The sequence below is a fragment of the Megalops cyprinoides genome, chromosome 23 (assembly GCF_013368585.1).
Source record: "Megalops cyprinoides isolate fMegCyp1 chromosome 23, fMegCyp1.pri, whole genome shotgun sequence".
Lineage (NCBI taxonomy): Eukaryota > Metazoa > Chordata > Actinopteri > Elopiformes > Megalopidae > Megalops > Megalops cyprinoides.
Genome location: NC_050605.1, coordinates 14,610,385 through 14,753,451, shown reverse-complemented (window position 1 = coordinate 14,753,451; position 143,067 = coordinate 14,610,385). Strand labels below are relative to the sequence as shown.

The window sequence follows — 143,067 nt, the reverse complement described above, 5'->3', positions numbered from 1 at the left end:
GAGCGGCTGTGTGAAAGCATCTCGTACGGTCGCCCTTAACCACTTTCAGTAGCCTGTCCACTCATGTACAGCTAAGGCTGAGTTCTGAGGTTAGGTCTGAAGTTAAGTTTGACCTGATGGGGAAGACCAAAGATAACCGCTGTGCACACAACATACTGATGCAGATAGCTTGTGTAGTATGATTCCCCACATGTAACACATGGATAAATGTTCATTTATGGCTGCCACACCACCATGCACCCAAAACAGCATTTATTCATTGATTCATCATACAATCAATCAATCAAAAACATTTAGATACTTTATCAGATTTCTGAATGACTTTCATTTAATTTGTTGCTGTGTTTTTGTGTTTTCCCAGGATGCTGAAAGACAGCATCGATCCAAATATAATTATAATTGACAAGTCTCCACTTCTGAACACTGAAATTGATAACATCAGATATGACTTCAATAAACTGCTGGCTAAATTGATTGACTATACAAAACAAAAGCCCCAATACAATGAAGACACTAAGACAGGTAAGATCCAAAGTGATCATCACATTCTTTTTGTGACCAGTCAAATAAAACTTCATCTTATTTTTATGTTGTTAACAAAGACTGTCATAGAGTGTCCTACAGATAAACAATGCAACTTATAACAACAGGCACGACATAAAAACAACAGGAAAAGCTTATCTGGAAAGGTTAAATGGATATAGTGGGGTATATAATGCAGATACAATTACAAACAGAGAACAATTTACCTAGACCCATAGTAATAAGTAATGAGGTGGATTTCAGCTATGCAAGCATGCAAACGAAAAGGAATCCTCATGCAGTGCCTGACATTGTTACACAGTAATATGTTGTCCAAGACATGCCTTTTCCTAAGAGAGCAATAAGCCATAGTAAAAACCTCTTTGGAGAAAAAACCAGCAGAAACAGCATGTTCACTGGGTCATGGCCAAGAAACACCAGAGTAGATGGAGAAGAGTTAGATTGTATAGAAGTGGTCTGCATTGATGGGTGATCACAAACACTAGTATAGATGGAGGCAAGAGAGAATTTAGACCAGATCAGTGGGTATGGACAATCAGAAACAGTGGTATAGATGAATGCTGGTGAGATATCACAGCTCTGGTCTGTATTGATGAGAAACAGCATTAAAAGCCATGGAGGAGATCAGGAAGCACCACGCAAAGGACAAGGAGTCAGAGCAGCGTGTCAAAGACGCAAAAGCGATGCTGGACTCCTCAAAGGCCAAGCGGCAGGAGGCCAAGGAGAGGCTGGACAGCTGTCCCAAGAAAGACTGGAACAACCTGGAGAAGAAGATCAAGTCGCTGAGCGTGGCCGGCCTCAACGAGGATGTGAGTGTCAACCTAATGCTCTGATGTCATCTTGCATGGCATGGAAAATGCCAAAAGCCATGAATGTTGGTTTATGCTCAATCAGGTATTATGTGTAGGGTGCACTCTGTAGAATCAGGCATTAAAATGTGTGCATTTTGACGTGCCCAAGAACATTGGTTAACATCAAGCCTACGGATGCCTTCAGGGCAGCAGGGTAGCAGAGTGGGTATGGAGCAGGACTCATAACTGAAAGGTTGCTGGTTCGATTCCCTAGTGGGGCATTACTGTTGTACCCTTGGGCAAGGTACTTAACTCACAATTGCCCCAGTAAGTATCTAGCTGTATGAGTGGATAACATCACAAAAACCTGTATTCTATGTAAACCAGATAAGAGTGTCTGCTGAATGACAAAAATGTAATATAATGTCTCTAAGCCTACGGCTTTATTATTATTATTATATCATGACTGGGGTCCTTCTGATGCTGCTCTTTTCCTCCCAGATCTGTGGTGCTCCCGGCGATGCCAATTGCTCGCAGGCAGAGTGTGGGGGCGCACTGTGTCGAGATGCCCTGGGGGCCCGTGAGTGTGGGGGTCCCACCTGCAAGGGCAGCCTCCCCGTGAGTCAGAACGCCTCGGAAATCGCGGAACAGGCGGACAGGGACATCCAGGCCCTGCTCAACAGCCTGCGGGACTCTGCCCAAAAGGTTCAGGCACCTGGCACCTGTGCACTGCTTCCATTCAAAAAGGACAAAAAAAAGAGGCGCAGCACGTGACTCATTGAGCACATGTTTTCCTGATCGCTTGCAGATCAGTGAGGTGAAACAGATGACCCAGGACACCAAAGATGAGGCTGAAGAGCTGATGAAGAAGATCAGCGACAGCAAGGAGAAATATGAAAAGGAGAAGAACACCACCAAGGATCTTATACAGCGTGTCAAGGATTACTTAAGAGGTAAATGCTATGTTGATTCCTCACAGAAACAAGAAGTTGAAACCTATGGAGATAGGCTGATTCCCTTACTTGGACACTCTGAATATGTAAGCAAAACCAGACAAGGGATAGGTTGTATATTTGAATAACCACATGAAAACGTGAATGTGAGTTTGATGTGAGTTTGAAATTTGAGTGATGCGAGTTCGAGGAAGTGTACAAGGAACCACTGAGAAGGCATTACAGTTTGTGCTTCCAGAGGTGATTTTCCTGTTAGGGTGTGGCCGTGTTTTAATTATACATTCTTGTATGTATACATTCTTCATTCTTGATTAATTACCCCTTTCTTGAGTATTACTGTGCAAGAGTTTTCTGATGAAAATCTTTGATTTTTCGGCCGTACGCAATGCATGTGTATGTACCTTAAGCTGATCTGTGAGCATTTGAAGACAGTTGTTGATGAGCTTGTTACTGGCGACAGATGAGCTGGTGAAGCCAGAGGACATTGACAAGGTGGCCGCAGCTGTGCTGGCCATCCAGCTGCCTGGATCGCCAGCAGAAATTCAGGACATGATCCGGAAGATCCAGAACATCCTTGTAAACTGCACTGACCTGCATGAGGACTTGAATAAGTTGCAAGACCAGGTCAAAACTGCTCAGGATTTGCTGAAGAGAGCCAAGGAGGTCCAGTAAGCACTGCACTTTCACCGTACCTTCAGCAACACAAAACCAATCAACACTTTCTCACATACAAACATGATCTCATCAGTACTTTCTCTCACACAGTACTGATAATCTTTTCGCACACAAAACCAATCACACAGCACAGATTTATCTATTCAGCCAGGAGGAGGAATTCTATCTCTCTCAATCAACCCCCTGAAACACGCACACACACATGCACACACACACATACGCACTCATTCACACAATTCAGACCATCTCTGTCTTTCTCATACTCAGTCAATCACAGATAACAGTGGGTGGGAATATCTTTGTTTGATTATCTAATGTCACTGATCTAAAGACTGATTTAAACAAAACATTTGGTTATAACGAATATTACATTTAATTAAGAATTTTTCCATTTAAAAGCTTTAGTTTTTTTAAGGAGAGATTTCGAATAAATGTCTCTTTATTAAAATGAGAAAATACCTAGAAATTCAGAAGACATTTCAAATATACTAAATGAAGGAAATGTACCTCCAGACAAAGTAAATGCAGGAAGAAATGCCATATGCACATAAACAGACAATACTGCCTGACCAGCAGAAGCATTCATATGTTTTAAGAATGCATGAAGTCAAAAAAAGTTAATACATTATACTGTTGCTATTTCAAGGAACAAAACTAAGGCAATCGACGTCAGCGAAATTAAGAAAGCAATGGCGGATGCGGAGGAGGCACAGTCCAAGGTCAGCAAAGACCTGGAGCAAGCGAAAAAGAACACGGATGCCGTCGATCAACAACTGAAAGCGGTGACGTTTCCGACCCTCAAAAAAAAAAGTCTACATGATGCTTATAGATGGAGTGATGGTGGGAATGGCTCTCAGACAAGGCACGTTTTCCCTTTTTCTGACAGATTGAGGACAAACTGAGCAACACTGAGATCAATTTGGATCCCCAGAGGATCAAAGACCTCCTGGAAGGAACGGAGGCTCTGAAGAACAAAACGGAGGTGAACCGACGGCAAGCGGAGGAGGCAAAGGCTGCGGCCGACAAAGCTCAGGACGCAGCCAAAGGCCTCGACAAGGTAAAGGGTCCTCCTCTGCTAGGCCTCCACTTCAGTGATACAGCCTCGTCATTTAAAATGAAGAGGGCAAATCTAGAAGTGGTCGGGGTGTCAGGCACCCCACCTTTAAAGTCGCGCCGATCCTGGACCTGTTTTTGATTGCTTCGCGCAAGTAATAAGCATGTCGACATACATAAGGTCCCCATCATCAGATGATTCATTTTTGCACTTCCAATAGCGTTACCTTTTTGTACTTCACATGAAATAATTTAACTTTTGACAATTTAACAAGTTAATTGTTTAATTGTCGAGTGATAATTGTCTGTCTATGTGAACCAGCCCATTACTTAATGCCACACCTGCCTAATTAAATTAAATACAGGTGTGTGGCTGGAGAGTAGCGAGCTGATTTTTCCACGTGCTTGGGATGGTTTTGTTTGTTGGTTTTTATTTATTTATTTATTTTTATGTTTGCTCTTCCTGTTCTGTGCTTTTGTGAGAAGTGTTAGCCAGCTTCTCCACAAACAGTTGTGTACGGTGTAAGGCCTTCAAATATCATGCTGAGTCCATATTCCCTATTTTAATACCACTGTCAAATGTTTAACCTGGTTTTCTACTAAATGGTATGCACATCACTTGCTTGAACTTCTTTTTTTGGTTTAAATGAATCCCTCCCATGGCTGTCTGCCAGCCGTCCTGCTGCATTATCTCTAGCTAGCATTTACACAGCTGATGATGCAGAAGAAGGCATCCATGTATGCTATTTTAGCGCCAGGTTTTGCTTTGTAATCAATGACATGCTCTTTGACAGGATCTGAAAAAGGCAATTGAGCTGTTTGACACTTTAAAGACGAATCAAATGAACCAGAACTCTTCAGAAGAGGCTAAAGAGAGACTGAAAAACATAACGATGGAGGCAGAAAAGTTGGCAAAGGATGTTCAAGACAAAATGAAACAACTCGAAGGTAAACATTTCAGGTTTTTGGACTGTGTTTTTAATAGTGCATGGGTCACCCAAAAACCTTACCAAAAAATTTGATATTATTTAAACAAATATTGTGACAAAATGGAAGGGTGTCCTGACAATCTTTCATACTAATTCACAAAAATTCACTAATTCACAAAAATTCACAATAATTCTTCCAGATTTTCTTCTGATTCTCAAGTTTCACAAAAAAAAAAAATTGTTGTCCTTTTTTAGGCTTGGAAAAAAAAATCGAAGCGTTCCTCAAAAGAAAGGATGAACAGGAAGATGAACTCGCCAAACTTTTGGAAATAGCTGACACCCACAGGAAGGATTTTGCAAAAAGAGCGGCAGAATATGTCACCTGCACCTAAGGGATGGAAGAATGAACTGCCTTCTAAGAACTCGGCACTGGAGTTGAATTAATTAAGCTTAAGAATTTCACTAATATGGTCTTGTCGACAGTATGGATAATGTGATCTTCTTTTGGTTGCTCGATTAATGTCATTGTGTCTCAATTTATTCATGCATTGTGATTGATGGATTCAATTAAGTGCCGCAAGAAGAAAGCGTGCATGTGTGCATCTGTGCTCTTGTGTGTGTGTGTGAGAGAGAGAGGCAGACAGAGAGACATGTAATATTACTGATGAGTGTACATCTACATGTCACGTCAATCACAGGTGCTTTACTGACCCTCAGATACACATTTCTGGTAATCTGTGCAGGAACCTCTGAAATGTTTCTAAAATGCATGCTGAAATCAGTTCTCCATATGGCCACAAGAGGGAGTTAAAGACCCATAAGATCGTACTGCTGTACAGAGAAAAAAAAATAAACTGGCGTGGTGATATTACTTAATTTAACATGACAACAATTAGCATGTTTCTAAATGTATATATTGAGGGATGGGGTGAGATGCAGGTTGTTAACATTTTTTGTCTGTACAGTCTATGAATACAGTTTTCCTCTTTTTAATGAAACTGCCCAGCCAGGTTGTAAATGTAACGAGATTATAACAATAAGGGAAATGAACACCTTCTGATCATTAATGTGCCCATTCACTAACTTGGGACTGGAGTGTGCATTCTCTAATGATTTGTATGGTATGGAATTAAAACTTAAAGCTGACTATTGTTCTCTCTGTCAACAATAGCTAGTACACAGCAGTTTCTGTCCTCATTCCTTTTGCTCATCAACACATCTGACCCCACCTCTTTTCATCACTCCAGCTCCTTCGTACCCTAACTCCCTCACCCGCCTCCTGTAGTCCGTTTTCAGTGCTGACTGAATGTACTGTATAAATGTTTCAAACACACTGACCTTATGCTGACACAGGCTCTGAACAGGGCACCACTTTTCACAGCCAAGTGTTTATAGCTTTCTGATTGGTTTTTGATCCTTTGTTGCCTGCTCTGCAAGTGTGAGAAGCCGGGTTTAAACCGACGCGCCAGTTCTGACTGGTCCTGTTTGAAGATGCCACCCACAAACCCTCTCACAAATGTTTTGTCACTGGCTGCTCTGAAGACATCTGACAAGAGCAAAATATGAAGAGTTTCTTCTGCTCTGGACCTCATGACTGCAATATTGCTGCAAATTCTCTATGTTGCTGCACAGGCCTGCATTTTTCTGAGATACTTTGTTAAATGTTGAATGGATATATTGATGTCCTTAGGGCTATATCTCCGACCCACTGATGACCCTAATGATCTACTGCCCTACAGGAGTGATCATCTGTTGTCTTTGACCCACCCAGGTAATGAGGGCTCGCGTCAAACCACCCATCATCAAATAGTGGGAATGCAGCTATCGCCCAGGAATTCAGCTTCCAAAGGTCTCTTCTTCAAAGGGCCTTCTTTGGGAAGACTACTTGTATTTGACTTTTGATTTTTAAATACCAGCATCTTGACAAACTCTTCAGCTCTGCACATACATATTAGTTCTCTTTAATATAGGATATCTGTCAAATAATGGTGGTTACATTTATGTACTTAATTATGTGATGGACTGATCCAGCCCATTGCTTTGGTCTTGGTGCAAGAATACACATCTGTCAGTTCCAGAATGTGTGTCTCTAAATATTACACTGTGGCACTGAATCTGGATCCTCAGTTCTTGCTGTTCTTGTGCAGATTTCCATGCAAGAGCTGCTGCTGTCCTTGAGCAAGGCACTAAAGTTGAAATTCTCTGGTAAGATAATCAGTGGTGTAAATTGACAGCATGCCAGCTGGCTTGGGTAGGTGTATCTGCAGTTTTAATAAACATGACAAAGCAGACCTGTCTCTCAGATCCAGACTGTCTGTTCAGTTTAGCACGAACATGCTGATACAGATGATGTTGTAAGTCTTATTGCAAAACACGCCTTAACAACAATCGACAGTTTAATTTCAACATCCATTAATTCACACCGTTGAGTATTCATGGTATTCATATATACCGTAGTTTTATAGGAATGAAAATTAGACATGGTTATGCTGAGAGTCACTCCCTCTTAATGTAATCAGTCTTGTTACCTGAAGAGCTGCTGGTTTGATTCCCAGGTGGCCTGCGATTGAGATACCTAAACTGTACCCAAGCCATGTATCCTGCATTGCTCCAGGAAATATCTAGCTGTATTTATAGATTTTATGTGAAATGTGAACAATTCAAGTCAACCACAATGAGACTAAGCAAATGAAATAAAGCACAGTGCATACCAGTCTATGCCAAATGTAATTAGGAGACACTGGAAACATTTTAAGGCATCAGACTGTCTTAAATAACTTAATTTTCTTGTGCCTTGGGCGTCAGTCACTTTTGTTTGTGTCTGGAGGATTTTCTTTGTTCTAGATGAGTGGTGTGAGGTGGGGGCTGGGCCTTCAAAAAAGTTCAGTGATTGGAGTTCCAGGTATCTCTTGTAACATGAGCAGTGCTGTAATTTATTCTCACTGGGGCAGTAAGATGAACACAAAAACACAATTCAATACTTGTGTAATGCTTACACCATTGTAAATTCATTTCTCATTGAATATACTGGCCTAACAACATTATTCCACCACAAATCAAAGTGTAACAGCAGCGAGCATAACTTGGCAAAACACAGGACAAACTATAATAACGGTACTTGCTCAAAATGTCGTAAACAAATGTGTAATCAAAAGAGCTATCAAACCAGTAAGTAACCATCAGCAGCTCAATTAATGCTGGATGCGCTTGACGGGGCAGACGAATTCTCAAGGTAACGTTGCGGGGGAGGGTGAGTCGCGTTGTGCGCATGCCGTGGGGTGGGGAGAACATTAGTGAAAAAAACTTTGGTCTGCACAGCCCTCCTGGCTGCAGTTGTACAAGGGTGGAAGCTCGTGGGATGCGGACTTGGCTGGGGGGCTCACCACGACCTCATACGCACGGAATTACTGTCGCTCCCACCCAATCGAAGACGCACAGCAACGGAGCCAGAAGAAGCACGTCGATGTTTTAAACTTTGACAATGCTGTTGTTACAAATCGCGGCGTTTTTGTGTAAGTTTTATTGCATACATTTATCAGCTTAGAGAAAATTTCTTACGTTAGGATGTTTAGGAGAGTTTCATTTGAAGGAGACGTTAATAGCCGTGCCATGTTATTAGTAATGTGTGGGTTATTTCTAACATTCGTGGTAGCAGTTTTGCTCACGTAACTTATATATGGAATTCACAAAACAATTGTTGAATGTCTGCATTGTACATTTAAGAGTAATTTGACTTCTTTGGTGTTGTTAGAAACTTCTCAATGTAAGATTTTTCTTCTAGCTTTTCAAACTAGCTTTCAGTGTGTGAAGACGTATCACTGGTTCATTCAAATTTCCACTGCTCTTTCTCGGGCATCTGGCTCATGTTAGTATGTCCTCGTACGAGCCCGATTAGGCAGCGGCTACATGTGATTCTCATTAAAATCAAAGTAAATACGCTGTGGGAAGTACAATTTTTTGGTTAGTGTTTTCAGAGAGGGAAAGAGAAAGTATGATCATTGAGCTCAAATATTGATAGAATTTTGGTGAATTTCAGCAATGAAATAACGGAACCAGATTACGAATGAGGACGTTTGACGTCAAAAAGTAGAAAGCGGGTCATAGTCATGACACTTAACTGTTCTTTGTTGGCTTGCCAGTGACTTGCACACTTTGCATATGTTTGGTTTACTGATAGTGTATAAAAATCAATTCCCAAATGATATCTGATATCATATGATATATGATCTGCCCACAATAGTTATGAAAAAACTCATCTAATCTAAACTTCATTGTCCATTGTGTAGCGGTAGGGGCGTGCGCCCTCGCCCAGGTACCCGAGTTCAGCGACGTGTGCACGGAGGGGAGCTGCTACCCTGCCACGGGTGACCTGCTGATCGGCAGAGCTCACCAGCTCTCCGCCACCTCCACCTGCGGACTGCTGCAGCCGGAGCCGTTCTGCATAGTCAGCCACCTCCAGGTAATGAGCCATTCCAAATGCGTACGTGACCGGTGCGTGTTCTGCGGAGCGACCGTTAACATATCAAATCTGGAGCCCTGTCCCTCTTAACTTTTTCCTTTATTGTGCATTGATATATGACTCGTGTACTCGTTGGTAACTGAAAAGACGTAATTCAGCCTTATTTGCACAGTGCGGGCAGTTACAGACGAAATGGGAACAATAGCCACTTAACAAAGGTATTTGAGGAATTGCCACCCACCGACCAGCTGTAAGAAGTAGGGGAATGGAAAAGACCTCGGGGCGGGCCAGAGAGCCTGTGCTCAGTGAGTGTTGGAAGACACGATTCATTAAGTGAGCTATGCAGGGACTTCCGGGTCTCCAAGAGAGGGGACAGAGTGCACAAAGTAAACATCTTCTCCAAAACCTGAAGAAGAAATTCTTTTTTACTTTGTTTGCAGCCCTTCTTCTGCTGTTCTCTTTTTATTTCTGACCAGGATTTTTTTTCTTGCTTGCACTTAATGAATGCTCTGTATCAGAATTCACATCCTGTGGGCGAATTGGCATTCTGGTTGATAATAACTACTGTAGGGTTTACAATCCACTTTTTGTCTTTTGGGGGAGGAACTTGCTGTTGGGACGTCGTCCAAAAGGCCCTTGGGGTTCCGTTTCTAAACAAGGAGTTCTTTTGAGGCATGTTTGTTTAATATCTGTTATTTAGTGTGGTGTGGTGGAGGGAGGTGGATGCCTTCTGCACCATCTGAGAGTGTGGGACAGATGAAGACTGGATTGGATACACTCCTCCCTCTGGACTGTCTAGACCACTTCCTGGCTAGTTCACAGAACCTTCCAGATTTCACTGAGGTCCAGAGGAGAGTTATACATTGTACTTTTGTAAAAAAAAAAAACCATCTGAAAGTTCTCTAAAGTTTGCACATTTCACAAACTCAGATTATGATTAGGACACACACCCTCACAAGGTCAAGTGTCTGTAGACTTCATGCAAGGATACATTTTGTAAAGTGTTAAGAATTTGTTTTATGTATAGCCAGAATACCCACAATGCAGCTCACCATTACAGTTCAGTGAGTCTGTTTCTTTAGTTGTTTGATTTGAAATCTGAATGGACAGTAAAACATTGCACAGTCAAAATTGTCCTATCTTTTTTTTAATATAATGAAAATCCTCCTCTTGTTTGCTGGACTGCACGGTATCAAACAAGCATTTATTTCTCCCAATTCTCCATTTTGTGCACTAAAACAAAGGGTTGGGCAGAGAGAGGCCCCCCTACCCCTTCCCCCTGATGTCAGTTTTTAGGGGAGCCTGTTTTATCAGTGTTTAGAATAGCCGAGAGTTCCGTTCAAGGCTTATCCAATGCCAGCAAGAGACTAAGCTGATCCTGGCCTGGCTGAGGAGCCTCCGCCCCAGGGTCCCAGTGGGGGTTGTGTTGGACATGCAGCAGGGGCAATCGCATAGCAAGAAGAGGCCTGTAAAATAAACACACCTGACCAGAGGGAACCGGGGAGGGGCTGCTTTGTTGTAAAAAAAAAAAAAAGACTGAGCTGTGTACGCAGCAGCAGCGGTTGGAATGATAAAAAGTCCTCTTCACAAGAGCTTAATCACTTCAAGGGCCACAGTGGAAGTGTCTCTCACAGCGACCCTGGTTGCGGTAGAGATCTGTGAAGTGGGCGGCACATCTGGGGCACAGACGTCCCTTTGTTCCGCTTTGACTTAAATCGGCGATCACCGCGGAGAGGGGGCGAGGTCACTCATCCCCCTGGTGTAAAGCATCTCGTTTACTAAATCATTAATTACAGTGTGGCGAGCTTTTGTGCGCAGTGTGATGAAAGACTCGGGTTTGGGATTAGATAATTGGGCTCAGTTTCTTCTAGCAGTCTGTCCTGTAATGACATTCAAGATAATTGAATGTAATCCTAGGAATTCCACTGACATTCAAATTACTCCCCCCCCCAAACACACATCTGCGCTCCCCCCTTTTCAGGAAGAGAAGAAGTGCTTTGTTTGCGACTCCAAGCAAGTCTACAATGAGCGAATGAACCACACCACCAGTCACAGCATCGAGAATGTTGTGACAACGTTCGCCCCCAACCGCCTGAAAACGTGGTGGCAGTCGGAAAACGGTGAGTTCTCATGAGAAAAACAGTACCTGTTAATGTGCGCTTTCCACCCCCCTTGGTTGATTTAAAGGTGACTCTCTCTGAATGCTTTAGTTAACCCTTTAATCAGTCCATTAGTGCCGAGTAGGGTGCACTTCAAAGCAGAGCGGTAATGGTCGACCAATCAAGCCCAGGATCTACCCTTCCACTTTGAAATTAGAAGGTAATGATTATCCAACAGGTCTCAAAAGGCCAGCTGTGTTCTGCTCGACAGCCACCGTGTTATTAAAATAAAATACAGCAAATTAGGAAAAGGAAAAAAAAGGGATGAAACCGTAGCTACAGCTGTGGTGGCCATTTTGGGCAGAGCCCATTTGAAATAAGAGAAGCAGTGAAGGGAATTGGGGATGTTGACAGAGGGGTGCAAAGCTGAACGAGCAAAGCAGTGGTGGGAATGTTTCTCAGGGGGTGAAGCAGAGTGGCGGTGACTCATCTGAGGGTGGGCGTCTTTGGCCGAAGACAAGGCCTGGGAATCCGGTTGGATGAACCCCTGATTTACAAGATCCGTGACCCAGGAAGCTGGCTGCTCTAGGTGTCCCAACAGCTCTCTGCTGGCAGAGCTTTTCTGCCTTCACAGGCATGTTAGATTGATTCACTACAAAAGTGTGGCAGAGTCTGAGTGCGTCATATTCAACCTCTTTGTTACGCTCCAGTAAAAAAACTCTTGGCTTTATAGAGGAATCCTTATAGCAAGTGGTCTGGTCTGTCAACATCCCAGCTGCCCAAATGGTTACTACGAAACTTGATAAAGCTCTTTTTTGTGGGGATAAAATAACCAAATGCCTGCTTTCTGATTGCCATGACACAAGCGGCACTACTCTTGCTGTGAGTTCTGGAGGTTTCCGTGAACATCTGTTTGGCAGCACCGAGTATTGCAGCGGCTTCCTGTTAGAGAAAAGCCCTTGTTTGGATAGAAAGAATGCATGTGACCCTGTTGGATACGAGCTCATTGAAACAAAATGCTAGAATTGAAAGAAACGTAACTGCAGCTGGTCTTGTAGCGTTAAGCCCGGTTTTGTGTCCCTGCGGGGGCAACATTCGGGCGATAAGAGTTGCAGCTTGTGTTTTAGTTGGCTGCGGAGCCGTGCTCTCACACAGATGGTTCTGTTCCCCCCCTCCCCCCCCACGCTTTCCCCTGAACCTCCCTGCAGGTTTGGAGAATGTGACCATCCAGCTCAACCTGGAGGCGGAGTTCCACTTCACCCACCTCATCATGACCTTCAAGGTAACCATGGCGCGGGAGGCGGGGATTGGGGTTGAGGGGGGTGGGGGGATTAGCACAGACCCCTGTGTAATCCACATGCCCCCAGCTGTGTTTTAGACAAAGGAATGTGGAGTGTTGTTCCACAGTCTGGGTCTCGGGGTCCCATAATAAAGGGCTGGTTATTGGAAGCTTTCTGTAGAAACAGAGACTACCTTAAATATAAACTCTGTAAGTCTTCTTGGATAAGGGTGTTTCCTAAGCAAATAAATATTGTAAGGCAATAGTGTATTCTGCAGGAATATGAACCACAAGTGTATGTCTAATCAGTGGGGGCTGTTGACCACTGTCTGCTGTGCTCGTATATGTGATGACGCTAAAGCATGGCTCTTCTGCACCAGACATTCCGGCCCGCTTCTATGGTGATCGAGAGGTCAGCTGACTTTGGGAAGACCTGGCAGGTGTACCGTTACTTTGCATATGACTGCGAGGCCTCCTTCCCCGCCATCTCCACCGGGCCAATGAAGAAAGTGGATGATGTCATCTGCGACTCGCGCTACTCGGACATCGAACCCTCAACAGAAGGAGAGGTGCGTGCTCCTGTCGACCTCTTTTAGCCTTGATCATGGTGCTTAACTTTAACCTGAATCACCTCTGTAAATATCTACCTTTGAAACGGGATGATCTGTAAATTATCCATGGAAGGAACCCTGCGTGAGGGCAGCTACCATGCAGTGTCACAGTGCCGAACAGGAAAGCATGTGCTTTGATTTGTAGAAAATGCAACGTGGGTTCATTGCCAGAATTCCAGCTCCTCTGAATCCTGTACTCTAAATCCCGCCACCACCTTTTGACCCTGCAGGTCATATTCCGTGTTTTGGATCCGGCCTTCAAGATCGACGACCCCTACAGCCCTAGAATCCAAAGTAAGCTGTCGCTATGATGCGGTATCACTGGGTTGAGTGGCGGTTGATTGCCCACCATGTGCACGCATGAGTAATGTGGTGGTTTCTGGTGCCTCATATGAAATTTCATGTATGGGAGTGTCTTTTACTGCATGTAAGGTCTGTAGATCAGTTTTTCAGTGCATGGCTGTTTATAGTCACTTTCAGGTCAAATGAGGGAGTACTTGAGAAGTATGCTGTGAATGTGTGTGTGAGGCATGGGAGCAGAGTGGGAATTTCTCTGCAGACATAGCTGGGGTACAGTGATAGGCATATCAGGGTGTCAGTCCAAGAACAACCATTCTGGCTCCTTCTCAGAACACTCTGTTAGTGTGTTCTCAGGAGGAATATCTTTAGATTCTATCACTCTGAAGCTTCTTGGGTGTCCCCCTCAACATCTGTGCTCATATGTAATTTGTGGGGATGTAATCTGGTGGGCAGGGTCTCTATCAATCTGAGTGATGGCCCTGAGCTGTCTGTACTGGGTTCAGACCTCTGCCAGGGCTGACTCACAGTCCAAACATGCCCGATGTATCAAGATTAATTCTGACCCCCCAAATTCCTTGAAGGGGAGGGCATCACTTCATTTTGCAGCCCACGGCATTTCAGTTTGAGTGTTTGGTGAGCCGCTGAATGTACGCATTGCTCCCCTCCTCCTGCCCCCCCCCCCACCCTCTTTGCAGACTTGCTGAAGATCACCAACCTGCGGGTGAAGTTCACCAAGCTGCACACGCTGGGGGACAACCTGCTGGACTCACGCATGGAGATCAAGGAGAAGTACTACTACGCCGTGTACGACATGGTGGTGCGCGGGAACTGCTTCTGCTATGGCCACGCCTCCGAGTGCGCCCCCGTGGACGGCGCCGGGGAGGGTGTGGAAGGCATGGTGAGTGCCCCCCCTCCCACCTGCCCCCCCAAAAGTGCCTTCACCACACCTGCACAGCTACCGTGTCACAGCTGCGGTCACAGACCAAGGGTCTCTCTGGCTAACAGGACCCTGACCCGTTTTGGTCTGAATGACTTGCAGAAGTCCATGCAGTAATGATTTGTCAGTGAGAAAACCCTTTTAGGCCCGAGGCTTAATGAGGCTTAATACTGTTAGTCTGTGCTTTAGTTTGCTTTTAAATACAGGTTGGATGAAACTTTGACCCACTTAGATAAATTAGGTTCGGGATACAACTAATGACCAGATGGGAACTTGTGTGTGTCCTCCAGCAAGGTTTGGAGTGGATGGATGAAGTTTTAATTCATTCTACCCAATATTCTCAGATCGTGTTCCATTTTCAGATGTTTTCATATATTAAATCCATTTTTTCATCAGACCAGTAACTCATGAGGCATCTGTGTGCTTGTGTGTGTGAGAGAGACAGAGAGAGAGTGAGCGTGTGGGACGAGGGAGTTCCTGTTTAGTCTCCACTCTGTCGCTTGGTTTTGTGAATTTCAGCCTAGCCTCTTTCACGAAACAAGGACGAATAAATATTTAGACATGAGCTCACCCTGTCTTTCCTCTAAGAGTCTGGTGAGGTTCAGTTTGACCGTCTGCATCTAGAACGTACTGCTTACTCTATAGCAATCTCGGCTGAATCTGTGGCTTTTAGTTAACTGGCATTGGTCCACAAGCTTAATGAAGACCAGACTAAAAGTTTGCATGCAGTGTAAACACTTATAGCATTGTCGGCCTTTTCCTGAAAGGGTTTATTTTTCAATCTGCCCGAAAAGGGAGGGGGCCTTGAGGGAGTGTTTCTTTTGTGTATAGATATTCGTTCCACATTTCATTTTGGTTGACTGTTGGATATCAGCAAGCAAATGAAAATGTCCTATTCAGCTCGTATCAGCTTGATAGAATCAAAGTTTATCACTGTAGCTCTGGGAGTGTTTGCGTTTGACCTGGAGAAGCTGCTGTAATTAATCTTTCAATATGATGAAGTCCTGTTCCAGTACAAACTGTGTGGTTTAGGCTCTCTGCATAAGCATTTCCCCAAATATACAGTCCATTCGGCACTGAAAATATCCATTGTGTTTGCATTTCCTCCTGTTTCCATTTACACAACTGTTTCCATTTATGTACATTAGATCTGCATGAGGTTTACGTTAGATGTGCTTATACACCGCACGCACAGTTATGGCCCAGAAGACTCATAGTGGGGTTTTACATACAGATCATTATTTCTACTAGTAGTATTACCAGACAAATCAGCTAGCTAGTCTTCTTCAGATCCATGCTGCCTGCTAAACTGCATGCATTTGGAGGCTCCTTTTAACCCTGATCGTGTAATTGGCAGAGCACACAGGGCTCAGGACTTTATATGCATGTGACTGATTAATGAGAGATTCCTCTATATATGCAGTAATCTTTCCTACATGTGGCTGGGATGTCTTGTACACAAAGTGGCCTTTTGAAGTGGTCTTGGAACTGGTTCTTAAAATCTGGTTTTACAACTATTTCCATATGTTTGCACCCCAAAACATCTCATTTTGTATTATAGTTATCAAACCATTTTTAAAAATTGACACAGCTTGACAGCTTGGCGCTTGTGTAAAGAGAGCTATTTGCAGACCCACGCATTCATATTTGACCTCTGATGTGTGTTTTTAGGTTCATGGGCACTGTATGTGCAATCACAACACAATGGGTCTGAACTGTGAGAAGTGCCAGCATTTCTACCATGATTTACCCTGGAGACCAGCTGAGGGACGTAACACCAACGCATGTAAAAGTATGTTTATCTTTTTTTTTTTTTTTTTTTAAACCTGTCTGCTTATTTAGCAAATACTCTACAGATGTTGAGCAGGATACAAACAAACTGTGACTGATATGACAATACTTTTTCTGTGAAACCATTCAGATGTATCCTGTTTAGTGTGCATCTGTCCCAGTGTAGTGTCCCAGTGTAGTGTAACTAATCCCCTCTGTGCTGTGTGGTTAGCCTCTAGCAGTGTGTATGACCGTAACGCTAGACTCGTGTTGATGTGTCCCCCTCTCTGCAGAGTGTAACTGTAACCAGCACTCGGGCGCGTGCCATTTTGACATGGCCGTGTACATGTCCACGGGGAACGTGAGCGGCGGCGTGTGTGAGGACTGCCAGCACAACACCATGGGACACAACTGCGAGCAGTGCAAGCCCTTCTACTTCCAGCACCCCGAGAGAGACATCCGCGACCCCCACATCTGCGAGCGTACGTACCCGCCCGTCCCCCCGTCCCTCGCCGGCCCTTTGATCATCCCCGAGTCTCAGGCTGAGCGAGCACCTGGGCTTTCAAGTGTTATCTGTGAGAACGGAGCTGTCGTCCGCCCCCGCGACGCACGCCCCGTTCTTAGGTTTCCTCCTCTTTTATGTGTGGAACCTGGGTCGCGGTTTGCCCGCCGTGACGTTTGTTCTGTCTGACACTCGGCTGGCTGCGGGCTTCCCTTTGTGTTTGTCCTTCTTCATCAGTCTGGAAAACTGGTTTATAGTCAAAATCATCCTCCAAACTTTCATTATAATCTGCTGTTGATCAGAACAGTCTGATACAAGCACTGATTGGAAGCACAGTTGTCTAGTGTTTAGTGTACAAGGGAACTTTGATGCTTCAATATTAGACACAATCAAGTAAAAAGCAAAAAAAAAGCCTGATGAATAAGGTCATCCTTTCCTGCGTTCTGGAACCAGGCCAATTATCATTTTAAAGGTAGGTTCTCTGCCTCCCGTGTCCCTTCTTCATTGGTCAGTGGTGGCAAATGCACGCTACCCCCATTGTTCTTCTGGGATTTCCTCTCTCTGTGGCATACTGTGTGACAGTGGATCTCCTTTTCGCTCTCCAGCCTGTAACTGTGATCCTGTGGGCTCTCTGAACGGCGGCATCTGCGACCGGATGACTGACGTCTCCGCGGGGCTGATCGCGGGCCAGTGCCGCTGCAAGCCCAACGTGGAGGGAGAGCGCTGCGACCAGTGCAAACAGGGCTACTACGGAATGAGCGAGGACCCGCTGGGCTGCCAGCGTAAGTCAGCCTTCGCCCCCCACCCTCACCTGGAGTTACCTCACCCTCCTCTCCTTCACAGAGAGATGAGACTCTTCTCCTGAGTCCTATTCCCTGTTTCCAGTCCTGGTGCCAATAGTAAATTACTGTCTTGTACTGTGTACAGTAGGGATAATGGACTTACCAGAGGTTGTAGATGTGATTTCCTGTTATTTTTTAATCCCCCAGAATGCACCTGTAACCCTCTGGGTACAGTGCCGGGAGGAAGTCCCTGTGATACAGACACAGGAAACTGTTACTGCAAGCGCTTGGTGACCGGCAGGAACTGTGACCAGTGTCTGGTACGTGACCCTCTCATTGTAGTGCACATGCCATCTGGAAAAGCCTTGGCCTCATATGGTTGGATTCGTGGCACAAAGCTCTTTCTCAAAGAGATGTTTTCGAAGTGTTTGTATTCACGGCGCATACCTTGTTTTCAAAGGGATCTTTTCAAAATTTTTTTGTTGTTTGCAGTGTCTGCAGAAACGCATAGTTAATTCCCTTAGCCAACAGTGTCCACTTTGTCTCTTTGTCTTTTGTAGTCAGTGTTTCACGCTAATAAAGTTAACACCACCGTGCACCACTCCCCATCAAAGAGTTAGAATGTTTAGTCACTCCCCACCCCAGCCCCTTGTTTCTTGTGAGGTTGTTAATGACCTGCTGTTAACGAGGTGTTGTTCCACAGCCCCAGCACTGGGGACTCAGCAACGACATGGACGGCTGCCGGCCGTGTGACTGCGACCAGGGCGGAGCCGTCAATAACGAGTAAGGTCAAAGTTCGAGCATGCTCACTTTCTCTGCACTCTGCTTGTGAGGAGGCTGACTGCATAGTTTATGTCTGTACCACAAACAGTGAGACACAGTCACAACAAAAGGCCTTGTACAGTCCCACACTAAGTGTGAAATGCAGGCTGCAGAGTGTCTGTGACAGCAGGAAATAAAGCACAGTCTTCATTAATATGACCCAGACTCAGGGGGAATGAGTTGCAGCCCCACGTCACAGCCCATGTCTCATTACATTCTATCTTGTTGCAGTATTTATTTGTTTGGCTGATGCTTTTTAGCAGGGTGACTTGTACGCCTGTGTCCCACATCTGTTTCACATGCCACCCATTTACATCCTGCTGAATATTTACAGAAACAATTGTTACAGCAACCCACAGATTACAAGGCCAGTTCCCTTAACGCTACACCACACTGTCATCTGTGAGTCTGTCACAACCATCAGTAATAACTCTGTTCAGGGGTAGAAATGCACTGATGTTATACTGCTTTGCCTTTCAATGTTAGAATACTGCTTTGCCTTTCAATGTTAGAACTCTTACATTTACATTTATTTATTTAGCAGACGCTTTCATCCAAAGCGACTTACAAAAGTGCATACAGTAAGTATAGCGACAGTATGGGGACAGGATGTGTACAGTTCCACAATGAGACAGTTCTCAGCTGAGAGCAAGGTCTGTTTGAGGACACAATGCTATCAGATTTGGACAACTACGGCATATAGGGCAATTAATACGATACACCTTCAAACAGCAAACTTCAACAACTTCAAACGTTGCAATGAGCGTCAGGGTAAAGGCAGCATCAAGAAACAAGTTCAGGTACCCTCAACATCTGGCATACAGAGGAGACACGGGATTGGAGTTGTGTTTCAGAACAGGACTGATGGGAGAGAAGGAACAGATGTTGGTGTCTCAGACAGTCTCTCTATCCCCTCCACAGCTGCTCAGCAGAAACCGGACAGTGTCAGTGTAGGGAGCACATGTTTGGCCGTCAGTGCAACCAGGTGGAATCTGGCTTCTACTTCATCGCCCTGGACCACTACACCTACGAGGCAGAGGACGCCAAGTTTGGGCCTGTGAGTGTCATTTCCTCCTCTGCACTATAAATTTATTGGATGTTTTTTGGCAGGGTCATATGGTTTTTTTTTTAATGTGTTAATGGTCTGTGTCACCAGGGCGTGACTGTGGTGCAGAGGCCATATCCCCAGGACCGTACCCCAACCTGGACCGGCGTAGGGTTCGTGAACGTCCCCGAGGGGGCGTACCTGGAGTTCAGCATCGACAACATCCCCCTGTCCATGGAGTATGACATCCTGATCCGCTATGAACCTCAGGTGAGGAGCACAGTGTCACCCTCCTTCAGGAACTCAGCGTCATACACCCCTAGATTTCGTAGTGTTTTTTAATGTGTGTATACGCACATCTGTTGCCATAGTTACCTGACCAGTGGGAGGAGGTCATCGTTACAGTGGTGCGACCCAGCGTGATCACGACTGACAGCCGCTGCGCCAACACCATGCCGGACGATGACAACCAGATGGTGTCCCTCCATCCGGGCTCCAGGTAATCCCACCTTTCTGTTTCACCTGCCTATACCTCATCCTGCTGATGTGGCCGCCTGAAACTTTACCATCATCCCTGTTCTCGTTTTTTCCAGAAACGTCGTCCTTCCGAGACCTGTGTGTTTTGAAAAGGGTCTGAACTACACCATCCGCCTGAGCCTGCCTCTCTATTCTGCCTTGAGTGATGTCCAGTCTCCCTACACTCTCATTGACTCTGTGAGTCTACCCAATAAGCAGGCCTTTTGCCTTGATCTGTTTGTGGCTCTTAAATGACTGATGCTATAAGTTTGCTTTCATCAAACCAACGTACTGTATCTTGGTGTAACTTGAGTTTTGTTGGAGAAATTTAAATATCCCACTGGTCATTGGGCACCAGTGTGATACAAAAGTTAAAAAACTGGGCTTGTAGCTAGAAGGTTGAATCCCAAATGGGGCTCAGCGACTGTAGTACAAGTGAGGTACTGACCCTAAATGAATAGATGTTTTTGATGCTGTCTACCCTATAGCTCATATGTGATTCATAATAAAAACTAATAGTAATGATGTTATGCTCCCTGAGTCCTGTTTGAAGTGACTATAGAGAACTCTCTCGGGTCTCCTAGATCGTGCTCATGCCGCACTGCAAGAACCTCGAGATCTTCACGGGGTCCGAGGGTGGCGACGTGGTGACCAACAGCGCCTGGGACACCTTCCAGCGGTACCGCTGCCTGGAGAACAGCCAGAGCGTGGTGAAGACGCCCATGACCGACATCTGCAGGAACTTCATCTTCAGCGTGTCCGCACTGCTGCACCAGGGAGCCATGGGTAGGAGCCTGTCTCGTGCGGTGCTGTGCCCAGCCACCCCTGACACTGCAGTCACATGACAGTCATTATGACAGTATTACTCCATTCAGACCTGTCAGTCATGTTGGTCATTTTGTTTTCATCTAAACTGCGGCATTGTTTAATCTAACTGCATTGCACTTTGTCCTTAACTTAGTTGTGGAGGTCCTAATGCTAATGCTGGAGCCCTAAATGTAATTTATTTAATTTAATCATTTATTAAATTAATTTAAGAAATAAATTAATGAAGAGTATAAAAAAATATTGTTTCACCATCAAGAAAAATGTTAAATTGGTTGTGATAAAAGTGTAAGGGCAAATCTCCAAAGCGGTTGCGTTGAATGGCGGTAAAAATGTCAGTAATTCGGTCAAACTGTCAGACACGTGGCCTAAAATAACATTGCATAAAACAACACGTGTGACAGTCGTGTAGAAGTTGGATCCAGGCTTCCTGTCCGTCATATTTGTCGTTACTGTCGCCGTTGCTGTCAGTCACAGACCCTTTTTTTCCCTTCGTCTCCTCCTCATCACTCACCTCCAGTCACCTTTCTGTGAGCTCTGCACGTCTCTGCCTGTGGCTCGCTACCAGGCCTGATTATAGACCTCGCGCTCCTGGTGTGTGTGTGTGTGTGTGTGTGTGTGTGCGCATCCGAAAGGAACTTTCCCATCTGCGCAGTAAATCTGCGGTACATTCAGAGCGGATCAGAGCCTGTCAGTGCTTTCCTTTTAGTCACTCCGCAGCCTGTACTTATTCTGTCGTCTGAAATAGAATTGTCAAGCCGAAAGCGCTGTTTTCTTTCAGTAGCGTCCATTAGGAGGCGCTGGAATTGGGCGAAATGGCTGCTGGCTGATGAACGTTTCGGAATTCTTCAGAACCGCAGACGCTCTCGGGAAAACTGATAGTCCTTTTGTTGGATTCCTGCGCTCTGTGGCACTGCCGTTATCTTGTCTGCCTCCGTTAGAAATGTGTTTTTGGGGAGTTTGGGGTACTCTTGAAGATGTGGGTGTTTTGTCACGCAGCGTCATAACTCCCGATGCTTCACAAAGCTACTGCGGTTTAGGAGGAACCTCAGACGTTGTAGACATTGTTATTTATGATAACGATAAAGGGAAGGCCAGAGGCATTTATTCTTCCACCAAACCACCTAAGCGTGCCCAAACGTGCAGTTCAGGAAGCACCTGGAAGCACCTGGGGGAGACCTCACAGATCTGAGGCCAGCTGACGCCGGTATGTTTCAGATCTCACAAGGCCACTCTATCAAGACCTACCTGAGAGCACCCACAGAACTGAGGCTAGTTAACACAGGAATGTGTCCAGGGCCTTACTCCTGGAGCGGGCACATGGGATGCTAAGATTGCTCAGAGCCCCATAATGAAAGCGACCTAGCTAGCTTTCAAACATTCACTAGCTAGCTAGTGAATGTTTCAGTGATGAAGAAGTTCAGAAGGGGTAATACTGACGTGATTATGTGTGTGTGTTATAGTAACAAAGCCTTTTGTCATACCAGTGTAATTTAGCCAAGAGATGTGTCCCTCACTTTCCCGTCCGTTCCCCCCCCACAGCCTGTCAGTGTGACCCCCAGGGTTCGCTGAGCACCGTGTGTGACCCCAACGGCGGCCAGTGCCAGTGTCGCCCCAACGTGGTCGGCAGGAACTGCGACAAGTGCGCGCCCGCCACCTTCCTGTTCGGACCCAGCGGCTGCCGATGTAAGTGTGGGCGCCTTGACCCTCCCGCTCCCCGGCAGAAGCCAAAACGTTCCGCACGTTCAGAGCAGAGGCATAGCTTTCGTTTACGTGTTTCTATTTCACACCGTACTGCATTTATTCAACCCAATTACTGAGTTGAGTATTCCAGTGAAAACTCCTTTCTCGCAGTCATGCCCCAAAATCTTCATGAAATTTGTACTCGGTTTATTTTTATGTACAATACCAGTCAAAAGTTTGCACATACTTTTTCTTTCTTTATTTTTACTATTCTTCACATTTTAGAATAATAGTAAGGACATCCAAACTATGAAACAACACAGATGGAATTATACAGCGACCAAGAAAGTGCTATAAACAAATCAAAAGTATCATATTTCACATTCTTCTAAATATTCCAAACAAATATATTTTTTAATTAAAAATGTTTTTGGAAATAAATTAATACATAGGCATCAGTTTCCGTATTTATATTTGTCTTAGAAACACATTTCAAGCATTTAAGCATAAGTCTTAAGATCAAAATGTCTTTGAACGCACGTTTCCCAGTATCCCATTTGCGTGCGTGTTGGGGGAAGTTGCTGCAACTGATTATAGTGATCCGAAGCTCTATTGGTCTTTAACATTTCAACACCAGTGTATTCATTAACTTTTCTAGGTGTTGTTGTTTTTCACTGTTCCTCTATGGGCTTTGCAATTTATTGTGCAGCAGCCAGTTTCACCCAGTTGCGTATTCACTGAACCAGGTCACGTTAAGTGCTTTGCTCTCGGGTGCAATAGCACTTGTGCTCTCTGCAGCGGCAGTGCTAAAATGGATATGGCGTAACTGATATGTTTTCTCATGGTGTTTGAGTGTGATCCATGCTCTTACAGAGAGAGAGACTGTGTGTGTGTGTGTGTGTGTGTGTGTGTGTGTGTGTGTGTGTGTGTGTGTGTGTGTGTGTGTGCAGCTCAGGCAGTGTAACTTGTGTTTGTTGTTAGAGTGCCTGAAAGCAGACTGAGCATAACCCCTGTTTCATTTTCCACACCTCCCCTCCTGGAACCCAGCATGCGAATGCAACCCCCAGGGCTCGGCCAGTGCTTTCTGCCACCAGGCCACCGGTCAGTGCGAGTGTCTCCCGGGCACCTACGGACGCCAGTGTGACCGCTGCCTCCCTGGCCACTGGGGCTTCCCCAACTGTCGCCCCTGCACCTGCAACGGCCACACCGACCACTGCCACCCCCAGACCGGAGAGTGCCTGGGCTGCAGGGACCACACCACCGGGCACAACTGCGAGAGGTCTGTCGGCCAGCGTGTCAGGGAGAACATAAACCCGGGGAAAGTGTTTGGATGGACACGCCAGGCGTTCACTAAAGTCTGCTGTGTAAGGGACTCTAGGCTTTGCATGCATAGCGCGTCCCTCACAAATGCTTCCCCTGCAGGGTTCATGTTTCAATCCTCCTCCCCCAAAGAGATCCTAAAATTAATTTCAACTTCAGGTCCATTTGATGTTAAATTTCATGTTAATTTAATACAAAATTTGCAATTTATAAATTCAAGGCAAATGATTACTTGTGTTTCAGAAGTCTTGGGTGCCCTTAGTTAGAGATAGTTAGAGAGAAAAGAAAGACTGGGGGAAATGGGCTTTTTCCTGTTAAAGTAAGCTTCTGTTTGTGCATGTTAACTATGATAGCGGGTAGTACACTAATGTTTTTCGTCTCTGCAGCAAAATGCTATGATTGGTTTATATCATCGAGTCACTGGTAGTGCATATTAGCTTAACTTATTTTGGAATTCTTTATGCTTGATTCATCACTGACTGCCTGCAGAAACGATCAATCCCGCTTTGCTTGCAGGTGTCTGAGCGGTTACTACGGAGACCCAGTCCTGGGTTCAGGGGATCACTGCCGGCCGTGTCTGTGTCCTGATGGGCCGGGCTCCGGACGCCAGTTTGCCGGAGGGTGTTACCAGGTTGCAGAGTCCTTCCAAGTGCTCTGTGCCTGCAACCAGGGATACAAAGGTAGCAATCACGCGCTTATGTAACTTGTAGGCTTTATATTATAAGTTCAAGTGCAACTTTTGCAGTTAGACTATTATTAATTTCCTATGAACTATTATTAAGCCTGTATGGGGGTATGCTTTTAAGGTAATACATGGATTTTATTCCATGGCTGATTTTTGAATTCAGCAGCTCTAGTAGGTTATGTCACAGAAAACATGTTATTTGGATGGCATGTACTTGTATAGGATTGTTATAAGAAAATAAGCCTCCTTCTGCCTGTCTTCTTGTCTCTCTCAATTAAGTTTTATCAACTCCATGGTGCTTTATGGCCAAACGCCAGTCAATAATTACACAGCTAGTCTGTCAGCTGTTCATTCAGAAACTCTCTCTCTTTCTGTCTGCAGGTGCCAGGTGTGACGAGTGTGCCCCCGGTTACTACGGCAACCCCCACGAGGTGGGCGGGCAGTGCCAGCCGTGTCAGTGCAACAACAACATCGACATGCTGGACCCCGGCTCGTGTGACGCGCGCACGGGCGTCTGCCTCAAGTGCCTGTACCACACGGAGGGCGAGGGCTGCCACCGCTGCAAGCTGGGTTACTACGGCGACGCGCTCACCCAGAGCTGCAGGAGTGAGTTGTCTGGCCACACTTCCTGAATCCAGTCCACAGTGAGGCGATCGTAAAGTTGCTGAATTTGTGTGCTCTGCAGCAGTGCTTTTATCTTGTCTGCCTCCTTTAGGAGATGTGGGGATTGTGTCATGCAGCAGTGTAACTCCTCTTACTCCACTGAGGAACATCAAGCCTTTTACATTATTTTAGTTATTAAATGTACTATGAGTGTGTATTATGCATATTTTTCGATGTTGTAATAGTTGAAGTAGTTATGTATTATTAAATTACTCTTGTCATTTTGACTTTTCTATAGGTCCCTGAGTTTCTTTCATGGTGAGTAAATTTGCTGTCGTGTTCTTTGTGTCTGTTCCCTCCTCCAGAGTGTGTGTGCAACTACCTGGGGACGGCGAACGAGACTTGCCCGTCGCATGGGGAGTGCCACTGTGACCTGGCGAGCGGGCAGTGCCAGTGCCTGCCCAACGTGGTGGGCCAGAACTGTGACCAGTGCGCCCCGGACACCTGGAACCTGGCCAGCGGGACCGGGTGCGAGGCCTGTGACTGCGACCCCACCCACTCTTTCGGGACGTCCTGCAACGAGGCGAGTCACGGCCATCTGCCCCGTGGTTCTCTCGCTGCTCCAGTCACTGCCCTGAGCAGAACGCCCGTGCACTACGATCATCCCGTCCTCACAATACAGTCGTTTTATACAGTCAAATTCCACTGGTGTACTATATGTTCAGCTGGGAGAGCAAAAATATGTTCTTCCAATGCATACCTTGCTGGTTATTTAAACAAAGGGTTTGGACAGAAAAATTCTTTTGAAAGTTCCATAAACCCCATTGGCAGGTGGGCAGCCAGTGTATGGGGTTGATTCAAGATCTTGCCAGACTCGTGCTTATCCAGTCTTTTCAGTATAGATCGTATCTGTTTCCTCTGTTTGGTTTTGTAGCTGTTAGGCATTCTTGCGCTACAACTTCATTCATGCTGCCAGACAGATGATAGTTTTGCAGATTAGACTGTGCGTTTAAGCATTCTTGCACGACGCATTTCATTCATTCTAGACAGACGGGAGCAAGCGAGAGCGGAACAATCAGGTCGACCTCCAGTGCATTGTGGGTAACGAGAGGGTGGCGTGTTCTCTGTTACAGCTGACCGGTCAGTGCTCTTGCAAGCCAGGATTTGGGGGCAGGACATGTCGGGAGTGCAGAGAGCTCTTCTGGGGTGACCCAGAGGTCAAATGCAATGGTAAGTTAGCATCTGTGCTGTTATATTATTTATCCCCTTGACAGGTGAGGATATTATGTTCCCAGCTTCCATTTTACATGTTATAGTTTTATACCGAGACATTTCTACCCCTTTCCCATTGTAGAGTAGGAGTCAGCTGGCTCCAGCTGGCTACAGTCTTATGGGTCAGCCTGAGGAAAAGCTGCGTATTGGTGTTAATATTGATGGCCTACTTACAAGCGTCCCATGGGCATGGGTGGAGCTGGCAGGTGGCACAATTGTGTCACGTCTGTCTGTTTCAGGGAGGAAAACACATGCTGCCAACACTGATCTGAGGCAGATACAAGTAAAATGGAGTCCAGTCTGTTTTTCGGTGACCTCAGCCTTGGGCTGCATGTAACGTGCAGGTGGCCGCTTAAGCCTGGGCAGACACCACTGTTCAGTGTGAGGTCATGCGCTACAGCTGCGGTCGCAGGTAACGCGGTGGGAAAGCGATTGTGCTGCATCGGGACAGCTGGCTGCAGCTCCAGCTCCAGCTGCTGCTGGCCTGGCTCCAGCTCTGCAGTGGAAAAGCGTTACGGTCAAAGCGATTCTGGTTGCATACCATGAGGTATCGCCCCTCTCGGGATGTGCTGAACAGTTTCTGAAGCTCCGTTGTTGGGACTGACTGACTGCACTGTTCCCTCTTTGGTGTTTGTTGAAACTGCCCCTTTTGCTTGGTGGAATTTGCTGATTCTTCCCCCGAGTCCCAGACATCCTGTGCGGGTGGTTTCACCAAACTGAGAACAGCGAGGGAAAAGGCGGAGACGAGTGTGTCATACCGGTCAGTCATCGGCGCTGCTTAAGAGCACCTCGCTTCTCTGTGAGCCTGGTGAAGGAAAGGCCTGAGGGCCCCTGAAGGGTGGTGGCCAGGGGCGCGAAAAGAGTGAGGAAACGGACGCCTGTCTGCCCAAAACAACGAGCTGGATTCAGAACAGTGTGCGTCTTGGGTTGTGTTTGTTCCATGTGGATAACTATATAATAAGGTATAATTATAATAATTAATTTTCACTGCTCTGAAGACCACAGTTGTTGCATATGAAAGGGAAAAAATTGCTCAGATTCATTACTAAAAGTCAGGTGAAAGGCTAGTGCTGTTATTTTACAGATTGAGATATCATACCTGAAGTGGATATTGAAATCACTCAATTTTAAATTTTACAATTTTAAACCTTTTATAGTATTTGAGGGGAAAGCTGGATGAAGCTACACATGTATAATCTAAGTGCAAGAACCCTTTTTCCTGTGTTTAACACAGTATGTTACACAGTGTGCTGACCAGTATTTTACACAGTATCAGAGTAAACTATGCTCTACAAAACTACTATGCTGTTCAGTCTGTACTCACAGCACAGTCCTCGAAAGATGAGCATAATTCATTCACCGAGTCAGGCACACTGCCTCAGCCTGGGAACCGCTGGGCGGCTCAGCTGTAGAGTAAGTGCCCCCGGCTGCCCCAGACCCGCACGCCTCGGAGGATTGAGACCAGATGTGCGCTCACCCCCGCTCGCCGCTGGGCTCCCTGGGAAAAAGCGCGGCGGATCTGTCCGAGCCTCACAATATGCCTCCGTGTGACAATGCGCCTGTGTTCCGATGGGCGTTCCATAGGAGTGACCTGTGTCCAACGGCACGTCAGCCGGCTAAAAGGGCCCTTTGTCCCTCAGTAATTACAGATCCTACTGAAGGCTCCTCTCTTCTAATGTAAAGGTCAAAGGATACTGTAAATGCACGGAGTAATCGCACTGCTGAATTTTTAATACGTAACCCTGAAGTGATGGTATGTGTGAGAACTTTTCAGCAATTTTGTCATTATAGCCTAAAACACTGCATTCATACCATGTGATGACATTAACTGAAGTGAGTGGTCATAGGCATTCACACAAGTTGACGGATGTGAAACAAAGTTTAAAAAAACAAATCATTTTAAGCAAACTCTCCCAGGGGTTGTCTTACCCTTTCTCATGTTAAATCCGTTGCAGTAGATTCCCTGTTTTTTCTGCGTCTAGATCCCATGCAGCGTGTTTTTCTCTGAGGGCCGTGTTTACTGCCTCTTGGCAGGGGGCACATTTTTTCCGGAGGGACTGTGTGTTTTCTCATGGTGCAGGGGGGCTCTGCGCTGACAGATGTGGTGGCCGTTGTTTAGAGAAGCCGAGTGGAACAGGAAGATGGCCGTGTTTGTCCAGGATCACGTTACCCTTTCATCCCCTTTATGTTTGCTTACCCCAGATCTGCTGAGTTTTACACAGATTCACTTTTTACATCTAGCTCTCAAAGGATGTTTTCTCTGTAGAATTCATCCCAGTGTCTTGAATATCTGATATAGTTTTTGAAGTTCTTTCATAATACAGTAAAAAGCAATAGCAAACTTTGGCAGGAGGGGTATCAGAATCCAATTTCTTGCAGTGACCAGTGGACATCTGGTCCCAATTACATAGACAGATTCTGCTCATAAGCACTGATCCTGGATCAGTGTTGACCTTTTAATAAAGATGGCTGGGGAAAAGGAGTCGATTGAGTGAGCTGATCCTGAGTTGACTTGGGAATTTGGGAGTGGCGGTGAATCCCCCAACCCCCGCTACCGGAATGAGAGCCAGATGGGGCCCTGCAGAGAAATTCCAGAAATTTTCCTCGCATGCTTCATTACAATAATCTTGTCTGTGCTTTAACGCACCACAGTGTGGAAATACTCTAGAATTGCGCTTGTCTTCCACATCAGAGTCGTGGAATGCATGTCGCTCGTTGAAATGCTGCATTGTTCCCTCAGATCCAGCTCTCAGAGAAGGGACTCTTGTTTCCTGTTATTTTTTCCAGTGCCTGGTAATTTGTGTTGCTCTTATTTTTGATGGGAGGCAGCAAGCCTTGTCACTCGACACCCACTGGTTGTTGCTCGTGAAATTCAGGGAGCGTGTGCCCCAGGCTTGAAGGCACGGCATGCTTTCAGTCATCATTCACACATCATTCCATCTCACATCCAGATTAGTTGTCACTGTCTGCTCGGAATCGGGTTTGCTCAGCAGTGGATTACCCACTGTGCTTCAGCTGCACAGCAGATCCTGTAAGTGGTTGTGAAGGGGGTAAATAGGGGTAAATATTGACACCTTTGCACCTGGCCATAACGAGCACTCAGTCTTAAAAGGTATCCCATGGTAACCCGGTGCTCTTTAATGTTGCTTTGGGGGGAAGTGGGAATGATGGGGTCATTCTACAGTGGCTAGGGGCTGGTGGGATTGACCCCCCTGACCATCCATATTGAAATAAGGGAAAGGCGGGTCTCGCATTTTCACGGGCGCGCTCTGTAAACGTGTTTCGGGTTTTCACGGCTGTAGGGGCTGCACATTGTCTCTGTGGTATTTCCTGGCTTTCCTCACCTCCAGCCCCCTTTTGTTACAGCGGAGCTCTGGGGGTGATGAGGTAGCCGCAGTGACTTCACATTGTGTGTGTAAACAGGAGAGAGGAATGTCATGGCCTGGGGGAGGGAGGGGGGGGCTGTGCTCTGTTTGTGGAGTCTTGTCCTGCCCGTACCCCCCCTCTCCTTCATGCTTTGATGTGGGGACGTCTCCACCCACTCACTTATTCAGTCTGCCCGTCACCCCAGGGGTCACTGGAAGCTGGTGCCCTAAGTCTGCACCTCATTACCAGAGAATGCGTATTGGTCTCGCTCAGCGAGGCTCCTTCATGATGGTGCTGTCTGAGTGACTGAGCTCCATGACTCTGCAGAGGTGCATTTTATCAGACAGAAAAAGCCCATCCAGTCTCTCTCAATACCACACAGAATGATTTCAACTAGACTAAATCTATCAAAATGACTTTGTCAGGTGATTCCATGGAGGGCAAAAACAGGCTGATACACTGGAGACGGTTTCCCGGAAGCTGTTACCCATTGTTTGTGTGCCAGCAGTGTGTATTTCTTTGCTGGGGGAATTTCCTCTGCTGCCGCACTTATCGGTCTGTTTTGAAATGGAAGAGGGTTGAGGACCTCCTTTGGAAAATTGCCATTAATCTTGCTGAGAACAGTATGGAAAGGGTCAGTCATGGAGGGCTCATAAATCAAAAGTAAACTTGGCTATATGTTGTGTCTCTAGTAGCGCACGAGATGAGATGTGACGGTTGTGTCAGTCTCTACAAACCTCTTTCACAGGCAGTGCACTTGTTTCACACTGCAGTGAGCTGTTGTAGCTTGTTACAGCATCAGTTGATGGATGGCAGCAGCTTCTGTGCAAGGCGACTTTGATTTTTGCATTAAAGAATACCCAATTTAGAATCTACAATCTTTTGGCTGTTAAAACAGTTTTCCAGCCACTATACCACATTAATAGCTGTTCAGACTTCTCAGCATGACGCGGCTGTTCGGTGTGCTTCCAGCGTGCGACTGTGACCCCAGAGGCATCGCCGAGGAGCAGTGCAACAAGGCGACGGGCCACTGCGTCTGCATGGAGGGCGTGGCCGGGCCCAGGTGCGACTCGTGCGCCCGGGGTTACTCGGGCGAGTTCCCCGAGTGCGTGCGCTGCCACCAGTGCTTTGCCGACTGGGACCAAGTCGTCGGCGACCTCGCCAACAAGACGCACAGGCTGGTGCAGAGGGTGAGCGCCATCAAGGCCAGCGGCATCACCGGGCCCTACCAGCACACCGTCGACAACGTGGAGCAGAGCGCCAGCGCCATCAGGGCCATCCTGGCCCAGAACCCGGCCGCCCAGCCGCTCTCCGAGATCCAGCAGCTGCTCGAGCAGGCCACGTAGGTTCACGCCGGGTTCCGGGGAATAGAGCCGGGCTTAACGGGGCCTGGTTCTGACAGCATGACACGGCTTTCCCTCCTTTTTACCTCTCCTTTCCTCAAGCGTTATATGGCATTTAGTTGCAATTTGTCTTGTTTCCTTCCACCTGGGTGGGATAGAGCAAAAGAAACATGCAATGAAAGGGTGGAGAGCAGCTGTGAATAAGCAGTTTTGCATGAGAGTTAGTGAGTTTAGGTAAACCCTGAAGTACTACCCATAAGAAATGGAACTTCCTAACAATAGTTATTGCCAGTTTCTGCCCAGATAAGCATGCAGCACACCTTGACTAGCATCTTCTCTTATTTACAGACTCTCCACTATTTGATGCAAATTTGTAATACATAATTTCTCTTCTGGCTTCACCCAAGCTCACGTTTCTGATTTTGCAATGTTCTCAGCCATCTGTTTTTGTCATAGAGGAGTAAGAGATTTATTCATATCCTTCATATCTTTAACAGTGACCTGATGGCCGAAATGACCAACAAGCTGAACGTCACAGAGGACACATTGAGCCAGATCTCAGGGGATGACAACAGCACAGATGCCAAACTGGATTCGCTCAAAGAGGACGCTGAGAAGCTGGACAAAACTATCAAGGAGCTGCTGGACCAGGTGGAGTTTGTGAAGAACTCTGATGTGCGAGGTAGGCAGCCATTTTGCAGGGCGGTATCTTGGAAAGTACAAGATGGATGTTGAGAGACGTTGCTACGCTTAGAAACAAGTTTGTTTTTAAGATAACCTTTATTGTACGCGCAATTTATTAAAACGTGAAAATAAGGTCACACGAGAACTGATTGTAATTTAAAGGCTCATTATTATGCAAAGGCATACCACTGTAAAAATTAATTTACAGTGAATATATGTATTATAGAATGTAACGTAAATGTTTGTTTTTTTGTATTTAAAGGAGCAACAGACAGCATCACCAAGTACTTTCAGCAGTCCGTGGATGCAGAGGAGCGTGTGAACGCTTCCACAACTAACCCCGACAGCACAGTCGAGCAGTCAGCCGCTCTCCGCAAGCTCATAGAGGACAAGATGAACGAGACCAAGGAAGCGTTCCTGCAGAGACAGGAGGAACATGGCACTAAACTGGACGACCTCGCTGGTCAGCTGGAAACCCTCAACCTGTCAGAGCTCAGCGAGAAGGTAAAAGAAACGAATACGCACAGGGTTCTTCATACTTTACTTCTCTGACGTAATACCTTGATGAAAGTTGCTTGTATTTAAAATGCTGTGGTGGAATTTACTCTTCCCAGTGCACTGTTGCCTATAAGGGACCTTAATTTTTGGGAGGCTGGGAGCAACACAGTTAGCAAAGTTAAAAAATAACTTGAATTAAATACTGTTTGGCAGCCATGAGAACACCTACAATGAGTGGTATTCCCTGAAGCCAGAATGCTGTTTGGTTGAAGGAAGAGCCTCCACAGAGGAAGAGATGTGCGTAGACCTTAGAGCCCCTTTTGTGTGGTTCCTCACAGACGTGTGGCAGCCCAGCGGGGTCCGAGTCGTGCACAGACTCGCCCTGCGGGGGGCTGAGCTGCCAGACCGAGGAGGGGACCAGGAAGTGTGGGGGCGAGGGGTGTGACGGCCTGGTCACCCTCGCTCACAACGCCTGGCAGAAGGCCAAGGACTTTGACCAGGAGATCTTCAATGCCCTGGAGGAAGTGGACAAACTGTCCAAGATGGTGAGCACTGCTGGTACTGTTGGTAGTCTGGTACACTGACTGACAATGAGATTTTGTCTAAATTTGTCTAGATGTCTAAATTTTGTTTTAATGTAAATGATCTTAATTTGAAGCTAATTTACATTAAAAGGCTTGAATGAACTAAAAGCAACAATTTGACCAACTTTTAAAAAATGCCTTGCAAATGAAACTAGTCTTGATTTGATGGCAGCTGTCTCAAGCTGAAGTGTAAACAAATAGGGATGCTGATCTTTACCATTGTTGCATGATTTTGATTTTTGTGTCACAGGTGACATCAGCAATCTCTGGCATAGTTTTAATTAGAATTAATGAGAATGTTTAATTGCTGTTCCTCAAATGTTACTTTCCCTCTCCAGGTGTCGGAGGCGAAGGTGAAGGCTGACGAGGCCAAGCTGAACGCTCAGGAGGTCCTGCTGAAGAGTAACGAGACCAAACAGCGCGTGGACCAGAGCAACGAGGAGCTGCGCAGCCTGATCAAGCAGATCCGAGACTTCCTCACACGTACGCATGACAACTGGCCACGCTCAAAATCACATACCATCCGTAGTCAAATTCACGCATACACAGTTGTCTTACCCGTACATTACATAAGCACACTCTTATTAGAGTTTCCCTACTTCCTACCCATGTACTGTATGCTCTGCTTTGGAGATTGATCCCGGACTTCTATACACACACGAACTTCCTGGTTAATATGAAGCCATGCTCACAGAAATGCATTAACACTCTATTATGATGATCTACAGATCGAGAGAACACGCCAGAATTTTCTTTGTTGCCTTTTCTCGTGACTCATCCATGTCCTTGGTGACCGCAGAGGATGGAGCAGACCTGGAGAGTATTGAGGCGGTGGCCAACGAGGTTCTGCAGATGCAGATGCCCACCACACCGGCACAGCTGCAGAACCTGACCGAGGAGATCCGGGAGCGGGTGGGCAGCCTGTCCGACGTGGAGGTCATCCTCAACCAGAGCGCCGCCGACATCCAGCGAGCCGAGAGCCTGCTTGACCAGGCCCGCAAAGCCAGGTGAGAGGAGAGAAGGGGGTGGGGACATGGCGGGGGGCCAGGGGAGGACCGGAGGTAGGGAAAAGGGGAGGAGCAAGATGAGGGAGAGGAGCGGGGACACACAAGGGCCAGGTGAGTAGAAGGGGTGGAGACAGGTACCAGGTAAGGAGATAGGGCACGGACTCTAGAAGACCAGGTTAGATTAAGAGGTTCTTACACAGGGATCAGGTAAGATGAGGAGAGGGAGTGGGGACACACGGTGGTCCTGTAAGGAGATGGGAGGGGAGGGGTGGGGCGTGGCATTTTGAAGTGGATGTATTTTCTGCTCTCACAGCTGCTATAGCCATTGACTCCAATTCCAGCTAAGCCTGGAGTACACAGTACACTCTATCCACAGGACACCAAAGCAAATACCCAACCTGGTAGAAAAAAAAAAAAAAACTTTAGGTCTCGCCTTATGTCTGTTGTCAACTATTGTCCACATCTGGCTTACACCTACAGCCCCTTTACTGCCCGATATAGGCTGCTCAACACACCCTAAATCAAATTTACTGCCATCTTTTACGCTTCCTTAATCTGAAGGTCAGATTGTCAGGCTTATGGCTGTTTGGTGCTCTTCAACTCATGTGAACAGATGTGGGGATCATGAGGGCCAGGTGAGGAAGCAGAAGAAGGTGTCAGGAAAAGTTAAAAAGGGGGTTTGAGGGTTGAGTCTGTGGAGTGCGAGGAGGTAAGAAAGGAGAAGGGTTAAAACATGTAGGGATGAGAGGAGGAAGAGGGCCTGCTTTTTATCCCGACTTCAATCGTTTGAACGGCAATTTGTCACACAGCAAAGAGGCCACGGACGTGAGGGACACTGCGGTCCTGGTGAAGGAGGCCCTGGAGGAGGCTGAGCGCGCTCAGACCGCAGCGGCCGAGGCCATCAAGCAGGCCACCACCGACATCAAGGGCACCCAGGACCTGCTGACCTCCGTAAGTAACCCGTGGGTGTGGAGAGGGGAGGGGCTTCAGGCCACTTCCATTGCCTGCCATTAAAGCTGCATGTCATTCAGCCTTGTTTTAAGGGTTACGGGCAACATTTACAAATTCCAGTTAAAGAATTTATTGGTGATATTATCTGACATAATCAAGGAGGAGCAAAGGCAGCAGCATCTCTCTGTAGCTAAGAAGGCTAAGCCCTTTCTCTGTACATTGATGCACCAGGATGTTAGGAATCTGTACTGCAGAAGGGCTGTATTAATATCTGTGCGCTGGCTCGCAGGTAGAGTCAGAGACGGCAGATTCGGAGTTCAGGCTGAACAACGCCACTCGGAGACTGATGCAGCTGGACAGAGACGTGGCCCTGCTAAGGCAGAAGGCCATGGACAACGCTCTGAGCGTGGAGCAGACCGAGAAATCCACAGAAGGCACCAACCAGGTTGCGGAGGAAGTGAAAAAGGTGTGCTCCTCACTCTAGCCTTGGCCCGTTCAGTTCAGAGGATTTGCTTTGCTGACACCCTTATTTATGAAGTCTTGTATAGCTTGCATTTTAGCTTTGCATATTATCCAGTAGCCTGAGGAAATTCTGGTTATTTTACCTTGTGAAAAGGTTCAGCTGCAATGCCAGGCCCTTCCAGTTTAAAGCCTAGTTTTCAAACTACTGCAGCTGCCCATTAATTGAAAGGACGAGTGTAGTCACAGTGCACAAGAATATAAACGTAATGTTATCTAGTTACTCTGTTTTGGCACCATCTGGTGGTGAATTTGTATGCTGACCATTTCTGTCACTGACCGGACAGGAGCTGGACACAGAACTGAAGCAGAAGTACAGCTCTGTAGAGGATCTGATAGCAGAGAAGGCCGAGGGCGTGGCCGACGCCAGGAAGAGGGCGGAGCAACTGCAGCAGGAAGCCAAGGAGCTGCTGTCACAGGCCAGTGAAAAGCTGCAGCTACTGAAAGGTAACTAACACTACATACCACAAATCTTTCAAACACTGTACATGTCAAAGCTGAAGCTGTTGACAGGCAATGCACATATATAATCTACACACCCTTCAAAAACCACACATGTGAGAGCTGCTGTCAGAGGCTGATTGACAGGCTGCAGGTAGTGAAAGATAATGCACACCCACTCCCACCAGACTTGTCTTTAGCTTTAGTTGAACACGCGCGCCATTTGAAATAACTCACTTTGCTTTACTTGTCTGTTCTGTTTTATTCAGACCTGGAGAGATCTTACGAGGATAACCAGAGAACTTTAGAGGACAAGGCCACCCAGCTGGTAGAGCTGGAGAAGGCAGTCAAAGAGCTCCTGCAGGAAATCAGTCACAAAGTGACCGTCTACAGTACCTGTCTGTTTTAACCTTCAGTCTCCACCACCAAATTAACCCTCACAGAGGATAACCCTGACACATGATGTACCACGTATTTAAATTTATACCTCACCCTGAAAAAAAAAGACTAACCCATGGTAAATTGTGTATGCCAAAAATGTGAAACACTTTACTTTTATACTGGAGGAAAAATTTAAAGAGTATAAATTTAAAAAAAGCTCATAAACCAAAGCCTTTTAGACTGAAAAAGAATGTAAAGACATGTTTTAACCAAGAGACTGCAAATAAAGATTTTTTTACTGATTTTTAAAAAAAAATATTTTGTACTATTGTATGCAGAGCGAATAGCTAATTAAAATTGTTGGGACCAAAAAAAAAAAACCTAAAACATATGATTCAAATTCATTTAAATAAATACATTTACCCTTTTAAATGCAGGCTGTTTTGTCCATGAGAATGAATTTTATTTTAAACACCACTTTAAAAGGCTGACATTGTGTCGCCCCCTACTGTCTGCAAACTGCACTGCTGGTAAAAAGAAAAATTGCACAATTCACAGAATTTCCACACCACTGTACTGTATGGTTGCATTTATTTCTGTAGTGCTCCAATATCAGCATGATTGGTACACCATGCACTCAACAGCCCACATACAAAAACAAATAATATATCCCCTTTGAATATTACATTTTACAGTTATTCACACAGCCCTGGTGTTGAAGACCTCCTTTCCTTCAGACCACCTGTTCCAATCTTCAAAGATGTGTCCTTGACTTACCTCACCAGATCTTAAGTGCTCTCGTGTCAGAGAAACATACAGACTTGGATTTGATCATCATAAATCAATCTCTTACAACAGTGAAAGTATGAACATAAGGGTACCCCATGAATTCCTGGATTTAAGATACTGCATCTAGGTGTTAATGGATAAGAAGGTAAAATAAACTAAAAAGCCACTGTTGATGCATTCTGTCTCATATTGTACATGGACACTGATTCTCAGTTAGTCTGAGTTTCACAGCCAAAAACCCCTTTTATTGAGAATACTTAAATAACATACTAGCTTCGGTACAGGGTAGCGGGGTTGTGTGTACCTGCCCCATCCACCCCCAGGGCACGTACACCCAGAATGTGCGCAAGTACAGCTCATGTACAGATTTCAGGATGTAGCTGACAGTTTATGTACACCGATTCATTATGTTTTAAAAATTAATCGCTTTTCCAAACGAGGCTGCTAGATTGGCTTCCCGGAATGCTTCCGACACGGTCTGAAAGAGAAGGAAGGTGAAAGGTTAGCTGTCTGTGGGAATGAATGTATTGCCGATTAACTCATACGTACTGCTTACATGTAAATGAAATACAGAGCTGGAGAATTACTGAAGCAACATTTTGCTCAAGGGTGCATTGCGAGCGCTGGGAACTGAGCCAGCAACCGTAAGGTAAGTCCGTAACCGTAAGTCCATTTCCTTTACAATACTACTGATATCGAACCTCTACTCCCTATGAGCAGAGTGTACGTAAGACGAGGGCTGTGGACACTTACAGGATGGGCGTGGCACACGCGAGCTACATCCTCACACGACGCTCCGTACTCCATGGCTAGGGCCGCCTCATTGATCATCTCTCCGGCACTCTGGACAAACAAGAGGAGTTTTACTCTACTGACGACCATGTAGTTCTTAGATACTAGAAGATTCTTTTTTATCTTGTAAAATGCTGTTTCCTAAAAGCATTTCGTAATCCTGGCCCCAGTAATTTGCTATGACAGCTTGTTTTACTCTCACTTTGGCTCAGGCAGGGATTGCTGAGTGGTCACATGACCAAAATTAAAAGTGCCAAGTGCCACAGTGCAAAAAAGGTACTATTACCACTGTGCACTAACTGCTACTGTATGTGACAAAAAGGTAAGCAGACATTTTGATCACTAAGTGCTAACAGTGTCATGACGACAAGTGGACACACATGTATACTACTGGTATTGATTAAGGGTGGGAAGAACGTTAAACTTGACCACCTAGAGGAAGTAAAACCTTATCACGGATTGCATAGGCCATCTTTGACATGTGAAGACAGACCACTTGGTAACTGAAATGTCTCCCTGCGATACTGCCTTCCAGCATTAAGTCTGTTCCTGTGCAAATTTTTTGTTTTCCTTTGTGGTGGTTTTTAAGGAGGTTCCTAAGAAACCGTGTAAGATGACTGGACATCTGCATCGTGTGTGTGGTTACATAGGCCAGGCTGTTTCCTTTGACTTACGGATCCCAGGATGTGAGCTCCCAGCATCCTGTCGGTCTCCTTGTGACTCAGGATCTTCACCATCCCATCAGTGTCTGCGTTGGTCTTTGCTCGGCTGTTGGCAGCGAATGGGAACTTGCCAACTTTGTACGGTACACCCTGTGGAGCAAGATTTCCAGCAGAAATACCGTTATTTACCCGAGTCTCGTCAACGCGTATGCATTTATTGATGTTTTTAATTTCAACAAGTTTAACAGTCTATCGCTGTGTGCCACTACAGCTATGGTCCACTGCTTTCCTCATCACTTCTGTTCCATTTGAGCTGTTAATGAAGGCGTTTACATGCTGGGGATGGAGAACCAGCATGTGCAGAGCAATGCCTGCAGTCCTATGTACTAAATGCTGATCTACTTAGCAAACGGATGAACCCGCTTAGGCTGCGTGTGATTGGACTAAGTGCAAGAGTAGAAATGGCATGTTTTACACTTCCACAGACGACGTTACCCAGAAGCAAGCAGACATGGTCAAGTGGAAAGGCTACATTTCTTTTGTAAACTGAACTGATCCGACTGCGTGAATTTGTGTGCGAATCATAGTAGCGTATCTATTGCTTGAGATGAGCCGCTTTATACAGATTTATGGGAGTTAGCATCCCTGCCTATACCCCCTGGATTCTGTGCCCCTCTGTACTCACCTCCTCCTTCAGCTGCTCCTCGTTCTTGCCCACCCAGGCCACCTCGGGGTGGGTGTAGATGACGGAGGGGACGCAGTTGTAGTCGATGTGGACGGCGCCGCCCGCCATGCCCTCCACGCAGATGATGCCCTCGTCCTCGGCCTTGTGGGCCAGCATGGGCCCTGCCACCACGTCCCCAATGGCGTAGATGCTGCGGGACGGGGGAAAAAGGTCAGCGGGTCCACTGTGATCTGACTCTGCGTTCATCTCCTCTAAATGCAGTCCAATCGTAAAGATTTCAATGTGCACCAATCAAAGGGTGTTGATTCCCAATATTCTGAGATGCTCACAACAAGACTTGGTGAGAAATAAGAGTCTGGCTTTGGATGACACTGCAAGCAATGTGCATTTTGGGTGTCGGGACAGTGGTTCTGCAACAACAGCTAAATGGCCAGTAAGAAAAAGGGGGGGGGGGGGGGTGTCAGAGGCACCTTATTGGGAGGTACCTGGGTAGGGTATGTTAAGTAAGCACCTGTACCAGAGCACCTTGCTTAGGCCCTTGAGGTGGGGCTCTTGTACTCAGGAGCTTTTATTGGGTCATGGTGGAGGGGTGTGTGCTGTGCCTGTGTACTTTTATTGAGCGCGGAAAGAAGGGAGTGTGGCATACTTGGGCACTTTGGTCTGGAAGCGGTTGTTGATGGGGATTCTGCCCCGGTTGTCGAGCTCAATGCCAACGGACTCCAGGCCCAGGTTCTTGGTGAAGGGGCGTCGGCCGATGCAGACCAGCAGCACGTCACAGAGGAGAGTTTCGTTCTTTCCTCCGGCTGCTGCCTCCACACTAAGCAGGAAACACACACACACACACCTGGTGTCAACTGGCAACAGCAAGAGGAAAGCATTTACTTCAGCTTCCTTCCATTTAACTGCACTGTTTCCCATACCACACAACAGAGGCCACTCCACTGTAGTCTTAATCAGCCATTACGTCTGATTTTCCAGTGACTTGACTAGAGTACGGACTCACGCCACATCGATTTTCCCATCCGGCCTCCTGGTGGCGCCCAAGACCTTGGTGCCCAGCTTGAACTTCATGCCCTGCTTCTGTAGGATGCGCTGGAAGTTCTTGGAGATCTCCATGTCGATGCCCATCCCGCCCACGTGACCCAGGAATTCCACTGCCGTCACCTTGGAGCCCAGACGCTGCCACACTGAGCCCTGTACGGTGGAAACCCGGTCCGTCAATGAACAGCATTATGGATCACCATTTCCACGCACGTACAACAGTGTGAGGTTTAGAGAGAGTTGGAAAAATGTCGGCCTGCAGCTCTACAGGCCTGGAGCACTCTGCTTCAGACCACTGAAGAATGTGGCTGGTCGCTAATTGGTGATGGTATTATTTAACCTAACAATGAGCAGTCTGTGAGAATTCTGTGAGGAAAACGTTACTCACCAGCTCCACACCAATGACACCAGCACCAATAACAATGAGCTGTTCCGGAACCTTCTTCAAGGACAGTGCCCCAGTGGAGGAGACCACACTGTCTTCATCAATCTGTAGCAAGACAGATGAAAAAAGTCCTTTTTACTGTACTGAAAAACATAAAACCTCACCCTTAAAACAAAGACTGGTTTCAAACTTGCTCAAGCCGACAGCACAAAAGCTCTACAGTTCTTAGAAGAGATCAACAACAACATACTCTCACACTTAACACAGTCACTGATTCAACTACAGTTGAGCATTTCTAGTCTGCTGTGAATGTAATCTACAAAGTTGGTCATCTGCAATCAATCTTGGCATGACTGACTATCTGTAGAAACGTAGAAACCCGCACCTCAATCCCTGTGAAGGGCGTGACCTCTGACCCCGTAGCAATCAGGATGTTCTTGGTGTTGATGACCTGCAGACTGCCATCGCTCGCTGTTGCCGTGACCTCGTTCTTACCTGTAATCTTCCCGAAGCCATTCACATGTGTCACCTTGAAAAATAAGCACGTGGAACCGACAGACATAAGATACCATTCAGTGAAAGGGGAAAAAAAAATCAATAAAAGGCATTCACACAACCAGTTTTAGCTCAGAAGTGAGGAATGTCAAGGCCAATGGAATCTAAGCAGTTCTCTTCCTTATAAGACGAAAAAAAAAACATTATTTCCTTAGCAGATGTTCTTATGCAGTCACTATTATATCATCCATTTACATAGCTGGATCTTTACTGAGGCAATTTTTGTTGAGTACCTAGCTCAAGAACACAACAGCAGCACCCCTCTGGGGACTCAACCCAGCAACCTTACGGTTGCTCCTTTCCTCTACACCCCAAGTTTGTGTGTGCCTTTTAAATTAAACGAAACCCGGTCTGTGACTCACCTTGTTCTGTTTGAATAAGTGTGCAATGCCGCCTGTCAACGCCTTGACCGCCCCACTCTTCTGTGACATCATCTTCTCGAGGTTCAGCGTGATTCCTGAGACTAAAAACCAAAGGACACAGAGGACGTCACACGTCTCCTGCCAGCACCTGGAGAAACTTCATCAACAGTAAGGGTTGCCACGGGGGGCCAGGGGTTGGGGGCTTAGCTTGAGCTACTGCCAATGCACATTGGCATTTCCATAGATGTGTTACTGTTCACTGTTGTCTACACGCTGATGCTGCCACCATTCTCAGAGACTTTTACAGCATCCTAGCATTTATTTGTACCACCATGTATTTCTTATGTCAACACACAGACATTGCTCAAATATATTTTTTTCTTTACCAGGTTATGAATAACCCGAAAGGTTAAATTTATTGGTTTATTGTACAAGAGTGCCTAAAGACGGTGGAAAAATGCAAAAAATAAGTTAAATTCTCAACTGCCTCCAGTCCTACCCCTAGTGACTTCCTAATGACTACTATCTACAAAGGTGGAGGGACAATAGACCATTTGCTCTGAAGAGTTTGCAGCACAGTTCCGTACTCCATGTACTCAGGCGAATGTGAGTCCAATTGGTAAATCAAGATGTCATTTTAAACTTACTCTCAATGCCTCTGTTCTCAAAGTCCTTCCCATGTGCCAAGTGATAGAGGTAAGAGTTGTTCAGCAAAGCCTGGAAGACAGGGTGCCCATATTAGTCCTACGCTTCCACAGCATATCATATCCCCATCAGGACAGCTATATGTATGTTAATATGCTACCTGTACCACCGATGGCCTAGCCCATAGAACAGATGACATTCTGCTCGTCAGCAGCCTTCTGAAATAGTCAGTCGGCGTAAAATCTTTACCTTTGAAGGAATACAGCCAACATTCAAACACGTTCCTCCCAGAGTGTCATTCTTTTCCACACATACTGTCTAAGAGAAGAAAGATGCATGGGATAAAGTACATTATTTGTTTAGCCAATGAAATGGCATACATTACATAAATGAATGGGCACATTATCCTCAAAAATATTCTTGCAACATAAGCATGCATTCCAGGACTTCAGAGAACAGGCAGCTGCCAAAATATCAATTGCAAAACAATGAGTCGCACCTTAAACGTGAAACATCTATTTATTGAATAAATGTGTACTTAGTACATATTAAGATTCATTACCACTTACATCTCACTTAGAGAGAACTCTATAATCACCACTGTCTCAGCCCCACCTGTTAATATCAATATGTGATTTAAAGTAGTTTTCAGCTGCAGTATGTCAGCTGTACAAATCTTTATGACTTCCCTCTACCTCATATTGGATTTCTCGTGAATATACCCTCAGTCTAAATGGATTTATTTATTTTTCATCTTTTGCCCAGGAAGGCAAGTCAAATTAGATGGCCATTTGATTCACAGTTGTTTTATCATTGCCATTCACAAAAAATGGATAACGGAGAAGTGAGACAGGTTTTCTTGTATTTAAAAGAAACACTTGCAAACCTCCTCAAAGGCTGGACTTTGATAATGTCAACAGAAAAAGGAAATATACTTTGTTTACTTTTACAAGCAGGTGCACAGTACTGTTTTGAACTGCTTCCTGTAGTTTTTAAAACAAATATACTGTTTTAAATTGAGAAAATTATAACTGTGATACAGTAGTAGAGTTTCAATCTGAGATTTTGTTAACCAAGGTATGCTGGTATAAAGGTGAATATCTACAGAGCTAATTCAGTTTAAGTATCTCTCCGAACAGGAGACTTTCGAATGCAGGAATTAAACATACAACCTTCTAGCAGCAAGACCACTTGTCAAATGAATAAATGTCACTGAATTACCTTGAATCCAAGCTGAGCCGCTTTGATGGCAGCAACATAGCCCCCGGGCCCTGATCCCACCACTGTGACATCAGCGTCGACTGCAAGAGAGATCAAATATCTTCAGTTCTAATTGCATGCAAATGAAATGATGCCGGTACAGTGAGGGAGGTGTAAAACCCTGTTTAATATTGCACAAAGTACATGCAAAGATTGGGCAATAGCACAAGCTGTGATTAATAAGGCATCGTGGACACAAGTTGCCTTACTTTGCGCTTTGTCAGCATATGTCCGCGCAGATAACGTCGCAGCTCCGTGGAGTTTGCACGGCACTTGACGACCCCGCTGACCACAAAGAAAATGTCTGTTATAACAAATCACTGCAATGGAGCCCATTCGGTTGACGTACAACATCAGATTATGAAATTAGACTCAAGGCGTCGCAGAGCAACTCAGATAAAGCAAGACAACATCAATTAGGACGTGAAAAGCAGAGTACTGACTGAATGATTAAGACTATAAACCAAATGTAAAACAATGGCATGTAATCTACGTGCGAATTACACTGGTTAGTAAAGACAGGTGTCTTATTGCAATGTCAAATTAGATTCTGATGGTTGAAACATGCATTTAAAATGAATTTCACCAGCTCATTGGGATAAATGCGCTTTTTTTCAACGGTTCTCTTTCGTATTGCTCCAACTGATTATATTGCTAGCTATTTCTCGCACTGTTATTCAGTCAAACGGCAGAGGTAAGATTTCACATGAACACGCATCCACTGTTGATGAGTTATGACACGGGACAGCTTTAAGACCTCCATCCCACGGTGCTCCTTAAGGTGTCCTGCGCAGTTAGGCCGTGCTACGCTAAGCGTGCAGCAGATGGATTCATGTCAGAGTTTTGGACACCTAATTACTTTCGTGTCGTTGTGATCCTCCTGACCTCATGCTAAGGTCGCAAAAGGCTGCCCGTCCGAATGGTAAAGAATGGTAAAGGGTGAGTCCCATAGCTAGCTAATTAAACCTGTCGGCGATACAGCCAGTAACTTCCAGTAGCTACCAGACACTACATTTCCAGGCGTAATCAGATGAATGTCCTCTTCTGCTGTCATATCTGCTACGAGACGAATCGCGATTGACATCATTTTGCCTGCCTGCAAGGTTTGCAGACTGATGTATTCCTGGAGCTTAGCTAGATAGCTAATGTTAGTTCATGTCACTTTCAGTTTATTCTCTACTCTGATCTGACACGCTTAGCTAGCCGTTAACTACCAAACAATAATGCTGTTACGGCTGCACTACAAGTCTCCCTAAATGGTTCTGAAAAACTGTACGTTTAACAGACTCCATGTGTGATGTTACCACAGTAAACGAGGTATAAATTAGCGATGACTCGCTAGCTGCCAAGCTACACTACTGAGAGGATGTGACACCGGGCCTTACTATGCTAACAGTCAAGAGTGAGCAAAACACATTAGCAACCATTTCTAACACTCATACTATTCAGAGCAATTTCATCTGAGCTGGCATCTAACAATTATTGTAAGCGCTTACCTTTGCTAGAGTGCGATATACCCGGTTCCAACTCTGCATTTTGGCTGTACGTGCCGATTGTAATGGCGTAACCTACAGCAAGAGAGCGCGTCCAAGGACTCCCCCGTCTGCGCTTGCGCATTAAACGCCGTCGCCTTCGTGGGACGTAGGTAATTTATGGCTTCTGGGGCCTGTAGTTAAGATGCTACAAAACTCCAGACAAACGAAACTCCGACTCTCGGTATGCGTTTTTCTTCCACGTTATTTGCTTATTACTGTACTTGGAAGTGCGTGGTCAAACCTCCAGTGACCTAATGCATGTTACCACAAAACCATATATTTCAACGAGGAGGCCTTCTTTAATCATGCAGGTGAGGCAAACTCTTTGTACGAATCACGTATAAAACGCCAGCACGTAATATGTTTGTCTGTCAAATAAAAGTATGTACCGGTCATGTGTAAATTATAAGCCTAGAACTCGTAAATTCAAACAACAATAAACGAATATACCCATATTTTAAGGTCCGCAATCAATGGGGAAGCCAAACTAGCAGTGCGTATTAACAATACAAGTGATTTATGTTCTCACGACGCCTGTCGTTGCGACGGAGTTGTATAGTCTGCTAAGAAGACTATGTATTTTAATAATTATTCAGAAGTGAAGGTGGATGTGGTGTCCACGTCCCTTCATCTCAGAGCGCAGCATGAAGGGGTTAATTGGGGGGTGATAGATTAGTGTTCTATGCAGAGGGTGTGCTTGTATATCTTGTCTCTGCAGTTACAACCCTGCAGACCTTAGATTGCTGTGATTATTGTTACCTGGATCTCAGATGGATATTGAATATAATAGAAACCAAGATTAGGATGCCAGTACATGGCCTTGGAGTCAGGACCCTGATAATACTATAATTTGACTGCAGAGGCAAGGGTTATATCTTCAAGGGCACTTGATTGTTAGATGTAGTCACATAGTTTGGGATTCACCAAGGGCTCCCAGGCAAGAGGAAAGTGATGTAACTGTATGTGGTTTGTGTGTATCTGTGTGTTTCAAAGCTTGTACTCTCATTTATGACTGATTTATAAGTTCTTTGAATGCAGTGTAGCTGTAATTTGTGTGAGGCAGTGTGGCCTCTAAGAATCCTCTAAGAATTATTTATATATATGTGTATATATAAGAATTAGACTGTACCCAAGTCTAATTTCTATTCACACGTTAAGATTTCCACTCAGCAATAGAGACTAGTGTTTGGATTTTGAGTATTTACTGATACAGACCTCAGATGAACACTCTGCCTTCAAATGATGGTTTTATTTGTCCCAGGTACAAGTAAACTGTGCAAGTTCACCACAAAATGTTTTAGACTCTTAGACATTTCTTTTTATAAAATCTTAGACACTTTGAAAGGAAGCTTTTCAATCAACTCACCAAGTAGCCTAACTACATTATGACTCTGTTTCTGTGCCATGATTGGCCCTAGTCCGGGTGACATCACTTGTCACCTCTGCTCACTCCTTTGGAATCTTGCAGTGAACATGTCTTTCTCCGCCTGAGATCATCGACTGGACCTCCATAAAGCCCACCCTGGGGTGCTCACTGGTTCTGAATGGGACTGAGAGCGAACCGAACTTGTTGAACTCTGCTGAACTGTCTGAAAAAGGGCGGAGTCGGTGAGGCAGAGTGAATACAAGCCCTGTGTGGGGCCTGATGTGCTGTTGCCATGGCTTCCACCCCTGCCTCTTTTAAGAGTTTCGGGGAGCTTTCAGCAGTGCAGACATAGTTACTTACAAACACTGAAGCAAAATTCTCAACAGACTGTAATTATTCCTATTCTCTATAGTTTTCTATTGCACCAATCAGAATACAAATAATTTAGGTGATCAAGTCTATGAAATGTTGTGTAGCAATGAAAGTATACAGCAATCAAAAAGTGAACCTACAAAATAGTGATTGGCATTGTACTATGTCAGTGTGCTCAACAAAAGTAACACCTTACTATGTAAGCATTGGGATATTCCGCTTTGGACAATCGTTGATGGTTCAATCAAAACATTTGAAGTGCGTTGATTTTTTTCAGTCACATGCACTAGAGGGCACTGTTTGAGTAGTAACTAAGTGGCACCTAAATTCATGATAGGGTTTTACATACTGTCAACTTTAGCATTTGCACGTCAAGACCAAAGAAAAATGATGGATGATGGATATTTTCATTTACAAAGTTAGATCTAAATCATGTCTGATTGTTAGGACTATGAAGTAAGACTGATATCAGCTCAGGCCATACAATAGTACACAGTATGAGTCTCTAGCATGTCTTGTCTTCATGATATGGTTTCAGATAACGTCATAGCCATGTCTGTATGCCCAAAGATCCAGTTATAGCTAAATGTAATTATTTGTTACATATCCCAAAAGGTTTCACATCAAGAATATTGCCAAATGTTGTTGTGTAAAAATGACTTTGACAAGCTATATTTCTGAAAGTAATTCTCACAGTTATATCCACTCTCCTCTCTCGATGTTTCAAGGTCAGGCTTAACACACTAGTGGATATCTGCTTTTGCTCATCATTTATTGAGAGCAGTTTTGGTACAGTTTTGAGCATTAGCTGTGAATAGTTTAGAATGTTATTCCTTTTTTCCATTTTTACATGTAAACTAAATTTTGGCAGCTCCCCTAAGGGACTCGTTAGGGAATTTGGGAAAGTGGAGCACTCTGTTCCTTGAGGCTAAATGCATTGTGTGAGCCTTTAAACACAGAAAAGCAAAAAATGGACTAGATTGTCTCCATTTGTCACACTGTCCTTTTACTGTGAACTGCTCCTATGATGTGTACATGTTTGCAGAGTATTAGTGATGGAGCTGTGGCCATATGAGTTCAGGGTCATTAAATGCTGTCTTGCTCAGGTGCTTTACCTGGACTTTGTGGATGTCTTGCAGAAAAGTCCCGAATGAACCAGTGTGCTTAGGCATATTGTATGACCCCTGGGCACACTATGAAAAATATCTCCTTTGTTTTATTACTGGCCTTTTCAAACTACTGCTCCCAAAAGCATGAATAATGTAGAAGTCCAGTACAAAAAGATGATGAATTATTGACAAGCAGAGTCCTACCTACTCCTATATGCTCTTGTTTTAATTAGCCACAAAGCGTAACTCAACTGGGAGTGGGATATCTACTAGAAAGCAAATACTGTCTGCTGTGATACAGCCTTCCTTAAAAAGCTGCATTTAACTTATAAGAATGAACATATTTTTGGAAAACACCTTCAAATGACCAAAGAACCAACATTTTAAAAAAGCCTTGAATTTGCTGAATATGCTGCTGAAATCTAAGGATTTCCAAAGTGTACCCCACAGAAATGTGAGACCTTAGCTTCTTCTTGATCTCTGTGTGAGAACTGCAGGGTTTAACACTGGTTGAATAATGGTGGCGGATTAGTATTTGACATTTGATTTAACTCTTGTCCACTCTCTCTTCCTGTGGTATATACAGTGTTGCCTAATATATGTTTATGACAGGAAATGGAAAGGAAGAAGTAAAACCATAGGTAAATGACTATGTTATTTAGTATGTTGTAGCTGCTTTGCTACTTACTACTGTAACTAGTAATGATAGTTTTGAAAAAGTATAATAGATAGAGGAAGATCTCAGCAGAGGAGATTTGGCTACCTGTGACTTTTTTCTTCTTAGCAAAGTACAGTAAGTATAACACTTTCTAATTCTTACACATTTTGTTTTAATTACAAGGATTATTGAACTGATATGGATGTATAACCACCAAAGGAAGTGTGTAAATTAGAACACAAAGACTATAGAAGTTATACTGAATTCTCCTCTAAGATTCTCCTCACTCAAGGCAGTTTTTCCAAAACCAATGATAGATCCTTAAAAACCCTCTCTGGTTTGTGATTTGAAAAATTACCACAGCTTCAAATCTCTTCAAATTTTAATGATTTTAGTCATTTTTCCCTCGTAGATGCAAGTGCACATAGATTCAATAGCAGTAACTCCTTTATAATTGTTTTAATCAAATCTAGATTTGAAAAATGGCTCACAGAAAGCAGATGTATTTATGAATGTCACTATATTTTTCTGAGAAATGTTCACATGCCTAGACAGACACAAACACATAAAACACCCAGTTAGGACCTAAAGTATGCAGACCCCAAGCAGCAGAAAAGAAAAAGAATAAAAATGAGTCTAATTACATCTTTGAAGAACTGGCAAGTTTGTGGGTTTTTTAATTTTTTTTCTTAAATACATAAACTGGTCACATTTCTGTGGAGGAATAAAAATGAAAGAAAAGGCGGGATAATTAATGAGATGCCTTTTGATTTGTGGTGTAAAACTGCCAGCACAGATGTACTGGGCAAAGGGATTAGGCCGCCCCTTCTGTGACGCACTCCAAATTTCTTTTTCTCCCCTCAGAAACCCCCCATTGAAGCGGAGCAGTCCTGGGTGTTAAACTGTGCAGATGCCATAGTGGCCGTTGTAATGCATGACAATAGGGCTCTCTGCAGCCCAGACCGCCGATGTGAGAGGGGAGCTAATTCTTAGCCCCCCCCCCCCCCCCCAACACACACCTCCTCCCCCCATCACCCCACGGTTCGTCACCCCACATTTGTAACTGTAATATTGGACCCCTGAGTCCTCTGTAAAATACCACAATGCCTTGGAATGAGTTTTCATAGTTGTTCATACTTTGGTTTTTTTTTTTTTGACTGTTGTTGTTGAAATTAACTTCGACTCTGGACAGGGAGCACATTTGCTGTGATTTACCGTTATGTGGTACTGCGGACGTGCTGCAAAAAAAGAGCATATTCTTACGTTGATTGAGGCTCGGAATGCCATTGAGTTTGGACTTTTTATGCAAAGTCCTTTGTGCGAGCATTGAGGAAGTCCATTGTGGGGCAGGACACCCTGAGAAAGAGCGTTCAGAGCTGTTGTCTGAGGCCGCTTCTGCTGAGACCCACACAAGTGAATAGCTGAATGCCATCGGAAATAGCTATCCCAAGGTTTGACAATATCTCTCGGGCTTTGAAGATTTAAAAAAAAAAAGGGCACACAATTAAAACTGGGTCCCTGCTGTATTAATTATGCATACATGATTCTCGGGGTTTGGGTTTTTCATGTGCTGCTTTATATTCAAAAAGAGCAAAAACAGCATCAACCTGAACTCGGATACTTCTCACAAGGCTGCTGAATGCAGTTTGAACCTTTTTATTCTGGGTCATTGTGTGGGTGGTTAAGTGCTTGTGTCCGTGGCTGACAATGTAAATTTAGGGAATCTCAGAGTCTTAACAAAGTCTACAAAATTTAGGTTTTCTCACAGAAAAAAAAGGTACAACTCTCAGGCTTTGGATGTCGGCCCTTTTTGAATTACAATGCGGAAAATGGAAACCTTTTTGTTCATCTTTTAATTGTGTGGATTGCCACAGCTTCGCTAGGCCTTTCCTCACGGCTTGCTTGTTGCTAGGAAACTCAGGCACACTAGCTGAGTTGCAGTGGCACTCTGAGTGGAGGAAAGGCAGCTTATGCATAAAACTCAATCAGCACACAGAATGCTGTGTCCGAATATGCAGTTTCACTCATGTCTTTGTGTAGTGTCACAGCCCTCTGTACACTCTTCAGGGATCCATTTAGACTTTAACCACAAAGCGAACCTTTCCTCTAACCTGTTGTCAGTGCCAGTAGAGAGGAAACTCTTACATGTCTTACAGTTAGTTAGAAAGTATTGGGATTAGATCAATTCATTAAGTTTTAGTCTCAATATATAAATATATAAACACACACACAAACACACATACACACACACACACACACACACACAGGTCTTTTTCCACAGCTTTTATATGGAGGTTGAATGTTTAGAAAATGACTTGATATCTCAAACTGCTCACAGCAGATTCCAATAGGGCAATGCTAGTCCATGCCCCTAATTAACTGGAGCATGTGTTCAGAGCACCAGAGCTTATTGATCAATATTTATTAATTAGGTGGGATGTGGAGTCTATGCCTCACAGGCCTGCCCTCAAGATGTTCCCCATGATCAATCTGTCTCACAACTGTTAACTGTCATAGTTTTGAAAAGAAATTTTTCTATTGTTCTAAATGAAAAATATTAGACATTTCTCAAAATTATAAATTTGGCAATTTGTAATTACAAGGTTGTAATTAAAAACTAGCCTCTGGATTCAGTCAGCATTAGTCTTTAACACTGGCTTTAAATGCAAGGGTGATTTGCATACCAAACATGAAACTTGCTTTGTTAATCATCAAAATAGAGGACAGAAAATAGTCCTGAAAAAGTTACTTTTGCATTTAATAAAAAAAACCCAATGCTGAGAATAAATATTGAATCTAGGGGTTATTGCGGTTATTGTTTGGGTTCTTAAAAATAATTTAAATTGCATGTGTAGTGTAAGTGTATAAATGTCATCAGAAACTGAATGAATATTTCTTTAGCTTCACACAGATAACTGAAGTGAGTGTGTTCAAACAGCAGTTCGTATACAGCAGCAAATTGAATGAACTTGAATGGCAGCTCATTAGCAGAAGAGTCTCAGCACATTCCTCTCTCTTTATTAACGAGATCAGTGGCTGGGCCCCTTTCTCTCCTGCTCTCGTGTGTGTGTGTGTGTGTGTGTGTGTGAGTCAGGTCTTTTCTCTCCGTGATTCTCTGAGGCTCAGAGACATGCAGCTGGGTTTTGGGGTGCAACAGGGGTGCAGATGAAAGGAGCCCTCTCTCTCTTTCCCTCTCTGTTTCTTTCTTTCGTTCTCTGTCTCTCCTCTCTTGCTTCTGAGAACCTTATGTTGCTTTAAATAACTCAATAAGTTCAAGCCACTGTTAGGGTGTCTTTTGGTGTTGGGCTGTTTGGTTCAGCTAGTGGCCTACACAGAACTCCACAATGCAAAGTTATCCTCCTTTCATGCTCTCAGAATGAGTGTAAGAAGACACACAGCCCTGCAAAGAAGAAGTGCACTCTGCTATGGAAACAACAGTTCCATCTTCAGATTAACTCAAGTGGAATCAGTGGCACTGTAAAGAAACTTTGGGTGTACTTTAGAAATAAAACATGAGTAAATAAATAAATAATGTAAAACTACATGACACTACCTCTGCACTGTGAAGTCTCTGCAAAACAGGTTTTTCAAGTCAATGTAAAACAAGTATTTCAGGAATATTTTTTGTGGTTAATTGTGGGATATAGATAATGTCAGGCTCAGGTTGCACAACTGCCATTATTTTTCCATAGACAGTGAGGTCTCCAGAAGATAGCCTTTCACTACAGCATACTAGAAGACAGTAGTGGAACATAAAACGGAGAATTATCAAAGCAGAGAACAGTATCTGGAGCCCTTTCAATCAGAGAAACCTATACTCTGAGTCTGTGTGTGTGTGTGTGTGTGTGTGTGTGTGTGTGTGTGCGTGTGTGTGTGTTTGGGGGGTGGGGATGGGGGAATTGCACTTTAGTTCTGACCACAACTGTTTCATTGAGTACTTGCTCTGAGTTTGTGTTGAAACTTTTATTTGAACTTATTTTTTTTTAGCATAGCATAATTGAGCAAATCTGTTCTTAAATCACCCATTAATTGTTGCCATAAATGTGTTGGTTCAAAGAAGTGAAGTGTCGTGAAGAAAACCTCAGACCAAATATTTCAAGCTGTAATTTTGAAAAAAAAAATCCTCCTTTTGTTTTCTGTTCATGTAATTCATTTAACAAGTTTCTTATTTAACTATTGTTGACCTACATTTAAGTGTCTTCTCAAGCCACCAGGAATATCAGTTTGTTTTCCAATGGTGGAACTGAAAAATCCAGTACATCGAATTTGTTCTTTGGCTGAGGAGAGGATAAAAACTGGTCAGAAGCGCATTCACAATTGGAGGGTTTTAAACAGAGATTTTGCACTGTTAATTAAATATGAACAAACACACTTAGTGGCAGCTTATTGCCAATTGCCTGGCTGATGGATTCAAGCATGAAAATTACAGAGGTCAAGATAGCTTCCCATTTGCTACATGCTTCTTGGAGCCCCATGTCCCATTTCACGTGATTGGCTGTGGTGGACGAAGTGCCCGGCGACAGACATGGAAACAAGCGGTGGCAAGCAGAAACCTGTCGACATAATGCACCGTGATTCACAGTGACAGAGTGACATCGATCCCATCTCACACCAATGTTTCAGAAATATTCGTGCTCGGGTGGCCTGGCTGGTGGTCAATAATGTTGATTTCACTCTGCAAATTCTAGTGTCATGGAAACTGTACCCAGGCAGTTAACTGGAGAAAGGCAGATGAGGGAACGGGGGTGGGGTCAATGCTGATTTTGAGGTTAGCAGGTCACAGCACAAATTGGATAAGCATGCTCACTTTCTCCCAACTGGTAGCAGTAATGTGATGCCAAATGATATGGAACAAAATCCTGTATATGTGTCACTTAAAACACAGCCTGATGTAGTGATTTTAGCCTGATTTAACTTGATAGAAATGATCAGTATAGAACATATCTATATGATTGCAATTCTGCCTTTTGAAGGCACTGATTGAGCAGTCATGAATTCAGCACCCGCTTGACAGAGTTTCACAGACTAGTGAAACTAGAGGCAAGGCACTTGTTTTTTTTGACCAATCCTGTGTAGATGCAGATCTGTTGGTATTACGGACTCAGTGAGCAGAGATTTTTATATGATCTAGATGGCCCAGGTAGACAGTACATAAATGCAGCCCAAACGATCCTGAGGTCGCTACCAGGAACAACAGTCTCTCACTCTCTTCAGACATTGGCTTCCCCAGGGATATTTATATGTCTCTCTCATTTTTCTATGTGTATTGAATCGCTGTAACAATTAACAGGTAGATAACTGCAGGGGCCCTAAAGTCACATCTGGTCTTGAATTTGTACACTAGGGCTAACAGTTTATTCTCTTCTTTTTGCTGAAGCTCCATGATTGATCAAAGTAGCACTCTCAGAGCTGAATTATAAATTGCAAGTTCATTGTCTCTTTTCTGACTGCCCCTGGTGGTATTAATGTTATTGAAACTGCCTAGATTTGCTGGTTCATGGATTGACTGAATCCCATGTAGTACCCATTTCATCGACCCGCCTTCTCACGCGATGACCAACTCTTGACTCTCTCCATGACCTCATAATAACCTCTTTTTCAACTCACCCAATGAAATGGTGTAACGTTCAGCGTAATTTTGTAGCACTTCGTAGATTACATACTCAAAATGCATTTATGTGACTCTTGTTTCATAGAGGAGTCACACCAAAATTGCTGAAATGAAAGAAACTCAATATGATTGCTAAACTATGCAAAGCACACATAAGTAACAAATATAATTATTATTCCCCTGTCATACAAACTGTGTCTTTTGTGGGTGTTCATTCTGCGCTTTCTCCCGTGGCTCAAGTATATGTCTATGGTAACTGAACTTTATGGTGTGGTAAGTGGCCTTACCAAGGCAGCAGGTTAGGAGCATTCTGTGACCTCACGATCCCGTTCATTTTTCTCTGTAACCAGTTTCCCTCAGCTGTGACAGCTACAGACATTTACTCTGACACAAACACTGGCCCATCAATAATGTTCCTTCAGCAGTTCCTTAAATGCCACATTTGTCAATTTACAGGTTGTAAAAGCTTTTTTTCCTGCCCTCACACCCAATTCTAGTATTGATCTACAGTAGAGATGACCTCTGTGTGTTCTTAAAGTGATCGATAATTGGTTTTCCACTTGCTTACTTCTTTCTTTGACTCAAAAGACATCGTGTTTTGTCTTAATTATCATTATCATGTAGTTGCTTGTATTCACTCTCAGTGAGAGTCTCTCACGAAGGAACTTTGGGATAAGAGGTCCTCTTTAGAATCAAGTCTGTGTCTAGCCTGGGCTTTTATCCTCGGTTAGCTGTTTCTGATTTTGTGATTATGAAGAGTCATGAGGAGCTTCTGTTCTTTCTCTGCTGAACACATTACAGCCCTTTGCCTGTAAAGACCTCTTAGAAATTGACTGTGCCACAGGACGACCAGACTATCTCTGCCCTCTGATTTGGGAAATCAACACGTTTCCAGTGAAAGCATCACAGGTGTCTGTAAATTGAGGACTGCGTCTCTTAAAGTTACTCAGCCTTTTACACTTACATTTTATAACAGGTCATTTCAGGACATGGCTCAGTTTGTGACGGAATACGCTGTTTTCGCCATGCTATATATATGCAGCATTTATGAACATCTTTTAGCAAAGTGTTTAACATAGAGAAAATCCTTGAGAAGACTGCATTCAGGGCAGACACACACAGAAACACAATGCTCATTCTCCGAGTTTAAAAAGCAGTTGTATCAAGGCCCCCTGAAAACATGCAGTCAAACAAGTGAGGAGCAAACCCTGCATAAATTAAAGATAATCTGGGATAAATTATGTAAATTTATTCAAAAGGGTAACGACGGGGAACATCAGGGTAGCATGTTATTGAAGTTAAAAATCCTGCCACCAGATGAAACTGAAAGTATGTGAGCAGAGAGCCTGAGGTTGGGACAGCTCCTTATAAACAGGGAGAGTAAAAAAGTGTTTGTAAATCAAAACTTTAAAAATATTTTTATTTTTTTTTAGTACCATTATATATACCTCCCAGAATAGTGACAGTAAATTTTTTTGCTGTTTGGCTGTTTTGCTGTAATGATTTACCAGATGTCTTCCAGCACGTTGACAGTACATAGACTCTGATTATGCTCCTGGGGTTGTGTTTTGGAGCGAAAAAAAAAATCGGAATCAATAGCCTACAATATGCAGTTTATAATGAGAAGATGTACAGTACCCCGGAGCAGGGCAGACTGTTAAAATCATGCAAATCTCAATGCTTATTTTATTCTGCATAAATGAATGAAGTGGGCAGTACCAAATGATGCAAAGGAGGGTTCATGCTTGAAGAACAACTACCATTTTACACAGAAACTGCTTTACACTGTAGGTCATTCTGATTTGGCTTAACTTACCATATGTATGAAAGGAAAAGGTAAATGTCCGTTGTTTTGTCGTTATTTACTGATGTCAATGAGTCCTCAGCTGCCCGCTTACTGAGAGTTATCGTCAGCTAAAATCACTGTGGGAAACAAAAAAGGACGCATGACCTTTGAGCATGACAGTTAAGGCCCGAGCAGGTATCTGTGCCATTTAGCTGATTTACACATCTGCACTTAACTTTTATTTTTCCATTATTCTCAGTGATATCAACATTATTTCAGCAGCTGGTAAAGGTTTTGAGATGCAGTTTGAAAATGAGTTGTGGATAAATTAAAGAAAGAACAAAGAATATGTGTTAACATATCTTTTTTTTTTTTTTTTTTTTTTAGTCAGCAGGAGGAGAAGATGCTTCACACAAGTTTACCAGCCTAAAGTCTGAGAAACACTGAAGACTACACAGCCACGTCAATGAAATAACACAAACTCACATGCACCTACATGCATGTTTGAACAGGGCTGGAATGTGTATCTCATGTGCTTCAGTACATATCACGTGTATCAGTGCGTGTGCTTTGCATTGACTGTCTCAAGAGTGAGTGTGTTATATCCCCACTCAGCCCTTCTTACACAAATAGTCCTCGGTCACCACCCCACCCCCACTCCCCGACCCCCACCCAGTCTTACTCCCAAGCCACCCCCAGTCTTCAGGGTCATTGCTGATCTTAGGCTCCTAATATCGCCGTCATTTAACCCACTCCCTTGTCAAAAGGTCACTTGCTTTCACCCCACGGCGCAAAACATCGCACCCCTCCCAGATCTTCCGTTCTCGCCTTTGCTTGCAGGCTCGGCTCAGGCAGCTCCGTGCTGTTTTCGTGTTATCCCTTTATCAAAGCGCAATGCCTCTGGACAGGGCGTCTGCCAAGGTGCAGTGAGGTTCTATTCTTTCCTTAATGACAGAGTGCCTCAATTACAGCTAGCACTTGCAGGTGCCTCAACTGCTTTCATTGCTGTTTTTTTAATTAACATTATCATTTGCTTATTTATTTTTATTGTTCACCATGGTCTTGGGGACAGGCAATTTTAAAGTCTGAATTTACCAGGCGTCTTTTGTTTGTAATTCCGCTAGAGGACATGCCAAATTGAGCTCATCATTTCAGTCTCCCTCAAAATGAACGCACCGTGTCAAAACTTTCAAAAGCCCGATGAACGTGCAATCTTAATCTTCGCCCGTTATTTTTTTGATAGGCTTGCGTGAGACGGTGATTAACTTCAGCGTGTCTGTGTGTGCGTCTGTGTGTTTGGGGGTAGGCGGGGCCGGTGAAATGATTCCGCTCTTTAGATCTGGAATCTGATGCTGGAAATTGTGCGTTTAGTGGTGCCACCGACAGCGCCGCTGCGTTGATGTGGGCTGTGGGCGGCGCACGCTCCCAATCATTCTGCCCTGCACAGGCTCGCATCCCCGAGTAAGTGCAGCCGCTCCGGAGCGAGACACCCACGAGAGAGGAGCGAGTGTCAGAGAGGGGAAGAAACACCATCGGCATGAACCAAGTATAGCATCCCCACGCACCTCGGGAGTACAGTTCCCCTACTGCAACTCATCTTTTCTCAGACTGTAACATATATTTCTGCACAAGTGCTTAAGAGGAAGACTATGGAAGTGACGGTAACCAGAAGCTTTTTATTGCTCGCTCAGCTCGTGGTCATCTTTCAGATAGGTAAGGGCTTTGATTGCGTGATATGATTCCTTATTTGTTTAATTTTTCAAGCCACACTGTCTACCCTTAAAAACAATATTTTTGCACTCTAGTGGCGCTATATCGGGCATTCTCCGATTTCATGCTGCAGTAGCGCGGTGTTAGCGAGACATCAAGCAGGCTGCGTTACAGCCACGAGAACAGCAAGTGCGTCAAGTTCAGGTATCATTCCCGTATTTTTGCACTTCGTCCAGAAAGTCGATATTGCGCTATTCAAATAAAGCTATGGAAACTTTTTTTTAAAACTTTCATATAGACGTTGCTATTTTTTATAACTGTCAGTTAAATTAGTTTTGATTATGGCACGCTGGAAAGCGCGACCGTCACCTTGACGGTGAATGGACAGTAAGTCTTAGTGCAGTTAGAGTGCGCGGTCTTTTTTAAGTAAAAAGTATTTTTATGTACGCAGTTAAATGAGAATTTTTCTCTGGCTGTTTTACCTAATTGATTTTTCATACATACAATTATCCATTTAGGTTGCACAAAACAATGAAGCATGCTGTAATCATATTTTCAGTGTAATGTATAGGCCTAGGCTCCATTTACTTGTGGTAATTGGGACAATGAGGACCACCGACACGCATATCAGCATATCAGCGTTAGATTCACTAGAGAGCGGAGCTACACGTACATGCTTAAATAGCATGTGTGAAATAGTCTTCTGATCCAATTAATATGTTTCCCTCGGTAGAGATGTATTTTTGATTTAAGACCGGCTTTATATTAATTGGTGGGAGGGAATAAGGACTAATTAGGGAGAACGTGCTGTAATCTATGGAGAACTGTGACAGCCCGGAGGCACCTGTAAATGTGATTTGAAAGGAAATGAAGTCAGGAAATTTATTAAAGAGCAATTACGAGGGGTTAATTGCTTTAAAGATTTTGTTGACCATACCCTCACTGGCCTTTATTGACCAACATGTCACTTGCCAAAAGTCATAGTATGTAATATTATGTTCTTAGTATTGTATAGACTGTATTTATGATTTATGATGACAGAATACATAGGTTAACCATAGGCGTAACAGGTACACCTCCATTGAAAAAGCTGCATGCTTAACCTTGTGTTACTATTATTTTATTTAAGAGTAATCATCAGTCTCTTTTATTATTATAACAATTTACAGAGGTTCATGAGCATATGATGTGTGTATTTTATCATTAGCATTACCATTAATAAAAAAAAAAAGATCAGAATACAGTGATTTACAAGTGGAGTACAGTAAGGGCAAGTAACAGCGTTTCGTGCCAACTCTGACTGAAGAGAGAGGTGTTTTTGTTTCATCCGGTCTGAGCTGTTCTCCCAGATCCGGTCTCTGTATCCAGCTTCATTATTTTACACACGTTCAGTACAGAAGTGCCAAGGAGGAGACTGATATGGTTGGTTTAATCTTTTGGATGCGAGGGGAGACAAAGATTTAAAAAGCTGGCCAAAACCAGGCTGCTTGGAGAAAAAGGACGCTTTTGTGGCAGGGCTTTTTGAACGGGGATATTTAATGTGTTGGTACCTGCTCAATGCTCGGCTGTATGTTTCTTTTTTTTCTTCTTCCTTTCGCTTCTTTCAGCCGGGCACTTTAAATGATGCTTTGATGGATCCCGGAGCACAAAGGAAGTGCCGTTTGGTTGGAATCGGGAGGCAGGGCCTTATGGGAAAAAAAGCCACGCGAGTGAATGAAACGCAGACCCAACACCATCTGTTTCCCAACATGCCCTGCTATAGATAGCCTATTTTCACTCCGCATCACGCGTCGCGCGGTGCATTTTTTCGGCAGAGGATATCCTGGAGGCTTTGGTGGACGTGGTGCTTGAGGCAGATGGCTGGCACAGCGAGCCAGTCCACCTGTCTGTCTGTGTGTCAATCAATCAGACTCCAGGGGCCATGCCCATTACACATTAGATCTGCCCCCACCGCCCCACCCCTTGGTTTTGTGGTGTCTGTATCAGAGCTAAGGGGACGGACTCTTGCAGATGCAGTATTTGGTCATTTAAGAAGCAGCATTAATAGCGCTTTAACAAATCATAGTGCGGTTAAGCTGCTATAATTAAAACACTACTTGCATATTCAGATATATTTTACAGATACACATCTCTAGCTCAGATATTGGGATGCTGGGAATACAACAGGATGTATGACCAGGAGCACCACCACTTGCCATTTGTTTGCCTTTCACCATCAATTTAATGCAACCCCCTACAAAAAAACATAAATAAAGCTCTTAGGCAACAGGCAAAACAGACAGGCAGAGAAGTAAAGCAGCTTTCTCTTTCAAACTTCTTCCTTCCTCTGTCTCTCTCTGTCTCACTCTCACTTTCTGAAGGGTTGGGATACCCTTCCCAGCAGCCTGGCACGCCTGGCTCCTACTGTCTCTGGAGCCGGTGAAAGGCGGGGCAGGTTTTCAGTGGACGGCAGTGGGGGTATTTGATGACCAGATTAGTTGGTATTAGGCTCAACGGCATTCACTCAAGCATGGAGAGGGGCACATTGAACCTCAGAATCCCTCTTTCTCCACACCAGTATGGTGGAGGCGGGGGGGAAGGGGGCGCTGAATGGAGCGGGAGACTTGGGAATCGAACCTCTGCACTGGGACGGAGGACTTAGTCCCCCCTGTGAATTATGCTGTCAGCTGCGAGATTGTTTTTTGTGAGAGCTGGCAGAGGGGACGGTGTTCGTGGGCGCGACGGCGACACAGGAAGCCTGGGGGTCCCTTTGTGGGAGGGTATGTGAGTGTGACACTCAAACAGGGGCTCTGATTTGTCCCAGCGGCGGGGTTGCAGGGCAGGATGGTTTCACACTGAGAGAGAGAGAGAGAGGGAGAGAGAGAAGGCCCAAAAGCACAGTGTATTCCACCCCTCAGGCGAACGTTGGCTGTGCCAGGGACACCTCAGACAAACGCACCACCCCGCAGTGTCGCTTTTGAGTCCCCCGGCCAAGAGAAACTGCAGTGTCAGCCGCAGCCTGGGAGGGACGGGTTTCTGCGGTGCTTTGTCCCCCCCAGTTTCTCCTGGCAGAGTTTTGTCCCTCCTGTCTTTCCCAGCAGCACCTTGTCCCGCCAGTCTCTCTCGGGCAGTACCTCGTCTGCTCGCTCTCTCAGCAGCGCTTTGACCCTCTCGGGGCTTTGCCCCTCTTTGTCCCACCGGTCTTTCTAAGAAACACTCTGCCTCCAATGTCAGAGCTTTATCCTCTAGTCTCTCCCAGCAGCCGGTTGTAGCCCCAGTTTCTCTTAATTTAGCTCATTTCAGAGGCACTTGATTGGCAGGACAAAAAAGGAAGTGTTTCCAAAGCAGGTCAAATGCATGACTGATAATAATGCAATAATAGTTATAATAATTGTAGTAACAATAGCACCCCATTTCTGTCTGTGTAGAGTGCTGGCTGTGTCACACAAGCTGCGACAGGTGGTTACTGGGTGGGAAGTGGGGCTGTTTGTCACTCTCTCTCCTTTGCTCCTCTCTCCCAGCCTCCCCCTCTTCCTCCCCTCTCTCTCTCTCTCCCTCTTTCTTCACCTCTCTCTTTCGGATTTTCCCATCTCCCTGCCTGGTGCGACAGACCCTGCAGGTTCTCCTGTGGCTCTGGGCCAGTGACGTCCATGCTCGTGACTGACCGGTTAATTAATTACAGCAGACGAGGGTGGCCCGTCATGTATCTAAAAGGGCCGGTTGTAACGAGGCTGTTTGGGAGAACAAGAGGAGTTCTATTGAGCGGCTCGTGAAGAATTATCGATTTCTCGCTCCTCTCCAGCCGTCTGTGTGTGGTCTCACACTGCCTCTCATAATGACACTTTCCGTTTGAACAACCGAATTTTAACATAAACTGAGGAAAAAAAGTATAACCCCCCAAAACCAATATTATTTCCAGAGGAGCACTAATCAGTCTGAAGTTTTCACTAGTGTTTTGTGGACGCTTTGGTTAGACGTTGGGTGTGAAAGTGCACGCATTTACGGCACAACGGACGGGAAAATTGATGGATAGCCTGTCTGTGACAGGATAGACCATCTGAGAGGCAGAACAATAATTTCTGTTTAGTTGGTAAAAGCACTGCTGTGAGGATTTGACCTTTTTTCAGGCACCTTAGCATTCTGTGATAAGCCATTTGGAATCAGTAATCCTGGTACTTACTAATGAATAAGGAGTCTAAAGTTTTCATTCTCTGTGAGAAATGATTTGCTTAAGTGAAATTCTGACAAGCTGCTTCATTGCATCTTAATCTAAACACCGGTTCTTGACATGTTGACAGATCTGGGGAGAAATAATTGTCACGGAATTAGAAAGTCTTGATTGTACCAGATGGTTTTCACAGTTGACGGTTTTCTCATGTTCACAGACAGGACTGCTTAATCACAGGATTGAAACATGAATGATATTATGGATTTCTATTGTTTCACATGTGAGGGTTTGAAAAGAATGCTGTCAGATGTTTGTAATGGCTCATCAGAGGTTCATCAGCAGTTTATGTTTGGTTTAGCAGTGGCTTATATGTGGTTTGTCTCAATCAGTCAATCGAAGACAACAAAGTTGTGAATAGCAAAAATCTGTAGATTTCCTGTATGCTGCTCTACAATTCTGTCAGTGTCCTGTTTGGATTAATTCCAAAATGCACTATGATTAGAAAGTTTGCATGCTTTTAAAGTCTGGCCTCTTTGTGGCTTTAAGATGGTCACCAGCTAATGTGCCTTTACACCATAAATGAAGCAAGTTTTCCAGAGTGTGACAGAATGTGAATGACATTTTCAAGTACAGTTTCTTATCCGATGCATTAAAAGTGAGAAACACCAGGTCTGTTTGTGTTTCACGAGAGCTGCCAGCTCCACTCCTGTGGACTAATGCATGAGTTTCTGTGAAAGAGATTCAGACTCAGAGAAACTGGGGTGACTGAATGTGTTGGCATGGTTACGGAGCTGACTGACAGCTTGTTGTTAAAGTGTGTCAGGGTCAGCCAATCACATAGCCTGCCTTCATTGCCACACCCACAGCTAACCCTCGTCCTCACGTGAGTCTTCGTGCCTCTCACACGTGTCCCTCTCCAATTAGGAAATCACTTGAAATAGCAAGCCACTTAAGTCCTTGGGCCACTAAAGACATCTTGTGATGGGAGAGAGATACCAGAAGTTATTATGTGCCAAATTTTCCATATTAATCACCTTTTCCCAGCTAGAACCCGGATGAGCATGACAGTTTTGAAAACCCGGTAAAAGGCAAGTGAGTTTACAAGACTGGACTCTGACATGGGATGGTAGATGAAGCCTTCATTTCAACATGGTATTATGTCATTTTGCTGAATGTTACTTCTACAATAGTCTTCTAGTGAGGAGAACTCTCTCTAGAAAGTGAAAGAAGGGCAAATGACATCGGGGCAAATTCACGTGCCTCATTCGTGAGACTGGGGTTTCAGGCCGTCGTGCTGTGGAGAATATAAAGATTCACTGACCTTAATCATCTTATTGACTCGTGCCCTTCACTTTGCCCGTGTCAGCTGATCTGCACACCGTAAAGATGATTTTATCTGCACGCAATTGAGTGCAGAATGACACAAATTCTGTGCCACTCTGCCTCAACGCAGACACATGGTCAGCGTTCTTTGTTTCTACCTCTTAGATGTTTTTCACTCCGGTGCTGTCCGTGTCCTAACTGTGCGATGAGTTAAAGATGAAACATACTGTACTTTCTAATGACGTTGCTTTATTCTGGACATCAACAGGACCACAGGCTGGTTTTTCACGTATGCTGTAGAACCGCTCGTTCTGTGGTCTGCACTTTTACCAAGGAGCAGTGTATCGACCTGCGTGTTCATAACAACAATGCTGGAGAGCGCTCTAGTTTGTGCATGTTTAGTCGCAAGAGACATTTGCGGTAATAAGATTTCTTTCAGTCTGTTTTGTTGGCTGTAACTTGCTTGAATGCCAGTCTCATAGCTAACATTAGCTTTCAACTTTACTTCGCTGTCATAGGTGATGAGCATTGCTGTGAGCACTTCCATTTTTATACCTCCTCAAGTCACTCTCCTGACTGTAAGATCTTCGCTACTCATTTTACATTTCAGCACAGCAATACAGCGTGCCAAAAAGTAAACAGACACACACCCCTCACAGTTTAATTCTTGTTGGCAACTGTTGTTATCACGGTAATAATACCTGCCTTATTCAACTCAATCAGAGGTACTTCCTGCCAAAATGTAAGCCTCCCTGGAGTGTGCTGCAGCACTAGCTCAGGAACCATGCCAACCAGGTGCGATCTGCGCTGTAGACCGTGTCCGCGGGGAGCCATTTTAAGGACTCCACCAGCCGCACTGAGTTCCCGGAGCCTTCCAGAAGGTCTGAGGTAAACTTCAGTAAAAGGGAACTAAGGTGGATGTGGTAATGGAAGCCTTAAGCCTTAAGCCATCTTATCTGTCCTATTCATCATTTGGAATGAGAGCCTGGAGAGGGAATGTGAGGGCGGGACATGATGGCTTGGTGATGAGTGTGGTGAGGCAAGACCCTCTTGTTTCGAGGAGGGGGATGATGGGAGATATTAGGTCCATAGCTTGTGAGTGTTAAACATGTTTAATTCGCTCTGGACTTCAGATCCCAGTAGCTCCTATTCAGAACACTTGGTTCTGCTTATCAAATAGCCCATTTAACAGATCTTTCATAAGGTGGCACCTCCTACAACACAGTGTCCCCCTCCCCTAAAGGCCATACCTAGCCTCTGAGCTTACTGAGTGTGTGAATGTGTGTATGTGTATGTGTACTCTGTGTCTAAGTGTGTGTGACACAGTGTGTGAGGTTGCTGGCAGATGAAGGGGAGGAGACCTGGCACGCTCTGCTGATCTGGCAGGAAAGAGTGGTCAGGTGCCACCCTCCGTGTTTCTGGACGTACGTGCCCCCCTCCCATTTGTGCCAGGAGAGAGGAGTGGGCGCGGGTGTTGCTGTGGACAGGGCTGGGTAGCACCGCGGGCAATGCCAGGTGCCCGCATGCACGAGCATCCTATAGGGAAGGGAAGCGTGCACATGCTGTGCAGCCAGACTGTCTGACACACACACACACACACGCACACACACGCTCTCTCTCTCACACACACACACACACACGCACACACACACACGCTCTCTCTCACACACACACACACACACACACGCTCTCTCTCACACACACACACACACGCACGCTCTCTCTCACACACACACACACACACACACACACACGCTCTCTCTCACACACACACACACACACACACACACACACACACACACACACACACACACACACACGCACGCTCTCTCTCTCTCTCTCTCACACACACACACACACACACACACACGCTCTCTCTCACACACACACACACACACGCACACACACACACACACACACACACACATCTACAGCACCTGGGGACTCATGTGCCAAGTGTTTCTGCCAATAGGATTCATGGGCCATTCTGCAAATAATATCAGAGTCGCTACACAGTGCAGGGCGTGAAATTGTGAAAAGCATATTTATAGTGGCGTTTTTAAGCCAGTGAAATCGCATGAGAGGAAAGCAAGCATGACCTTGTATGGGATGCAAGAAGTACCTTTGTATTGTGTTACTCATCACATTGAAAATTCACAGAGGAAATTATGTGTATAATATTTTATTAATGGCATACAGTGTATCTAGTTTATATTCTTTGAATCTGTGTCAAGGTCAATGGATCTTTGACACACTTTTTCCCTTTGGAGGAAAGGCTGTAGTGTTTGGGGGATTTGATTTGAGTCAGATGGAAATGTTTTAACAAAATGTATACAGTTTTGGTTTTAAAATCTCAGTTTTATTTGACTATGAGTCTTGAAATTCTTCTAAAAATGTGCTTTGGGTCACCATGTGAATCCTTCATTTAATAAAGCCAGTGGGGCACTGAGACATTATCTTGTATTTAACATTAATTGTGAAAGAATGTAGTGAAAATACTAAAATGGACATGTACGCTGAAACTGTGTCAATTACTTTCGCTTTTCAGTGTTTTATGTCTTATCGTCTGCACTTCGAGGACTTACTTTGTGTCGGAAATTCTCCCTAAAATACTGTGACCTCCCACGAGTGTAAGGATGCAGAACAAGAGGCTTACCGTCAGTGATGCAGTTGAATGGGTAATTGCCACAGACGAGAATGAGAGTTTTCAGCTTAACTGAGTTTGATGTTACTCCCGAGGGGGGATGTCATTATTACATTACAGGACTGCGGTTCCGTCAGGATCAATTCGTACTTCCGCACAGGTGATCCCGGGCACAGGGATACGATTAGGGGCTCGCCGCTCTCGGAAATGCGATGCAGGTGACAATAAAGAGCCTTTCTCTGCTGGTGAAATGCAATCAGCTCATTATAAGAGGTCGCTCAATGGAATCCTCCACCAGAACACGGAGTGACCGGGCAAACGGGCGGCCGGAGATTTTTTTTTTAAGCAGTTCTATTTCTGTGGCCTTTTCTCGAGTGCTGGTTTGCTACCCCATGTGAGATTAGGTTAAGCCTGTCTAGACTTTCATGCCAACTCCCAAACCCCTAGGATCACAGAGTTCTGTATTCAGAAGGAATCCTTTATATGAGTGGAAATCTTGTTAAAACGATTTTCCAAAGCGGTCTAAAGCCCCTCTTTTGAGCGGGGAAAAAACATCATATGCTCATCGTTGTTGTTTGTTTTTTGAACCAAAGGAGGGCTTTTGGGTGCAAGGAGGGGTTGGGGTGGCATGAGGGGGTTAGCCCTTTTATCAAGGCCATGAGTTTTTATTTTTAGTCACCCACTACTGCCTTGATGCTTTTAAAACAGCCACACTGACAAGAATGAATCCAGTGAATTCATTCTTATCTGTTTGACTAACATATCTTCTATGCCACTAGGCAATTTTCACTGGATTGAAAAATGGTCATTTCCATCACATTTAGCAGGGTCTTCTAAACCACTCTTGTCACCATATGCCTTTCTACTTCTTATGCAGTTAGATTTGATTTATGTGGTGTTGCTTGCTGAATTCTGTTCTGCCGGGGTGGGAATCTTCAGTAACCTCGTAGACCCACTCATATTCCTGATCCAAAATCACGTGTGCAATTCTGGTGCTGCAAAATTACAGTTGATTATAAAAGAGAAATTTGTAGGTGAACTTTGGATTGCAAGACACGAAATCCTGGATCCTGAATTCTAAAGTCTTTATACAGCAACCTGCTCCCAGCCAGCTGTGATTTCTTGAGAGGATAGTGCTTTCCATCTGTGCGGTGTGTGTTTGTCATAACAAAAGTTCTGTACATCACCGTCGTGCCCGGGGTCGGTACCCCCGAACCCAGTGTCACATGCTAGAGCAGTGAAATCCGCTGTGATCGAGATGTCTCGGTTGAATCGCCAGACCGTGCTGTCTGGCGTTGAGCCCAACCTTGACTTTTTAAAGACATATAATTCTGAAACTGTTCTGCTGAGAACAGTAGTATCATGTTCAGCCACTTCGCAAAGGATAGCATGAATGAATAAATAAAACCAATCCCTTCATTAGTTAAGGGCTCCTCCAAGGCAGTGCAGCTCTTTTATTCTGGCTCATTACAGCCTCTGAGTGTCAAACTGCAAACATGCAGCAGTGGGAGTTGTATGCTCTGTCTCGCATCATTTCCACAATTTTTATTCCTGCAGACAAAAGAAAATATATTTTTCAGCGTAGACCTAATTGGAATTTTAAAGTTGAAATGAAAGAACGCAGAGAGGGTATCTTTTTGTTGTTGTTTTCCCTCTCCACGTTACATTATTGGCTTAGCAGGCACTCTTACTCAGAGTAACTTAAACAGTTTGCCTTGATACAGCTGGATATATACTGAAGCAATTTAGTTTAAGTACCTTGGTTAACGGTGAACCACCTGGGACTCAAACCAGCAGCCTTTGGTTTACAAGCCCCGTTCCTTGCCGCTATGCTACGCTGCTTCCCTCTTTGATGGTACATGACTCAGACTGTAAGCTTGTATCTCATTGAGCCATGAATCCTGTCCGCAACTGGAGCCAAGGAAGTCTGCGTTGGGAGACTGTAAATGGCCTTGAATGGTTCAAAGTAAATGAGCGGTTTAGGTTTGTTATGGTGAAGTGCTCTAGCTCTCCTCTAAATCATCCTCTTTTGTAAACAGTACGTGAAATGATGTTGGTGTTTAAAGCATCTGCAGCCCCTCTGTAAATGTTTAGAAACGTTCACTGAGTAAAGTAATGGCCGAGGAGGGGAAAAGGGGGTTGGGTTATAAAAAAAAAAGAGAGGCTTTTTTGTTCCTGGACTTCAGGAAGTCTGTCTGAAGTTACACTGATGGGTGACAATAACCGGGATTGTGTGTGAAGTCACAAAAGATGGTGTTGTTGAAAAGGTTGACTGGTGGACTTGGCTCGCAGGAAAGTGTGACTTCGGACTGGAGAGAGAGAGAGAGGGAGAGAGAGAGAGTCTGGCCATCTGCTCCCCCCTGGTAAAATGATATAAACTCATATGGAGCCAGAGTGAAAGGAGACGGCCTGAATTTGTGTCCATGGTAATGGGTGCGAGACTGGAGGAAGTCACAGTGGCCAGAAGCCATGAGGAGGTCCGCTTGTTCTCCGGGAGTCGGGTTCGATGCGTCCTGCATGCTGATTGAGGCCTTGTTCCAGTCGGATGCTCTGATTGTGGCGCAGGCGGAAACTGAATGCCACCACTGGATCGCAGTGGACTCTCGATTGCCGTTTTTCTGTCCCCAGCAGGTGGCCGTAGATTGACGTGGCGGGAACACTGCCTGCCTTTGTGGAACCTGCTAGCTGATCATATTTCCATTTTGACACACGTGTGTTTTTGGCGGCGGTCCAGAGAGGATAAGTTTGGAAACTGATCACAGAATTCATTATTGTTGTTAAATCATTCAGGTTCAGTCCTGGTTTTAACGCTCTGTAAAGGCAGATCATTGTTCTACACACACAGACACATATAAACACACACATCTGCATATGCGGTTGGTAAAATTCAGAAACACATATACACACACACACACACACATATACACACAGTCTTATCAGTCCCTCCCAGAGAGCTGGCATTAGCATTACATGCAACAGTGTTCTCTTTTTACTTTGATATAAACCTCTAGTGGCACTTCCACATGTCTAAGAGATGTCGCTGAACACTTGTTAAAGATACATAATTAGGTGGGAAGGTGTTAGCCAGCACATTCTGTTTCACAATCTCTGACTCTGCATTGCTGATATGGGCCCACACACTGATAGTGACCCATCTACCCTCTGCACTGCCTGTCTGGTATTCTTTTAAATATATGGACAATGTATTAATGGTAGAACTGAGCTCAAGAACTGCTTGAAATTAGATCCTGAAGATATTTATATTTGAATCCATAACTTGCCACATCTAAGTCACAAGCCCATATCAGAATTTCGGTAGGCCTCTTTAAACCCTAAAAAAATTGATTTTTACTTGCTGATAATGTCTCTTTTTCAGAACCAGTTCAGATATTAGTAATTGCAGTGAAGACAGTTATTAATTGTATCGGAACTGAGATTTTAATATCTTGAAAAATGTGGTTACTTTTTGTTTAAAACCTGGATTACAGTATTAAGTGATGCTATGATGTTAAAACATCAATTCCCTTGTTTGCATAAACAATATCTTTTCTGCCATTTGGCTTGTCATGCTCAGAGGATTCCAGTATTACTTCTTAAGGGTAGATCACTGTGTCTTATGCTGTGATGATATGCACGTCTGTCAGTAAATCCAATCTGTGACGGTATCTAAAGTGTTTCTTTTGTTTCTTCTCATTGCAATGAAAGACAGGCCTACATGTTCCCTCTCCTAAGCAAGGAGATGGACCACACACACACAAGCATGCACAGACCCACACACTCAAAGCACATACACACATGCATGACACTCACACCAATGTACACATACATGGTCACCTGCATATTTTCTAAGTCAAAAGAAAGACCCAACTCCTGCTTTTTCTGGTCAGTCAGTCATAAAAGCTGTTCCTCTGAGTTATTCATGAGACCTGGCCTGTTTTCATAAAATGCAACTGGAAATGTGTGTTTACTTAAAACAAAGCCCGTGTGAATACACCCACACGATCATCTGAGATTAACAACAGCCTTGTAATATATTGTTTACAAGTCCAGTTCATGCAATATTGTGGGAGTGAGAACTGATCCTAAATGCCCCTCTCACCCCTTATTTGGTACAGAGCACAATTTTCATTGCATTCTTCAGTTATTCATAGAAGCATATGGAAAGCTACTGTACAACAATAGATGTAGAATGTACTGAACTTGGTGTAAGACCATCTGTCTGAGAGTCTGGGGGAAATCCAGTCAGAATGAGTGTGAAGGGCAGGAAGTATGATCTTAATGTTCCAGCAGTGTGAGAAACATGGATAATTGAATCCCACGCTTCACGATCGAGGTGTCCAGGACTGAGTTGAGTAACTGTGTGTGTGCGTGCGTGTGTGTGTGTGTGTCTGTGTGTGTGCGTGTGCGTGCGTGTGTGTGTGTGTGTGTGTGTGTCTGTGTGTGTGCGTGCGTGTGTGCGTGCGTGTGTGTGTGTGTGTGTGTGTGTGTGTGCGTGTGTCTGTGTGTGTGTCTGTGTGTGTAAACCCCAGCTGTCCCTGTGCATTAAGCCCTACATCAGCAGGCAGTTCATTCTCACGGTTACTGTGCCTCACATGCCTTTAGGTCCCAGAACCAACAGCTGGGTTATAACGCACCCACAATGCTGTCATTCATTTATTACGACCAAGGCAAATTGCACATTGTATTATACTGTATATAGATATAGTCACAGCCCCATGCATGAGACAATACCCTGCTGGAATGTGAAGAGGAGAAGATACCCCCACATTTGATCTGCCCCCCCACTCCACCCCTGTTTGTTTTATTTCACAATGATGTGCTTTTTTTTACAATGCTGTCACCCTCGGGGTCTCTGTGCTGTGTCTCAGACTGTATCTCACACTTTTGTGGGAATGTGGGGCTGGACAGTCTCTGCAAATCTGAGAAACGCCGGTTCTCTGGTTCAGCTCTGAGTGACACAGGACACATGTGAGCTCTGAAATCATTGCGTGTACATTAACCGGCATAAACCACACAGCTCTAAGTGTCACACGCTTCTTCCAGCTTCCTTCCTCGGTACTGACAAATTGCAATGTCCCTGCTACATGCTGACCCCAGTCACACTTGTGGGAAAGGCTTTGACTTAACGTGTGACATTCTTATAGCACTGTTTTAGTGTTGTTAGTGTTGTTTCCTTGTGGTTCAAATGTAACATTTTTATTGTTGTTCAGTACTTATCCAGCTGTATTAATGGCCAGCATGCCACAATGAGGTGAGCTACCTGTATGTGTGTCACTCTGAATAAGAGCATCTTCTCAATAACTCAGTAATGTCTGCAAGAATAACATTTAGCATGCTTGTTCAGTATATGTGTCAAGATCTGTTTAAAGTGGAGTTTCTACTTGCCCCAGGAATAGCCTTTAAGATGAGGGAGATTCAGTTTGTAACAATAATGTAATGACTAAGGGCATTGTGACGTGGACTGAATGTGGAAATTTGAGCTTCAATTTGCATGCAGAGTTAGAACAGCTCAGTAGCACCGGTTGCTGTAGTGAAGGTGTAGATTCCTTTGCTGCATGAATAACACATTTTTCCGTTTACAAAATAGTGAGGATTTTCATCACGAAAGATCATTTCATGATGCAGGAAATGGGTACATATGATTGGTCGCCCATATGATTGGTCACATATGGAGAGCTCCCAGGGGTCTGCATGCTCCTCTCAGAGGAGATTTGTTCCTCTTATACAGTAACATTCTGGATATTGCAGTCCTTGACCTAAGAATATACAGTGAAATCCCCCCTCTCTGTCTATGGTCTGGGAATGTTTCCTTTTCCACTGGGAAAATACAGCAAAACTCCCACCCTCAACTGACGCAATGTGTACAAAAAATGTTTTTTTTTAATGATTTTATGATGGTTATACAGACTAAACACTTTATCCTCAGCACCCTGCTAGCTCCTTCCAACAAGAATCCCTTTCCACTGGCTTCTTTTGGTTTTTCAATCAAAGTCATTTTCAGTTGACATAACTTAATCGTTTTGTTTTCCCCAGTGACTGCATTTTCGTTGACTTCACACGGTCTGCCTTCATTGACAGTCTGTGAAGATTATAGCTATGCAGACTCGCGCTCTGCAGAGTAGTGATTACGGGCAAACAGCGTCCTCAAGCACAGCTTCTGGTGATTATAGAGACAACATCCTGTTGATTATCATTGTGTTCGGCAAAGGTCGAGTTTGAGGTCTCCGTTATGGAGCATGTTCATTTGGTCAGATTTACTAGAATGAAACTGCAAGTGAACCTTGTAGAGTGTGTCTGTACTCTGTGCTGAGCACATCAATGCTCTGTAGTGTGCAGCGCATCTGAACTGTGTCTAACTGAAGCTGTGCTCTGTGTATGATGCATCTACGACTGAGTCAGTATGCTGACTGGCAAAGGTGTTTCTTATCGCGCGGGATTGCCGTGCTTTTAAATGAACAGAAGCTGTTTTTCTCCAGTGATTGACTACGATGAGCGTGGAAGGTAACTGAAGTTGTGTGCTGTATGGCTTGTCTGTACCCTGTGATGATGATTGCCGGCGCTGTGCGTCTGAGTGATGGCACTACACCCTGTTGAAGATAACCGAAACTGTGTTTTTGTTCTGCGCGTCAGCGCTGCGTGTGGAAGATCACCCCTTTGTTTGCCGCCATTCATGCCGGCTCCTGCTGAATTAATGGGAAACCGAAGACTCGACGGAGGCCCAAACACAGGGCTGTGCACGGAGCAAAGCACAATGCCGTCTCTGCAAACAAAAACGATTAAACAGGAAGCGGGCCAATAAAAACCCGACAGCTTGCTCCGTACGGCAGCCCTTTTAAAGATATGATAATCTCCCCTCGATTGTTGCGCTGCTCTGTCTTTCCATCAGATATTGGGACTGTGTGCATGAGACTAAGCATTAAATGACAAAAAAATGGTGTCAGGCTTTCAGCTTTGGACTTTGGGCCAACCTGAGTCAGAAACCATGATAAAGGTGAAGAGATAAAGCCTTCAGATCCGGACTGTTATGGGAAAATGAGAGTTAGCGATAATCTTCGGTTCATACAGGGCTGAATAGCAAAGTAGTTTCCTTTCTTTTCAATGGAGATGATCTAATTTCACCTGTTGAACTGATTTAGGATGCTGAAAGCTGTTTATTTCAATCAGCTTTTCACATTTAATTCTTCACCCAACAAGATAGGTAAATCCTAGTCATACCTATCAGCCTTTTCCCAGTTGTGCTACATGTAATAATAAACTAACTACTTCTGCTACTAATATTAATGGATTGCATTATAGTGCTTTTCAAGTATCTCAAAGCCTTTTATAGTGAAGACAGGGTGATTCACTTCAACCACCACCCATGTGTAACGCCAACCTGGGTGATGCATGGCAGCCATTTTGTCCCAGAACGCTCACCACACATCAGTGGAGGTGGAGAGGGAGGGAATTATTCAACCAGTTAAACTTGGGCATTATTAGATGAGTAGATCAAACGAGTTTGGGAGTGATTGGGAGTGACACCATGGACCTCCCATCTCCCCATCTCTTTTTGGTACATAGAACCATAAGAGAATTATTAAAAAGGTAATCTCAATTGAAATGTTCACATCAATTGCAGGGGTTTGAGTACAACCACATTTCAAAGTCTGCAGAAGTGCTGAGGAAATATTACAATGGTCATCCTCACCAGTGATGATTCACTAATAGCACATAAAGTGAAGCAGCTGGCAGAAAGATTTCCTTTCCTGACTGTTTTCTCATTCTTTTCAGTCTCATTACTCAGCGGATGACCCCAAAGCATGATGGGAAGGCGTTTGGGGTAGGCGGACTATGAGATGCTGAGATTAATTATCTTAGTTGAATGGAGTCACTGCAGGATCAGATCCCCGGTTAATAGAAGAAAATGATAGATAATATATGTATATAGAGAAGGAGGGAGAGAGACAGAGATAAAAACTAAGAGGGAAGGAGAGAGAAAATATCAAGCATTGCTGCTGTGATAATGGTATTATTAACATCTCACTGCAAGGAAGTGAAATCTAATTTGCCACTGGCTTTGCTCTCCAACGCAGTGGAGTGGATTAGCGCTACAACAAGACAGCTGAAATCGATCTGGTTAGAGAACAGACACAGTGGGAGAATCACCCCAGCTTTGCTTTTTCAAAGTATGAGACTGAGGCGTAGGATGTGTGGTAAAGAACAGGATTATAGAACAACAGCACTGTACAGGTGAATGGCTGACCCTCACGTCTGCATACCATGTGTGACCTGCTCCGACCTGTAGCTGACCTGCGGGGATAACACATGCAGGTAAAGACAAGAGAATATAAATCCCTGAACACACAGCGCAGCATTGTAAGCAAGCGAACTTGTGAGTGTATCTGTCGCACTATATGAGCTGGCTCAGATTTCTCTCCTCAGAGTCACTGGAGTCAGGGCTGACTTACCACTGTTAATTAAATCAGGGATTCACAGTGTGTGTCAGCAGCACCGAATGAACGGTAGATCAAATAACACTGTTGCCACAGCTCAATAAGCTCCTTACATTCAGTTCCTGTCTTTATCGACTGAGGGCATTTTCATATTAGGCACGATTGCTTCGTACCATACCTGAGTACGTTCCCCCCCCCCCCCCCCCCCCCGCCCCCACTCTCCTGCCGCTCAGCTCTCACATTAGTAATGTTGTCCCGTACCCGAGTAGACTTGCGTGCCTACACACTCCGATACAGTAGGTGGCGGTATGCACCTGGTTGGTCTGCGATCTGCCAATAAACACAAAGAAGAAGAAGAGTACACTTGCGTCATCAAGTGTCAAGTACGCGACATTTGTTTACGTTGTCGCTCCAGTGTAGAAAAGCGCGCCAATCGCAAGATCCCAAGCCCATACAATGGAGTCGACTTTCGCGCTATGCCTAGTATTATTATTTTGGAGACGACGCGAAGAACAACCCTCTCATCTGCGTTCCTACTTTATCATCTATGGCCGTGCAGTTCAGAGGATGAGATCAGCGCTTGCTGCGCGCATACGCAGATTTCGGAGTTAGTTATGACATCACATTCTAAATAGCAGTCCACTTCCGTGTTTTGGTACAGCAGTTTTCACACCTGATGTGAACTGTACCTGAGTACACATGAACCGTACTTGAGACCACCTTTTCAAGTGGACCAGTTCATTGATCCGTGCCCGGGTACAGTACACAGTGTTCACACTAATCAAACGAACTGGACTTTGGGGTCAAGTGTACTCGAATCCGGGCCCGGGTCCCTGATGTGAAAGCCCCCTTAACTGGGGCTTGCCAGCATTCTGTCTTTCTTCTTCCATGGTTCTCTCACTACTTACGTGCTGTTGTGGTGTTATAGGCAACAGTAACTCAATGATCAGACCCTGAAATTGACACACAGGGTGATTCCGTTTTTTCCAGACTTGCCAAAAATCAGAGTGAAGCCGAGCCCTCATTTGCTCACTAGAGGAATTATTGTAGCTCATCGGCTCCCAACACACTACGGCATCTGCGGTTTTAAGATCTACATTTTCGGCAGCAGCACGGTGCATTTAAATCATAGCCTTAGCAAAGTCATTGCAGATTCATGATGGTTATATTGGGGGTAAAATCACTGCCCCAGGCTTGGCCTGGTCCAATTAGCATAGAGGTACTCAGATAAAACAGGGAAGGGACAGGGTAGTTTCAGAAGGGAGATACAAGGGCTGGATACAAGAACGGGAGAGGCTCGGAGGCTGAAGTCATGATTAAAAAACCTGGTATTTACACGTACATGACAACAACATATTTCCATCGTCGTTTGTTGTGTTGTTGACAAAGCTAAGGGCGATCTTCCAGACAACAAGGAGACGGCATCATCAACACACTGCAACAACAGCATGGCAGCGTTGTGAGAACGTTGTGAGAACGTTGTGCATCATAAGGCTGAAACCAGAGTGAGCCCACAGGATGACTCATTCAGCTCTATAGAACCACCCAAATCTGACACCCCTCTGAATAAATAGGCACTTTGTATTCTATATGTAAATGAGACATTTATATCTGACAGTTATTCTTCCTAATAGTCTGGAACTGGCTTTAATTGCTCTATTTTAATTTAATTATCTACACAAGGGCCAAAAGCAATTTATTTTAATTATATCATTGCAGTCCATTACATTGTATCATTTCTAATTAAAGAGTAGAAATGAAAACTTTTACTTCATTAATTTAACTAATTATCTTTGAGACAGTCGGATTTAAATGTAAAAGTTTCAGTTTTTACTATTCTAGTTGGGTAGTGTAATGAATCATACACACTTGTGTATGATTCCTTCAATTTTAAGCATTTAGTGGTTGTTTTTCCTCATTCTTATCAGTCTGGCATGCACTGGAATTTACCAACAGTATTGTGTTAGTTTAAAAAACCTACCTGTTGTCAGAATTCTTTACCCATTGTAAGACAAAGAGCTTAAGTAGTCACATTATATGCTCTCAGTGCCAGCTTTGATCTAAAGTACTTCGTCCTTCATATCAGTAGTTCAATATCCCTAACCCAAATTGCTATATGTACTGTGTGATTTCATACTGTAGCAAAATCACAATTTTCATGCGTTCTGTGACTGATGGATGTTTCTCCACTTTATGAGAGGGTTATTATCATCATCATTATCATTGCTGGGTTGGTTTCCAGTGCTGCTGGAGGTACTGAAGTGGAAACACTGACCTGAGTGCAGTGCTGTGCAGAGACAAGGCCATGTTTTTCCTACGTGCAAGCCTACATCTCTATATCCTGCACTTGTCTCTCTGGAGAGTATGCCACGGCTGACGGGGCCTTTTTTGTCTGGGTGCGAGACTGTCATCATGCTGTTCCAAGGCCTCATATTTCCCTATTTATAAAAACATGCATGCATTTATGATAGCAGCTCATTCATCGCATTTTCATTAATAGTTATTTATGAAACAAAGCCACGGAGGAAGTGAAGAAGGGAATAGGTGACAGGCTTTGTCTGGCTGTCTCTGAGTGAAGACATGTCTATCAGTCACACATCAAATCCTTCACCCTTGTGTCCTCCTTTACTCGAGTTCAATTCAAATTCAAATGCAACTTTAAATAAGGCTCATGGAAAGACTTCATGGTGTAGTCTGCAGTATCTCCAGAACAGGACTACAGATGTGAAATTTATGATAGAATGATGGTAAGAAAATCACTGACAATAATTTAAATATTAAAATAAATATTAGTGCATTAGTCGTCAGTATGGAAATGAAAGCAAAAAATCATAATTCTTACACTTCTACTCTCTGCTGTTATCACTGGGTCTCATGATGAACATACTGGTGATTAACAACTTCATCATTATTAATTAATTATTTCCTGGCAGTTAATACATACATTGCTACCCATCTATTAAGTATGACTCATTTGTCACACTCAAAGCAGTGTCAAAACATGCTCAGCAAGTAGTACGCAGGTCATAAGCTGCCAGCTTCAAAGCAGGATATTATTTAGATCATCATTTTAAAAATGCAAATCTAATTCATGTAATTAAATATTCAGATTCATCTATATTACTATTTTTTATTTCTAGATTTCAGTACAGTTTAATCAAAGTTTTAGTTAACTGTTTAGTTTTATTTAACTGTTAATTTGCTGTTTCGTTAAATAATGAGCACAGCGTTCATCAATGATGCATTTATGCAGTGTTTTTAATTAAAGTATTCACAATGCCTTGAAATGAAGTGTGACCAAAAAATTGACAGCAGCTATGTTCATTTTTATCAGTGTTAAACCTTTCAGAAATACTCCACCAGTCTTCAGAGTAATTTAATATAAGTTGTGTTTCTGGGATAGCACCTGGGGGAAATCCCATAAAACCATGTTTTGTCGGAGGTTACTGGAAGTTCTCAGTGTGAACTTGTATTATATTGTGGTCTCTGTGCAGCACAAAGGAACCCTAACAACCCCACCTGTCTTTCTTCTCCTTTTTGTTTTTTTTTTTCAGCTGATGTGGCTCACGGATACTTCAGAACCCAGCGCAAATTCACTGAGGACATTGAGTGGTCCTACGCCGGTAAGTGTAGCTCAGCTGATTGCAGATCAGGTCACGAGGCCCTGTGTCTGACTTGCCTGTTCACCTGCTCTCCTTTGTCCTCACAGTAGGTTGGCCCTTTCTCACAGCCACTGTGTGGCTCCACTACTCCGACAGGTGCTCTGCACTGTGAGTTTGTTTTTCCATGTCAGGCTTTGTGTTCTCATTCAAAGCCCTGTGAAAGGAAGTTGTCCTTCTGCCTTAGCCCTTCTCATCATTGTTTTTTTCTTTTTTTCATAAACAGTAGCAAGCATCGTTTATCATAACAGTCGATCATATTCCACTGCCTGTCTGGAATTGGCATTTGGCATATACTAAGCTGACACTCATTTAGTGAAAAACAACTGATAGTTAATTAGTGGTACTGTATTAGCAGATCTGATTGAGGATTTTCATTCATTATAAGGTTGCTGAAGTGTTACAACAGGTTTGAGCTTTTGGAAATGCAACCTATGGGAGGCATTGGACACCCCAAACATACGCCAAGCAAATGGGCTTTAATAGTGTTGGTTGATACATTACAACGCTTTCCTTGGGTTTATGTTATTCAGAGAACCAGTGTTCTCTAAGCGCCGACATAATGGTGTCCATGACTGTAGAGGCTTTAAACTTGAGAGGACATTGTGGCAGACATCTTTGGCTCTGAAAGCTACAATCTATTCTTTAACCAGCTGTCTTTAAACCATTGGCAATAAGAGAACTGGGGAGGGGTGTTCAGTTGCAGTTCAGTTGTGATTGGTTGAATCAGATGGATAATGTTTGGGCAGACTGTCACCCTATGCAGTAGTGTTTCCCACCAGCGGTCCTTGAGGAATACTGTGCTTGCTGTTTTTTTTTTTGTTCCAGTCAAGCTCTCAGTTGATTTGGTTTGATTCAGGTTTTCAATACTGAACTGAACTTGACATCACTCAGCAGGTATCAGATTTGGGTTTCTGAAAGTGTTGTGTTAACAGAAGAATGCAAGTAAATGGTATTTCTGTAATTATATCCATTATATGACCTTAAATAAATCATAAATGGAGAAAAACGTTTGGTCCATTTATTTAGTAATTAGCTGTTCAATGGGGCCTAGAATGTTTAATTTTGCAATAAATCAACTGATCTGATCTGATTAAACTTAACTGCCAAAGGTTTAAAACCCGTCTCCAGCAGCACATTTGATTACAGAAAAGCTATAGCAAGTTATATGTAAAATTGTTGAATAAAGGGAAGCATTGAGAATAATAGCTCAATCAAACCTAATTAATTTAGAGCTCGGCTGGAATGAGCACCACCATACACAGTGTGCCCACAGGACCAAGGTTGAAAAACACTGCTCCACACAACTCTTGATCTCCTGTGCCAGGGATGGGAGACTGTGTTTAGAGCCTACAGTATTGTTTGAGGTGCCTGAATGAGTGCTAGAATGACTGGCTCCACAGCTGAGATGAATGGAAGTTGTGGCCATAATCCTGCTAGTGCACGCACTGCTGAACTCAAGGCTAGGCTTACCAATTTTCTTCAATCCTTTTAAAATGGAGCTATTATGTCGTCAAAAAAAGGCATTAGACTTGACTGGTCTTGCTCAGAGGGGTTTGTGTGTAAAGCGGACCTTGTTGTGGAAATGTGGTGGTTTCTCAAGCATCTCTCTTCCTGTTTTTCATCCCTCACTACAAAAAGAAAGGGATTCTCTCATGAAGAAGTGTCCTTGACATAGCCATCCTTCCCTTTTGTTGGGTGACAGTCCCTGAGTGTGAGGGTGTGGGGTCTCGCCATGCTTTTGTGTGTGTGTGAGTGTGTGAGTGTGTGAGTGTGTGTGTGTATGTGTGTCTGTGTCTGTGTCTGTGTCTGTGTGTCATTGTGTCTGTGTGTGTGCACGGGTTTGTTTATCTGGATCGGGCTACTGCAGAAGAAAGACCATCTCAGCAACCTTTCTTTTCTAAATATGTATTTTCCAAACGTGTATAAAATAGACTCCGTAGACTCCGTGAATTTCTGTTGAAACCCAAGAGCCAAAGAGGATGGGAATTAATGGCCTATTTGAAAATATAATTGGAAAGAACATTAATGCAGTTTTCGCTCTCCGTGATCCTCTGAATTCGTTTCAATTTATTCCGTCTCATTCTGGAATTTGCATTTAAATGTGAGGCGGATTTTTTCCCCTCAAATCCATTTTGTCATCATTATAAGATGAGTGGCAGGATCTGGAGTACTGTGAATTGAAAGAGAGTAGAAAGAGAAACTGTAAACTTTATGCAGTTAACATCTATGATATCTCTTTCCTAACATAAACAACTGAAATGTGTGGATCGGTATGGAACGGCCTTAGTGATTTTCACTTTCAGTTTCTTGTGGCATCAGACAACTTTGTATGGAAGAGCTGAGTGAGAATTATCTACTTCAAGAGGGGAAAAGTCAGTATTTACATAGTTTCTTTTTGTTTATTCATTTGTAACCAATGACATATTTTTCATCACTTTAAAATGGAGCTTTGGAGAATCCCCTCGGTTTCATTTCCAGCCCTTTTTAGAAAGTAGGCCAAATCTGAAACTTAACCCCTGGTTTGAAATACAGAAGACAGCCTGCTTTTGAAAATAACCGTGTGCCTCAGAGTTTTATTAGACAATTTATACAAACAGTGAGCCAGCATCCTTGTGGAGGTCACTGTTAAGTTATTTGTCATTGAACTGGACTGGTACATGGATCTCAAATGTTACACTGACAGAAGCGTTTAAATTGAAATGCTCCTTGGTGGTCTCACCCTCCCTGAAATATTCCTTGGTGGTCTTATGACTCAGCCTAGAGAAGGAGAATGAGACTTTTTGATAGTCCCCACCTTATTGGATTAGCTGGAAATTGGCTCGTTCAGAGTTTGAGAACAGAATCTTAAGTGTGAGGGAGGGAGGGAGACACAGGGAGAAGTAGGAAGCGGCACATGTTTTATGCAGTTTGTTTTTGCATTAGCTATGTGGGGTCCATGTGTCTGCTGCTACTGAAGTTCCCAGTCATTGTGTATTTATGCCACCTCGGATGACCTCAAGACCAGGGCAGCGCCACAATAGACAGAGACTACATGGGCGACAGGAAATAGGCACAATAAATGTGGCATCATGGGGTCCAGACACAGACATGGGGACAAGACAGGGCAGACAGTGGCGTTGTTTACCCCCAGGAGTGCCCAGTGTCCCCTACCCCCCATCCCTTACTGACATCTGTTATATTAACTTTACACAGCAAAACATTGCAGCATGATTATTATTCATTCTCATTTGCATACATAAATAGGGGTTAAGAAAGTTTATATTATTGTTTGAGCATGATTATGATGATGATGATGATCATGATGATGATGATGATGATTATTATTATTATTATTATTATTAATATTATTATTAGCAGTAGTAATAGTATTAGTAGTATTATGTCTTTTAGTTCTTCCTTTTACTTTTTAGTATTGCCTGAGAATCACATCTGCAAGGCAATTTCCTTAAGCACTACAGCACACTGTCATCCTGTGTGTGTTATTTTTTAATATAAAATACTTTTAGTATATGGAGAGCAGATACTGGACCAGTATGGGGTGTCTGAAGGCTTTATTGTGAAGCAGCAGTGTTTCTGAAAGCTGGATGGTGATGTCTGTATTCCTGATGGCTCTGATTTGTCTTGGGTTGGATCCAGGAGTTTTGTTGAGGGGACGTTGTGTAAGTCTGCGTGGGAGCGTGTTTCGGTGGTGTAAACGCGCGCGGCCAGTGGACGGGTAACTGTCACATGTGGAGAGGCCTTGTTTGTCATACTCGGAGTGATTTGTGTGTCAATACAAGCGCTGGGGCATGAATAAGTGAATTTACATGTGAAAGAGATCACTTCAGTATGAGACTCTGAGAGAGAGGCAGAGCAAAATTAAGAGACAGAGTGAGAGAGAGAAAGACAGAGAAAGAGACAGAAAACATTTGGCTCTCATCGCTCTACAGAAAACGCATACCTTGTGTCAGCAGATTTTACCAAGTTCAAACAAAAGCACTCACAGAAACTGCTGGGTGCATATTACTATTCTTAATTCCAGTGACACTTCTGTGTGTGTGTGTGTGTGTGTGTGTGTGTGTGTGTGTGTGTGTGTGTGTGTGTGTGTGCGTGTGTGTGTGTGTGTGTGCACGGATGTGATTATGCATGTTTCTGTATATGTTGATGTGTATGTGGGCTAAGGTGTTACACAGGGTTAGAGCGGCTCTTCCACCCAGCCACTGCTCTGTCCTGATCCCCAGGGGGTCCCTGGGATCCTCTGCTCTGGCTTACCCCTCTGCGCTCTCCATCTGCTATGGCTCCGGCTCTAGCCCAGGCCTCGTGCTCTGACAAGCGGGCTGGACACTCAGCCACAGTGCTCTTTGATCTGTCCTCTCTAGCATGACCACCGGGCTGTCAGTGTTATTGCCTTTTTAGTCCTTGCTGAGGGATTTGCGCAGAGGAGAGACTGAGTCAGCCCTCCCATATGAAAGCGCAATAACAAACAGGACTATTTACACGTGTCAATATCCAGATGTGTGGGCCTTTCCTTCTCTCAATAACTGTCACTGGTTCATCTTAAGAGCCATTTGTTTCTAGTTTCTCTCACCTTTTATGGTCAGGAGGTAAAGCTCAGGTAAATTGTTAGCCACTGGGGAGACTACACTAAGTCGATTCATTACATTACACTATCAGTATTTAGCAGATGCTCTTAACCAGAGTGACCTGCATAGGTTACAGTTTTTACATGTTATCCATTTATACAACTGAATATTTACTGTTTACTATTTACTATTTACCTTTCAGTTACAAGCCCTGCTCCTTTCCCGCTGTGCTCATTGTCGTCCCATTCCGTGTTCGGCTAACGACTTCCAGTATTTACAGTCAGTCATTGGAGAGACAAGGAGGTCCTGTGATGAATGGTTTTCCCTCAGAATGGCAGGGGCAGAAGTTTCAATATGAAGCACATGGCAGTTGGTGTCTTGTTCCTTCAGGGTATCTCTGAAGCTGGGGACATGCACATCATGGATCGCGGTTGATTCAGTGTGTTTTCCAGTCAGACATGGTGAGAGTACTGCAATGACAAATGTGGTCAGGGCGTGGGAGGACAGGCCAGTGAGTGGGAGTGATGTTCTCTTTGCACTGCGGGCTGTGGGGTTTGTTAGGTGTAATCCTATCACACAGAATGAGCACAATAGCCAGAATCCACTCTCTATATGGGCCTTTTATCCGGTTCCAGTTCGCCGAGAAAGGAAAACCGCCCCTGAAGAAACTCTCTGCATTCAGCAGAGCAAGATCTCTTTGTCTTTTAAAGCAACGGAACAATAGCTTAAAAACGAGGACAGACTTTTTTTGTCTTCATTTTTGCATTGCTGCCCAGTGTGTTCATCTCAAAGGGTAGCGTTTACTTTGAAGCCCTTTGAGAGAACTGCACAAGACAGAGAATGATCACCAGCTACAGGCTTTCAGCAGAAGCTGCTAAATAAACATAACATGACAATAATTCGCTATCTAAAAAAATGTTTGTTTGGACAAGGTTGGCACCTTGGAGAAGCTGTCAGTGAAGACACAATAAGACCAGACGTGTAATGTTTATTATTATTATTATTATTTACAATGAATGAATAAATCGCACTTTAGATGACTCTTCACTTTTCCCAATCTCTGTGTGTAGCAGGGCAAGAACAGTATAATGCCAGTGAGTCCAAGCTGTGAACTGGAATGTACTGATTCCCCATAGTTGTGATATTAAATCTATTGATGTGTGATTGAGTGAGGAAATGGGGCTCCTGTAGTCACATTGGTTGGCTGTTGAAGGACTGTCAGGTCTCATAACAGACTCTTAAAGGGTAGTCATTTGGGTCTGTTTTTGTTCATTGTGAAACCGTGACTAGTTGTTAACAGGTATTTCTGCTGTTGTCTGTGAGCTAAACAGAATGTGGAAGTGGTGAGAAATGTAACTTCCCTTCAGGTATTTTTATGAATGCTGTGAAGAAAGCAGCATGCTTAAGCTGTGTCTCACACACAAACACACACACACACACGCACACACACACTGACAGGTGGCTATTATCTTCAGGGGTTGTTCTCACATCCCTGACAGTGATGGCGACATGCGCCTGGGGCATGTGGTCACCTGAGGCATGAGTTCTGATTGGTCAGTGACTCTGAGTCCTGTCATTGGCTAGATGATGAACACTGACAGAGAGGAGATCGGATTACTGAGGGTCCTCATACAACCCCTTCCTGCTCCCCCAGACCCCCTGCCGAAGTGGGGAGCTCAGAGGGGAGTGCACGCCTGGCGCACTTAATCAGTGCAGTGATCCAGTGTTTAGTCTGCAGGCCAGATTAAGAGTATGACTGTGTGCACTATACACACACACACACACACACACACACACACACTTCAGTGTAGCCATTACTATAGTACAGTACACAGTTTACTAGGTTTGCTAAGAGACCTCTTACTGCATGTTCTGCTTAGCTATAGGTACATACAGACAGTGCTGTTATCTGTTATTGTACATGTAGCTTAATGTATTCACTCCAATGACCAGGGCAGAGTAGCCCTGCAGTCACTGTGGCCCTCCGGAACCAGAGCTGAAAGGCCCTGATGTTTACTCCACATACTGTCACTCACTTTCATCTCTGCACATGGTACCCCTGCGCTGTGGGTGATGTCTCTCCGCTTAGCTTCCTCCGGACCCCCGGGACCGCCTGTCACCATGTCCATGTCTTGCCTCCGCAGCAGCGCCTCGTCACGGTTCTCTTGTTAAAAACCGCGGGAGCTAGACGCGGCCCTGAAGGTGTCTGGCAGCATTCATGTCTCCGCTGTCACAGACATAACTCTGTCATGTTAGGAAAGAAAGAAGAAAAGAATCTCAAGAGAAGAATATTGTTCAGTTAAAAATTAATTTGTAAATTAGCCAGCAGATAATGTGAGCACACTAGTATCACAGTTGATATTTTTTTAAATGACTGAAGTGGTCGGGGTTGTTCTGGAACGAAAATATGAGTTGGGTCTTTATGCTAACAAGACAGAAATGACTAAACTCAACAGCAAATTATAATTATACTTAGTCAATTTAGAAAGGCTGAAAAGGGTGTTCAGAAGAATCACAAGGAAAACTTCTCTCAAAAAAAAAACACCAAGAGTAATTTTGTCAGAAAAAAAGTCAGTCATTAAAATCTTGAAGAGGTTACAAGATGAAGTTTAGTATGTTTTTGTCTTTAACAGTTTTTAATGCTTTTGAATGCACTAACACCTGCACAAATGTGATGTGATGTGCAAATGTTTTCTAGATCATTACAACATGCAGTCTAGTATGTTCTGCTGAAGTGGATTCATACATGGCTGTAAATTTACTTCCATCTGATTTATTACTTAGTTGATCACAACATTACAACACATCTGATGTCTTGGATAACTCATCTCTTTAGAGCAATTTTCCTTGGGGTTTGTGCACATTTTCTCAATTTTAAAATATTAGTAACTGTCAAAATTATTCCATAAAAACCAAAGTAAATTCCTTTCAGAAAAATCTCTTCAGTGTTGTTAAAGTCAGATTTTTCTTTTGACTTTTATTTCCCAGTGCTGGGGCAAGGCTCATGTTTAAATCATCCTTAAATCAAACTGCTGAGCAGCAGATACACAAGGTTTAGCCACTAACAAAGTCATTTGGTTGAATCCATTGTTCAATGTTAAGAATAAGCCACACTACCATGTAAACTACAGGCAGGTTTGAAAATGTTAACTGATGTCATATTTGTATCTAGATTCTTTTCTGAAATATTTCCTTACCAGTTATTTTATGCCTATGAGATATCCTTAATGGCTAGCAAGATGCCACTTGATTATGTTTAGGTTTATAATCTGGGTACAGTAAGTGCTGATAACAGAGGCATATCTCTATCCCCCTCACTGTTCACTGTAACCATTGACATGCTAATTAGGGTAACCCAGAACAATGGATGACCTAATTCATTTACATAGTCTTTTTTGGTGACTAGTGCCTCCAATGTACACCAGGATTGTGAGTCAGTTTTACAAGAGAATATTACATTACATGCATTTAGCAGGTGCTCTTATCCAGAGCAGTTTCCAGCTCAAGAGAACAGAAGCGTATCCATCCAAGTTAGTGGATATGCTGTATAATATACTTGTCACAGTGAATGTACAGTAATGCCATTGTTTTATTATTGATTACTCTCATAATCTACATTAATTAGAGAGCTTCTACACTCAGAAACATAAAATGCATGTGACATATTCTTTTTCAATTTATGCTAATTATAGTTGGAAATAATTGTATCTGCATATTTTTCCTTTTCACCGTTCACTAACCCCAGGCATATATGCTTGGAAACCATTAAAGATTCAAGGAGGGAGGGAGAGGGGGAGAGAGGGAGAGAGGGAGAGAGAGAGGGAGAAAGAGGGAGAGAGAGGGAGAGAGAGGGAGAGAGAGAGAGAGGGAGAGAGAGCTGAGAGTACAGCTGTTATTTTGTAGAAGTACCTAAAACTAAAAGCTTGAAAGTTCTATGCAATAATCAGGCAGACTTCTGAGACTGCTGCAGACCTTTTTTCCTGAGAACGGCTGGTAAGCCCTTGGGGTTGAGTTGTACGATGGCGTTTACGCAATTTTAAATCATTCAATATTCCAGATATCAGAGACCAATGTGACACACTTTTTTTGCATTCCCTGTCTCCCAGTCTGTTTCCTCTCCTCCTGTCCCTCTCTCACTCAGACTTTCACTGTCATTGATAATTGCCTATAAAGAGACTGAAGAAGCACTGTCTGTTCACTAACTTAAGGCACTCTCAAATTTCAATTGTCATTTGTCAGTTTTTTAACACGTAACCAATGTAAGCAATTCATATAAAAATAATTTTACACACAAATGTGGTGAACATATGATTATAGATTTGTGCTAATGTCTCCTTGTCTGTCAGTTTGTTTTCCTTAAATCTTGAAAAGAGACTCATTATGTAATATATCTGATATGCAAATCTAAACTGGCAATTAGCCAAGTCGTACGTGGTGGCAGTCTTATTACCTATGACAAATATACTTCACTATATTGCATTCGCTGAACAATTTGCATTTGCTGTAGAATTTCTCCTGAGGTTATTATAGGTTATATGTGCATTGCAATTAATTAGGCTCATGAATTGGTGATCATATTGCAGGTGGTGAATACACATTTGTATGACTGAAGGCTATTTCTTTTTGATCTGTGTCTTGAATGACCCTCAAATCTTGTTTCTGTTTTTTTTTTTTTTTTTTTTTTCATTCCCCAGGAACTCTAAACCAAAATAACTGGGCTAAGAAGTATCCATCATGCAACAGTGCCAAACAATCCCCCATCAATATCGAGGAGGACTTAACCCAGGTCAAAGTTCAGTTTCAGCAGCTGAAGTTCGAGGGCTGGGAGCAGATGACTCCAGAAACCACCACCATCAAAAACGATGGGAAAACGGGTAAACCTGCGGCCTTCCGTTGTGCCCCAATCTGTCTCTTACAATACAGCCTAGGGCTACATTATCACGACGCCTCTTCACTGTAACAGTTTTGATGCAACACCAGGCCAGTGCTGTGCGAACACTTAGCAGGTGAGGGCAAGTGTGATAAATGAGTAATAGGACAGAATGCTGTAGTCCACATGAATCATTAGCTCCTGAAGGATGGGAAATCGTTTTACAGAACGACTCTGACAAATGCCTGATAGAGCCTCAGATGCCTGCAGATGGAAAATGATTATGTGATATTCCAGTCTCACCACTGTGAAGAGAGCTTTGCATGAGCACCGCAGAGCAGTAACGAGAGGCCGCCGAGTCCAAAAGGGCACAGAGAGAGTTTTAATGACAATGCTTGTCAGGATTTCTATCTTTCTCTCAGACAGGATAAAATGAAACTTGGATACAATCTTTTCAATATGTCTGGGTTCTGAATTTAATCTCTATTTCTGTCTGAGAGAGAAAATCGTTATAAAGCAATCACTGCTTCTCCTCATTTGTCTCCTGTTATCCATGAAAGCAGACTTTCACTTTTCTTGGGAATGTATGTGCGCTGTATGTTTAAGTGTATGTGCGTGTGCATGTGCGCTTTCTTGTATGCTTTGCACACATGAATATGTGAATACATGAATACGTGAATGTGTTATTTTCTATTGAACATGACGTGGGAGACATGACATATAACAAAAGAAGAGCTGTAAGTCACTTTGACAGTGCTTAGCAGGTTTGTAATTCAACACACTTATTTAAATGTGAGAGCCTGATGTGGTGCTTGATGTATTTCAGTTGCGGTAGACCTGAACGGCGAGTTCTACCTGAGTGGAGGGGGGCTGAGGTCCAGGTTTAAGGTGGGCAGAATCACCTTCCACTGGGGCAGATGCAACGCCACGTCCGATGGATCAGAGCACAGCCTGAACGGTCTCAAATTTCCACTGGAGGTACTTGCAGCCTGCCACGACTCACTAGGGTACAGAGTGCAACACTGTTTACCGGGAAACAGAGTGCAGAGCCAGATCAGCACACAGCAGTTTGGCTGTTGAATAATGTTCTTCAGCAAACAATATTATTTCAAGTAGACAGGGCGATGGAGACCTGAGATCCAGAACACGATGACCTTAGAGCAGACTACTGGTTTTTAAAGTTCTGTCTCTCCCATAGATGCAGATTTTCTGCTATGAAGCGCACAAGTTCAAATCCATGGAGGAGGCGCTGAAAGATGGAGGAAAGCTCACTGCTCTGTCTGTCCTGTTGGAGGTGGGTGTGGGCCATTTTGCTTTTGTTGCCACACTTCCAGCCAAAGTTAAAACGTTTAAGAGTGTATCAGTATTAGGATGTAAATTAAGGAAGTGGAGCGAAAGGAGGAGCACGCATTTGTGGCTGTGCGTGCATGCCTGTGTTTGTATGTATGTTTGAGTATATGAGTGCATTTGATTACGCACATGTCTATGTGAGTGTGTATTTGTGTATGTGTGTGTGTGTGCATGTGTGTATTTTACTGTGTTCAGACAGATAGCCGCTGGGCCCTCAGACAGTGAAGACATGTGGGTGGCACTGGTTGTTGTTGTCTTGCAGTATCAGGGGATTGCAGCCCAGCCAAAGAGTACCTCTGCCTATGAATATTTAAACCTCTGTATTCAGTGAGCTTCTTTCGTCTATACAGCCAGCCACTGTTTAGAGGTATATCATCAAAGCCCTTGGCAAGCTGGCTCTTAGCTGTGTGTTGTTTTTTCTTTTTTTTTTTAGCAAGATAGCCCTGGAGCAGAGGCGGCTTCTCTTATGTGGCATTTCAGTGGGGTTGGGCTCAGGGAAATGGCTTAGGATCAGGCATGCATTTGTGTAGACTGCTCTTCAAGGAAGCAGGGGATTCCATGGTATTTCTAAATGGTATTTGTTAGTTGACATTCCCATTTAGCTGTGCATGTCACAGCGCCCTTGTGAGAAAATGCTGAGATGAGCACAAGTCTGAACACGTTCTCATGACTGATCTCTCTTTTGTGTTCCGTGGGGTAGACTGCAGGTACATTATCACATTATTGCTTAAAACAAAGGGGCAGATATGTCTTATATTTTATATACTATTAATTTATACAGCTGGATATTTACTAATGCTGTTCAAGTTTTGCTTGGGGGCACAGTAGTAGCACTCTATCTGGGATTTGAACATGTAACCTTATGGTTACAAATCCAGTCCACTAAACCACTCTCCTGTCCCTTGGTTGGTAGGGTAAAACTGAATCTGAGGGAGAGCCTCCCCAGCTGCCGTGGCTTTATACTGAAGCCAGTCTCTCATATTTTGCATTGCATGCTGGGATGGAGGGAGAGAGATGGCTGTGAATTCACTCTGATGTGATGCTGTGGCGACACAGCATCAGGGAAGAAAAGACAGTAATGAAAAAACCGGCACTGCTGCCCTGTGGTGTTGTCATGTCAACACAGACAGGACGCCACAGGGAGAGGGGACAGAGCGAGGGACGCAGGGGCAGGGGGGCGGAGCAGGGCAGGGAGGGGGGAGGAAGATCAAAGAGGCCATAGCTTGTCCTATGCTGCCCATGCAGAACGCAGGGGACTCTGTGGTGGCAGTAATTATCCATCAGGCCTTGCAGGGATTACAGGCAAGTCAGACACGGTTGACAGTACAACAGGTCAGCTGTAGAACGCAGGGGGACAGAGCTCACTAAAAATAGAAATGTGTGTCTGTTCAGTGTCTCCGTCACGCCGAAACCATCAGGGCGCACCAAGATTTTTATGCTCATTAAGAACAGACTCAGTGGTGACACTATTTATGGGACGTATATTAGTATGCATTGTATTTCATTATTTGAGTGATATAATAGTTACAACCACTCATTACGGATACTTTAAAAAGGATCCCTGTTTTGTCCTTCAAGCAGACAGTGTTACAGGGGTAGAGGAAAACAGCTAGGCCACACTTTATTTAGTACATAATCCTACTGTTGATAAATGCATGATTGTGCTGTGTATAAGTATGACTTATACAGTATTTTAAATAAGTCAAAGTAAATAAAGAGCGGGCACTAATTATATAATAAACTAAATCAGTTTATAGTGTGAAATGTGTTGAGAAATACTTATGTACTTCTGCAGAGATTTGTTGTTTTGAATTAATTAATGTCAGAATCTAACCTTGATATTTACAAATTAATGCCAGTTAGTCACATTCTGACAAGTGGTTTGCCAGCCAACTTAAAAATCATATTACTTGTTTAATACTTGCTTATATCTGTTTTAAAATGTCATATTCAATTAATGGGTTGTAACATTTATTTATTTTACATTTATTACATTATTATTATTATAACATTTATTAAATGTTATCTAACAGTATAAACAGGATCCTTGACCTGCTGTGGCTTTGGCTGGAATCCCGTTGAGAGAACATGCTTCTAAGTCACAGAAATGATCCTGAGCTGTACCAAACATGGACATAGTCTTGATCCTAAGACTGGGGCTCAGAGCTGTTTGATCGTGCTGACGGACAGGGCATAAAATGGAGAGGTTATTTTGTTCTGTCCCGCAGGTCAGCCCGGAGGACAACGAAAACTACACACCGATCATCAACGGGGTCATCTCTGTGAGTCGATTCGGTAGGTCTTTGCAGAGGGCTGCCGATGCATTTTACCTTTCAATGGTAGCGAGTCAACAATAGAACAAGCGTTCTGATGATTTGAAGTGATTTAATGCATACCCTACCGTGGTACCGCTGAAGTGGTTCGATAATGGACCGTATGTTTTCGAAAACTCGGAAAGGAGGCCGGGTCAAGTTGCCGTCCCCCACAGTCTTCCACCTACGATACAGTGCGCTGCTAATGTGGTATCTGAAGTGTGATAATGGATTTCACTTTCCTGTCCTCTCTGTGCCCAGGTAAAAGCCGCAACGTGGAACCATTCTGCCTGCTGAGTCTCCTCCCGAACTCGACGGAGAAATACTACACCTACAACGGCTCCCTGACCACGCCGCCCTGCTCGGAGACAGTGGAGTGGGTGGTGTTTAAGAACACTGTGTCCATCTCCGATAGCCAGGTGGGTGTGGTTGACAGAAACACGCCTCTTTGTTAAGGTAGATCAGTCAGTTCTGCCCCCAGCCACCATCCCTCTGCCTGTTCTTTGATGTGTGTGTGTGTGTGTGTGTGTGTGTGTGCGTATGTGTGTGTGCGTGTGTGTGTCCTTTCGCACTGTTAAGTGAGATCAGTGTGTGTGTGTGTGTGTCCGAGCGTGTGTCCGAGCGTGTGTCCGAGCGTGTGTCCGAGCGTGTGTGCGTGTGTGCGTGTGTACGTGCGTGTGTGTGTGTGTGTGTGCGTGTGCGTGCGTGTGTGCGTGCGTGTGTGTGTCCTTTCGCACTGTTAAGTGAGATCAGTGTGTGTGTGTGTGTGTCCGAGCGTGTGTCCGAGCGTGTGTCCGAGCGTGTGTCCGAGCGTGTGTGCGTGTGTGTGCGTGTGTACGTGCGTGTGTGTGTGTGTGTGTGTGTGTGCGTGTGCGTGCGTGTGTGCGTGCGTGCGTGTGTGCGTGCGTGTGTGTGTGTGTGCGTGCGTGTGTGTGTGTGTGTGTGTGTGCGTGTGCGTGCGTGTGTGCGTGCGTGTGTGTGTGTGTGCGTGCGTGCGTACGTGTGTGCGTGTGTGCGTGCGTGTGTGTGTGTGTGTGTGTGTGTGTGTGTGTGTGTCTGTGTGTATCCTCTCCCAGTCATTTGAGATCTCTCTCTCTTTCTCTGTCTCTGTTTCTGTGTGTCTGTGCATGTGGGTGTGTGAAAGAGTTTTGCACTTTCCATGCATACCTATTTTCAAGGTAAAAGCTTTGAATTCATGGTCAGGCTTTTTAATTTAATGACAGAGTGTGCACACCTGTCGTTCATTCGGAAATAATACCTGGCGGGCTGAGTGACAAACACACTGAGCCGCCTCGGCGTAATTAACCGTTGACATCCTGTCTGTGACTGTCACTGCAGCTCCGCACGCTCTCTTTCGGTAAGAGTGAGTCACTGGGGCGGACAGCCCATTGAAAATGCAGCAGGGAAAATGCACATCTATCTTTCCAAAGAAATTCAAATCAACCTATTCCAGCAGCATGAGGCTTTGTAGTTTCTGGGCAACTTATCAGGCACAGCCATAAAACAAGCTTCAAGCAGTATGTTAAACCACTGCTTAAGGACTTGTAGTCTGGATCACAATGGCAAAATTTAAATATTTATACAGTTATAAAATTAGTATTTACGCAGTTAATATGACTGTGCTAGAGCTGCCATTTTGTGGATGAGTATGTGTTGTGCTTTTGTGCTTAACTTACTGCAGTGTCCTTTGCATTGACATCTTTTTGTAATTACAGACATCATTTCACTAATTAAGTTTGGTTTGTATTGAAAACAAGTAAAGAAACCTTAGTGTGGATACTAAGAATGAAGGATAATGTGCTTTGCAAGGTAATTTGGATCCCAGCCCAAATCCGTTCATAAAATACTTGCATGTCTCAGATTTTGTTGTTGTACCACCAGGTCTTGTGGTGGCAGGTATGCATACGTGTTGGCAGCAATAACCAAATGAGTAATTGTAAAAATTCTCCATTATCTTCTAATTACAGTAGAACAGGTAAGGGAAGTGTTTAGCCCTTATGACTGGTGCTGCACCTGTTGAGGTGGGCTGGCATAGGCAGGATGGGGCGCGGGATTAACGAGAAGAACGTGGCGAAACACGGAAACAACAAACGTTCTGGCGCCAGAGCTCAAGTTTTACATTCTCTGGGGATGCCTCACATGTGTATGTACCAATCGAATATTCTCATGTGTGCATGTCCAGTAACATTGTAATGGGTTGTAATGGGCTTTGATGTGGGAAAGGCAAGTTAGCATGAGCTAACAGGGTAAAATAGGTCAGCTGCATTGCTTTCTCACGTGGAATGTAATTATTACAGATGAGCTGAACAGGTTTCCTAAGCCTCCCCACCTGGGCAAGCTGATCTGAGCCAACCTATTTTGGTCTGTGTCAGCCTTCCAGAACCCTCCCACCTGAACAATCCTACATCAGTCTGTCTACCTGAGCTTGTTTGAGGCAACCGACCTGAACCAGCCCGCCCTTATGTAGCCCACCTGAGCCATTGTACTGTACTTGAGCCAGCAAAATTGAACCTTTCCACCTGAACCATCCTATGCATGTCAACCTACTGAACCAGTCTTAGCCAGCCTGCCTGATTGTTGCTACGGTCTATGGCAGTGCATACAATGTAACCAGAAGTACATTCTCTGAGAGACAAATGCTGCTCCAGAGGGCATACTTTTATTGCCTCATCAGTGTGTACATCGCAGCATGGGAGGACATTTCCCCCCTGAGTTTTAGGATCAGTTGTCTGTTGTTCCTGCCCATGTAAGATGTCCTTGTTCGCTTTACCCAGATCAGTGCATAGGGTCTCAGTCTCCAGTTCCCAGGTTGTGGAACATAAAGGTGTCAGGTTCTTAAGATGGGGAAAGTGGGCAGTTTGGGCCAGTCTGTGCTGTGAGAGTGAGCTCAGGCGGTACTACCTTCAGCTCCCCCAGTGGCCCAGTGAGGCGTGATGATCTTACTGCGGTATCTCTTGCTCCTGTGCATCTGAGGCTTTCGCTGAATATCCAAAGTTTTAAGAACACCCCAAAATAGAGCTTGGAGCACATTCATGACATCCCTCTAAACCTCATGCAAAGGAAGGAAGGAGGGAAGGAACAAACCACATCAATATTTCACTGTGTGCGCAGTGGGAAAGTTCACAGCAAAAAATAAAACATGTCGCGAAGGCAACATCAAAAGCAAGGTCTCCCCACTCAAAAAAACGGCTCACTTGTGTCAATCCATCTGCCTCATTAATGAGTCAACCACATTGTTTTATCAGACCAGAGTTCATCGCATGTGTGCTAGTGGGGGTTTTTCATAGCTTCCTTTAAAGGACTGAGTGTTTTTCTGGACATTAAAGTTTTATCACGCAGGAGAACAAGGCAAGGGGAGTGTGAGCTGATGAAACTCAGCCAGCCGTGTGCTGCAGGCTGATAATGTGGTGTGTCATTTTATCATTTAGTCCCTGAAATGTGCAGACGGAGTTCTGTAATGGATATGCAAATTTCTGCCGGTGCCGTGGAAAAACTGGCAAGCCCGCAAGGACTTGAAATTTGGAGGGTTGAAGTTTTTGTGTCTGTGGTGGATTGAATCCTGGGAGGAGTGCTTATCTCACTTCCAGTGCAGTCTGTCACAGGACGTCAGCAATGACATTAAAACTGCAGCCCTCAGAAGATTGTCATATGCCCAAAAAACGTCCAAATGCCAAAAAAGATCCAAATCTTGGTTGCCTTGTGTATGTGTGTTGTCCACCCTGCAGTGCTTTCCAAGGCGATGCCCACATGTGTTCCGGTATTTGTGTCCCTGTGTGTGTGAGATGATACCTGTGTGTGTCTGTGTGTGTCTTCAAGCTGGAGGTGTTCTATAAAGTGACATGAGTGTGTGTGTGTGTGTGTTTACTAGCTGACAGCGTTCTGTAAAGTGATACCAATGTATGTGTGTGGGTGCTTTCCAGCTGGAGGTGTTCTGTGAAGTGATATCTGTGTATATTTCTGTGTGTGTTTACCAGATGGAGGTGTTCTGTGAAGTGATACCAATGTATGTATGTGTGTGTGTGTGTGCGCGTGTGTTTTCTAGCTGGAGGTGTTCTGTGAAGTAATGACGATGCAGCAGGCTGGGTATGTGATGCTGATGGACTACCTGCAGAACAACTATCGGGAGCAGCAGGAGCAGTTCATGGGCCAGGTCTACTCCTCCTACACAGGGACAGAGGAAGTCCCCACACCCAGTACGTATCACACCTGCCACTTCACCTCATCACATCACACACACTCTCATTCTGCCCAGTGTACACTATACTCCTCCAGGGTGGAATACTACCAATACTCTAATTCATGTGCGGATTGCTGCTGCATTTTCATTACTCTAGAAATGTGTGTTTTGACATAAATTCTATATTGTGAGATCCAGTCAATGAGATCAATTATTTCAAATATGTCAAAATGGATAAATTCATTGCTATACCTTTGAACTGTGCAACTGCCTGCAAATAGTTTGATATATTATAAAAATATATTGTCTGCTTAAAAAATCATTATAGTATATGTATATATTTGTACACAAAAACTGCCTAGATATATTTTTAAATCCCAGGTATATTTTTGATTTAGGAGTTACAGTTATTGTGGTTCTCAAGGTTGAAGTACATGTCCATCAGAATGCTGATGCTGTGCTGGTTGGTTGTCCTCTGTTAGTCCCCTGCTCCGGGGCGGGGGGGGGGGTTAGGGGGAAACATGAGGGTGCCCTATTTCAGTCTACTCTGCCATACGCCATCCTGACATGACTGGAGGACTGTTTTCGGGAAAGGTCATCTGTGCCGTACTTCAGCAGACAGGGGAAAACGGCCATCACACCATGTCGCCATAGTGCAGTATGGTGTGACGTCACGCAATACTGCCATCAATTTCATTCACAGCTTGCAGTGTCCCCAAAATCCCTAAATTCAGCACCCAATCACCTGTCTACTTTTTCACCCAGGAAGTCATTTGAAGTCAGCCAGCCTGCAATTCATCATTCCAAGGAAGCTAAAAGAGTATTAGTATTTTCCTCGTTTTAGTGGGAAACTTTTTAGTTCCTTGTTTTTTTTTCTTTTTCTTTTTCCTGACCTGATAATGGTACTGTGTTGCTAGGCAACCCTGTTGTGTAGCTGCTCCTGCTTTTACGCACTCACGTTATCGTATCTGGGTTTTGAAATGGAGAGGCTATCGACTGAAACCTAACGCGCTATTCTAACAGTCTAAATAAAGGGTTCTCTGACAAGAATAGTATTTATGGGGAAGAACTGAATAGGGTGGCTGTGAACTTCATCAAGCTTTTGTTATTTATTTACTGTACAGTCACTTTGTGCCAATAGAGGACACTATTTGCCAGAGCATTTCTCTGCCCTCTTGTGTTGGATTATTATAATGTCATGTTTCCTGTTGTTTGTCAGATGCTTTCTCCAGTGCAAGACTCAAGTCAGTATGGCTCTGGTTGCTGTATTTACATTTTTGTGCTGCATTTCATTGTGTTTTCTTGAGGCATGTGGATTCATAATTGAAAGTCATTACTGTAATCATGCATCCAGAGGCTAAACAAGTCGGTTGTGTTCAAAATATTGCCAGTGTGTTGACCTGAAAACTAATGTGTTGTTTGAGGTTTATCAAGTTATATGTAATATGCAATTTCATCACAGTTATGCAACAAACTTATGGATCTGAGCTTTGTACCACAAGGTCAGTCTGAACGGGGGGCGGGATGCTATTCGTGAGCAAGGTTTTTAACCTGCAGCACTTCAACATAACACCTGTGGCAATTGTCTTAAATGTGAAATACATTTTGCCCTGGACAAAGGCCCCCGAACAATTAATGCAATGTGACATAATGTAAAGGTCCAAATGTAAAGTCACCACAACAATCCCACAGCATTTACTGGGACAAATGTGATTGCTGGATATCGCTGTGGTCAGTGTCTCATGTCTAATTTAAATTGGTTCAAGCTGCAGGGAGGCGTAATCTGTGCGCCTCTTAATGTGTCTGCAATCTGTGTTATTACTCAAGGAGTAATCTCCAACAACACACACAGATGGTGGACAGACAAAATGCTTCATGCTTCATTCTTAAGGCTTCACTCTTTAGGAAGGATAAGAAACCGTCCTGTCCATTCCTTATGTTGCATGAGGTTCCTTCCCTTAAATTGTACAATCCGAATATTTATCATGGCTTGATCTGTTAGAGTTTATGTTTCTTAAGTACAGATTTACACAGATTTACATTATGAATAATACCAGTTGTATTTTGCAAATCTTCCATTTGAGCAGGTGGATTGTCATTTGAACTGAGGTGTACCACACTACAGGGGATAGAATGTGACCTTAAAAGGAATACATTGTTAACAGAACCAAAGAGGAAAACTCTGCTCTGTCATAAATGAGACTTCAGCAGTGTACTTGGAGGGCCTAAGAAAGGGAAATGGCGGGGGGGGTTGCGATCCCTGGCGACCCAGATAATAACATAATTGTGTTTGTAATACTTTCAGTCTTGTTTTGTTCATCAATAATTTCACCAGGGTAATTTATTACCAAGGGCCGTGGTGATGGACCAGTTAGAAGTTTTTATTTTTCTTCTGTGGCATTATGCAGTTTGCAGCTCTGAGCCGGAGAACGTGCAGGCGGAACCTCACAATTATACCAGCATGCTGGTGACGTGGGAGCGGCCGCGGGCGGTATATGACGCCAGCATTGAAAAGTACTCTGTCACATACCAGCATGTGGACAGAGAGGACCAGCCCAAGATCGAATATCTAACGGACGGCGACCAGGATGTGGTAACGTCATTCTTCCCGTCCTTAGTGTGTCATCATAGACACGCACAGCTTTCCCTGATGTGGGATGAGTGGGAAGCCCTTAGGAATATTCCATCTAATGGTAGACAAAACCTGTTCTGGAGTATGTAATGCACTGCACATTAGATGGTATTCATTCTGAGTGTACGGAAGCACTTTAAAATCCAGTACTTGGCTGTCAGTTGAAAATATGTCTTCCTATAGTCCAAACACCTGCAATGTCTTAATGAACTTTTGATCATTCATGTCGATTGATTGAGTGACTGATTGATTGTGTTTGTGTGGTCCTCTCACCCTAGGGGGCAATAATCCAGGACCTGTCTGCCAACACCAGCTACCTGGTTCAGGTGGTCGCAGTCTGCACCAATGGGCTGTATGGCCGCGTGAGCAATCAGCTGATCGTGGACATGCCCCTGGATGACCCTGGTAAGGCCGTCAGCACCCCCTGACATGTTCTGTGTCTAGGGCTCGTCTTCTGTTTGCTCTTTAGTGTCAGAAATAACAACATCCCACAGGCTAATCTTTTGCAAACCAGTTCCTCCTTTTTTCCCATCTTTTATGGTATGTTTCAAGATCACCACAGTCAAAGTCAGGGGCAGTCTTATCTGGTAAAATTAGGAGAACCCAGACCAGGTTTCCCAAGTCACTTGTTTTCCTCAGGAGACCAAAGGTTTACTGTTTCCATGGTAAAATACCTAGCAAGTGAAGTGGGTGCTGCAGTCATGCCCAAAATTACTGGACCATCAAGAGGTATAATCACAAGAGCAGCCATTTCTTGTCAAGGGTGTACTCAACACAAAGACAGACGTATTATGGGTCACAGTACAGACGTGAGATACGGCTGATTACAACTGCAGTTGTTTTTAGGTATTCTCAAATGTTCCTGGGTCAGTAGTGCTGTTCTCTATAAAATTCTCATTCAGCTGCTTCTCTCTCTCTCACTGTCTCTGCTTTGGACACTCTCTTTTTGTGTGGAATACATATACAGGGTCCGTGTGTATTACTTGAAAATGTCCTGTGTACTCTGTACTTCCTGTCAGTGCTGGTGTTTTCATTTGATACTTTATGTACATTTGAGGTTAGCGTTTTGTCCTGTTTAGCTAATTAGTACAAATCCCCTGAGTGTATTGTTAAGGTGTAGGGAGGCGAAAGGTGGCCACACTTTTTGTGTGTGAAAAATCATTAAACAACAGTGGTTTTACTTAGCCTCCCGCTAAAAAAAAGCATTTGACTGTGTGCATCATTTGTGTGAAATGATTGTAAATACAACAATGAGCAAATCTGTAAACTTTGACCGCTGTGTAAATATTGATAATAAACTAACCATTCATGTCAAATGAAAAAATCCTCGGTATCATATTTCATCTGCAGCATGCTCTCACAGTTACAAATGAACCTGATGAAACGCAGTGCTTGCATACCTCCGTGTGTCTGTGTGGGTCCAAACACGTGGTGATTAGAAGCATTCTCGCAATGTTGCCATGGTATTACCACGCTGCGATAACTTGTCGGGAATTGTGTTGGTTTGAGGCCCCCCTGTCAGACAAGAGTGAATTCATGCCTCCCCCTGCCTGCCCCCCACCCCTGCTCTAACTTTTAAACCAAACCCCAACAAACAAGTCTGATTTGACCACCGTAAGGCCCTGGGAATCTTAACACCATTCAGTGTAACTTACCCCCACCTGGCAGGTAAGAGTCATCATCATCATCCTGGCTTTGCTCATGTTGTGTGTCAGGGACGGCCCTACCTGCATGCGGCACCCTGCTTCCCTGTGTGAGGCTGCACTGTATGCTTACCTAATTCAGCCCGTGACGACCCGGAAGTACTTCCTTGTGTGCCCTGTGCTTGTGCAACCCGGAAGGCCCTCAGAGGGGTTTATCCTGCCGCTCCCTCTTTCAGACCTGATGTTTGAGTGTGAATATTCCCTGAGATTTCAGCTTTAATCAGCTCAGTGCTCTGAGTGCCAATGCATTAGTCTGCCCATAGCTCAGCACAAGCAGCCTTTCTGCTCCTTAAAAGATTTGGCTCTAAGTTGTCGGTCACACTTTATTTTAAGTGCCTATTAGTACTTCTGATTAATTGTTTCTGAGACTATTAATGAACACATGAGTGCAAAGCCAAAGGAAAACAAATAAGGTGATTTCCATTGTTGTTGTTACTCCAGTTTGTAAGGGCATGACTGCTTTACTTAACTGTAAACATCAATGTTAAAAACTGATGTGAATTCAAACCCAGGAATCTGTACATCTGAACCAAAACCAGAGCATTCGAAGCAGGAGTAACTTTTTTAGAACAGTTAATTAATTAAATTGTTATGAACAATGATAATAATGTTAACAGCGATTTAAACTGTTATTAACATTGATGTCTGAAATATTTTGATATATTGAAATGTGTCATACTCTTAAATTGGAAGATTATTACTAGCTGTCTGTTTTCTAATTACTTAAAAATCAGAAATAATAGCAGAGAATCTATCATCACTTTTTACATAATAAATAGGCCCTTAATATAAAGTGAGCGTGAGCTGTTTGTTGCTTGGAATGCGAGAAGTGTGTAAGTGCTGTTGATAATATAATCTTTGTGAATGCCATGCTTTTGAAAGAAGTGTAAAATTCTTGTCTTTGAAAACCAGTCTGTGAATGACAAGTGTAATTATTATTATTATTATTATTATTATTAAAATATTAACAGCTTTCTCAGAGCTATTAGCTGTTTGTGACAGAATGCATTTAAAACAAACTACACAACTGCAACAGAATGGTTTTCACAAGTACATGTGTGTGTGTGCATTCCCTCCATATATTTATTGTGTTTCTTATAACAGCTGTTCACTGCCATTGACGCTGGTCTCAGTTTACAGAATAATCTCTCACATATTAGAGAGATTTAAGATCCTCAAACTTTCTGGCTCTGGAAAATATGATTTTGAGCATACATTTTGAACATGATGACTGTTCACTACATAAGGACTCCCTTCTGGACTCACTTGAAGTGTTCATATTTGTATTCTGTCACAGGAATTAGGATTTCCATATTTTTCAGCACAGACAAAGACCCTGTCATTAATATTTTATTCAATTGTTTTCATTCCAGAAACAGACCCCGATCCTTATCTATATCCTGATGAAATGGAGGATTCTATGAAGGTAACATCTCCAGAATGTACCTCTGCTGCACTTAAATAAAATAAACAAATATCAGTAGTTTCTCAGTTTTTTTGTAAATGTAATACACTATACAGTAAAACATTGTGTGCTTAGCTCCTATTGAACTGAATATTAAATGTTTTAAACATTTCCCACAGGTGGAAAATCAGGAACAGACAAAGAGCAGCCCGGGTCAGAATCAGCAGACCACATCGGACAGGAGCATCACCAGCGACTCCCCCTCTATTCGGGTTGCTACAGAAACGGAGGGACCGGGCATCCTGTTCCCCGGCACCAGGACCACAAGTGCCCCAGTCCTGAGGAGGATCACAGAGGAAGGCTCGCGGTCGTGGTACCCGGACCGCACCGAGCGACCCAGCACCAGGCGGGCCTCCCCCATCAGCCCTGTGGTATCCGTTGGCAACGGCAGCGTCATCACTGACATTTACTACGAAGACCTCCTGAACGGCACCGCCTACGAGTACACGACACCCACGACCAGGTCACCCCTCGATGACGCAGCTCTCGGCAACGTCACCCCTCCCCCCGGCTATTCCCAGCACCCCCCGGGGGACAGCGAGATGGCTGCCCCTGCGACCGAGGCCGGGGGCTACGAGGTGACCGAGGCCACACCTCTCCCCGAAACCCCAGTCACAGCCACCCCCGCCCCCTCCCTCCTGGAGGTCCCACTGCGGCCCACGAGCCCCGGTGCCCAGCACCCCTCAATCTCCACCTCCGCCTTCAATGCCATTCTCTCCCAGACCACCCAGCCGGTGTTCAACGGTGAGACCGCTCTCCCCACCCCCCATGTGTGTGACTCTCTGCCCCCCCACTCCCACACTGACCCTGTCACCCGCCTGCATGCAACTCCTGTGTCGCCCCCCTCCTCTAGCGATCTGTTGTATGAGACCTTCCCTTCTCTGCCCCCTCGTGGCCGGGACCTGTCAGAGACTTGGCCCGGGCTGGATTGGGGTGTCCCGCATGCTGCTACAGTGGTGTTGTCTGGTGCTGGTCCGTCCCTCGCCCCCTCCCCCACCCTGTCTCGCCCGCCCTCCGCCCATACTGTGTCTGACTGGAAGATGGACACTGTGTCTAGTGGCAATGGTGATGGTTATGATGATAATTATGATGATGATGATGATGTGTTGTCTGGTTCCGCGTCTGTGGCCAAGGGTGATCCACTGCTAATTTGTAGTGATACTCTACCCCTTCAAACTTTACCTGATTCATCTGCCACTGAGCTGTCGTTTTCTGATTCTGCTTGGGACGGGCTCCACCCTTCTAAACCTCTCAGCCCTGTCTCTCCACCAAAAACTTTCACTACTTCTGTTTTCCACGAACACCTTCAGCCTTCACTTCCTTTATCCGGGGACCATAGTCTGACGGCGACCACGGCTAGCCTTGATGATGGTGTGCAAAGCAGCGTTCAACCAGTAGAGGGTGCTAGCGATGTGGTGGGGCAAGTGGAATCGGTACTGACGCACAGCCGGGACGATGGTTTCCTTCAGTTCTCCTCTGCCATCCCTGACCTCGCTCCTGACTCCTGCTCCTGTGTTCTCACCGACCTGCCATCTCTTGTCTTTAGTCGGGACTCTGTGCATGCCTCACTCCATCTCCTGCAGCCTTCCGCCAGCTCGGGTGCGCCCCCTGGTGGCGACGGTATCTCTGGCTCATTGAGTGACTTTGGTAGTGTGGTAGACCTCCATCCATCTCTGTCTCCCGGCGCTGGGGCTTTCCGCAGCGCCTCTGCCTCTCCCCCTGGCGGTGTAGACACGGACGCCAACACAGCCTTCCTTTCTGTAGACCATTCCCTCCCCCTGGGCGTTCCCCTCCATTCTCCTCTTGACCACCTGAGTGATCTGTACGTTTCTGTTACAGCTACCACAGCCAGCACTCAGAGCCCTGTGCCCTTCTTCAGTTGGGCCACACCCCTCCAACCCCCCGCCCTGTCCCCCACTGCCTCTCCCGACGCCGGCTCCACGTCCCCGCTCTCTCAGGACGGCCAGGTAGACAGTAGCGCCTCGGGGTCCGCCCTGTACGTGGAGTCCCTGGACGATTTAGATCAGGAGTGGGACAGGGGGCAGACGGTGGCCCCGGAGGCGGGCTCTCTCTCGTACGCGCTCACCACCTCGCCGACGGCGCGGGCCCCGCCGGACATAACGCCCAGCGACGTGGACGAGGACGGCGGCGAGCGTTCCTCCTCGTTCTACTTTGAGAACGAGAAGGGGACCGACAGCGCCGGCGCGGGGACGAGGAGCGTCGGGACGCTGGGCGGCGGGGAGGAGGAGAGCGGCTCCGGCAGTCTCTATGACAACGAGACGTCCTCAGACTTCAGTATCCCTGACTACGTGGACAGGGAGTCTGAGGAAGCGGCGGAAGCAGGTAAAACCCCGTCACCTGGTGCTCTGGCCCTCCGGTAGAGGGCGCTGTTTTTCCAGAGGGACTGAGGTTACGGTCAACTCTCTGGCTACGTGCAAAAGGAGATGGAATCAGCAACTGGCTGGATGCTGCTGTTGCAGAGTATATGGAAGCACCGGGTAATGCAGTGACTAACGCCTGTGTCTCAGTCTCAGTCTGCGGAATTGCAGACGTTCAATCATGCCTTTAAATTCCAGTGACATATGGGTAAGGTAAGGTTTGGGGGTCCCTAGAATAGCATCATCTAACATACATCAAAAACCCAGTATGATCACCATGGCCTTATTGCTTCGTATTACTTCTAACAATTAACTGTGGTACTCAGACCAAAGCAAAAGAAGTCCCTGCAACCATCGTCATCCCTGTTGTAATAGTTTCTGTTCTGTTTTGTGTCTTTTGGTATTTCATTGTGCCCGTATATGCGTATGTATATGTATGTATACATACATGTGTGTATATATATATATATATATATACACACACATATGTGCAGACTTCATGGTGTATGTTATTTTCAGTACTGTGTCAGACACCCAATCTGTCTCATAACTGCATTCTGCAAGAAAAAACGACCTAACCTACACTAATCAGCAAACACAGACTTCATAATTTCTTTCATAATGCATTTTTTCATGAAAAAAACAAAATAAAAGGATCGCTGATTTGGTGCAGTATGTGGAATACAAAGCAACATGGAGGTGAGTAAGGAGATTTGTGGGGAGGTTTTGTGACGTAATACGTCAAGGTGTGCACTCCTGGTCCCTGAGCTCAGTGGTTTTAAGGGTTTCAGAGGTGCCTTTCAACCAGCAGCTGATTCATAATCAGAACAGTAAGTGACTGAGGTTCCCATCTAGTCAGGGGCTACATTTAAAGTAAGTGAAACTTGGGGTTTGAGGGTGTCACGCTTGGAAACGTCTTCACAAATTCACTGATCTTCATTTCAACTGGATGGCTCACCCCGTTTACCTTGCCAACTGTGTCAGCCCATCCATACACCATAACGATCGGTGAATCCGTGCAGAATTTTGCTAAGAATAAGGCCCTTAAACATGACCAGAGGTGGACATCACTGACCGAGAGCCTCTGAACCAACTCAGGCCGGCCCAGTGATCAGCTGTGTTCACAGGTTGGTGTGAGGTAACACACCAGGTGAGGTAATTGGGTAGAATTTACAGCTGTTTAGTGCCTTATCCCATTGGCAAGTTTCAGTCTATGCTTGCACTCACAAATGTTTTGTCAGTTAGCTCAATGATTTACCTCAGACATAGACCACGAGTTATAATAAAGGAATTTATTTAAAGGTGAAGATGAATTCCTTCGCATAAACGTGTGAGTCTTTTATTTTACATAGGCCAGGTGAATACGGAACAAAATACTCAGTGTCATGTAGTAGAGCTGCAGCAGTGATGTATGACATATGTCATGCCATAGAATTCTGAAACTTTCCATGGTTTCACAAGATTTCCTTATTGCTTTGTGTCAGACAGAGTCAGCTCAGTGTCCTTATACCCTGGCAAAAGATGTTTCATAAGACGGCACAAGGACTGTAAAGGCAGGAAGTGTCATGGTAAATTCAGTGTGACCGTACCCCGAAGGAAGTTCCTTCTGACTTACCGGCCCTCACTCTGAGTTTGCTGTAATTGGCGGAGTAATATCATGAGTGTAGAGCAGTGTTTTTCAGTCCTGGTCCTGTGGACCTACTGTGTTTGCTGGTTTTGGGTCCACTGAATTTATCAGTTTTGATTGAGCTTTAAACTAAGCATTGATCTGGGCATTTGACAGTACTTGACTGTCTGCTATAAGTTCTCTGTGAAAGAAATGTATTGTTGGTGGTGTGTCTCTGCTAATTAAAAAATAAAAGTAAAGGTTTCTCACCAACTTATTTTTTTTATATCTGCCCCTTAAATGTGTGGCAGGTGATTAAGCTTACTCATTTAATTCTTAAATCTTAACCTCTTACTATTAAATGATTTTAATCTACATCGTAACATTAACAGGCATAAATGAGTAAGATTTGTTAAGCACATTTACTTAAACACTTCCAGGACTTGCTGCAGATAACTGTAAAGGAATTTAGAATCTGAATTCACCTGGCATTGTTATGGATCCTAATTTAAGGGAGTAACCAGCAGTAAGTGTCCACAAGATGGCAGCAGACCTCTTTCCAATGAACTCCAATGTACTGCAATGCTAGACAGCTGCCACCTGGAAGCTCTGGAATAATTACCAAACTATGCACATGAACATTTATTCTGTCTGTGTAAAGTCTTCAAAGTAAAAAAAAAAAAAAAATGTCTTCACACTATAGTGACAAATACACAATAGAGCCTGGCTGTAACACATCTTAAATCACCACAGTCGATGTGACCGCAGCTGCAGTTTGACGGCATGTTGTATAAAGTGGAAATTGTATCCTATTGTATTCATGCAGAATTGCATCTCATCTCCATTTCTCCCTTGAATATCATACGTGTCATCTCTTTCTCTCTTTTATTCTCTTTCTCTCTTTCATCACCATTTCAGTACAGTTGCAAAAGGAAGCAAAATGTTATCACAGTGACAGCAGTTGTGTGAGTGCAGATGTATTTTGAAAGAATTGCTCATTTTCAAGTAGCAAATCTTAGTGGACTGTAGTGCAGAATCCAATCAGTAGTTTTGAGTGTTTCTGTCGTTTTTCGATTTTTTCAGAGGTAAGTTGAAAGCGCTGCTCTTTTTACTAACTTTTCCTTGCTCACTGGTTTGCAAATGATCCAATTCAGAGTAATAAATACTAAAACAGCTTTACAGTTACCCTAATGCGCAGGTCATAAAAACATACCACATGATAAATACTTCACCACACATTTGTTGTGTGTCTGAGTCTTGTGTGTATATGTTGTATAGCATGCAGTTGTGAGAGTTATGGATTATTGTACATTGTGTGAGATAAAGTGTGTGTTGCTCCGAATGTGACCGAACATCGGTGAATGTGTGCTGATGTGTATATCAGGGTTGTGTGAGTAAAGATGTGTAGTTCTGAATGAATCCTGGTGAGTGGCAGAGCAGTGCATTGTGGGCCAGGTGTGTGAGCGGTGCTCTCTCTCTCCCTCTGCACAGAGGCCAGCAACAGCAGCCACGAGTCTCGGGTGGGCCTGGTGGGGAGTGAGGAGAGGGAGAGGAAGGTGGTGCTACCGCTGGCTGTGGTCTCCACTCTCACCTTCCTCTGTCTGATGGTGCTGGTGGGGATCCTTGTCTACTGGAGGTATACCAACCATGCACTATCCTCTTCATCCTGACATCTACAGTACTCACCTCGTTCTCATACTCACTATGTCACTAACTCAGCTGTCACACCTACAGCTTTGTTTCCATCTACACGTGTAGCATCTGACACTTGCAATATTCTCCTTATTGTCCCACCTACTATGTCAGCAGTTTCGGCCGAAAATATCCTCATCAACGCCGTTGCACATCTGTGATGTCCTCTGTATCTATACCAACTCACCTACAATATCTCCCTCATCCACACCAGCCCACAGGAGTGTCTTTATCTTAACCCATTCACCCACTTCACCCTACTCATCTACTGTACAATAGCCTCCCTCAGCTTGAGCAGAAAAGCCAAGCTGTAGTGTTAAATACCAGGAATAACACCCCGGGAGTTGACACTTTATGGATTTGCGCTGTTGGCTGCTGGATCTGCACAAGAGGCTGTAGGGAGTCGGTGGGGGTGGGTGGGAGAGACAGAGAGAGATAGAAGGATATAGAGATAGAGGCCCCTCATCCCAGGGACAGCTGTTGAGAAACAGGCTGGTGATTCCTGTCATATTGTTATTAATCTGTCAGCCAAATCCTCAGGGGCTGTTATGCTATTGGCTGAGACGGATCAGGGGTCTCGGCCTGTAAGAACCTGATGTTTGTCTGCCTCTCAGGGAGGTATAATCTCTCCCTGCGCTGATCAAATCTCATTCTTACAACGAAAGATCCCCGCACCCACCACCACCACCACCACCACCACATACACACAGACACACTTCTCCCAAACAGCTCATTTCCCTCTGTGAGTCCCCTGGATGTGCTCCCACTGTCTTCGCCCTGTGCCGTTGCACATCATATGAAGTGCAAATGCACTTTTTGCACATATTCTGACAGTTTTCCAAAGTGATTTTCATTTTTGTGTGTGATATACAAGATCCAGTGTCTCTGGTCACAAAAGCATAGCAACTTGGTGCTAAGAGAAAACAAAATGTAAAAGGTTAGCATTTCATTTCTGATGGGGATTTTTACCAATGCAACCATTATACAATGCCAACATTGTCTCAAATGATTTAGTATTTGGTACAATGATAAACAAAATTTATGTTCGTATAAAAATGGGAAAAAAATATATAAAAATGTTTAAAAGTGTGGAATGATCAAGTCTGAGCGAGAGGCAATTTTCCAGTGTGTGACACTGATTTCCCTCTCCACAGTGTTTCCTATACACATAAACCCACACTAGATGATTCTAAAATTGCCATGTTCACTTATGCATGGGCTTTATTTAGTATAATGTCAAGGTGTAATTTTAAAGTGAATCTTGATACACCTACGTAAATTCACGAAGTTGCAAGAGGTGAGGTTATCCCTCCCGCTGCCATTCTCTGCTTTGCATGTCTTCTGTGAGGAGAGAAGACATACAGGCTTCTCCCCCTCTGATATCTGCTGCAGCTATGATCAGAGAGGCCACCGTAATTAGCCTATTGTTAACTGAGATTTGCAGTATTTGAAAAGTTGTGGCAGTAAGTAAGAAAGGTACATTTAGTGTTATTAATAATTGTGACCACAATTGATTGACTTATTACTCAAAATATATGACAGGTGACAATGACTGGATGGCAGAAAGCAAATGTGAATAGACTTTAAATATACTTTAAAGCCATTCCATATAAAAACAAACACACTTTAGGGTGTATTTAAAATTATTTTTGTGAAGAGACTCATTTGGAAGCAATAGCAGCATAGTGCAGTCCACCACTGACATAAGTAATCACTCCTCCTTAAATTTAAAGCCAAAAAAACAGACATCAGGCTTAGTTAAGAGCAGTACAATGAAATCTGCCCTGGTGCATGAGACACATAAAGCCCGAAACTGGGGTGACATGCAGCAATTGAGTATTTTGCAAGTACAGTACCAGTCAAAAGTTTGGACGCACCTACTCATAGAATGGCTTTTCTTTTACTGTTTTCCAAAATTTAGAATAATAGTAAAGATGTCAAAACTATGAAATAACACAAATGGAATTATGCAGTGACCAAAGAAGGGTTAAACAAATCAAAACTTATAACAACACTTATAGCAAAACTTAAAATCATATTTTTTATATTCTTCAAAGTAGCTAAAAATGTTTTTTTGGAAATAAAATCATACATAGGCATCAACTTCACTAGTTTTATTTGTCTTAGAAACAAATGTCAGTCATTTAAGCATAATTCTTTAGGTCAAAATGTCTTTGAATGCATGTTTCCCAGTATCTTATTCAGGCACGTCCAAACTTTTTACTGGTAGTGTATATATGCTCCAGGCAGAAGTTAGTGTGGATCTAGGACCTGTTTTTGTGCTTAGCTTATAATGGTTAAGAGTAGAATTGTTATTTTGAAATCTAGTAGTAGTTCACTACTTAGACAGCCTTGAGCACTCTACCAGGAAAATGCTGAGAATTGTGAAGCCTCATTTACCCTGGTGGTGACTATCAGATCCGACAGTGAAATAACCATCATGGACAATCCGATCAGCGACACGCGTTAAATTGTAAACAACTTAGCCGCACTAAGGCCGTACGTGTCCCATTCCCTGCCGATTTCTGACCTCCTCAGCTGGAAGTCTGACATATTGCTCCTGTTTTTGTTCTTACATCTGAAGATTGTGAATTATAAGCCTGTAATCTCTGGCGAGTGATTAAATCTTAAATGCGGCCCTCTCATGTCGAGAGTCTTGATCCGCTCTCCAAGCTTCCTCGCGCGTTGGCAGGAGGTTGAAAGGAACCCAAGAAAGGGCACGGAGATGATTACGTCCGACATGCAGTCTTGTTCGTTTCTTATGAAAACGGATTTGTTGACAGCAGCTCGCTAATCCGCGGCCGTGTTTGGTCCTTGTTTCCCTCTGGTAACACGGTGCTCATTTTGTGACTTCCGTGGCTGTACATTTTGCGCCCCTTAATTTTCTTGTGCATAGGAAAACAAATATGTAATTTACTGTGAAATTTTGCCATGGTCTGGGGATAATCCTCTCTGAGATGCTCTTATTTTAGAAAAAAAAAATGAACAAGAGGTTGATCATTGAGCATTTGAATTTTCCTTTTAAAATTGTGTTTTAGATGAAATTTAACATCTTTTCCTGAATTTAAGATAATGTCTCATTTTCCAACATCAATATACTATTATGTATTTAAAAATTACGTTTCTTTTCTCTTTGTTTTCTGATGTTTCCCCTTAAAATCTGGAAACATCTATACTAGTTACAGTAGAAATGTGCAGTAGCCTATCATGGGGATTAACCATTGCAGTGACACCAAAGTTTCAAAGTAAACTAAAGGTTTTTGATGTATTCACTTACCCTGGTGACCATAGGGATTAAGAGTCCTTTTTTACCTTTTTATTTCAGGAAGTGCTTCCAGACGGCGCACTTCTACATCGAAGACAACACCTCGCCCAGAGTAATCTCCACCCCACCAACCCCCATGCTCTTAGCCACAGGTAACACACGCATAAACACCCAGAAACACACAGCTCATGCACACACACACACATATACACAAAATGCACATTTAGCACACGCACACACACACACACACATCCTTGTACGACACACAGAAATAATCACCAGCATAAACACATACACATCACAGTCATACAATCTCTTGTCCCGGGTTTGAGTGTGACTCAGAGGGTAAGATTCTGTTGTTTTGTGTTGAGTGGAAAGAAGAACATGCAATATCCATGTGTGTTGCATGAGTTAAAACATTTTGTAGCTGCAGGCAAAATCTGTGTAGGTACTCACATCTGCCTCACCACCTGCCAGAGCAGAATGGCTCTTACTCAGAGCATTAAAGGGAATGACTGTTAATTATTGAGCATCTGTTCATTTCAAAATCTGTTTTACCAGTATTTTCTCAAACTTAATTCAAAATGGAAAAATTGCGCAAATGTGTTGAAATTCGTGAGCCCATATTTGCACACCTAGTTTAAGAGCTGTTTTTTTTTATTGTGCTGCTGGTGCATGCACACACACACACACACACACACATTCAATGTATATTTTGACGCTTGTGACTTCAGATGACTGCTCTTTGTCCGTTCGCAGATGATCACGAAGCTCTTCCCGTGAAGCAGTTTGTCAAACACGTGGCAGAGCTTCATGACACCAACTCGTTCTCTCAGGAGTTTGAGGTATGTCCCCCAGACATCCCCACTCACCCCTGAGGGCTCTCACACCATCAGAGGGTCCTTCCCCATACTGCACTTTAATGCACCTGCAAAATGGTATTAACATCATGTAGTGGCAGTGGTTTAGTGTAGCATTAGAATCCGTACTGTGGGCTGTGTTTGTAGTATGAAATTTTTTTATTGTATGCCTGTAGCACCAATTTGGCTACAAGAATATGTAGACAAATGGGCTACTATATACTCAATTAGACACTTATTAGACATTCACAAACTAGTGACCATGTATGTCCTTATTTTCTAATGGATGACAGAGAATTAGTCATAAATTGTAATATGTGTCAAGGTTTGATGAAGTCTGGGTTTGACTCTAGGGGTTCAAGAAATTTTTGCTGTTGACTGGTTATTGTTAGCTGGTTGTGAAACTAAATGCAGCATATCCTATTCCTTCTCTTGGGTCCAACTGAATATCCTTGGTTTCATTCCAGTTGAGGTAAATTAATCAGGTACCAGAGCTTTTAACATAACATTGATCTGGATTTGAGATTCCTCGACAGTTAACGACTGTAATTTCTACGTGAAATTAATGTGCTGTGGTAATAAAAAAAGATAAAAATGAAGATTTCTTTTCAATGTGCTGTTTTAAATGTCTGCACTGTGGAAAAATTTAGGGAAATGGTCTCAGTTAAAATGAATTAAGATTAATTAGCTGCCTAATTTCTCTAGGCTATAGAACAATTAATCAATTAACAAACTAATTCATCTTAATTTGCTTCAAAATAATCTGTATGTCTAAATTAAGAGGCACATATGAAATACATGAACAAGTACTCTTTCAGCTACACTGCTTTTCCAAAAAAGCCATAAGGCAAATTGCCATAGTATGTAATACTCATATTCAATTAAAATTAAAAATAAAAATCAATCAATTAATCAATCATTCAGTATGAACAGTTGGAGCGAAATCCAACACAGAATTGGTTGAACACTATTCTAACAACAACAAAAAAACTGGCCTGTTGGCAGCTGGTTGAAACCTGTTCTTACACATCAAAATTGTGACAAGGATGTGTGTCAAAGGTTTTTTATTTGTGTATTTAACCAGTCACCATGCACCTCATTTTTATGAAAGTGTCTTATTGTTTTGGTGTTATTGTTCTGGCTGTAATATCGATGTTGTGGTGCAGCATGTGGAGAACTCTCAGACAGCATGTTGTGAGAGAGGGGCACTGTGTTGTATGGTACTTTCTCTGTGGTGCCACGCTTTGGGGTATTTTAGGTGGTAGGACTGCATGGCCCTTCTCACTACTACAGTGTGATGGTCTTGGATCACTGCTTGCCCTCTTAATACCTGTTCAGCGCATGAAAGGCCACCCCTCAAATTACTTTAGTGGATGTGTAAATATACTATTTATTTAATATATACAATATATAACCGCACATATATATTTATATACATTTGTTCACTGTGTCGTGGAATTTCATCGCTCTGCTTTCTGCATTCTCACTCCCCTCATTAGATATTGAAAGAGTTTTATGAGGTAAGACATATTTCCCTTCTTTTTTTTAATTTCTGTAGCTGTAGTGGATGTTTGTCTTGTGTCCCACTGCCCATTTGGTTTTGCATGATGGATACGGTCAATGTGCGGTGCAGAGGATGCTGGGATTGGGCAGCGCTCCCTGGCTGACTGTGAGAAAACCTCTCTTCCAGGAGGTCCAGGCGTGCACGGTGGATCTGGGCGTGACGGCGGACAGCTCCAACCACCCAGACAACAAGAGCAAGAACAGATATATCAACATCCTGGCCTGTACGTGAGACCATTTCCATATACAAGCACGCAAGCAATCATGCACACATTTCAAATGTTCAAACACTTGCGTATACATAGACACATGCACATTTGTACTCGCGCAACTACATACAGATGCAAACAGACATAAACTTACACAAATGCACATACATGCACACATACATGTGCCCTGAGGTCAGGTGATTACTGATTGCTCTGTTAGGGTATTGTGACTCATGTCACGCTATTTCTGTTTCAGACGATCATAGTCGAGTCCGACTGTCTTGTGGTCCTGACAAAGACGTGAAGGGTGGAGACTACATAAATGCAAACTATGTGGATGTAAGCGCATTTCTCCTTTTGCCCCTTGTGTTTGTGCTCTTCCTACCCAAAAACGGCATATAAGAGGCAATGATGGGTTTGTTTTTGACATAAGATATATAAAGATACAGTTGTTATTCTTGTAACATTGAAATATTGTGGAACCTGTATCAAGAGGTATTATATTTCACGAAGTACATTTGTTGCATCTATGATGGATATTTGCAGAATGATGAAATGCTATAAAATTAATCCACAGAATCGTCCGTTGCAGCCATGGTTCAGATTGTTATTGACCTCTGGCCTCTGTGACTGTGTGTCTTCACAGGGTTTCAACAGGCCCAGGGCCTACATCGCAGCCCAGGGACCGCTAAAGTCCAGCATGGAGGACTTCTGGAGGATGATCTGGGAGCAAAATGTGGGCGTGATTGTCATGATCACCAACTTGGTGGAGAAGGGGAGGGTGAGTGAAGCTCTCTCTGTGATAGAAACCGTTTAGTACAGTGTTCAGTAGATGGGCCTGTAGAATGAAACTGACATCACAGTGTTGCTCCCTATTGTAATTTTGGCATGAAAGTGATGATGATAGATCCAGGTAGATGATGGATGAGCTCTTGTGACTTTATCAACACAATGAGTGATTGTGATGCTATGAGGATGATGGATTATTGATGTCATGTCAGATAATGGATGGATCATTGTGATGTCTTTGAGATAATGGATAACTGATTTTGATGCTGCTGGGATAATGAATGAATGAAACTATAAGAATAATGAATAATGGGTGAATGATTACAGTCATAATGGCTGACTTCTGTTTTCCGGTGTGCTGTTCAGAGGAAGTGTGACCAGTACTGGCCCCTGGAAACCCAGGAGGAGTATGGCTGTTTCCTGGTGACACTGAAAAGCACCAAAGTTCTGGCCTACTATACCCAGAGGACCTTTATCTTGAGGAACACCCGGGTCAAGAAGGTAGGTGCTTCTGTGACTAGCCAGAGAAGGGGTTTCCGTTTTAAAACAGCTCTCTGATAATTATTGATAATTATTGATATTTCAGTAATAGCTGTGTCATAGTTGTTCATTTTGTCACATTTGCCCGCAGTTCACAGAGGGCGTATATCAACCAAACTCTCTTCCATTCAGTGAACTTCTGATCCAGTGCTTCCTGTCTTATGCCTCAGGGATCCCAGAAGGGGCGGAGCCACGAGCGGACCGTGCTGCAGTACCATTACACCCAGTGGCCAGACATGGGTGTCCCGGAGTATGCCCTACCTGTGCTCACCTTTGTGCGGAAGTCCTCCCAGGCCAGGATGGCCGACATGGGACCCATCGTCGTACACTGCAGGTAGACCGGCCACAGCGAAGCAAGCCTCATCACCCCTCTCTGTGTGGCATATGTCCCGTCTTTCAGCCCAAATGTAGAAACAACGGCACCTTTCACGAGTGGACTGTCTTTTATCGGTCCGTTTATAAATGTTTCCGTGATAGTTTGTCCTCCGATCAGACTTGACCTGGAGTACTCCAGAATAAGCCCCTGGTCGGGGTTCAGGGAAAGAGATGATGATATCCAGGACCTTAGTCCGTCTCTTGCTTTTGTTTTTTGCAGTGCTGGAGTGGGTAGAACTGGTACTTACATTGTTCTGGACAGCATGTTACAGCAGATCAAGGAGCAGGGAACAGTCAACATCATGGGCTTCCTTAAACACATACGCACACAGAGGAACTACTTGGTTCAGACCGAGGTAAGAGCGCACACCCCGACATGGATGAACTGACACAGACAGACTAAGGCAAAATCACACCATCTTAAACAAGAATTGTCTCATAAGCATCCAGGACTCTATCCAAGATTTACCCACACTCAGGAACTACAACATCTAAACTGAACTGCATCTGAGGCTCCCACTGCAGAATCATCTCTGTCATGACATTAGTGCACAATTATGGTAACTCTCTGTCATTACATTATTTCACTATTAAGGTAATGTGAATATGTTGGCTTATTGCAATACTAAAGGCAGAGCGTGTGACAGAATATCTGAATTATTGCACAAGCCAGACAGTTGGGGAGTTGGGAAAGCTGAGCTGAAAGTGTGACAGCTGAAGACCCAGGTCCGTATTTCAGGGCTAGGGATAGATGGCCTCACACAGTTCCCTTCTAGAATCTCGGAATCGCTGCACTAAGAATCAGTTTGAGGCAGCAGCAAACCCACAAGGCCTTCTCTTGCTCTCTCTTTTTCTCTCTCTCTTTCTCTCTCTCTCTCCCTCTTTCTCTCTCTCTCTCTCTCTCTCTCTCTCTCTCTCTCTCTACCTCTCTGTCTCTCTCTCTCTGTCTCTCTGTCTCTCTCTCTCTCTCTCTCTCTCTCTCTCTCTCTGTCTCCAGGAACAGTACATATTCATCCATGACGCCCTTGTGGAGGCCATCCTGAGCAAGGAGACGGAGGTTCCGTCCAGCTGCATCCATGGCTACGTCAATGACCTCTTGACCCCGGGACCCTCTGGCAGGACACGCCTGGAGAAGCAGTTCAAGGTAAATACTTGGGATGAGCCTACATACTTCTCTAACTGCCCCCTCCCCACCATTCAAATAAAATGTTCTGCCATATATAATGGGCTGTAAATTCTATGCAGATTCACTATCCTTATTCATACACATGTACAACACTAACACAAGCACTAGCGCACCCAAAGTGAAAACAACTATTCATCTCCTTCACTACTTTGACTGCTGATGCATAACACCAAAGCAGATGAACAATAATCTGATTGTACTGTGTCCTTGCAGTTAATAACCCAGTCCAATGCCAAGCAGTGTGACTACTCTGCGGCCCTGAAACAGAGCAACAGAGAAAAGAACCGCAGCTCCTCTCTCATACCCGGTGAGCAGAGTACATGTACATTCTTCTTTTTAGATGTAAGGAATTTGACACACCAGGTTGTACATACTCTGCTTTATAAATTTTTTAACTGTAAAAAAGCATGAAGTCTAAAGTCTAAATTCTCTCTTTTTTCAGTTACCTGTATGGAAATAGGTGTGTCAAATGTAAAATGGCTTTGTTCTGGTATTTTAATGTATTACCATTAAAGACAAAGGAAAAATTAATGAAGTGTGACTTTTTCAACACTGAAGCATTTTCAGGGTGAGTGGAAGAGGAGGGATTATGTCACACTCTTGAGTTTTACAGCAGCTATCTTTAAGATGCTATGACAGCATTGTTTCTGCATTGCAGTGGAGAGGTCCAGGGTCTCTTTGTCTACTGTGGCAGGAGAGACTTCAGACTACATCAATGCTTCCTACATAATGGTAAGAGCCCAGCCAGATGAGACGCCGCTCTACCGCTGTAGGTCTATGGACAGAGCCTGTTCTGACTCAGAGTTCACCATCATGGTTCTGTTTCTAGGGGTATCACCACAGCAGTGAGTTCATCGTGACCCAAACCCCGATGCTCAGCACCACCAAGGACTTCTGGAGGATGATCTGGGACCACAACACCCAGGTTATCGTCACGCTGCCGGATGCACAGAGTCAGGTGGGTAGATGTGGTGTCCCTGAAGGGGTTAAACCCGAGACGGCAGTGTAGCATAGTGGTAAGGAGCACAGCTCATAGCCAAACGTTTGCTGGTTCGAGTCCCACTGGGGCACTTCTGTTGTATCGTTTGGTAGTTAACCCACAATTCCTCAGTTAATATCCCGCTGTATGAATGGATAACATGTAAAAACTGCAGTATATGTAAGTTGCTCTCAATAAGAGCATCTGCTAAATGACAATAATGTAACGAGACCGTCTTGCTCGGAGGCTTTTAGCTGGGGACAGAGAGAACAGAAAAAAATGATGCACATCTTTCTCCCTGTTCGTTCTGTCAGTTGTCGGAGGAGGAGGAGGAGGAGTGTGTTTTCTGGCCCAGCAAAGATGAGCCGATCAGCTGCGAGACGTTCACGGTCACCTTCACGGGTGAGGACCACATGTGCCTGTGCAACGAGGAGAATCTGGTGGTGCAGGACTTCATCCTGGAGGCTACGCAGGTAGGAGTGTCAGAGTCCAGAATCGAGCTGGTCTTACTGTGACCATGAAACTGCCCTTCGTGACCAGTTGCCAACTGACATCTTTGGGTTACGAACTTCTATTGAGCAGCACTCAGCAGTCAGGAAGACCTTATGGCCATATTCATCTGTTATCATGACCACTGATCAGTTTGTGACAGGATCACACGGAAAAGAACTTTAGTTGTCATAGCATTGGTCCATTAAGGTTTCTATGATATGTAAATGTGTAGTATATCTACATATTTACATATTTACATGGGGCTGGCAGTGTAGCATAGTGGTTAAGGAGGAGGACTAGGTTGCCAGTTCGGCTCCCCACGTGGGCGCTGCTGCTATACCCTTGGGCAAGGTACTTAACCCACAATTGCCTCAGTTAATATCCAGCTGTATAAATGGATAACATTGTAAAAAAAACATAAACTTTGATTGATGTAAGTCACTCTGGATAAGAATTTCTGCTAAATGCCAGTAATGTAATGTAATGTAAGCACCCTAGTGAAAGAGAGGTAGAAGAGAAAGCATGTATAGCATGCATGCAAGTAAAATGTCATCAGTGAAAATAAAATAGAGGAATGATATAGATCTCATTGACTTGTACTTTAGATGCTGAACATGCTAAAACACTACCAGGGAAATCTAGCATACATTCACTGACACTGGAGGGATGGTTACATACAACATTGTTAAACTCTGGTGTTCAATTTGTAGAAAATTTCCAGATGTTTGAAATGTTTACAGCTATTTTGCCTGTTCTACATACAGTAGGCCTACGACTGGGCTCTCATAACTTGACTTTACTCTTGTGCAGATCTCAAAGACAGGGTTTTGACCATAGCTTTGACCAGGCTGTCTTTTTGTTTAAAAATTTGGTAGCTTTTGCTTAGCTTGCATATCACATCTGGGTAAGAACGTGCAAGAATAGACAATGTTGGCTAAAACCCGATAAGCTTTCTGGCCATTATGTATTTTACAGATGGGTTTTCTCCTTAATTGGTGCTAAAAGACTCTGTGCAAAATTGTGAAGGAATAAGAAAAACAAGTGGCTGCTGAAAGGAGTGAAAATTAAATTCAATAAACATTCAACACGCTTGAACGGAGCACAGCTGTTCATCTTCACACAGCTATCACACTGCCATCTGTACCAGCCATCACAACGCAGATCTATAACTCACACGCGCTCATAGAAATAGGCATACACGCACACACACACACGCTCATAGAAATATGCATACACGCACTCTCACACACACACACACACACACACACACACACACACACACACACACACGCACTCATAAACACACACTCATAAATACACACACACACTCACTCATAAACACACACACACACACACACACACTCATAAACATGCACATACACACACACATACATACATACTCACAAACACACACACACACACACAGTCAGAAATAAACATACTCTACTCAAAGACACACAAAAATTGTGCGTAGGTACATGCATAGGCATATGCACACAAAGACTCACACACACTCACAAATATGCACACATGCACACACGCGCGCACGCGCGCGCACACACACACACACACAGACACACACACACACACACACACACACACACACACACACACACAGTACAGCCACACAGACACTCATTCTCCCCCGTCTGTGCTCAGCCCCCCTGTCTCTCCCTCTCAGCTCTGTGTCTCTCCTGTTGTGCTCCCGTTGGGCAGGATGACTATGTTCTGGAGGTGCGGCAGTTCCAGGCCCCGCGATGGCCCAACCCAGACAGCCCCATCAGCAACACCTTCGAGCTGATCAACATCATCAGAGAAGAGAGCGGCTCCCGGGACGGACCCATAGTCGTGCAGGACAAGTAAGGCCTTGTCACGTCGCTTTGGATGCCTGCCTCACTGGACAGATCTGTGCTAACAGGAAAGCCAGAGGTCCTGTGTCCTCATTTAGATGATGAATTTAATTAAAATATTACATTACATGTATTTAGAAAATGCTCTTATCCGGAGCGACTTCCAGCACAATAGAACATAAGTGTATCCATTCAATGAGCAACAGTGTCAGACCAGGCAAACAACACTCCCAGACCAGTGAGTGTGAGCATAATATTATTCAAACCCTACCACAGGTTAACTTGTGCAATCTGATGGAAGCCAAGTATTCTACGATACACCAGTCCCTGGGACACAGAATAAAAATAATGAACCTCACAAACACCTTCTTCAGTGATTTAAGATCACAAAAATGTTATTTTATGGTCACATCGATTCAGAAAGGGTGTCACAGTTATCAAAATACTTTTCAGAAAACTTATCTCTACAAAGGCATTCCGTTTAAATCAACACAATAGGGCCGCACTGGTTTTCCATGGAACCATGCACTGTGTATAATTATGGTGTCACCTCTCCAGAAGGAATTCTCATCTGCCTTTTTTCTGATTGGCCAGACACGGTGGCGTTACCGCGGGCACATTCTGCGCCCTGGCGACGCTGGCACGCCAGCTGGAGGCGGAGAGCTCCATCGACGTGTATCAGGTGGCCAAGATGACCAACCTGATGAGGCCAGGAGTCTTCACTGACACGGTGAGTGTTTGTTCCTCATCCTTCACAGCAGAGGATGCTGATCAGGCTACGGTTTGGTAGGTTTCCCCCATTTGCTCTTTCCTTTTTCCCCTTTCCCCTTTCAAGATATCTGTAATTACAATTCTGAAAAAAAAAAACATTATACGTGTGACAATATTGTGACGTGATTTGACTTTAAGACAGAGAGGACTTTATTTGGAGACTTTCAGTGGGGGCCCAATTTGAAGACATTCAGTGGGGTCTCGATTTACAGACTGTCAGTGGGGATTTGTTTTACTGGCCTTTGAGGTGGGGGGGGGACTTGTTGCGGTGACATGGTGATGTTTCCTCCCCCAGGAGCAGTACCAGTTCCTTTACAAAGCAATCCTGAGTCTGGTCAGCACCCAGGAGGACGAGAGAGCGCTTCAGTCCACAGACAACAACGGGACCATCCTGGCCAGCTCCAGCAATGCCGCCGAGAGCCTGGAGTCCCTGGTGTAACCACGGCAACAGCTGCTTAGACTGCCACGTCCCCAGAGCCAGTACTGTCTGTATCGACTTTCGTTTCTAAACGAAAGAATGCGCTTCGCCTCTTTCTGTGAATCCCTCTATCCTCCATCTCAAAATGACATGACTCTACTGCTGGACATGCTATGGTCTTGTAATGTGTGCCTTTACATAATTCACATGGTACTTTTAACTGCTTTGATACGAGTTTAATGTAGACTAATTCTAAATATTTTGTGTTTTTGTTTTTCTTAAAAAAAATGTGACTTCAGTCTGGCCCATTACTAGGGGCTCCTTTGTTTTAATTTCCTAATGGCTTCCTCTAAAATTTCATATTTATTGGCAGCCAGCTGCAGAAAAAGGGATGAGAAAGAATGAGGCCTGCTTTATTAGTCTGTTTTTTGTAGAGGCCATGAATTTCAGCAATGCTTTGCTTTCCATACTGACACTGTAAATACAGAACTGTTCTTAGTGATGTGTGTGGGGTCAGATTGCAATAGGAACATGGATAATATTCTAATATGTAAATAGTATTATAGTGACCAAGTCAACGGACCAAAATTCTATTTATACTTCTAGATTTTTATATTTTACTACAGAGTTGGTTTTCTAGTCCATTTGGGAGGTACAACAGCATTTTGTTCTAATTTAGTGGAAAGATTAATGTTTTTAATATTTCTGATATTACAGTATTTCTGTATTTTGTAATATGACCTTAATATGAAGCATGGGATATTGATCATTCTTTTAGAGCTGTTACTGCATATCTAGAGCTAGGATTAAAGTACACAGAGAAGAACAAGAGGAAAGAGCATGTGTGTTGGTTGGAATGTCCCTTTAGTGACTTCTCCTTTGGTTGGCTCCATTGAAACAAGGTGAACTTACAATAAAGAGGATGCCACTGGCGTTAATTAAATGATCAGACTGAGACTGCGTTACATGAACCCTGCCACTCAGCACAAAACAGCACATTCACCTGTCATGGTTATTGTAGACGAGATTTGGTCTGATGGGTAGGCACATTTTTTTTTAGCACGTTTGCATGTAACGAGCTAAGGACAAGGCTGGATTTAATGCTTAAGAATTTAGACTAATTTTTCTTTTAACAGTTCATTGGTGTGTCTTAACTGAAACGCTGACAGTGTGTCTTAAATGAAATTATGAGTCAGATGTCAGTGCATCTGATGTTTCCAGGTGTAAATCTGTTCTTTGCTGAAAAAGGGGTCTTAACTTGGTGGGACTTTGGACCCCCTGTGCTCAAAGACCTGTCCGTGGAACATGTTACTGGCTGTGAGGTTTGCTCAGTGGTGTTCACATGCCCTCCCATATTCTGCTTCAAAGAAGTCTTAAGACACATCCTGTTCTAACACCGGAAAAGTGGAACAAAAACTGCCTCACAGGCCACCCTGAAGGCCACCACCTAAAGGGTACTCTTTAAACTTTACACTCAACCACAAATAACTCACTACCACATTTTTATACAATTGAACACCGATCATCAAAAGAAAAATCAGCTTTGTAGGAAGCACATGGAATATTTAGATTTTTATTTAATTTAATTTAATTTAATTTAATTATAAAAGTAACAAGCTTTAGTTTTTGGTTATTCATATGTGCACAATGTGGAGTAAATATGAGCATATACATATTTTCCAGATCCAGGACAAATGATTGAGAAGATTGTCTGTTCTTATAAGGAGATTATTGAGTTGAGCTTCATGCACAGTCAGGTTCTGATGAAAGTGGGCCGTGTTTACAGAACTTCGAGGGTCAGACAAACGTTTCCATAATGGGGAAATGAAAAGAAAAAGAAGAGAGAAAGAAAAGGCTGGCTCAGAGAATTCAGTTACACTGTACTGCTTTTATGCCTCCTTTGATAAGTGCAAGATTAATGATGGCTATATGATCTTTTGCAGGGTTTTGAAGAAACAATATTAAAATATGGAAAGCGCTTGAAGAAACTGATCTTAATCTTGGAGAGATGCCGGATTAGGCATTTTGGAGAGAGATGGCGCCTGCACTGGAGATATAGTAAGGAATAATCCCCACAGAAAATGGTTATTTCAATTAATTTTCATGCCTTAATCCAGTCTAAGACTCCAAAGGAAGTGTTCATTTTTTTCCAGGGAAAAATAGGTCAAGTGTCCAGACAACGTCTTAAACACCAGCTACACTTTAGCCTCATTTGCATTTTCAACTTTTCCTAATTACATGCCTAATTATCTTGTGCTTGGTGGCCTGATTTGAACTTGCGTGTCAGCACAACATAATCTGTAACCACATTTTTCCCAAAAGGAACAGGCTACCAAACCTTACATGGTTAAATATTACAATATTCCACCTTATCCATCAACATATTTAAATGCATACAATGCATTTGCAAAATACTTTAAAGTACCGTTTCTATTTTATGTCATTATAAGGAGGAGGAGCGTTATGTGCAAAGTATTCACTCTTGATTTTTAATTTAAATATCTGATGTTCATTAAATTATGCAAGTACGTACTAAATCGGACTATTTAAGTGGTTACGATAATTGGCTCAGAACATAATATACTCATTCATTTTAACACAATAAACAGCAATACAAGTCTAAAAGATGTTTAGGTGGGAAAGGATTGTATTTTAATCCCTCTCCCTCATCACACACATGTATGCATACAAAACTGCCATATGGTGCTGTTATTTTTCAGCTGCCACTGTAGACGGCTGGCAGAAAACTGGCAGCTAAGATAGACTTGGAGATGGGACCCGTTCATAGGAGGACTTTGCACCCTGATCGTTATGGTTTGGATGACTGATTTTGAAACCGGTTTTGAGAACAGTTTTGTGCTCCTTTGTTGTCCTGGGGCACGCCTCTGACAGAGCCAGTGGGTGTGACCCTGTTCCTGTCCTCTTATCGGTTTTACAGAGCGACAGCCTGACTAGAGACAAGATCTTCTCACTGCAATATCTCAACTTACTTACAGTATATTCACACAGCCACAGTACTCTCTCTAAAGTGGATTACTTTATTTCTGTGAGATACAAAAGTGAAAGTGAAATAGTTTCAAACAGGCTACCAAGTAACATATGCATTACCATACTACAACACTGGAGTATTCTTTGTTATAAGATATCAAGTTCTTAATCTAAATTGCAGATGACTGAAAGCCATACATCTAAACCACCTGCTTACAGAACAGTATAAACTGGGCAAAAACCTTTACATCTTCACAAACTTTGACTTTTACTGGAGGGAGATTATATATTTACTTATGTTATGGATCCTCTACAGCACCATACTTGGGTTTGTAAGGAGACACTTTGTAAAATCAAGACTGGAATAAATACGAAATGATTTAGAATTTTTTCAAAGAAAGTAAATAAGTGCTGTATTTCAGGGTAACAGAAATATATAAATATTTGTTAAATATAACTATGATAACTGCCTTTGTGCAATTATGTATATTGTTCAGACTTCCATTTATGCTAATCAGTACTGGAAACTATCCCTCCCTTGGTTCATGATATCAACATAATTGTCATCATCAGTGAATGTCAATGCATTAATACAAAAGAGCACCTGTATTAGAACATCTACAAACATTACTTTGTTTTTGACTATGACTACTATTCAGGCTATGACAGCGGTGGGCAGGCAGCACTGACCCCCAGGGACCCCTGGTGTTTCTAGCAAGAGTATTAATGGCTTATTTGTAGTCCCTGTCTCAAGAGGAACTCGGCACCATCAGACGTTATTACAGGCTTGACGGCACAGATAAAATAGAATTTAGAAGGTATTTCTTAGAACCTGCAGGGCAGGTGGCCCTCGAAGACCAGGGCCAAGCACACAGTTTGTTTGAGGAGCGTGTTCTTCCAGATTCTACACAAAGTACACAGTGTATGGACCGGCAACACAGGAGGTGCCTGCTTATTTTCGGCCTCTGCGTGCAGACCCGGGGCCGTGTGAATAAGCGACGCGCCTCCCCTAGTATTGCCTTGGCTCTGTTTCTGTTTGATCTAGTCTGAGAGAGAGCTCTTGGCCGTGATGCGGAGCCCCTCCTCCTGCAGGCGCTTCAGAACCGGGCTGTAGATGTTCTTGGTCAGTGGCAGCACCAGCCCCTTCGTCTCGATCTCACCTGCGAAAGACAGGCGAAATCCCAGAGTTACATCAACGCCGCTCCTGCCTCCGGTAAATGAAACGCCATTTAATCATAAAAAAGGGGCAAGGTGCTAAGGGAGTAGAGATATTGTGTCAGTATCTGCGGCAGTTACTTTTTCTGTGATAGAGTTTATTAACCTAGGTTGAAAAACCCTATGCAAATATGGAGGACCAGTTGCTATGCATTTATGGGGCAGGGACACAAAACTCCCTGAGGGTGAAATATAAACTGGCCCCGCATACCACCGAAATGAATCTGTGGTGGGGAGAAGCACAATGAGCTGCAACGGACAAGCAGAGTTGGAAAAGAGATGCCTTATGCTCCACAATGAATGAATGAATGAATGAATGAATGAATGCTAAGGGAGTGCTGACGTGTCACTTTTGTCCATGCTTTCATATTTGCAAAAAAAAAAAAAAAAACAGTTGTTGTGTGAACCAGTCTTTTTTTAAACTGCTTCTTACAAACGGGAGCACAGCCTAAACCAAGCTGAGTCAACTGATTTATGGAGAAGAGTTAGCTGCGCAGTCAGAGTGCTGATGCTGCTAGCATGTAGGGGTATCTGCTGTCTGTGGTGTGTTCTGAGCACTGCACTGACCGTCGAGCACCATGCGGGCGGCGATGGCAGCCGGGTAGCCCACAGTCTTGGCCATGGCGGAGTAGCCGCTAGGGTCCCCATACACCACCAGGCTGATGTGCTTCGTCTCCAGCTCGCCAGTGGGGTGTCTGATCCCGACATCGTTCCTCATGATAATCATGTCCCTCTCTCCCTTCTCTGTGGATACAACAAAAGAAACACGAACAACTTAAAAATACAAACCCACACACAAACACACAACCCCACATATACACATTTTTACCTTACCTTATCTACACAGATAAGAAACAAATATGTACACTTTAAAAATTCAAACACACACAGATTTCTACCTTGTCTGCAGACAAAAAACAAACATATACATGTTAAAAAGACACATACACACACATCAATTTCTACCTTATCTACACAGAAAACATGTACACCTTAAAAACTGAAACACACACACATCTCCAAGTTGAGAAAACAAATATGTACACATTACACAAATACACATTCTCATAGCTCATTTACCCTTCTCACAAGATAGTAAAATAAACATGTACACACACACACACAGCTACCCCTGCCCCCTGCCCCCTCTTTACCGAATGACAGTTTAGCCTCCAGGTGCTTTGCAACTGCGCCCAGAATGGTCTCTGCGTGAGGGACCGGTTCACCGCTGAGCATGCCAAACCTGATTGTTTACAGGAGAGATAGAATCGTCCAATGAGCTGAGCCTGTTCACGGTGATGTCGCAGACTGACAGAATGCTGACACAATGCCAGAATCCTCACCATTTCAGAGTCTCCATTCTGTGGTCATCCTTTCCGATCCTGTCATACACGGCCTCCTTGAACGCTTCGTTGCTGATTGAGGGTGGCAACTGCATCAGATGGCAGAGCAGCTCTTTCTGTGGGAGGAGACAACAAAAGATGGGTCCATAAAAGCAAAGTTGACTGGTTTCTTTTGTTTTTTCAGATGATACCACAAAACTCTATTGCTGTAGAAATTTCTCAGGCTGGCTGGGAAACAGACAATTATGTCTTATTTGCTCAAAGAAAATGCATTTAAAAGTCAAATATTAAAGTATTATAACTTTCATTATGTAAATTTCATTTTATTATGTAAATTAAGGTCATAAATGGGCCCTTCAAAGTAAAGTAAATATTCAAAGGATGCACGCATATTCAGCTTGGATCTGAATGGAGACATTGGGAATGTAACGTAGTTATGCATGTCGTATATACTGCATTAGTAATGCAAAAATAATGAAGGTAATACCCAGGACACAGGGGTAGCTGTCGGGTCCAGCATGGGACACGGCTCTGTGTTAATCAGACCCAGCTTCACAAACCCACTCATTGCTGTGGAGAAGCCCTGGAGAGAGACACGGGAAACAGGACTGAAATAACCATCCATGACATCACTTCTAATACTGCTGAGGTGAGAGGTGAAAGCACAGCTACTACCAGAATCATCATAAATAATCACTGCTGGTTTAAGTATAGGTAATATTTCTCATATTACTATAATTACAGCATATGCTCTCATGAAAATATCACTGCAGTTAGGGCCCGGAGGTACTCATTATCATTAATTACGCTGGGTAATAATGCAAGCTGTGAAGTGCTTCTGAGGGTTTTCTCGCCCATGGCCTCAAGAGACAAGTCAGAGAGCCGAGTTTGTATTTCTGCTGACCAGAGGTAGGCAAAAGTACAGATGTAGGTACAGGTGTAGATGTAGTTGTAAGTGTAGGTACAGATATAGGTACAGGTGTAGTTGTAGGTACATGTGCAGGTGTAAGTACAGGTGTAGGTGTGGGTGTAGAAGCAGTTACAGATGTGGGTACAGGTATACGGATAAGAACAGAAGTAGGTACAAGTGCAGGCATAGTTGTAGTTGTAACAGACGGTACAGCTGCAGGTGGAGGTGCAGACGCACATGTGCACGCTACCTTGAATCGCAGTGTTCCCCGGATCAGTGTGTGGGCCGAGTTGATCCCGTACGGTTCGGCGTACTTGGTGCTGTCCCGGTTGGGGAAGCCCTCCAGGTTAAAGCCGGGGAGGAAGTCCATCGGAGCCACGGAGTCAAGCAGAGCCCCACCGGGCGGGATGCTGACCACCTGACCGTCAGGAGCACACAGTAATATACAACACATCAGAAACTCATCTGGGTCTGTGTATGAAATAACTATCAGCAGTTCAGAGTTTGTATACAATATGCATACTTCACTGTAAAACACAGTTTTATATCTTTTAGGAAAGCTGCCAAGTATTTGAAAATGAATCCCAGGGTAAAAGTTCTCTTGGCAGCATTCACCAAATCATGGCACATTCATAAACGCTTAATATACCCATTAAAACACCCACCCTGTCTCTTTTAAAATAATCTGATACACTACTATAGTATGTAAACACTCCCCATGCTACATCCAAATAGAGTAATTTTCAGGCACTGGGGACTAGTGATTATCTAATCTCATCAGAGTTTGGAGTATAATGCTTAATGCTCTTTAGCCCTCTGAGCTAACCGTACCCGGTTGTCTTTCAGGAAGATGGCGGGGCTGATGGTGTTCAGCAGGACACCATACGGACTCCAGCTGAACTTGTAGCGCAGGGGGTTGTCTGAGCATTCGGGTGCCGGCAGGCCTCCACAGAAGGAGCTGTAGGACTCCACCTGTGTCCACACACAGGCATCAGTCACTACAATGTCACGCTCTCACTATGACATTAGCCTAATCTTCCAATGAGAAGAGCAACATATCCTTAGACGTTGCATGCCACAGGCACTGGTATCAGGATTCAGGAAGTCAATTACATCACACCATAGAAGCAGATTTGTCATGCGAATTTTTTTCCGAAAATGCACTACACTCTTCAAAGGCTAGTTAAAATTTTACAGGTACTACACAAAATAAAAAAGAATAAAGGGTTAGCCTACTGCTGGAGAAGGATTACAGCATATGGTCTTCTTCTATTCTCAGTCACATGATCACCATTCAAATGTTGCACATACAGAACCTCACATGTCCCTCATTCTAACTGCATGCTGGGAAAACCGTAAGGACAATACCAGCCAAATGGTTGGACCCACCTACTCATAGAAGGGTTCTTCCTTATTTTTACTATTTTCCACACTTTAGAATAATAGTAAAGACATTAAAACTATGAAATAACACAAATGGAATTATGCAGTGACCAAAAAAGTGTTAAACAAAACTGTCTTAAGTTTTAGATTCTTCAAAGTAGCCAAAAAATATTTCTTAAAATTTTTTTTGGAAATAAATTCATACATAGACATCAACTTCACGATTTATGTTTGTCAAAGAAAAAAAAAATCAAGCATTATGCATAGGTCTTTAAATCAACATGTCTTTGAATGCATGTTTCCCATTGTCTTAATTAGGTGTGTCCAAACTTTTTACCGGTACTGTATGACTCACAGTCACCCCCTCTTCAGTGTAGACAACACCACGAAGCATTTCGCCCAATTTCAGTGAAACCGCAGCATTATCTCGGGGCGGGAAGTGAAAAAGAACGAGCTGGAGACACATGGCTTGTCAATCTGTTGGGTCGGCGATCAATATGGCTTACAGACAATAACTGACAGAATGCCACTCACTTCCTCTAATGCATGTGAAAAATCACCAGACCAGTCAAATTAATCATGCAGACAGGGACACGCAAACATATTCACATACATTCGAAAATAAACATGCTTGCGCACACACGCATGCAAATACCTACAGTGCATCCGTCTGCTTTGGCCTGGTCGATACACTCCATGGCCAGCATGTGGTCGATGCCAGGATCCAGTCCCATCTCATTCACTATGGTGATGCCTGCCTCCTCTGCACTAAAAAGAGAGAGACAAGGAGGCACTGTCACATGGCCCAGTCACATGACCCTGACTGCCCAATTGGGTGAGCAGCATAGTCAGACATGGACAATACAGGCCACAGTTAACAGGTTTCATCGCGTAATTTACATTACATCATATAAGCAATCAGTATGAACACTGCTTTGCAAGCAGATGCAGTTACGTTATATGCAGTGTTTTATGTACAATACTTTGTCATGTCTTGTCCCTTCTCTCCTACCTCTGCTGTAGTTCCTTCATGGCTGGACTGAGGTAGCTGGCCGTGACCATGTTCACCTTCTTACCGATGCAGTGCTTGGCAATCATAGGGTGGAAGGCATAAGGCAGCAAACTGGGGAAAAGCATCAATTTTTTACAAACAAAGCATTCAATTGTGTGTTTTTTTTGTGTCTTTTTTTATGTGTCTTTGTTTACTGTATATTCCTCTTGGGTCAGTCTGTGGGGACACTGTGACTGTGAGGTTGTTTTGTATTTGTTTACATTGGAAATGTGCTCCTTTGAGTCTTTAGTCTGGAGATGATCCTGTATCCTACTGTATCTTTGTTGGGCATTGTTGTATAGAGGGTGTCCCTACCTGATGACCAGGTCGTGGTCTTTCACAAGAGATTCAAGGTGACTCTCCTGGCTGGTGACGTCCAGCATAACGGGTATTGTGTTGGGGTATTTTCTGGCCAGCTCCTCGGCCTGGTTTAACATCACTGACGCTACAGGCCGAAAGAGAGATATAGGAGAAAACAACAGCCATCAGGGCCAGAGTGGCATGAGGAGGAAGAGTAGAGAGATGAGGAAGAACAGAAAACATCCCTAGTTCTCTTTTTTGTGGAACAGCCTGGTGGTCCTGACTGCATCATTGTATCAAAATCTCAAACCCCAAGACAAGGAGTCAGTGCCTTCACAAGGTCTTTTTGGAGGCCCTTTAAAATCCAGCTTTGGCACTCTGTATGTCTCAGTAGATGCCACCTCGCTTTCTGCAGTGTCCTTACCTACTGTGACCTGGGTCCCCGTGTCCCGGGTCAGGTACTCGATGACCGGGCCGGACACGTAGCCCGACCCCAGAAGCAGAACTCTCTTCTTGCCGCTCATCTTCAGGATTTGCGCTTTCTCCCTGAAACCCCCCAAACACAAACCCGGTTGACTCTCAGACAGAGCTAGCCGCCCGCTAAAGAGCGAGCGGTCAGGATTTGGTTCTGAACACTGGCTAACGACCACAATATTTCAGTCCACCAGGTTTCAGCCCAAAAGGGACACAAACGCATGTAAATATGTATAAACCAGCAAATAAAATCAAGCAGTCAATGAAAATCAGCAAGCAAATGAATGAGTGATAACAGACACAAAAGGGCATTCGCACGAGCGCTTGCAGTTGAGTGGTATACATTATCCTATTATAGCACTGCAATTGACGCACTTGAATAAACAGCCCTCTAAATCAGCAGTTTACTTGGGTTCCCCCGAGAGCCACGAGCATCCAATCAGTGAAGTCATTAACCTAATTGGATCTGACATCGTACACGTGCGCATGAATACAATTAAGTCCTTAACAACCGGCATGCAGTCTGTTGATTTATCCTTTCACAATCATGGTGGAAGATACATTTTAATTGAGATGGTACTAAGAACAACGCAACAGTAATTACAAACCAACCATGATGTAAATGTCCAGTGGAAGAAGGAAAAAAAAAAAAAACAACGAGCAATTTCATTAAAAAACGACTGAAACCAAAGGTTCCGAAACCTTTTCCTTTCAGAGGTATTGAGCTGACTTTGTAAGATTAACAGACAAACGGCGACCCTATGTAAGTACCCATCTTCCTACAGCGTGCTCTTCTCTAAAGTCAGGAGAGTGGACCACAAACGTGGAATTATGGGACATAAAAGCACCAGCAACAAGTGACAGCGGAGTTCAGTGACTCCAAACAGTGTCCATTAACTCACTCAGCAGGGGGTGCACTTGCATGTCACCCAAAGCTAAAACCTTCCCAATGACCTGACCCAATGACCAAAAAACGCAGAGGCAGTAACTCAGTACAACTCCAGTCAGATATCCCTCCGCTTTATTCATACAGTTATGCGTTAAATGGCCATTACATCCATATTTGGAAGTTCGTCACATATTCCGCCAGTCAACTTGCTGAAATGTGTGCTTCACTCAGATCAGTCACACAATGACCTCATAACATACAACATAAAAAGGCAACAAAATAAGACGAACAGCATTACTGAATACACAAACAAAATTATAAAAATCATGAGTTGTTCATTGTTTTAAACATCATTTAAGTCATAATATTGTCAAATATGATCAATCAACATGCAGACTTTAATCAGTTATGATTGGGTTACATGGGTGTCAAATTTTATTACGAGGTTCATTTAAAAAAAAAATGAATGGGCAGATTGGATGCTTGCATGCCAAAGTAAAGGACAGACAAAAAGAATGGGGAAGGTGGGATGGTGAGAGTTAAAAAACTGTCTACCCACGAGAGCCCTCTCTACGAGGATAGACTCCAGCGTCAGAGGCGGCACACGCTAGCCATGCAAGGTTTTAGGCAGGGAGGCACACCACCACACCGTGACTGCACTGTGCAAGAACAACAACGCAGGTTAGTCAGGGCCCTGCTGCGAGTCTGCAGAGCAAAGCCTACTGATGGGGGGGGGGGGGGGGGGGGGAGAGACCTGCTGGTGGGAGGACACAACAAACCATCAGCCTTGTTTACAGTGGGACTCTACAGGAGCATGAGGGAAGGCCTCTAGATGACCTTCTACTTCACACTAAAGCTCTGCATTAGTTATGATTAAGCTTGGCGGTGCAACATCAAGGCGTTAGTTGTGTTTGCTTAAGCTTGGTTCCTCTACATCTACGTTTGCTAGGTACTGTATGTTAACTTAAGACAAAAAATAGCCAATACAGACATACATTGTGCAGCTATTATTTTTTGAATAACGACTGTTTTGTATGCTAACTGAAATGAGAAACAGTTTTACCTGTCCTGCAATCTTTGGAGAATTCTTCGAAAAAATTCACAGCACCAATCCATGATGCCATTTTGTGAAAAGGTACATTTGCCAAAGCAAATTCATGATTTCATGACATTTTATTATTTATTTGTAAAAGAGAAATACTATCTTGTAATTAAAACTGGCAAACTGTAAACCACACCATGGATCTCGTCTGAATTCCCTGAAGTCATACTTCAGGGAAGAGACACACATTGGGTCATAACATTCTAAATACTTCTGGCAGACACATTATACAGTGGCATCTTCCAAAAAAATTTGTTCATAAACAAATTAAACAAATTAAATTTAAAAAGGAGACAAATAGTCATACCTTCTCTCCCGAAGCTTGTGAATGTATTCAAACTTTGGAGTCAGCTTTCCGTTCGACGTAATCACAGCCTTTCATTAGAAACAAACACAGAAAACAAGGGTCATCTGTGGGCTGAAAAGTGACGTTTCAGCCATGACAGTGCTTAGGGTCGGGCAACACTCAACAGGGAGAAAGGCTGTTCTGAGTACAACACAAGGCCGTCTTCGACTGCAACACACAATCGAGTGACATTGTCAGCGCGCAACTCGTCGGAATTGTTCCTCCCACACGCGCCCCGGCGCACTCACGTCTCTGACTTGCGGAGAGAACTCCTCCTGGTCCAGCGGTCGAGTGGCGTCGGACTGAAGCTGTGGAGACAAAGCCGGGGTGAAGAGGGGCCTAGACAACCACCACCCTCTGCATGCACGCGTGAGGCAAAAGCAGGCAACGGGCTGCGCGATCCTCTCCCCTAGCAAACTGAGATCCCTGCTGCTATGGTACCGCACCACCTAGGTTGAGCCAAGCCTCCAATTTTCCGAGACACCCTCTTACCCGTGTTCCGTATCTTACCATCTCCGAGATGTACGGGCACAGGCGGTCCCCGAAATACTCGGTGGCCTCGATCGGGAGCTGGGCGGGAAGGTTATCGATGGAGCACATCAGGATACCAGTGCCTTCCACACTACAGAGAGAAACACACCAGCGCTTATCCACAGGAGATGCGAGATCCGCACGTCACATTTCACTCACTCCACACGCACAAGAAGAAAGCGAATTCTTGAGTTTTTGTTTTATTTAATTGGCTGGAACGGTTTTATATTTTCCAGTAAAGCAAATCAGTACATAAACAGAAGTTGTTGGCATGTCCAAGAACAGGGGATGCAGTGCGGGTGATCTTTCGATGATATCTGCATGTTTTGTACCTGTCGTGATCTATATGCTGGTCAGCGTCATACATACAGAATGGCTTATCGATGGTGGTGCACTCTGTCATAAACTCGATGGAGCCTCCCGTGTCGGCTGAAATGTCACAGATCGCCAGGAGCCTGAGAGAGAGAGAGGGAGGGTGAAAGAGGACGAGAGAGATTATAGTGTGAATGTTCTGTCTATGTTGTCCTCAAACCAGACAGTGCAGCTGATAATAACACTGCACTACACAGTCAGAGAGAGAGGGAGGAGGAAAGATTTGCAAATTTGCAAATGTTTTTGCAGTTAAAAAACTGCAAAAGTCTGAATGCAAATACTGCAAGCGTAAAGTAAGAACAACAAGCTTTGCCTTAAACCCAAGACTGAATGTAGTGTATCTGCTGATGAGTTTAAATCCAGGATTAGATCATTTTAAACCTGCTAAGGCATTCAAGGGACATCAGTAGCCAAGAGCAACAGGACACTGTAGCATAGTGATTATGGAACTGGGAACAGAATCAGAAGCACGCTGGTTCAAACCTGGGTGAGGCACTGCTTTTGTACCTTTAGGCCAGTTACAATACAGTAACTATACGAATGTATGAATATGAATACATAAAGCAAATAAACATCTTGTGAAGGAAACAGCGTGTCTCCTGCACCTCCATTTTGTTTCAGCTCTGTGACGGAGCTGGCGCCATACTTAATTCTGCTCTGTCAGTGTCCCTGGATAGGGATGTCAGCCAAGAACCTAACAGTGGAATGTAATGAATGCAGGGTATGAAAGAGCTGGCGGTAGCCCAGAGTCGGCAGCGAGGGGACGGGCAGCGGACCCCGGCTTACTTGTGGGGCAGCTCCGGCGAGCCCTCCATGGTGGGGGCCGAGCGTTCGATGGGCCGCATCAGCCGTTGGGCGTCCAACCGCCGCAGCAGGCGTGGCGTGTGCGGGTCCCAGTATATTCCGTTTATAAGGCAGGTTGTGTAGGGGGCAATCTGAGGAAAACGAGCACGTCCAAGCCAATACATAACCTTTTCCCAACTGTCCTGACTGCAGTGTTGTGACAACAGTATGTGCCAGCTGACAAGACCATTATTTGCACCAATCTTATTGTATCTTGCCAGCATTTAATAACTGCATAGCCAAATCAAACATCTGTTTTCTGCAGTACTGTGAAACAGAGAGTGGCCAAATGTAAAGGAGATGGAAAATGTGGCTGCTCTGGATTGCAAAAACTCACAGCTTCAATAAGGCGCTCAGCACACTGTGGTGCAGCAAAGCTGTCCAGTCAGAAACAAGCCCTTAACTCTACTGAGAGGGAAAAGCGGTCTCTGATTGGACAGTCGCTGGGGACTTTCTGTTTCACAATGAGACAGCAGCTCTTGGCCCCACATGACCCGACAACAGCTGAGCCAATGAGGCACCAGCACAGATGAGCTGCTGGAACTGCCGAGAATATGCAACCCGCTGAACTGCTGAACTTCACAGCCACGCTCATCTCCATTTCAACCACACGGCCCTATCATTTCGAAAAAGGGAAACCACACGGTGCAAAGTTTACAACATGAACTTTTGCACCGTGTGAGAGTTTGGAAACGAAAGCGGCTCGTGAGCTGTACTGGAGATCCTCAGCCTTAAAGCCTTTGAACTTACTGAAATGCAAAGGATGAAGAGTAAAAATACATCTCTCAGTCTGTGTCTGCACAGGGTGGCACAGAATGAGTGGGTATACGGCAGGGAAGGGCAGAACTGTATATTCAAATGACAAAAGGCTCTGCAATGGGGTGTACAGAATTTAGAACAGTGAAACAGACACCCTTTAACCATTGACAGGTATGAAATATACAGAATGAAAAGGATTCAACCAAACCCTAATGTGGGATGTGAATACAGAGATGTTAGATTAAAACTATGGAGTGCATAGGTACTCACGCTCTCTCTGAAGTGGGAGGTGTAGAGCTCAGGATGATGCTCGTACTCAAGTGGGTCATACACTCCATCGGTCTTTCTCACAAGGTGGTGGTGTCGACTCAGCACAGTTGCGTAAACTTTAGACATATCTGTTTGAGTGAACAAAACATAAGCGTTATTGTCGAAGAATGATGCATTTCAAGTAATTAATCATCAAGAACACTGCAAAGAGAAGATTTACCTCCAGACCTGGAGACCTCTTTTAGTTCATGGGGCTCCACAAAGTCGCATGGGAGCTCGTTGATTATCTCTTGGGCACCCTGAAAAATGGGGTGAACAGGAATGTGAACAGCTCAATTGAGAAAAGCTCCCAAACACCCAAAATATTTCTGTGAATCTTGGGTAGCTGTGTCTGCCACACTCTACCTGTGGGCTAATTCCCAGCATGCCTTACTGTGAAATTCAGAAATTGATCTTTGTTGGCATGTCTGGCACTATAACTTATCTGCTACTCTTTCACTTGGGCTGAGCCCATAGGTGAAATCATTAAAGGGTATACTCTGTAGTAGGTGCAACCTAACATCACATACCAACAATGCATGTTTCAGTTACTGTAAAGTTTCTATCACTAAGAAAATGATATATAACTACTCAGATGAAAAGGAACCTTGCGTTCATTTTGCAAAATGCCTTTCAATTTTTTCTTTGCTTTCTCTTCCACATCACAACAAATGACATTAATGAGAACAAGCTGGGTGTACTGGAGATTTTTTTTCCATTTCCTTATTCAATTTCATGTCAATCCCTACACTGATGAGCTGAAACAAAATAAGCTAAATACAGAGAAACACTCCCAAGACCTCCATGTTTATGTTTCTCTCTGCAGTAGGTCGATTTTAAGGGTAAGGGGTGTAAGAGCCTCTGGGTTTCTCGGGACCTACCTTAGAGACATTGCCGGTCCCTGTAAACACAAAAGTGAGTGGTCCGATGGACTTGGGCATCAGGCCCAGGGAGATCTCGTACCCACAATCCCTCACTGCCTGCACCGCCTGGCTGACATTCCTGTAGTTGTGGGCCATGCCAATGTGCTGACGATGACATCACAAAGGAAGAAGTGTGGTCAATGAGCAGTTTAAGAGGAAAGGAGACCATATATTTACTGAATGAAATAAAATGAATGGGTAACAGAAGACAGAACATATACAACAACATTCATACCATAAATGGAGTGTGGTGTCCTAAGGCTAAGAAACGCAGGCCCAAACCGTGCAAAATATTAATCATTCCTGTGAAAACAATCAAAGGAAAAGAGTATTAAAACTGCTCCTTGGAAACTGTAGTGTTCCTAATTGCCTGTTCTATCTTAGTATGAATTAGCGATAACACATCACTCTACCTACTGTATATATATGCTTGTTATCAAGGATAAAACCTATGCATTCTTCAGAATTCAGAATGATCTCCTGCAAAGCAGATTCTTTTTCAGATGGACATAAAGGAAAGCAATGCATTTAAATCTGAAAGACGCAACGGTCATCCCTTAGCACCTATTGGTTTTTGACCAATAAAAAAGGAAATTCTACCTGCCACGCCTGCCCACTGTCCAAAGGCCACAATGCGAAAGCCGTTTGCATCCACCATCTTCTCATAGTCGATGAGGCGCACTTCCTAAACAGAACACTCACATATGCAATCTGCAACTGCATGTATAACAATTCATCTTAACTTACATAACAAACAAACATTAAAGAGAGATTTAAACCAGCTATTGAGCTAATGTCCTTGTACGGATGCTGTGATCTACAGTCACACCATTAAAACCCTTTTCATCATAAAAATCACCTTTTTGAGCATGTCATCAAGCAGCCCCATATTGGCTTCCTGGGCTTTGATGGTGTGGGAGAAAAAGGCATAGGTCTTCTTAGGAAACACCTTCTCCTCAGGTGGCCTTTTAACTCCAATGATTAATGATGCCTCAGATATGTCCTCCTGAATTATGGCACCCGCTTTCTCATAGTACTGAAACAAAATGAGGGAAAATGCTGCTTCAGAATGGCCTTATCCACTGTGATGTACATTATATATTGTAAATATATATTATACTGGTCATAACTGAATAAAGTAGAAAACTTTCTGGGGCAACAGTGGAAAGTCCCTTTTTCATACATACAGCAACTCCCAACCAGGGAATCAAAACTGAAACCTTGTGGTCAAAGCTCCAGTTACCTTCTCACTAGAACACCGTTTCAGTTTTACAATGCTTCGTATTAATGCATTAGCTTACGTGTTACAGAGGATACACAAAAAAAAAAGGTGTCTCCACTCACTCTTTCGTGGATTGCTCTGCGATTGGAGGGCTGCACCAGCACCTTGTAGCCAGCGTTAGTGATCTCCTTGATGTGCCGGGGTGCCAGGGGGGCGCGCCTCTCCCACACGTTGATGTCCTCTCGCCGGATAGCCATCACGCTCTTATGATGGTGGCACCGCCGCTGGCTGTACATGCAGCCCCCAACCCTCCTGCCCTGGCGTCTGAGAAGTCGGAGCATGGCTTTCCCTGCCGCCCGCACAAAACCAATAACTATCTAGCTACAGAATTCAATGTACCAAACCCTCGAAGCTGATGACAGGCAACAGGTAAAGTCCATTCACTCCACTGTATTGGACGACCTTACAAACCCACGTATTCTAGCTACTAAGCAACATCAGTTTGCTAGAGGAGAGGACAACAGACCGACCTACATCACAGAAAACAAACATTATCTATCCAAATGTAAGGTAATAAAACCATCCTCAAAAAACTGGACAAAGCAATTGCCATATATAGTTACTGTTTTCCTAGCTAGCTTATTAGCTAACTGACATTGCGTAGTCTGTTTTTCCCCCTCAGCGATGACATTGAATGACACGTTAGCTAGTTAGCTAGACTAGCTAGTAAGTGTTTCAGCTTCTGGAGCTGACAGCATGCCAGCTAACATTCTGAAGCCAGCCAACTCACGAACACGACGAGTTAGTGAATATGGTACAGGCTAACTAATTTACTGTAAGTGTGCAGCCAGCCAGCTAGACAGGCACATAATCTTTATATCAGGCGATCAATTAAGAGCAGAAGATGATCTCATGTAAACTTCGGAACAGTCTCGTTAAGTACAGCTAACTAGTTACCCAGCGTGCACTGTCGGTGACTCCTGCTGTCACTTACCTTCAAGCCTTAGCAACTGCAATGGCATTAGCTTACTATCTTAATATCTTCTCCACAAAGCTGATGCATTTTTTATTTATTTATTTATTTGTATTTCAAAAGTATCTACCACACTTTAGGCCTGTGTATCAAAATACGACGAAGCGAGGCAAACGCATGCAAACAGTTGGTAAACTAATATGATAATAGGATGAAAAGAATGAGAGGATAAGAATAATACGTGGCTAGACAGTTGCAGAGCAGTGATTGCACTGATCCAGTATAACCGCCCTATAACTAGTTAGATGACTCAGGGGCGTATGTTAACATGTGTCGAAGACCTGGATTGAACCAAAGTTACTGAAGACAGCAAACTTTCTCAGCACTGTAGCTCACATCAACAGACGGTTAAATTAGGATGCGTTACGATTTTGCGAGGAAATCCTCCTTCGTTTTTACCTACCTTTGCACTTTTTTTCCTTTTAATTTTCACACTAAGCAGAGTCCTTTCAAATCCTATCTGCACATTACAGCAGGGTCTGGGTCGTAAAGCCCCGATAAGCATATGCGCGGATGTAATACTAACTCGACAGACAGCACACACCAATCCCATTTCAGAGCGGAGGATCGGCCTCCTGTCCTTGCTCTTGACGTAACAGGCGCACTGTTATGACTAATGGGGAAATAAAACGGATTTCATCGCCTACAGTGGAAACCATGGAAGGCCTTGATCTTTCTTTTCATTTTTTTAATTGACACAAATTGTATTATAAACAACAACGAAACGTTGTGGTCTTACAAATTAAAAATACTTTTGGAAGTTCCCTACAATATTTTTGCATTTTGCTCTGTGATCAGTTTTGCGAAATGTTCAGAAAGAAAATCACACTTAATGCATATTTCAGGTGACAATCTGAGGTCACCGAGTGTAGTGACACGTCCGAATCTGGGCGCTGGAGCTCGTCCATTGAGGGGTTGAAGGGTGAAGGTTGTGTGGGGGCGCCATGCTGCGCAGATTCACTCATCTTTGTAATATAGGGACATGCAGCGTGCCAAGTGAACAGAATGAGGCATCCACATGATTACAAAATCGTTGAATCTGCGCAGCATGAAGCCGTACAAACCGACTAAAGATTAGCCAGATAGCTAGCAACTGTGTCTGTGGAATGAAGTCGCGCTGCACACCTATCTAATCTATGCAGGGCAATGGGTGCGATTCGTGGAATAGTCACAGCTGTAGATTTAAAACTTGAAATTTAAAACTGGCGATGTCACACAGGCTTCTATCACTGCCTGCTTTCAGAGGCTCATTTCTCATTTCCTTGTGGCGTGAGCCGCACAACGTGTCGCGGATGCTGTTGCACAAGACAGCCTTCTTCTCCGCGTACGTGTCGGTCACGTTTTGGGTTTGATATAGACTAGTTAAACGTGGAAACAGAGGATAACAAGGCACTTTTGTCACGTTCAATTAGCCTCCTTATGAGCATTGTATTCTTTCCACGATTTGCTTTGGCGTTGTTCCGTTTGAAACACAAGAAAAGATAGAAGTACTACAATTTACAAGACGCAAATAACAGCAGAGTGCGCCTGTATGCTTGCGCGAGTTTTTAAGACGTAATTCTCAAAATGTTCCACAAGAGGGGGGTATCCTCGCCCTTATTTTGGACACGAAGATTTGGTAATGTAACCTAATTTTGTTCAGAGCGTGAAGTGTCATCAGCCTACTTAATTTCAAAATCTGTTGTGGTACGGCTTTAACATCTTAGGTTTCAAGTGTAGGCCTAATGGTTAAGCAGTAAAAAAATAAGAGATTGGAACGTGTACCTTTTACATGCAGGCTAAATCAAAGTCTCCGAAACGGAAAATCTGGTTCTAGAATATAATGTTATATAGCTGTGATAAAATCCGATAAGTATACTATTATTTAATTACATGGATATCATCTATATATGATAAAATTAGATTAAAATTTATCTGCTCTTCTATTCTTTTCTGTTTCCAAACTAATAGATGTCACACCACTAAAGGGGGTGATTCAAGAGGGCGTCATTAGAGCTCGTAATGTGCGTAGTTAAATAACAAGGGTAGAATTGTTATTTGATTGATTCTTGACATTAATGTGCATAATATATCTACCCCACCCCCCGGACACACACACACACACCGAAAACGGTGGTCAATGGTTTGAGAAAATGTAAACATGGTTGTAATTCTACAGTTTCTTCTTATCTTACATGCGAACTGTCAGATTTTAATAGGCACTGCGACGCATTCATTCTGATAATATTAATTTACATCGGAAATGATCGTCTTCTCGACAATTCAAGGCGGTTTATATGAGGAAGATGATGAGACACAGTATTACCATTAACCTTTTTATTTTAAAATTTCTTCAACACAACAGATTTTTTTTATAATCAGTTCTTGTTCGATTGTTATTTTGTTTACGATTTTTAATGATTGGCAGCAAAACTTCAAATGCATATATTCACATTGATCATCAAAACGTCAACAATTGGCAAAGTAGTGTAATTATAACAAAGATGATATAAATAATAATCACGAAATAAAGTAGGGCAGTATACCAGACTCATCACAACAATTAATCATCTGTATATTCATAGGATTTAAATCTCTTAAATTATTATAGCATTGCCATTTAAAATAAATATAAAAAAGGATTTTTACATATTTAGTCCTGAGATACAAACAAAAAATAATAAGGATTATCAAGATTGGCGTGGAGGGTTTGAAGGTTTCTTTTTCTTTTCCTTTTTCTTTCCATCTTCTTTTTATTTTTTTATTATTATTATTATTTTTTAACAGGCGCTTTAATCCACAAAATCACGTCGTACAGGCAGAGGTTGCATGCGGGAGCACATATTTCCATTGGAGGAAAACCCATTTCAGATTGCCAGGGAACCACTTCGCCGAATTTAGTGAGTTTCCCCTTTTGCGCTTAGAAGACTTGAGGGCGATTGAGATCCCGGAGAAATGTCGTGCAGTTTCCTGATGTGCTTTTTCAGGTCAAAGTTCCGGCAGAATCCCTTTCCACAAGTCGGGCACGTGAAAGGCTTCTTGTCGTTGTGCGTGTGCATGTGGAAGGTCAGGTTGTATACTTGGTGGAAGGCCTTGTTACAGATGGTGCATTTGAACTGTTTCTCCCCGCTGTGTGTCAATTTGTGGTTCTTGTAGTTGCCTTCAGACAGAAAAAAGAAAACAAATTCATTATCACTGAGCTATTTTAGACGTACAATAAAAAGAGCCATTTAGTATCTTGGGACATCCCGAAAATGCAAAACATTTTCTAATTTGGATGTTCTCACACACCATCACTGTTTTTCTTGATTAAAAATACGCACAAGAACGGAATCATTCCTCAGCATCCTTAAATGAAATTAACACCAATAATTCATTATTTTTGGTTTTGCGTTTCTTTTCTTGGCACCTTTCTGATGGAATCCCTTGCCGCAGAACTCGCACACGAAGGGCTTGTACCCCGCGTGAATCCTTGTGTGGGTGTTCAGAGTCGAGCTGCGGTTGAATGCTTTTCCGCACTGGTTGCATTTGTGGGGTTTTTCCTGCATAACGAGTATCAATGAGAATAATGTCACAATTTGCAGCATCAAAATACACGTTTCTATAGTTAATGTGTCTAATAATGATAGCCTAATAACAACAACAACAACAACAACAATAATAATAATAATAATAATAATAATAATAATAATAATAACCAAAAAAGAATTTGTCTCTGGAATTCTAATCCGAGACAAAAAGTGCGTTATCGCATCTTTTTTTTTTTTAATCTGTCAGTGTTCTCCATTTTAGAAGGCTAATTAAAGGCTGATTCTAACATCTCAATGTCGTCGTGTCATACAATTAAAAATATTATATTAAATGCATTTTTATAATAAGGCCTTATTGAGCGCTTTAAATATATGCCAATCTTGGAGTATAATTTTGATATAATTTTAAAAATCGATGAATTACGCAAATGCATCCAAATGAATTATTAAATAAATCCGATTTAGACTACCAAATTATTACCTGCGTATGGATTATTTTGTGGCGGCAGAGGGTGCTTGCTTGGCGGAAGCCTTTGCCGCAAACTTTACAGACGAAAGGTCTGGCTCCAGTGTGCACAGGCATATGACGGGTTAAATTATAGTGGGCATTAAACACCTGCAAATTGGAGAAAAACAAATAAAATTGTAATTTATTGTTCAAAATTTCAAACAAAATTGATAAAAAGCCTAAATAGATACAAAGACGTAAATGCAGGATGTTTTCGTTTCTCTCTTTTCCAAAGCGTCTTACCTTTCCACAAACTTCGCACGTGAAAACTTTAGGCTTGTTGCCGGGAGACCCACTGCCCAGCTTGGAGGAGTTTTTGAAGAGTTTCTCCGATAGTATCTGTGCGCTCTCTTTCATGTAGTGTTGCAAATGAGTTTGGGATAAGTCTTTGAAAGCAACGCCGGACGGACACCTTTCCACACAGTGGCCGAGTTTATTTTTCTCCGAAAGAAGGGCTTTCTGTCGCGCGTGTAGCGGCGAGTTGAGGAAGTAAGAGGCAACGGGGTGGATGTTGAGGAAACTCGCCGGCGGCGCACAGGAGGTTTCCCCGCAGTTCAGGTAGCAGACAGTTCCCATCGCTTGAAAAGAGGACTGATTTACCACCCGAGGTCGAAAAAGTTTGTACTGCCCCACCGATGGGCTCACATCTGGTAGTTCGTTTTTATAATTCAAACCAATACTCACCAAGTCATTAGAGCTATAGGAGGAAGCGTCAAAGTGGTTCGGTTCTGATCCACCGACGTTTAGTTTGTGACCCGTCTCGTATGCCAGCGGCATGAAGGGTATCATGCAGTGGAGAGAGGATGGGCTCACGTGGATCGCTTGCTTTGGGTCCGCTTTGCTCACGGGCGCTTGGAACAAGTTGGGGAAAGGTATTGACTTTGGTTCCGGTGTCCTGGCCATAATCCTTTCGATCGAAAAAGCTAGAGGTTTGGTGGCGGCGATCATGTTTTCTTCAGCAGCTAAGTTTCCAGAAGCCGAGGGTGAGCCGAATATTCCCGCTGAGTGGTAGAGGACACTGTCCATGACGATGAGCAACACTTTGTATTTGGCGTGGCTGTTCCTTTTGTAGATACCTTTTGAAACTTCTCACTGACCTGCAAGAAAGGACATCATCCGAGACAGCCTGGGTCGACGCCAGCCCCTCACCGATGGCTTTGCGTTACGTTGACTCCGGACAATCAGCACTTACGTCTAATAAGACTGCTCAATAAAACGTGTTGTGTCAATAACGCAGCCCAGACCTCGCCAATC

General features: G+C 43.9%; 6 protein-coding genes across 9 annotated transcripts in view; 3 read left to right on the top strand and 3 right to left on the bottom strand.

Annotated features, from left to right (window-relative positions):
* lamb4 (laminin, beta 4) overlaps positions 1 to 6,754 on the top strand; it is a 21,723-nt gene extending 14,969 nt beyond the window's left edge. The window contains exons 25-33 of the mRNA XM_036518466.1: positions 1 to 23; positions 362 to 522; positions 1,147 to 1,352; positions 1,836 to 2,039; positions 2,143 to 2,287; positions 2,748 to 2,955; positions 3,609 to 3,744; positions 3,849 to 4,019; positions 6,716 to 6,754. The exon at positions 1 to 23 is cut by the window's left edge and continues 347 nt beyond it. Of these exons, the coding sequence (XP_036374359.1) occupies positions 1 to 23; positions 362 to 522; positions 1,147 to 1,352; positions 1,836 to 2,039; positions 2,143 to 2,287; positions 2,748 to 2,955; positions 3,609 to 3,744; positions 3,849 to 4,019; positions 6,716 to 6,754 (1,293 nt within the window). The remainder of the gene's footprint in view (positions 24 to 361; positions 523 to 1,146; positions 1,353 to 1,835; positions 2,040 to 2,142; positions 2,288 to 2,747; positions 2,956 to 3,608; positions 3,745 to 3,848; positions 4,020 to 6,715) is intronic.
* A 1,539-nt stretch (positions 6,755 to 8,293) lies between these two features.
* Positions 8,294 to 36,587, top strand: lamb1a (laminin, beta 1a). Its single transcript, XM_036517796.1, has 33 exons — positions 8,294 to 8,456; positions 9,231 to 9,403; positions 11,385 to 11,523; positions 12,711 to 12,784; positions 13,162 to 13,350; positions 13,623 to 13,686; positions 14,388 to 14,590; positions 16,301 to 16,421; positions 16,693 to 16,881; positions 17,507 to 17,683; positions 17,891 to 18,003; positions 18,387 to 18,466; positions 19,427 to 19,562; positions 19,662 to 19,820; positions 19,922 to 20,049; positions 20,144 to 20,264; positions 20,651 to 20,852; positions 22,434 to 22,577; positions 23,622 to 23,853; positions 24,411 to 24,574; positions 24,961 to 25,185; positions 25,548 to 25,765; positions 26,316 to 26,412; positions 30,793 to 31,162; positions 31,661 to 31,845; positions 32,110 to 32,351; positions 32,684 to 32,890; positions 33,268 to 33,412; positions 33,729 to 33,936; positions 34,746 to 34,887; positions 35,177 to 35,353; positions 35,694 to 35,853; positions 36,117 to 36,587. Exons 1-33 carry the CDS (start codon positions 8,426 to 8,428, stop codon positions 36,254 to 36,256), a joined length of 5,355 nt encoding a protein of 1,784 aa, XP_036373689.1. The 5' UTR covers positions 8,294 to 8,425; the 3' UTR covers positions 36,257 to 36,587.
* Positions 36,588 to 36,949: 362 nt separating this feature from the next.
* On the bottom strand, positions 36,950 to 45,000 carry LOC118770317 (dihydrolipoyl dehydrogenase, mitochondrial-like). The gene is made up of 14 exons (XM_036517919.1): positions 44,901 to 45,000; positions 43,614 to 43,689; positions 43,366 to 43,445; positions 42,394 to 42,462; positions 42,147 to 42,216; positions 41,500 to 41,600; positions 40,968 to 41,111; positions 40,586 to 40,687; positions 40,160 to 40,350; positions 39,803 to 39,973; positions 39,157 to 39,346; positions 38,484 to 38,621; positions 37,771 to 37,860; positions 36,950 to 37,495 (listed from the first exon to the last, which is right to left on the bottom strand). Exons 1-14 carry the CDS (start codon positions 44,937 to 44,939, stop codon positions 37,430 to 37,432), a joined length of 1,527 nt encoding a protein of 508 aa, XP_036373812.1. The 5' UTR covers positions 44,940 to 45,000; the 3' UTR covers positions 36,950 to 37,429.
* Positions 45,001 to 57,214: 12,214 nt separating this feature from the next.
* On the top strand, positions 57,215 to 120,730 carry ptprz1a (protein tyrosine phosphatase receptor type Z1a). Of its 4 annotated transcripts, XM_036517674.1 has the most exons (31): positions 57,215 to 57,554; positions 77,652 to 77,720; positions 87,016 to 87,195; positions 88,018 to 88,169; positions 88,390 to 88,485; positions 90,770 to 90,836; positions 91,115 to 91,272; positions 94,896 to 95,046; positions 97,439 to 97,623; positions 97,941 to 98,067; positions 100,739 to 100,791; positions 100,950 to 101,574; positions 102,670 to 103,173; positions 106,306 to 106,450; positions 109,832 to 109,923; positions 110,531 to 110,616; positions 112,131 to 112,151; positions 112,322 to 112,418; positions 112,660 to 112,742; positions 113,050 to 113,184; positions 113,559 to 113,693; positions 113,903 to 114,066; positions 114,328 to 114,463; positions 115,105 to 115,251; positions 115,507 to 115,600; positions 115,952 to 116,025; positions 116,123 to 116,251; positions 116,587 to 116,745; positions 118,481 to 118,623; positions 119,209 to 119,344; positions 119,681 to 120,730. In XM_036517674.1, the coding sequence occupies exons 1-31, from the start codon at positions 57,491 to 57,493 to the stop codon at positions 119,822 to 119,824; spliced, it is 4,551 nt and encodes a 1,516-aa protein (XP_036373567.1). In that variant the 5' UTR covers positions 57,215 to 57,490; the 3' UTR covers positions 119,825 to 120,730. The 4 variants fall into 4 exon arrangements, with proteins under 4 accessions (XP_036373567.1, XP_036373568.1, XP_036373565.1 ...); XM_036517675.1 differs by lacking the exon at positions 102,670 to 103,173; XM_036517672.1 differs by having other exon boundaries at positions 100,950 to 103,173.
* A 1,780-nt stretch (positions 120,731 to 122,510) lies between these two features.
* On the bottom strand, positions 122,511 to 138,304 carry aass (aminoadipate-semialdehyde synthase). The gene is made up of 24 exons (XM_036518241.1): positions 138,200 to 138,304; positions 136,886 to 137,112; positions 136,401 to 136,577; positions 136,142 to 136,226; positions 135,777 to 135,844; positions 135,500 to 135,646; positions 134,800 to 134,878; positions 134,580 to 134,707; positions 133,494 to 133,642; positions 132,668 to 132,790; positions 132,315 to 132,426; positions 132,053 to 132,112; positions 131,766 to 131,833; positions 129,418 to 129,539; positions 129,009 to 129,138; positions 128,655 to 128,765; positions 128,302 to 128,410; positions 127,091 to 127,231; positions 126,510 to 126,677; positions 125,837 to 125,932; positions 125,350 to 125,465; positions 125,161 to 125,249; positions 124,574 to 124,750; positions 122,511 to 123,951 (listed from the first exon to the last, which is right to left on the bottom strand). The coding sequence occupies exons 2-24, from the start codon at positions 137,102 to 137,104 to the stop codon at positions 123,833 to 123,835; spliced, it is 2,793 nt and encodes a 930-aa protein (XP_036374134.1). The 5' UTR covers positions 137,105 to 137,112; positions 138,200 to 138,304; the 3' UTR covers positions 122,511 to 123,832.
* Positions 138,305 to 140,672: 2,368 nt separating this feature from the next.
* fezf1 (FEZ family zinc finger 1) lies at positions 140,673 to 142,839 on the bottom strand. The gene is made up of 4 exons (XM_036518524.1): positions 142,057 to 142,839; positions 141,787 to 141,921; positions 141,185 to 141,317; positions 140,673 to 140,935 (listed from the first exon to the last, which is right to left on the bottom strand). Exons 1-4 carry the CDS (start codon positions 142,837 to 142,839, stop codon positions 140,673 to 140,675), a joined length of 1,314 nt encoding a protein of 437 aa, XP_036374417.1.
* Between the last annotated feature and the right edge of the window lie 228 nt (positions 142,840 to 143,067).

Excerpts from the sequence above, each read along its gene's own strand:
- lamb1a (XM_036517796.1), top strand. The coding sequence starts at position 8,426 with ATGCTGTTGTTACAAATCGCGGCGTTTTTGT. Across the intron at positions 11,524-12,710 it reads GTGGTGGCAGTCGGAAAACG|GTTTGGAGAATGTGACCATC; the intron begins GTGAGTTCTCAT and ends ACCTCCCTGCAG. Across the intron at positions 12,785-13,161 it reads ACCTCATCATGACCTTCAAG|ACATTCCGGCCCGCTTCTAT; the intron begins GTAACCATGGCG and ends CTTCTGCACCAG.
- LOC118770317 (XM_036517919.1), bottom strand. The coding sequence starts at position 44,939 with ATGCAGAGTTGGAACCGGGTATATCGCACTCTAGCAAAG. Across the intron at positions 40,351-40,585 it reads GTGTCATTGGTGTGGAGCTG|GGCTCAGTGTGGCAGCGTCT; the intron begins GTGAGTAACGTT and ends TCCACCGTACAG. Across the intron at positions 37,861-38,483 it reads GAGCTCACATCCTGGGATCC|AGTGCCGGAGAGATGATCAA; the intron begins GTAAGTCAAAGG and ends TTGTTTGTCCAG.
- ptprz1a (XM_036517672.1), top strand. The coding sequence starts at position 57,491 with ATGGAAGTGACGGTAACCAGAAGCTTTTTATTGCTCGCTCAGCTCGTG. Across the intron at positions 109,924-110,530 it reads CCCCATGCTCTTAGCCACAG|ATGATCACGAAGCTCTTCCC; the intron begins GTAACACACGCA and ends GTCCGTTCGCAG. Across the intron at positions 116,746-118,480 it reads TCATCCTGGAGGCTACGCAG|GATGACTATGTTCTGGAGGT; the intron begins GTAGGAGTGTCA and ends CCCGTTGGGCAG.
- aass (XM_036518241.1), bottom strand. The coding sequence starts at position 137,104 with ATGCTCCGACTTCTCAGACGCCAGGGCAGGAGGGTTGGGGGCTGCATG. Across the intron at positions 131,834-132,052 it reads TCTCTCCGCAAGTCAGAGAC|GCTGTGATTACGTCGAACGG; the intron begins GTGAGTGCGCCG and ends TTCTAATGAAAG. Across the intron at positions 125,250-125,349 it reads AGAATGGAGACTCTGAAATG|GTTTGGCATGCTCAGCGGTG; the intron begins GTGAGGATTCTG and ends GTAAACAATCAG.
- fezf1 (XM_036518524.1), bottom strand. The coding sequence starts at position 142,839 with ATGGACAGTGTCCTCTACCACTCAGCGGGAATATTCGGCTCACCCTCG. Across the intron at positions 141,318-141,786 it reads ACAAAATAATCCATACGCAG|GAAAAACCCCACAAATGCAA; the intron begins GTAATAATTTGG and ends CTCGTTATGCAG. Across the intron at positions 140,936-141,184 it reads CAAGGGATTCCATCAGAAAG|GCAACTACAAGAACCACAAA; the intron begins GTGCCAAGAAAA and ends TTCTGTCTGAAG.